Consider the following 144,179-nt stretch of genomic DNA (forward strand, 5'->3'; position numbering starts at 1 on the left):
CAAGACTCAGTTACAAGTTCTCAAACAGAAAGAGGCTTCACCAGGGCAGAAGCTGAGTGGAATCTATGAAAGTCTGACAAGGTGCATCAGCCTTGTCAAGAATTACAGGACAGAGGTACCAGTGGAGAGCTGAAAGACACTGGAAGATCCAAAAGATTGCCACGACAGAGGACATTTCGACCGATGAGAGAAACTACAAATAGCTGCAGACAAGAAAGACCCTTCCATGGTCTTCTGTTCACTGTCCCCCGGTGTCATCTTGGAATAGCTAAAAACAGCGAAATGAAGCCACAAGGTGAAGGAGGACATCAAGGACTGGTACATAACAACACACACACACACACACACACACCTCTCCTACTCCACTTTCCAAGCTTGGGTCACCTCTGAGCTATGGAGGAAGAAGAGAAACTTGGAATTAGGCAAGAGATTGGCGTTTTGATTCTGATTGAATGGGATCTCTTAATGTCTGAAAAGGATAGTATTTCACTGAGACCTGAAAATGATGAAAGTGCTAAGGAATTTGTCCAATATATCATCAGGAAAGAGAATGAAAGAGCCCAGAGAGTATAGCTACTTCCTGAGGGCCTCCTGCCACGTTGGGCCCTTTCAATAAAGCATTACAAATCTTTACGTCTTTTCTTTGAACTTTGATAATATGCCCACTTGTGCTCTTCTTGAAACGATCTTTGCTCGTGCTAAAAACGTCTTCCTGTGATGTCTCATACCAGCCATCCTTAAGTATTTTGGAGAGACATAATACCTTTATTCAAAATATTGCTTGTTTTAGAAGTTTATGGATTCCCTAAATCAGATGGTGGATCATTGCACTCCAAATGTTTCCACCTCACGAATCGGCCCAGTCTGCTTTCTTTTTCATCAGAATGTATGGGCCTGGTTCCAGTCAATGCCGCTGTTGTTAGACAGTAGTAAACACAAATATTAGTAATTTCTCTGGGGGTTCTATTTATAAGTAAGTCAGGTCATAAAAGTGATGGTCATGGCTGAAGCTTGTGTAATTTCGAAGTCACCTGAATTATTAGCTATTATTCCTCTGAGGAAACCGTCCCTCTGAAACTGTTCCTCACTCTGACCAGCCCCGAGGCTGTTGGCCAGAACCCAGATTAGTTGTCCACGAAGAGAAGTGTTGGTGTTTTCTTCTTAATTAACCTACATTGATTAGTAAAGTCTCCTAAACATGATTTACAGTCAGAGGACTTTGTATGAGTCACTGGAAAACCTGGACTTTTCCCAAATTCTACCTAACAGTGAACAGTGGACGTGTTCTGCAGCTAATTTAGTGAGGACAGCTCTGACTTACTAAACCAGAGTTCTTTGAAGTCTGCTGTGTAGCTTCCACCTGTCCCCCCAGGCATCAGAACTTTCGGTGCTCTAGTTAAATTGTAAAAATTTAATGTGCAAACTCATCATAATTGAGCAATAAAGGGTATTAACTAGATAGATATGCATTGACACAGGCAAAATATGCTAACATCAAAATTTCATGAAGATCAATTATTGAGTGAAAAAAGTATATTATGCATAGTGTAAATATAATATGGTTTCATTTATGTGAAGTAAATCAGGTACTACTCGATACATACACACATTAATTGCATGTGCACCTAAAACGAAAGTCCTGCTACATAGTCAATAAATTGTTAACAGTGGTTCCTAGGGATTAAGAGAGGTGAAAGAACAAGGAAAGTTCATCTTTTTACTTTACACTCTTCCGTATTGTTTAAATGTCTTATAATAAATATGTATTACTTTAGTAATTCTTACAAAAGTAATGTCAAAAGAACACCCACTTTTTAAAACCATATCTGTACTCTTAAAATAAACTTTAATTCACTTTTTTGAATGAAAATATGGTCCAAATAACACTCATGTCAGAAACACCTGGCTATTTATTAAAAATATACTTCCTAGATCCCATCTCAGCTTTCATAAATGATATCCTCTAGGAGGTACAGGACTTTGCAATCTTGGTAACTACACCACGTGCTTCTAACCTCCACCATTATAAATTGTGGTAAGTCCAAATGAACGGTGTAGTCGCTTAAAAATCAGCAAATGCCAGGACCTCTTGGATAAATGTCCACCAATTGGCCTATAAATCTAAAAGTGAAAGACAAGTTACTCTAGGCCTGGTCCAAGGGGAAAGAAAAAATGAAATAACTAGATTAATGACTGAAAGCATATGGTGAAGCAGCACACACACTGAGAAGTACTGTCACATAAAATGAGGAAGAAAGGAATCTAGAGTCCATAGAGACAAAAGCTGCCATATGTTCAGAACTGTCCCTCTTCTCATAATTTCCATCTGGTCAGTTATACACAGAAGCAGTATTATCTGATGGACTGTAAGTTGGTGTAATGATTCTACTTCAATTCATATTAAAATGAATCTTCTTATGCTTAACATGAAGTAAAACCCAAGAGCTTGCAATTTCTGAAGAGATATGGACCTAAATTATTGTCAAGCTGACATTTATTTCCATTTAAAAATTACTTAAAATCTACCTTAAATTGATTATACTCTATATGTTCATCAGAAATATAGAAACTGAAGAACAATTCAAATAGTGAAGCCTTCTATCTTCCACTATTTGAATCATCTTTTTGAAAGCATTATTGATGTAAAACATTCCGAAGACACTCAGTCTTGAGATAAGAATAAGACATTCTCAGAATCAATACATCTAACACCTCCCTAGAATGCAGTCCAGAGCAGGGGATATGTGTCACCCAGCACCAGCGAAAAGGAACATAGTTTCGAGAATAGAAGGCGTTTCAGTAATTGGCCCCATTACAAAAAGTCTACGGTTAGTGGGATTAGAACCGAGTTGCCATGGTTCCATGTATATTCATCTAAGAGCAACTCTTGGAATATTACGTAAGTTCTTAAATGACAAAATTGTGAGTTTACTGCATTTATGAGCAATGCTGTTTTTTGAAACTCGGGTTTTTGTTTTGTGTTTAGCTTTATCTAGATCCATCTTTCAGAAGCCATGAATCATCCTGGATGTCATTTGCATCCTTTCGTATTCGAAAAAAGACACATATTCAATTGCAGTTTCGGCCTCTTTCTGCAGATGGCATCTTATTTTATGTTGCACAACACTTAAAAGCACAGTCAGGTAAGTTGGCAAAATCTTTATTTGCAGGGGGAAAAGAATCCTAATGAATTCCTGATACTCTATTAATACATGATATTTTTATGTTTTAAGTGACCTAGTCTATAAATATATAAGCACTTGATACTTTTAGGTTCCATTGTCACTGCAAGTTTATATTTATGAATTGACTCCCTAAATATAAATGTTGATAAAGTATCAAGAACTTTGTTAGAATTGAAGTTGGCAAAATCCAAATATATGTTCAACTTTATAATAATCCCATCAAAAAAGAGGTTGAAGCAAAAAAAAAAAAAAAAAAAAAACCGCACAAAAAAAACAGAGAAACAGAGAGGTTGAAGACATGCATGATAGTCCTATGTCAAACGGCACAAAATATGCATACAAAAGATTAAGGAAGGCATGGCTGATATATTTCCAGTAATTCTGTGCATATTTACAGCTCCAAAAATTTTGCTTTAAGTTGTTCTGTCTTCTAAGTGGTAAAAACCTAGGATCCATGTCCCAAAATAAGTTTACAAAAATGATTTTTTAAGTATAAAAATTGCATAATTATCATAAAACATTATGGAATAAAAAGATCCAAGTACTATGCTCATTTTAAAAATTGATAGTTGAGTTTTTATTACTTTACTCTTGAGTTCCATTTTCATAATATCTTTCTCCAAAACTTTAACAAAGACATTTGCATGTATAGTTACATTTCCACTGCAAAATATTTTTAAAAATTTTACATTTAGGCTTTTGTTTCATCTTGTTTCTCAGAAAATGAGATTTTGGTAATGCAGATAGCTGAATTCATCTTGATAGAGTTATAATCCTCCCAGGCAAATGCATATTTTTTTTAAAAAAGCCTAGTCATCTACAATGCAAAGTTAAAAGCATATTGAAATGACTAAACAATAAAAGATAAAGTTAGTATTACCTTTGCTTTGCTTTCCTAGAGAAAAAAGTATATAAAATGTCCCTAATAAGCTGTGCCCATAGTCTCTTCACAGATGTTAGGTCCCACAAGTTTTCTTTCATCTGTGATGCATGGTGGGGCATCAGGTGATGGGGTGGAGGCAAGGGCAGCAGAGGAGGGAGGGAGGGCCCGAGGCATGGTCAACAGCCCACGTGAATTCATTTATGATCTTCATTCTATTAATGAGCTCTGTTTCTTGTAAGAATGGTCCACTAGTGATGGATTTTTGACATTTACTTACATTTCCCTAACGACAATCAATACTCATGACCCATGACTACAGCACAATATCCTAATCAGCTAACAGGCCTGTGTGACAAAAAGCTGCTAATACAGCTCCAAGAGTAATTTTAGCGTCCAGGGCCACACACAGAGAAAACCCTTGTCAATTCTTAAAAGAAAAATGTACCAGCAAAAAGCCGTGTTAAGATAAACTTCCTTGGCAGAAGCTATTCTCCTTGCTCCTTCTGATTGGCCACTCGACCAGTGATAGTACAGATCACAGCTTCAGCTTTCCTAATCATTTTTTAGATACTTTTGATTCAATGTTGCTCTTCACTGCAAGATTGTTTGTAATAGGACACAACAACACAAGTAAAAGAAACTTCTTCCCTAATCCGGTGAAAAAGAATTGATTGGTGTCCACTTGCAGGCCACAAAGTATATTCAGAGTGCTACAAATTTTTAAAACTTAACATCAATTATGTTTCATTGTTCCATTTTTTGTGGTGTAAAAAATTTAAATGATTCAATCTGTATTTAATTTTCTTATATAACAAGAGTTTGTAATGCTGCTTCTCTTTACTTAGACTAAAAATGCTGCTCCTTGTAGAAAATGTGGGAATAAACAGAATTTTTTCCTTTTGCAGAAACTTAAAAAATTTACATAGGAAAAAGGTGTTTTATTTTTTGCTTTTAGCCTAAAACTAGTATTTGAGAAATACTGAGTCATCTCACCGCACAACTATGCAAAGGTATTTCTTAATTCAACAATGATTTATTGGGCATCGAGTTATGTGTCGGGCAATGTGCTAGGTGCTGAGGTAAACCACTGGGCCAAATCAGATACAGACCCTGTTCTCATGAGGCTTCCAACAGTGAATGAGGCAGCTGTTAGTCATCCTAGAACGGTCTGGGTGACAAGGGGGAGTAGAAGGAAGGACATTATTTGCAGAAGAGAGGGGAGGCAGCTTGGCACTGCAGAAGGATGAAAAGGAAAGAACAGTAGCACGTTTCAAAAGAAATCTCCCGGATAAGAAAAGGAAAGAAATTTTTATTAGCTGTGAAACATTAGGGGGAGGGAAAATCCTGTTCTGAGGAAGATTCCTGCAGGATTTGTTATGTAAACCACTTTGCTACCCTCTTGAAGCAATCTTACATTGAAGGACTACATTCTTTTCCCAAGCATGTAGTTGCATTTATTTTTCCTCTGAATGCCTCATTGCAACCTCATACACATGCTGTGTCGTATTTGTGCAGATTTGTTCACACGTGACTATATAATTAAGCGGTAACTATTGTGGAGAGAAACATAGTGCCAGTAAAACACTAACAGAAAAACTCTGAGGAATCAAGACTTCTCTGAGGAAGTGGCATTTGATCTGAGACCTCAAAGATGGGCAGGAGTTACCTACATGAGGTGGAATGGATAGAGGAGTGCTCCAAAAAAAGAAAACATGCGCAAAGGTTCTGAAACAAGAGGATGAAACTCTAACAGTCAGTGTTGCTGGAGTAGGGTGGAGAGAATACACTCAGGGGTAAAGCCGGAGAGAGGGGCGGGGAAGCCGCAGTGCCTTTATAGAGATTTTAAGTTCTTATCCCAACAACAGTAAATACCATTAAGGGTAGTACAATGGTGACACTTTCATTTGAAAAGATCACTTTAGCTTCAGTGTAGATTAGAAAAGCAACTGGAAAGGAAGAAGGGAGAGGTTCTAACAATAGATCAAGCTAGAGATGATCGTGAATTTAGGGTGGCAAGAGAGAAGTGGACAGAATCAGGATGTTTAACAATGAACAAGATGCTAATAAATCAGATTAGAGACCTATCTTTGATAATGTGTGGATCAAAGGAAGGATGGAATTAAGAGTTACACCTAAATTTTTTTATTTGAAGAACTAGACGGATGAAGGAGTGACTCACCGAGTTTGGGAAGACTGGAGAGGCCAGGTGTAGAGGAGGAAGTTCATAAACTGAGATAGGAACTTGGGAGCTTGAGGTGCCTTTAAAACACCCAAGCAGATCTCAATTAGGTGTCTGTGAGCTTGTAGACAGAATTTGATGCAAAAGGCAGGGCTGAAATTTTGGAAGACGTAAAAATGTTTTCATCGCACCACTCACTGCTCTTATTTCTCTTGCCTACCTCCCCAATCTGTCAAAAACAGAATCTGTGGTTTGGAGTTAAAACATGTTATTTTTACACATTCACCCTTAACTAAAATCATTAAAGGAAAATTTCACTTCAACTTTGTACCACAGTACATTCATTCAGTGGGAAATATTTAAAACTAGGGAAAACTTGTGGCCAATTCAAGAACAAAAGAATACAGAACGTGTGAGTGAATGCATAGACATATATTTTGATCTGTAAATGGAAGAAAACTCTCTAACATAATTGTGACCAAGACTTGTTACCTTCTTTTCCAAAACCAAAATTTATTCAAGTGACCAACAAAGAGCAAGTTTTTTAAATGAAGTAACATTTAACTGTTACTAATTAATCTGGTTTTCTCCCAACAGGTGATTTTTTATGTATCTCTTTAGTAAATGGTTCTGTTCAACTTTGATACAACCTTGGTGACAGAATTATTCTAGAAACTCGTCAAAAAGTAACTATTAATGGAAGCACTTGGCATGTGATTAAAGCAGGAAGAGTTGGTGCAGAAGGCTACCTGGATGTGGATGGAATAAATGTGACAGAAAAAGCCAACGTTAAAATGAGTTCCCTGGACACAAATACTGACTTCTATCTTGGAGGAGTGTCATCCTTAAATCGTGTAAATCCCATTGCAATAGCAAAGGAGCCTGTAGGTTTTCAAGGTTGTATCCAAGAAGTTATTACAAATCATCAAGAATTACAATTAACTGAATTAGGAGCAAAAGGTGGCTTCAATGTAGATGACTGTGATGGGACACCCTGTGGGTACAACGTACGCAGAAATAGGGGTGAATATGTAGTAAATGGAACTTTCGCTTGCAGATGTTCGCCACACTGGACTGGAATACACGTGACCAGTCTGTGTACTGTCTGAATAATCGTTGTCTCCACCAATCTCTATGTATATCTGACCATTCTCTTACCGTTTGTGTACTTTGGGTTGGGCAGGAAGGTATTGTGAAAATAAAACTTCGTTTTCAACTGCAAAATGTATCAGTAATTCTTACATTAAATACATTGATCCAAATTACAGAATAAGAAACCTTCGGTTCACTACTGTATCCTTAAATTTCAGTACTACTCAAAGAAAAGGCTTACTTGTGTGGGTAGGAAAAGTTCAAAATGAAGAAAATTATTTTCTGGCAATTGGTCTTCATAATCAGACCTTGAAAATAGCAGTTAACTTATGAGAAAGCATCTCTGTACATGTGATTTATAGCAATGACATATTCTGTTGTAATAAACGGTACCATATACTTATAATTCAAAATCAGACTCTTATTAAGGCTTACCTAGATGATAATCTAATTCTCTCTGAGGATATTGATCCACACAAAAAATTTGTTGCTCTGAACTATGACGGTATTAGTTATACAGGGGGCTTTGAATATGGTCGAAAGGCAAATATTGTTTACTAAAGAGATTTTTAAAAGAAATTTTGTTGGGAAAGGATGTATATTTTCAGGATTCAAACAAAGTTGAGTTAATTAAATCAGAAGGATACAATGTTTATAATGGAGATGAACAAAATTAGGTTACACAAACTAATAATGGCGATTTTAATATACAAAATATATATGTAAGTATAGTTATTTTTGGTAGTAATTTCTTTGGCATGTTGTTTACTGAAAATCAACTGTTTACTATTACTTGAAATAATCTAAATGTTAACATTATAAGCTAATAAATATAGCTAAAGAAAAGATTTTGGTTGTTTTTCCTCAGTTTATCTGTAAATATGCTGATTACTAAGTTTTCACTCCATTGGTTCATTTAGTGCTTATTCATCTGTGAATTGTTTTTAAATAAAACTTAGGTGGGAATGAATTAGTGACACAAAGGGAGGGGGAAAGCAAAGGTCATTAACCAAAGGAAAAATTAAAACTGTATAAGGAAATATAACCATATTCTATTACAGGGATCAGCTATGACTATTTACATGACTGCAATGTGAAATTTGAATATGAACTTAAACCAAAAACTGTGTGAATGTGAGATGGTGGAAGGTGGGGGAACGAAGAGTTCCCTGGTAAGAGTTAAATCCTAATCTTCACAGCAAGTCATCAAGATATTACACTTTTTGTTAACTTTTGTTTAATAGCATATACATATCACTTACAAATGTGAAGGTAAATAGCCTAAGAAATGTCTGAAAGAATTGAAACTATTATAGTTACCTCTGGAGAGAATAGTGCAGCTACTGTTTTTTGTTTGTAAACTTTATAGAATTAGACTTTCCAAAGCATGTACCTATCAAATTGGTAAAATTTAAAAATTAGACTTCATTTGTTAAACATAATCTGTATTTAACTTTTCAAGTCTATAAGGTCTCAAAATTCAGCATAAAACAGGTTCTAAATAATGCCATTGGAAACTATTGTCCTGATATCTGTACCACTAAAAGCATTACTTGAGAAAGTCCATTTTGCCCAAACACCAGTTACAGACATGATTGTGAATAGCATTTCCACTCCCAACCCAGTTTCACCATTGCACTTCAGGAGGCAGTTACTGCTGTTACTTAGCATTTTAAGTTTGGTATTTATGACAATTTTGCGAAGAAAGCAAATGACAACAAATGACTGATACAAAGCACTAATAGGCAGGACTACGGAGAGAAAAATCTTGGTAATAAGCAGTGTACGTTTAAAAGGAAAAACGTGTAATTATCTATTAAATGGAGGAAAAAAACCTTATAAAAAAAGAGGACTGGTGCAGTTAACTTCTCAACGCTATTAAGCAGAATCTGCCTGTGCAGTTTCAGTCTATACAAAGAAACTAGGTAAGCAACTTGTCTTTACCATCTGAAGAACTTTACAGGCTTTCTTTGGGTGTGGGGGGGTTATTTTTGCTACTCCATCGCAATAAAAAAACTACAGACATCCTTGCAAGGCTGTAGAGTCAAAGAATTTTGCCACCATTCAACAGGACACACATTGCTCCCAGACATACTATTCCTATTAACATTCAAATGTGGGTGAACAAAATATAATGTAAGGCAGAACTGCAGAATGTCTCTACATTGACTCAAGGGTTTGTGGGTTTGTTTGTTTTTTAACAGAAACTACAACTGTGCAAGACAACTCTGTCCAATATTTCCTGAAAACCTTTGACCTACATTTGTTTTGGTCCACACCATTTCATTTAGCTTTGGAGACATTGCGATCATAAGGGTACCTGCTCTAAAAAAATTGTTTTGATTACTACTAATCAAATCTAACCTTTTAAAGGTAAGAAACCTGTTCTATGGAAGGTTACAAACGCTTCAAGGAAACTTTGCCTGAACCACACCGCCATCACGTTAGGTTCACGTGTTCTCTCACAATAGTGTGTGCCTTTCTTTACAGCAGTGCTTCCCAATGTGTATAGTCCAATGGTCTTTCCAAGAGATCCAGAGTACTTCCTTTCCCAACAACAAATCCGTGTGAAGCCAGATTTTCTTCATATATTTTAAACAAAATGACATCTTGCAAAACACTGACTGCAGAGGCAGGTAAGAATCCAGCTGTCTTAAGTCAGACATGGGAAATGTGCAAAAATGAAAACAATGGCACTCTTCTTACTAAACCCATTTAGTTCGGAAGTTTTCATTTTTTAAAAAATGTATTAACATGATGGTATTGTCAAATTAACAAATATTTCTAAAACTTGTAACATTTTAATTTCTAATATGCTAAATGATAGTCCATAAAAACAAAAGCTCTTTAGGGTTCTCTTATTAAGTGTAAAGGGGCCCTAAAACCAAAAAGTTTAACTGTTGTTTTAAAGCTGCTCCTCACAGCTGCAAATTTACATTGAGATGTGATCACTTATATTTTCTCAACTACACTGCAATCGCCCAGAATTGGAGGCTAATGTTATTGCTCACTATTGAATTCCAAGAACCTAGCAAATGCCTGCAGAACAGGCACAAAATAAATAAGAACTGAAAACTGCCAAGAGATGCTCCTGTTAAGTCAAAATGACCTGAAAATTTTTTCATCTTAAAAATCCAAAATTTCATGGGGTAAATTATCATCATTCATTTCTGTTATCCTTGTGATGATGGTGATTTCCTATGTGATTTCCTTTTCCAGACAAAAATAACAATAATCTACACAGAAAGACCTTTAAAACAATTTTACTATAATTACGATGCTTCTGAAAGTGTTGAATGTGAACATGAGAACATTTTTTTTTAATTAAGTCAAAATATCTAAGCTGGGGGATGGCAATATTTATCTTTTAAAGATTAAGTTCCTGGAAAAAAATCATAAAGGTATTTGGGGATATTGGGAGTCATGTTGGATTCACTGCCTTTTCTTTAGGTACATATGCTGGGATTTCCTACAATGACTTCGTTCCTTATCTAGAGGAGCAGTAGATACATGTTTTCAAAACACTCTGCCTGTTGACCTAATAACTGTTTTTCAACTCATCCATTCATGTACCCTCTTGCTCTACACGTGAATTACTGAAATTCTTTATAAAACAGGAATCAAAGAATCAGGGTGTTTGACACCCTTCTAAAAGGAGTAACCAATTTCATTTGTGATTTGCTTTGAGAAACAAGAGTTGATTATGTATAGTGCCCTTTGTAGTCTTTAGTCAGTGCTAACCTGACCACTGTTTTAGATGGATCTGAGATGGGAATAGCAACGGCTATACCCAAACATTAAAATTAAGGACTTGCTTTCATAAGATCTGGTTCATTAGCAAACTCTTACAATGCATTTAAACTTGATTCACATCCTTCCTTAGAAACACAGCTACTATATTAAAAAGAACAGTTGAGTATAAATTTTATCAATTAACAACTACTTTTATGCTCATGCTAATGCGCGTAAACACGTTAATATCCAAGTGGTTTAACTTCCCACTCCATTTTCTGCTGTATTTTTCTTAACTTTTGAATATACTTACTGTGGCTTTTGATGTTTTACAATTCCAAAATTTTAAGATTAGTTCAGCCACAACTAAGCTACAATTAACCTACAGTCAAGAGCTGTGGTGAGTAGAATGGTCCCCAAAGTTGCCAAAGTTCCAATCCCTGGAACCTGTAAATATGTTAGGTTATATGTCAAAGGGGAATTAAGGTCACAAAAGGAATTTAGGTGCTAATCTGTTCACCTTAAAATAGAAAGACTATCTTGGATTATCTGGGTGGGCCCAAGTAATCCCAAACGTCCTTAAAAGTGGAAGAGGGGGGGTCAGAGATGGCAACTCAACCCTGAAAGGAACCAAAGTTTTGCCACCCTGAAGCTGCCTTTTGGAATGCTGATTTCAAGCTGTTTATTAAGAAACAAGACTCAGAAAAAAAAACCTTTGACCCTCCCCCCTTTCCTGCCCAAGACAGAAAAACTTGCTTCAGGAAGAAAATCTGAGGATGTTTGCCTTAGCCTGAATAGCCTAATTTAAATTAAGTGTGGTAAATAGGAAGGTTTCAGGCAGGGGCCTTATAAGCTAAATGCTCCTCTTCCCATAGTTGTGGAGCAAGAATCTACCAGCCATGTCATGTGTTCCACTCTTCCTCCACTACCTGTAAGTCACCCATTCTCATCTCTGAAATCTAAGACCCCATTCACCTCCTTTTCTCCTCTGTCCAGGTCATATATACCCAATGTTGCCTGCCTTTTGGAATTCTCATGCTTTTCGGAATTCCCCATGTGGATGGATTCAAATTTTTATTTTCCCCTGTTAACCTGTCTCTGTTAGTTTGATTATTAGCCCAACTACAAGGAATTTAGAAGGTGGGAGAAAAGGTGCTTTTTAGCCCCAAAAGCCCCAAGTTGTTGGTTTTCAAGATGGAAAAAGGGGCCACGAGGCAGGGAAAGTGGGTGGCCTCTAGAAGCTGGAAAAGGCAAGAACATAGATTGTCCCCTAAAGCCTCCAGAAAAGCAATGCCCTTCTGACACCTTAATCTCAACACAGAGATCCAGATCAGATTTCTGATCCACCGAAGTGTAAGATAGTTAATTGGCATAGTTTTAAGCCACTATGTTTGTGATAATTTGTCACAGCAGCATTAGAAAATAAAAGGACTGGAGAATTAGGATTTGAAATGAATGTTAAGCTTTGCAAATCTGTACGAGAGAACACACAGGTCTTTGGTTGTGTCATCCTGCTCACTTTGAGAAGCTGGATTGCTTTGTGAAGCATTTTAGACGGGTTGGTGGAATGGGGAGAAAAAGGGCTATGAAACCTACGTATCATCATCAGGCTTTCATTCTCCTTCCTGTTCTCAATTCTCAGAGCACAACTGCTGCGTGTATGGACTTTGGAGAAAGAGAGAACTGAATGAGAATTCCAGCTCTGACAATAGCAGTCTATCCTGGGGCAAGTTTTCCAACTTTTCTGTGTCCTCAGCTCTAAGATAAGTCTTCACCTTTCAGGTTGACCAAGCTTATAAAAAGCACTTGACACAACACAGGTTTGCCATACAGAGGGTTGGTGGAGGCCTTCTTATTGCCACAGGAATTACAAGGGGTGGACTTTATAGGTACAGAGACAGGGTGGTATGTTTTACTTACTAGAGGTATGTATAAACTGTCTTAAGATGGTTCTAAATTTTAAAAAAGCATCAAACTTTTTATAGAGCTAGTTTTCCTTTAAACAGAACCAAAGATGAACTTCATATAACTCACTAGTTTGTATAAGGCTGGCTGTAGGTGAGATTTAGTAAAGACTGAGAATGGCTTTCAATCTACTACTCATTGAAAACCTTTCTCCTTTTCCCTTTACTCACAAGTTAAAACCTCAGTCAACTGCCCATACTTTCCCTACTCGCCACAATATTTCAGTCAACCAGGGGTTAGGAGACCTGGTTCTAATGCTTAGTTGTCCGGTAATCCCAGGAGATGGTCATCACTAAGAGGGCCCTATCTGGGACGTATCAAGATTCAATGAGATATGAAGAGTTTTAAAGTAAACATCACAATATATATAAGAAACAACTGGCTAAGAGGCAATCAAAAACTGACTTAAAAGGTTTCTTCCACTGATTAACCCACCCTTTACTTGTACCGTGGAAAGAAATCTGGTACCAGATAAATCAGTAAAAGCAGATTTACTGACAACATACATATTTGAAATAAAAAAGCTAATTCCGAGAATTTTGGTGGGTTTTCTTTTTTGGAGGGAGGAGGTTAAAATTCTGACAATTTCTTCAAAATAGTACAAAAGACGACCAGCTGACCTTAAGTTTTGTTTGCAGACTGACCTGTTTTTTAACAAGTTAGTTTCCAAACGAAAAGTAGGCCAAATTAAACAAATTTTACTTAAATATGAGTCCTGTTTCAGAACTTTTATAATGATAACTTCAAAGGATAAGGATGACTGAAAAAGGCACAAGTTGTTGAAATAGATAAAATGTTTGGTTTTCAATTTCCGCCCCTTTCTCCAGTGAGAACAGCAAAGCTGACTCCATTTCAAAACCTATTTTTAACTCTAACCTTTAGGCTTTTTAGGCAATCAAACTTTACCTTCTTAATTTTGTGAGGCCATTTAAATTTTTCTTCATTAATATAAATAAAAATACCGATTTTTCTTTTTTTTGTCTCAAGTATTAGTATTTTGGTAGCTATTGCTTTAAATTATAGCAATTAGTACAATATGAGTTTAGGGTGTAAATAAATTTCGATTTGGATTAACAATCACTTCCATGTGCTTTCTATTACAAGCAAAACTACCATATAAAACTATAGTTACCCCCAAAACAAATTAATTACATATTTTACAAAGAAACTCACAACATGTTTCTCACAAATCAAAGTTCTATGGTCTTACAATTAGTGTACCAAATTTTGATGGTATCAAGTTTTTAGAAACATACCTATAAAGTGGGTTATAACTGCAGGTTTTAATTGGTGGTTCTAAATTCTAGCCTCTTCAGAACTACATGATTTATCTTAACAGCCTATAATGTAAGATAAAGAAATCGTTTTTCCCCTCATCTATGCCTGACACAGATAGCTATGCTGCACATTCTTGGCTGAGTAAAAGAATAATGTCTGAAGGTAATTAAAGCTTTAAAGAAATTCTTTTACTACTGAATTTCAAATCACACACACAAAATAGGTGAGAAATTCTTTTATCATATTTAGAATCAAAATATCCCTTAAAATATTTACATTTTACAGTAAAAAGGATAGCAAAACACAAGATCATGTACAAGCTTAAGTATTCAAGTTTCTGAAGAGCCAAAAAGGAAAAGGAAAATAATGGCCTACCACAAAGCTGTAGTACATACGGTAACAAAAGCCTTCAATGAGTGCAGATTAAAGCAGTAAATGTCCTCCTTGGGCTTCTGATTCTGGGTCAAAAACTGCTCCACTGACTGATTAATATAATCTGATTAATGAAGTTGCTTGCCTTTTTGTTGCTTCTCTAGAGTTCCTTTAAAAACAGTGCAATTTAAAACAAACTCACAGAGCACACATCACTCCCAAATTAGTCATATAAAGAACATTCACTAGAAGGCAGTAAATATATTCCATAGTTAACCATATTTACCAATTAAAGAAAACTAAAATTTCTAAGCCTTTATTGCATATTAATAAAAGAAATCTTTGAATATACAGCAATGTAAAACTTTTAAAAATATTAAATTCCTATAGCTAGAGACAGTTGGTATGAAGAAGGGACGATGACCACTGGTACAGAGCACTCTGCACCAACACACAGAATTTATTCTTCTGCAAACCACCAATATTAAAAATTTAAAAGATGGCACAATCCTAGCAGGCAATCATGAAGTTTTTAAGATACAACATTTAACAGTTATTTAAATGTAATCTTGAGGCAGCCTGCAAATTTTACCTTTTACTTTTAGCTCTGTCAGCATGGTCCCTATCTTTGTGGTACCTATCTCTGTCTTTTTCTCCTTCTCTATGTTTACTTTTCTCTCGTTCTTTGTCCTTTTCATGGTCTTCACTTTTAGGTTTATCTGATTTCTTATCTACATTCCTACTATCTCTGCTTGCTTTTCCATCTGCTCCGCGATCACCGTGTGATAGCCGTGCCCTCTCTTTATCTTTGTGCCCTTCCTCCCTGCTTTTTCTGTCTCTGTCCTTGTCTTGGATTCTGTCTCTGCGTCTATGCCTTTCAGATTCTTGCTCCCATTCCTTTTCATGTCGCTCTCTTTTCAAGTGGTGTGAATCACTATAAAACCTCTGGCGATCCCCTTTGCCCCGATTAAATGGCCTATCCAGTTGCTGTTGTTCTTGCCTACCCCAAGGGTCACTATGGCGCCTTTCAGGTCTTCGAATGTCTTTAATCTGGTAAAAATTCTGTGGGCCTATAAACCTTGATGTTTGTGAAAGGGGACCCATCATACGTTGAGGCTGGCCTGTCAGATGCACAACAGGTGGCCAGGGAACCATGGGATTTTGAGCAAAGCCAAAGCCTGGAGGGGGAAGTAATGGAGGTGGCAAATGTGGTGGAAATCCAAACATGTTTTGTGGGGGGAAGTTAGGGGACCCTGAAAATGGGAATCCAGGGCAGTTAGACTTGAGATGCTGAAGGTTGGGTTGCTGGGGCCTCATGGGTGAAAAGTTTGCACTGGCTCTGGGGCTGGTGCTTCTGGAAGTAAAGCTGATGCTTTTAGAAGGAAATTCAGATTGACTTGTGTTTCCAGCTTCAAAATGAGATGCTGCTGCTGGCGATCCTCTTCGAAATGGGTGCACAGTTTCAATATTTTGCATTAAAATATCCTCCTGTTTGGGTTTTGCTTGTTCTGTTTGAGAAGTGTGTGTGTTTTCTACTGTTGCTGAGTTTTGTGCAACCCCTGAATTATCACCCTGCTGAACACAGGTGTTTTTCTCTACCGAAGACAGCTTTTCCTCTACACTGATTTGTTCTGTTAAGTGTTCCTTGTCTGATACACCAGGCAGGGTGTGTTTTTCTCCATTCCGGCAACTATCTCCGTCCTTGCTTTCTGACGCAGTTAGCTGCTGACTTCGCCCTGCTGCTTGCCTAGGATCCCTTTTCAGGTTGATAAACTGTGGGGACCTTGCCGTATTACCACCGTTTTCATTGCAACTCACATTACCATCTACATTTCCTTTTCCTACGTTAGACCTGCATGGAGGACTAGTATTTGAAGTCTGATTATCTTGCAAATTATTCTCTTGATCTTGCAATAGCTGTCTTTTTAATGTTCTCTCTTTATTCTCCACAGTTTCCTCTTGTTTTGACTGAATTGATAAATTGGATAAGAATGCTTCTGTAGAAACATCTGGCGGTTTACCTCTGAGACTAAGATTGGTCAAAGGTCCAGGAGAAACGGAAGAGGACGCCATTACTGATGTTTCTTCTCCTACTACTGAATTACCTATCAATTCTGAAAGAGTATCTACTTTAACCTTTACCTCCTTGGCTTCACCATCAGCTACTTCTGCTGTATCTATTTTCTCTGCTTTGGGGTTGGCCTGCTCACTTATAAACGGGATTTCTTTAGGAGTGTTGTGTTCTGTCACTGCCTGAGCCTGCTCATAGACTTGACCAGTAGTGCCCAAAAGGCTCTGAAGTATGTCGTCCACAGGAAGAGGTTTGTTTGCTAATTCCAGAGTAGAAGGCTGACTTTCCCAACCAATCAATACTCCAGGAAGGAATCGTAATGGTTTTGGTGGCTCCTGTTTGGTGACTTCCACTAAAGGTTCCATCACTGTTGGAAGGTCTTCTTGAAGAGTTTGCTGAGGCTTGTTTCTCTGCTTGTGTAATACGGTTGTAAAAGAATTAAAAAAGTCATTTTCTTCCTCTGGCGCTTCCTCTGTGGAAACTTCTATTTTACTTTTTTTCTCGGGTGGCAATGCTATGGGTCCACCTTCAGGAGTCTCAGCAGTATGACTAGCACTAGCACTAGTACTGTGTTGTCGCTTCAGTTTTTGACGAATAATTAAGCCCAATAACAGATTAGGTCTATGCAGTTCAAGACCTGTATAAAATCAAAAACACCATTAAGTCATTTATAATCATTATCATAAAGGTTAAATTTTTGCATCTAGCTTATTACAGCCTATTAAGTGGATGCCTTTCCCTGTCCAGTCAGCTCTAGAGGCTGGATCCCAACAAAGAAAGCAGAGTCAGTTTTTTCACTCTGGTTCCATCTCCCCCTTTAGCTTATTCACACTCTATTATTAAAACGTATACCTACCAGGTCCATCAAAAGGCACGAGAGGGTGTGGAATTTTATCTGTGGCACCCAAAGGAATAAGGTACATGTCTTTAACTTGCTTCATGTTGTTAGCAGCTACTCCATAGCGCTTTCTGCTACTGAAGTATGCAAATAGCAAAGTGTAAGAAATCTGATCTTCTTCAGTTACAGGTGTGAAGCGAACCACACAAATTTCCTATTCAAGAAAATAGTTGTTTAAAATAATAACTTAAACAATAGTTTGGTTTTAAACACCATTTGTCAACTAGTAATAAATAAGCTATTGAATTTTATAATGATGGTTACCAAATGATATGATTTACCAAATTAAATTCAGGTAAGAATGCTAAAAGAAAGTAACTCTTAGGAAAAGATCTTTGCTGACCCATTAATGGATTTATCTGAAGGTGTCCCATAATTACTGTGTTCAAGGTGACAAATTTCTCAGTGGCAGAGAAGATATTTAAACCCAAGTCTTTTGATAATCAATCCTGTATCCTTAATTCCAATGTTATAACCTCCACAGAAGGTTGCTTGTGTTCTCAGCATATTGCAAATTAATAGCACCTACCACCACCACCCTACTATGTACACATACACACAAACACACAAATCCACTGATAATCCAATCTATAGGGACTGAATTTAAAAATAAAAGGGCTGAGTGAAAAGACCTCAAATACACATAGGCCATATACTTTGTAAGATCATCTGGCTTATTGAGGAACTAATTTGCTTGCTTCTGTGTTCTTGGCTTTGTTTCAGATAAAAGAGAGATTACCAATTTAGTATTAATGATGTAGTGTAAAAAAAAAAAGGGTGCTTTTTCATGAAAGTATACAGTCAAAATGGGGAGAGCCAGATCTGTTGCAAAGTTTAAATTGATGCAAGACCCTATGGAAAACATGAGAAGGAGCTGAACTATGGCTCTACCTCTTATAAAGGTCTGTCATCTAAACCGTCCTCTTTTAAAAATAACAACTATTGTAACATTTCAGTCAGTTCAAGATGGAGGCATAATATAAAGTGTTGGGCAGTAATGTACTCGTATGGGTAGATCAAGAGTGATTCCCAAAATATCACAGAATACTTCCCAATGCTTCCCCATGACCTTTGCTGTCATGAGAAAGTGAGAGCAAATAAATGTAGTAAAATTTTTATAGTGCTTGATAGTTTATATGCATTCTAACACTATCGGTTTACATTCTAAAATCTGTACTGGAAAAATATATTCTTTTCAGTTTAAGATAATCCATTTTGGATTACTTCTACTCTTACTAGAGACTTCTTATCTTAAGAAAGAGATAAAAAGTTAATATTCGCTTATTCAAGATTTATTTTTTAAATGTCTATAATATGCTAGGTATTATCATCCTTGGAGGGAAAAATGATTTCTTCTAATGGTTAATTTTTCCTGTATAGTAATGTTCTATGAATTCAAGAAATGGTAGGAAGGAGAGAGAGAGAGAGAGAGAGCAAATATTATTGTGATAGAGGCTACTAATTACCTGCCAGTCCCTATTCTCCTCTTTTCTTCCTTATTACAAAGAGAAGCCCTTAACTTTTAGCTGGACACATGGCCATCCAATAGATTATGTTTCCAGAAATTCCATTCCCCAGCCTTTTTAGCAGCTATATAAGGCTATGTGACTAAATTCTTACCAATGGAGGTTAGAGGAAGTGAAATGATAACTGCACCTCTAGGTCTTGCTTTTAAAACAACTGGACAGGTACTCTTCATTTTTTCCCACTTGGTGCTGATAAGTCAGCTTTGACCATCTTTGACCAATAAGGACAACACTATTAGAACCAGCAAAATTACAAGACCGAAGAAGGCTGGTCCCTGAATGACCCTGTACAACCAGAGCTGTCAAACCACAATGAATGAATGACCTATCTAACATAACAAAAAACAGGCTTCTTTTTGGAGCCACTGTATTTTAGGACTTCTTTGTCGCAGAAGCTTAGCCTATGCCCTAACTAAAACAAATGTCTATAATTGAAGTAAGGCAAAATTCCAGGATGAAGTTCAACATTTACTCTAAAACATTTCTTCCAAAACACTGACAGAAGTCACTGAGAAAGCATACCAGAAGGGGTTTAAAAAAAAACAAACAAGGAATATTGGGCTGTTTTGAGCCTTAGCAAATGGCTTTAGTTCAGTTTTGTTGGGCATATTATTTAGATTTAGAATTTATATTGGCTCCCTCCCCAAGGACTCTTGTATAAGAACTATTAGTGGTTTACTTTTCTAATATTCTCTCCAGCTGGTATAATGAAAAAAGTTTTCCTTACCTTGGTTCCTGATGCTTTGATTTTTTCCACATAATCCCAAACTGTCTGAGGTGATATCCTGCCGCCTACTTGAATACTGTCTGGTAGATCCTGTGTAAAACACAAAAGTGACCAATGTACACAGAATATAATATTCAGAATTCATACAAATTTGGCTCTACAACTAATTTGAAATGGTAATAAAAAAGTAAAAAAAATAATTATGAAATGCATCAGAGAACATACCATATTTCCCTGAAACTAAAACCTAGACGGACAATCAGCTCTAATGTGTCTTTTGGAACAAAAATTAATAATACCCAGTCTTATGACATAAGACCGGTCCTTATATAATATAAAGTAATATAAAGTAATATAAAGTAATATAAAGTAATATAAAGTAATATAAAGTAATATAAAGTAATATAAAGTAATATAAAGTAATATAAAGTAATATAATATAATATAATATAATATAATATAATATAATATAAAATATAAGACCAGGTCTTATATAAGATTGGGTCTTATATAGTTGCTTTGCTTATATAAGAACGGGTCTTATTTTAATTTTTGCTCCAAAAAACGCATTAGAGCTGATTGTCTGGCTAGGTCTTATTTTCGGGGAAACAGGGTAAGAATACAGAGAGACAGCAATGAGGCTTTACCTCCCACACCACACTAACAATCCAAGCAGAATAAAACAGATTTCAGAATATTAGGGAAGATTGTTTTTCCCCTCTTACCCACCCCCCACTTGTTTTGGTGGTAGTGGGCGGGGGTATGCCTTAATCATTAACAGCTGATTTCAGAAGTTATTAAGTTTGATTATAGGGTATACTTTTGGACAGAAAATAATTTTTTTTAAGGCACAATTTTCCTGAAAACAGATGAAATCAGTTAAAAACTATGCCATTAAGAATATTTAATTAGTATACTTCTATTTTTTCCATGAAGACTGGGAAAAATCATAAAAAGTATAATTAGTTGATATTCAATTAAGTTTATTTAAATTATAAATTGCTTTAAATATTTTATTTGAGGTTGTAGTCCCAACCAAACCAAAATATGTAGAAAGCAGAAGTGGAGTTCTGGAAAGTAATCACATAGAAACTGGCTCAGAAATGAGAATAATAGTTTTGTTTAAAATCAAAAGGGTTCTAAAGTTCAGGACTTAATTTTCCATTTAAAAGAAGAGTTATCTTCACCATGGAATGGTAAAAGACTAAATTTCTAAACAGATTTGGTCAAAAAGAAGAGCATCATCCATTTAATTTTTCTCTTCTAAAACTGACATTTCTAAAATATTATTTGCCAAGAAAATTCTATGTAAAAGTAATAATTAGGTTATTAGTCAAAAACACAACTGCTAAATAAATAAACTGATCAACATTAGATAAGCAACACCAAATTGAGTTAAACTAATTTCAGCCTAATACAAAGAAAAGTAAAATTTAAGGTAGTCTTCAAAAGGAACAAGCATATGTGATTTACACTTTCTGAAATACTGAAAAAAAAATTTTTAAACCTTTGCCTCAGTCAGTGGACTGACAATAAATGGAAAAGGTTAATGTTAGATATGAATATGATTAATAGCAAAATATAATCTCAACAAAAACATAGTATATGAGTACTGATTTACTTTCCTTCTGCATAAAGAATACAAACTTTCTTCAAAATAATTCAAATAATGTCATACCTTCTCATATATCATAATACTATAATACTACAGCTGCTTATTTTCCATAAATATTGCACAATATTTCCTTCCTCAGATGTAAAACCAACTAAGGGTACTGCTGCAGCAACTATGGTTATTGGTCTCATGGGACTGTCAACTGGCCATAAAATTTCAACTACAATCTACTACTTCATTTACAGAATAGGTAAGAAATGTCATGAAGTTGGGGAAAACTAAACAGTAGGTAAATTAGAAGGCTTGTTAATAACGAAAAATCTTCTGAAGGTCATAATAAAAATGTATTTAAAGAAAAACTTTAAAAAAAAAAAAAGAAAAACTTACATATCCATATAGACAATCATTAATTTTAATTCTCTGACATAGTGAAGTTATCTTGGAAAGAGTAATAAGATGTGGATTTAACACTTTCAGAGAGCAGTTTTCTACATTCTAAAACTCCATTTGGGAACTCATAACTCCATTAATTGAATGGTTTAAGAATCACTGTCAATGTTTTTATTATGAATCAAAATGAAATTTTTATTATTTTACTATGTTGTTTCCTTGCCTACTGCCTTCAGAGAAACCTATGTCAATCCAGGCAGAGAAGGACAGGAAGGTTTACAGTACCTCTGTCAAGTATTCCGGGGAACCAGACACTGGGTAGGCTTTGGTAACAAATTTTGCCACAGAAGGCATGTTGATAAAACCTTTCCAGATGAAGTTCAATCGAGCCAGGAATGTAGACTCAACCTCAACAGTTCCAGGCATCTCTGGACTGAAAAATAACATTAAAAAGTTTTCAGCTTGAAGATATGCACATAAATAAATGCATTTTCTAATTAGTCATCAATTATTTCTATTTTAGCACATCAAGAAGGCCAAAATATATAAAGGCTATTGATCAAAGAATTTATATTTTCAATTTATGAAATTATACTCATATATATATATATATATATAGTCATGTTTTACAATGTCATCCTTCTTGGTTGGCTTAGGTGAATTAATGTCCAGAGAAGTGCAAACAATTTTCCTTTAATGACATTTCTCCTGCCTTTTGGGACCAACATAATTATAGGGAGTTTTAAAGTCAAGTCCCTACATAATTCAAATTTCTAAATTAACTTTTACAGTCTTGCTCATTTATATCAATTAGAGTATGTACAATTACTTTCTCAAAAGAAAGGTTCCTAAAAAATATGTCACTTTTCTGTTGTTTGAAGACCTCCAACTATAAGTTGACATATATCTATAATGATTATTATGAGAAAATTACCGTGGAGCAGGAGAGAATGTTGACTTTGGAGACTCTTGTTTCTCCTCCTCAAAGAATTCAGAAGCCAAAATATTTGAGGTCGAAGACAGTGCATCTGCTATACTTTCTGCTTCATTGTCTGAATGTTTCCGAGATACTCCAACAACAACTTTCACTTTTTTTGGAGAAAGATCATCTACAGGTGGTGCCATTCGACCTAAAGCCAGAAGACACCAAAATATACTATATTTGTAAGCTGAAATGTCTGTAACTTCATTCACTTTGACTTCTAAGGTTACAGTTTCCCTCACTAAATTGCTGTATAACCATACATTTCCTGGGGCAATTTTTAACCATCGTCATTTCTCATACTGAGTTACATTACACCTTTCTTACAGATGTGAAAAATTAGGAAAAGAGGACATTAAGCAACTCAGATAAACTGATAATAGAAACATTGTAACTAGAACCTAATATAGGTTTCTTGATTCCCTAGCAAATTTTTAAAAATTAAACTACACCAAATTCCAACATTCTTGAAAACTGAATAAAACATATCTGTATCCTACTTTGTGTTACATACAGCAGCAGTTCATGACAAATGTATAGTGCAGTGCAACTCAGTTACTAAACATAAAAAATATTAGTAAAGTTTAGAAAATGACATTGGTTTTAGGCTATACCATCAAGAAGGAAAAAAAACATTCTGAAAATAGTGTCAAGTGTAGAAATATTTAACCAATGCTTTTGTATGCTACCATTAAATTTACTGAAACATTACCATGGAAATGATTAAAATTAACAGGAATTAACTAAGAGTATTTTTTTATTAATATTTTTCCCAGATAAAACAACTAAATGGGTGGGTGCACTTAAAAATAGTATTACACCATGGATAACTTTCTTTAGGATTAACTGTCTAAAAACACTCTGCCCTTTAAGTTTTTACCATTGTATAGATTGGAAAATATGTGAATATACTTAATTTTGAAAAGATATGATTATTTTTATTATAGGAAAATTAGTTAACTTATTTAACTTATAATAAATTTCGTCTAGTCTCTAGTACAATGATGGAGAGAAGCGTATCAACTAACCTAAAGAATTTTTCATGTTACTGAACAAGATATGGATCACTCCTTTAGCATACTACGTGAAAAAATTAAAATTCAGAGCCACATCTCTAGAGTTTTAGAAAACTCTTGATCTTCCATCTTTACCAATAAACTGAATATAAATTTGAATTCTTCCTTAATACAGTCCCATTTTTTAAGCCCTAAATCCAGTCAATCTCCAATATCTGTCAATATTACCTAACTTGAGTACCTCAAAGCTCTACTTATTTCCATTTCCAGTGCTACTACTCTAATTAAAATATCATCATCTCCCATTTGGACTAATGTAAAGGCCTCCTATCTAGTTTCCCTCCTTATTCCATTGGCTTCTTCCACTGTAATCTCTACTCAAAAGTTAGAGATATCTTCATAAAATTCCAATCTTATCATGTCATTCCCCTGCTAAAAACCCTTCAGTTACTATTCACTGCTTTTAGATAAAAAACCAAAATCTTTAATGTGGCCTATAAAAGTACATTTTCAGCATTTTTTATTATGATCTCTAAAGTAGTATTTTATATCTGATCCTTTACTTACATTACTTGGGGGTGTGTGTGTGTGCACATGTGCACATACATTTATGTATACTCGTATGTGTTTGAGTATATATGCATGTATGTGTCCATTTTTTGTTATATATAAATAACTGGAACTAATGTTTCACAAAATTGTACTTATCTTTATAAGTCCAATTCACCATGATATTTACTATATTTTGTTTTTGTTTGTTCTTGAAATGCTAGTCACTAAGTAGATTTCACTACTAGCATTAAGTCACAATCTGAAGTTTGAAAGGCAATGGCTGTAAGACACCATGAAATCTGATTTCTAAGTATCTTTTCAAACAAAGAAAGTATAAGCCTCTCTCCTTCTTGCATTCAATTCAAACTCATGCCATTCCCAGCATCTCGAAGGGTTTTCTCCTCTCTCTTTGCAGGCACACTTCTCAACCTCCACACGCCTCTGCTTAAATGTCAATTCCTCAGCCAAATCTCCCCTAAACCCCCAGTTTAGGCTAGCTTCCTGCTACCGAAATATATTTACAACAACCATACTTCTGTAACTCAAATCCTCACCTACCTGTCTTTCCCACTAACTATAGTTTCTCTTAAAGCCTGGGTAACATTTGACCACTATAACCCTGCACCAGCGAAGTATCTGGCAAGGAGTAAGGATTCAATAAACTCTTAATGAAATAGATGACCGAAGATAAGAATACTAGCGAAAAGGTAATTTGACTTGTTTCATGTGTTATATATAATAATATAATACTAACATTATTTCATTCCTTCACTTAGTAAATGACAGTACCTGCTGTCTATTCTAACGGTTAAATTTTAGTCATTTGATCGTGGGTTGGTGAGTTCAGATTTTATATAACACAATTTATCTTAGATAATATCTAAGATAATACCCTATAATATCTAATATGTACAACCCTGAAGAACAGTCACGCTCAAAAATGTACTATTCCTCAAAGGGAGTGGGTGGGTGCCTCACCACCAATAGTGGGAAAACAAAAACCCACTTAAATTACAAATTCAAAGCAACATTTCAGGAAGAAAAATGTTTATTTACCTATGCAAATTTTACAGTTCAGATCAAAAAGATGTTGCCTGTGTTGAGTAGTGGTATCCTTAGACATGGAGTCAATCTCTTCTTTTTGTTTTTCAGATGCTTCTGTCTTCTCCAATGACTTATTAGCTGTTGGTTCCTAACAAAAGGGAGAGTAAAAATTGGTTTTCGCAGATAAAATTTGGCCTCAATTATATTTCATATTGATATTTTCCCAAAATGAAACTGTTCCATTCATAGGTTGTTTTCCACTATTTCTTTAAAAAATAAATGTTAGATTATAATTGACCTTAAGTAGAGCAAAACTTAAAACATTCCTCATTCTTCAAGGCATCTAATAAGACTTCATATTACTTCCTCACTGATATTTGAAAATAAGGAGCTGCACCAGCTCTCAAACTACAGTCTGCCTAAATAGCACCTACAGATTTCAAGGCCTACTAAGGAATTAGCTAAGTCATAGAGACCCCAGGAATCTACATTTTACCAAGTTTTTAACAGATGCCCGTGATGTAGTTTGCAAACTAGATACAGAGAAACATTCTCAAAAAACCATTGAAACAATAAAATAGGCTGGTGTAAAATATATACTTTTAAAAATTCTTCTTTTCTACTTTAAGAACATTTGGCAAATAAATCTTTTCTGAATCTTCATGCTTTGCACACTATAAAACATGACATTTTAATTGTCTTTACCTGAATCTCCATGGGTGCTTCCTGTTCTTTCATTGGAGCATCACTCTCAATTTCTATTTCACCTTTATGAGTTATTTTTGTGATTGGTCGTCTTTCCACTTCTCTCTGCTCTTTCTCGATCATCTCTATAGTCTAACAGAAAACATTTTAAAGAATCAAAATGTTAATTTTCACAATTAAAAACATATTTCCAAATGTACAGTTTTAAATAATAAGAGCGTATCTAAAAATAAAAGCATCCTCATAGATGATTTTTAATCTTTAATTGGTCTCTCAAACAGCAAACATACACTGAGTACTTACATATGCCAGAGATGGTTTTAAGTGCTGGGGTTATAAGAATCAGACCCATACCTCAGCCTTGAGAAGTTCACTTCACATGTGCATTAACCAGAGGCAATTGAAGTGCGACATAATTTGCTAAGTGATGAAACATGCTATTTATATTTAAAATACACTTTCTCGTTTACTATTTTAGCAGCCGCCACAGGAAAATGAAAACTAACTTCCACTTAGATTCCTAACTTGATGTGCTAACATCCCACACAACAGTGTGAACTTTACTCAAACACCAAAAATTACAGGTAGTCCCCCTATCGGTTGTCTCCTGACTAAGCACACTTTGTGGCAGTGATAATTCAGTGGAACAAGCTCAGCAACACAAAACATAATAATTAAGCAAGTGTAACAAGAACCAGTAAAAGGTAGCTGAGAGAGGAATGGGTTAAGGAAAGTAAAGATAGGTCTGGTCATTTATCTCGCCTTTTAAGTGCAAATCATCTTTTAAAGAAAGAAATGGCCCAAGAAAAAGCAAGCTGGTCTTCAAGGAAGATGATACCTGCAGTCACCGTTTCAAAGCAGACGAGTGCATGTGCATATTTGGGATATGGAGGAAAAAAGGAGGTACTACTATTTTCAAAATCAAATAACACGAGAAATTACACGGGGTGAAAGTGAAGAAGTACATGAGTAAGTATAATAAATCAAATCAAGGCCTCTGGTGCTTTAAACTAAATTTTGGCAGAAAATCTACTTGGGAGGCTTAATGCCTAAGATCCAAGTAAATATTACGGAGGAAAGAATTCAGTAAGCCGTGTAGAGTTAATATGTATTATAGTAAGAAACCAGTATTTTCTAGAATAAAGAGCTAATATTCTGAGGCCATTGTAATAAAAATAGTGATGTGCCTATCTCACTGTCACAATAATTCTAAGTCACATATTCACTTAATATTTAAAAGTATTTCAAGTTCACAATCCCCAACTGAAAACTCTTGGTATTGCTAACTTTCAGAATTGTTTAGTTTTAAAAATGTAATGTGGTACATACACGTTAGGTCTGCAACAGTGGTACCTAAATACACAATATTTTTGTGAATATAAACATTCAGACATGACAGTTCAGGTTAGATTTTATCGATACACTTGTTACAGAAAAAGTTATTTTTTAGAGCTATTGGCATTTGAAACTACTTAAGGAATTATAAACCTGCAAAATTGCCATTTTGACTTAATCTGCCTCTACACATTACCGATATTCATAATACCTTCAAACTGGGCTTCTGAAACGTGTAGATGTGATTAAGAAAAGATGTGCTTATTTACTTATCCTTCTGATTTGAAAGTTATATAAAAAACACAAAGTATTTATGTAACCTGATAACTTGAGAAAATGAAAAAAAAAACACAGAAGAGATAAGGAAAAACAAAAGACAGAATTTAAGACTGGTTAATGGAGGATAAATAACTAGAAGGCTGAAAAAATATAGGCTTTGATATAGTCAAACACATATTCATAGATAACCTTACATGTCTGTTTTCTCTTTGTCTCCAAGCAGCTAACTCTTTAGAAGCTAATTCTTCTGGACTCATTCTTATAAGATGATCAGGGGTTACTTCTCCTTTCAGCACTTTTTTAAATAATATCTGGAAGCATTTAAAAAGGGGAAGAAAATGGGAGAAAAACATTTTAAAAAGAAAGAGAAGCTGCTGTACAGAAATTTGTAATAAATAAAGATGCAATTTACAAATGTTTTATGATTTACATATTGCCTACTACAAAGAATATAAATGACAACCTTGTATCCTAGAAACCTATCATCTAAGGCCGCAAAACACACACTTCATATAAAAATCAATACATAATGGAGCGGCATGGACAGTGGAACCATTATATAACACCTATCCAAAAGTTGAATGTAGTCTTCCCAAGGACACACTCTGTCATAATAGCAAACCTATAGTATAGTAAGGTAATGCATAAAAGAACTTGACTAAATGTGATGTCTTTCACATTTGTAAGAGTTCATATGTTTAAGTCCTAACAGGCTTGGAGGGAACTCCAGAGCAAAGAACCAACTGCAAGGAAGAAACATAAAGGAAATATTTACTTATTAAATAAAAACTTCCAGATTATAGAATTCAAGAAGTAACTGATCCCCTGGAACACAATGGTAGATTATACCATGTAGAATTCTCTTAAGCAGCTGTTAGTATACTTCAAGAAAATACATAAAATTGCATACTATGGCAAATATCACACAAATTTAAAAACTGCTAACACTTACGTGAAAATCTTGTAAAAGTTAAGTAATAATGCAAGGAGTTTGCATCTACACACACAGCTTTTAGATTCCTTCTAAGTCCCAAACAATAACTCCCAGGAAAATATTAAGAGTTCAACTAATGTTTACTCCACTGCTAAAACACATTTACAACTAACGTCATACTTAACGTAATAAAAATGTTTTTAAATGGTTTTCTTTTTTATCTAAAAGCAATTTATTTTCTTAAAGAATACAGCTTTATTTTCAAATTATCTCTATATATTTAGGAAAGTTGGAAGTATATCTATGAACATAAAGAAAACATACTTACATTGTTTTTAGGATCTTTCAGATTGAACATCAAACTTCTATATTTATTCTTATATTTAGCATCTGTGTCCCGAAAAAAAGAGAAGAGCTCTTTTTCAATTTTTGTGGCAACTTTTGCTGCCTTTTCCTCTGGTACCTTCAAATTTGAGTCTGTAAGTCTTAAAATTAGAATAATTCAATTATTTTTCAAATACATGATGCACATATTATTCAATTTTCTACAATAATAATGTGTGTTACCTTTTCATAAGAATGTCTTTGAGAGAATGTCTGACACTTTGTCTGATCTGGTCAGCAGAAGGCTTGGAAGTAGAAGCAGTAGGAGGATGCACATTAGATACTCCTTTTTCAATTTTCTTCTTTTTTATCTCTTGCTTCTCATGAGCACCTGATTTAAATAAATATCAAAACACCTTAAACTGTTTCTAAAAATATTGTTTTCTTTTTAATGTGTAAGTTTATAAACAAAACTGACTGATTAAAAATCACTACTTATTTCTAAATATTCCACACTGACTGAAATACTCCTGACATTCTAAATCTATATATGGTAATGGATGTTAACTAGACTTACTGTGGTGATCACTACACAATATATACAAATATCAAATCATTATGTTGTACACCTGAAACTAATACAATGTTAAATATCAATTATATCTCATTAAAATAAATTCTAATTTAAATGAATTTTAATTAGAAATTAAATGACTAAAAAGTGGCCTTAAAGCTATAAAATGTATACACCCTTTTTCCATTTTTAGATAATGGTTTTCAGAGCTAGTTACTTTTCACATAGCTACATTAATTAACTTTTAAAAAACTATTTAGAAAATCTGATCTGAACTTACTAAGTGAGCAGATAATTTAACAATCTTACTAATACCATAAAATTGATGATGACTCTCCTGGTTTTAAAACAATTGTGCTTGATACTGGTAACCTGAATGTTAAGCTTTTCAAACAATTTTGCATTCATTCCATCACTTCATGCACATCTCCAAAATATCAATGTGAAACACTCCACCACTCTGACCTCCTGTCATACCAGCTTATTTATTCTAGAATCATCTCATTCCAAAAATTCTTAACTCTATGATTTTTGCCATTCATGCCCTCACTTTCCCACATAACCAATTTTGATTAGATAACCCAACACTATTACTTTGCATATTCTCTCTCCTTGAAACATATGCACTGGCAAAACCATAACCCTGGTGAAAGCCAACTTTTTTTTATCCCTTCACCCAAATAGCCCACAAACAGCTGAAGGTAACTGGAGAAAAGTAAGCACTGGTGCTGACATTTTAAATTTGTAACCACAAATCTCAAGTAAATAACTCAATCTGCTGCCATAATCCTATTAAATTTTCCTAATAAATGTGCTCTCAAACTTTCCAAAACATCTATTTTATACATTTTCTCCTCTCTTCTCAAACGAACAATACCTCCTTCCCCAATTTCAACCTCATTTGATTTTCTCACTGCAGACTGTTACTGAGAAAACAGGAAAATGTCAGCTTCACATATTCCCATCACCAAATCTACTAACCTACTGCATCTGTCCTCTTCCTACCACACACAATCTTCCTCTACTTATGACCTGACCCCTCTACATGGATCCCACTCACTCTTGTCTCCTTTATGGACTCTGAACCTCAACTCTCATGTAACCTCTTCTAGATCACCAAATTCTGTCTCTCTACTGAATCATTCCCATTAGTCTTACAAACATGCTATAATATCTCCTTAAAAACGTCCTTGATCCCACATCCACCTCTAGCTACTACCCCACTTCTGTTCCCTTTAACAGCAAAATTCCTTGAAAGAATTATCTGCAATCAATATCTATAGTTCCTCACTTTCCATTCTTCCATAAGCCAATACAATTGGCTTTTTTCCTCACTGTTCCACCAAAATCATTCTAATCAAAGTTACCAATGATCTCTATTTCACTAAATCACATATTTAACAATCTGTGTTCATCTTATTAGATGTCCAGACCAGACAGCATTTGACAGATTTGATCACTCCCTCCTCCTAAAAACTTCATCTGGTTTCCAGACCACTATGGTCTCTTACCTCACAGACCATCTCTCTTCTTCTCAACTTCTAAATGCTGATGCGCCCCAAAGGCTCTGCTTCTGCCTCTTCATTATTGAACTCTCTGTGTAGCTGCTAAGTCCATGATTTTAAATAAGTATGCATTGATATATCCCAAATTTATATGCCATCCCCCAAACTCTTCTCTAAGCTCCAGACTCATCAGCCAAGGTTTATTCAAACATCAACACCTGGATGTCTAATAGGCATCTTGAAGTTAAAATGCTCAAAACATAATTTTTCAATACTCCTCCCCAAATCTTCTCTCAGTCTTTCTAATCTCAGTAAGTAGCACCAACACTTGCCTAATCATCTACCAAGACTCTCTTTCCTTCACCTACCTGTATCTAACCCATCGGTAAGTTCTGCCAACTCTACTATAAAATGTATCTAAATCTGACCACCTCTCACTACCTGCATTGTACCTCTGCTCCAAGCTACCATCCGTTCTTTCCTTGGATACTTCTAATCGGTCTACCCTCCTTCTCTCCTATCCTCCATCCTACAATCCAATTTCCACAGAAAAACCAGAGTGATCCATCATTCCTTTTACAAAAATCCTTTAAAGGCTTCCCATTATATTCAAAAGAAAATATTAACTCTCTTATGGCTTCAAAGTTCCATCATAATTTTCTCTAAACTCATCTTCTACCACCACCATTAGTATTTTCAATTAGTCTTACTTCCTAGTTTTGAAGCTTTTTCTCCTGTGCATGTAACAGTTGTAGACTCTTTTGGTATTTTTTCACTTTTTTCTTCTGAGGATCTCCGAGGTAAAGGTGGTTGTCCCACCCTTCGAAGAGGAGCTAGCTGCCATTTTTTTATTTCACTATCTCTACAGTCTGGTGAGTTTTTGCCTTCACCAGATTCCTGGAAAAAATAATATTTAATGCATTAGAATGAAAACTATTAAACTATTTCTAAATATAAAACAGGTCTCAAGAGTATGTAGATGAAAAGAATTAACTAGTATTACAACTTATTATGATATCAAGTATATTCCATTCTTTAGCCCCATAAGTGTTTAAAGGGTTTTTTTAAAGAAGTACAATAATTCAACAACAAAAATACACCTTTTCATTCAAAATCCATTTAAGCATCTGTTTTCTGCAGAACACATAATAGCTTATTTAGTTTTCCTATATAAAGGAGAACTGAAAAATAGAGATTATGTTCCCAACAACAATAAAAAAAGAAAATCTGGTATAAGTTATTATGCGTTCTCTTAGTTAGCTGTGGCTATGGAAAACAGAAACTGTGGAGAAATATGTGTATTTTCTACTATATTCTAAAACAAATGAAGTCATAATCACCTATAAGTGTATCAGTTAACTTCTCAGTGTACCTATTGGCAATTTTAACTCCGATAAGGTAGAAAAACCATCAGGATACCTGCTACTCTTGTCCTAATACAATCCACAAAGAACTACTAGTGAAGCTAGAATTCTGAGACCCTTGGAGTAATTACTCACATCACACTAGTGTCTGAAAGACAGGGAGAAGAACACTGTCTATACATATGATCATAGGTTTTAAGGCAGTACATACACAAACTGATTTTCTCTAGGCTGGGAATCTTCTAATTTTTTTATTTACTTATTTTCTACCTCTCCAACTAGATTCACTTGCGAGCAGGAACATATTTCAATCAGTATTATCTACCCAAGTCTGGTACCATGCTTGGCACACAATAGAACTCAGTAAATAGTTCAACACAAAATCTAGGGATAATAAGAGATATTTAAAAAGCAGATTCCATAAACTTAAATCAGACAAGTCTAAAAAAATATTCAACAATTCATCAACAAAAGGAAAAGGACACAATAATCACTTGGATTAACACATGCATTTACAAAGTCAGACTAACCTCAGTTCTTTTCCTGATAGAGACTGGGTATAGGGGTTCTCAAAACAGTTATAACGTTAATGTTTTTTTATGTCTTTTTAGACCAGATGGGGAAAACTCAGCTAAACAACAAAATGAACTGTATTTCTACATGGCCAAGAAACTGTATCCAAGAAGACATGATTAATATTTAATGATAAATAGAAGCTTTGCAAAGGTGTGCTATAAATTGTTCTCAATGGAGCTTTCAGTTCTACATTATCAATTACTTTGTTGCTAATAAAGCAACAGCATATGTCAGAAGAACATAATCTGATTCTCAAAACGTCATACCAGACAGAAAACTGTGGATGCCACGAGGATTTGGTGAATTGGAACTTAATCAAGATTTGTCATATAAGGGGTGTCTGAAAGAACTGAGTTTGTAAGTAACAGAGACTTTGGTGAAAATGTTATTATGCTCTTAAATCTCAATGGTTGGACTAAAAGACTTCCAAGGTTCCATCCAACTCTACAACATATGCTCATTGTCTTTTGATGATACTTGACTGTCCATATACATTTGTTACCACCGTGCTCCCTAGCTCTATCTATAAGAACAACAAATCAATGATTAGAAAAACCAAATGTAATAAAAAGGTAGACAATGAAAATAAAGAAAATTTAATCAGGTAAAGTGTTGTGTCCTTTATACACTTCTGTAATTGACTACATATCTTGAAATTTTTATTTAGAAAATACTTTTAGAAGACAGTTACAACGTGTAAGATGGAAGAAAACTGATAACTTTTGTAGACACCACATTTTAAGAGAAAAATTACGAAGTGAGGGTTCCAAGCAACTACCAGGACAAAGGTCAAAAAAATTAAGATTACTTTTCTTCAGAGAGAAAAATAACTCTTCCACTTGAAAATAAAAATGCCAAATGTGGTTTAAGGATTAGTCAGTATTTATGGACTAAAGAGCTTTTTTAAAAAAATTATAAGAAACCACAATTTACACTTAATCTACACCGTAAGATCACACGTGTCCTACCACAGAAAATCCATGTACCAAACTAGAGACTAGAAATAGCACAAAAGACTGTAAGAAATAAGATCTGCATGTTCTGAAGATGTCACTACCAGGTTTCACCAAAACTATCAATATTTTAAATAAAAATCCATTATTTTTATGGAAAAATAAGTTTGAAAATGTACAGAACAAGCCCTAAGGAGAAATTTCGAAGTTTCATTGTCTATACAAATTTCTTAAATTAAAAAAAAAAAAAAATGCATTAGTGAGAAGCTCACCCGTTTTAAAATTTTGACCTTGTGCTTCACTGTGTCATCCATATATTTGGTTTTGTCATTTGTTGGTGTGTGCTTCGATAACCCAAGCTTTTCATATTCCATTGTTTTATCTTCACTCTGGACTTCAACTTTAGTTTGGTTTTCCGAAATATCTGGATCTACTATTTCAGTCTTTTTATCTTCTTCAGCACAACATTTCACACATACATATTCTTTGTCTTCCTCTCCCATTTGTTGTGCTTGAGAAAGACTTAGCCCAACACAATCACCGTGAAACCAGTCATCACATCTTCCACAGCCAACCATAAACCTGGGGGGGAAAAAAAACAAATATTTTAATTTGATACATTTTTTTTAAACTAATGTCATAAGCCCAAATGAAATTTTAGTATCTGACTCTGATATTCTGCATATTTTCCATCTTTACCCATTCTATCAATTCAACATGGAGCAAGTTTTCAAAGAAAATAATATTCTATGAAAATGGAACTTTTAATAAGTCAACTATTTCCCCCTGGTATGAATGAGAAAATACTGGGGGGCGGGGGGGGGGGGGGACACATAAGGATGAAAATAAAGAGTAACTGACCTTTGTCAGTATATTCTATAAAACAACAAAATAAAGAATAACATTTCTCCACTGAGGGTGGTAAGATTTGTGATAATCTCATTAGACAACCCACTGAAGTTAAAATTACATTCACCACAGACATAAAATACGTAAAACTAGAGAAAAATCATTTATCCAACAAATCATTTTAAGATGACACAGAAAACCAGATAGCAATAAAAATGCAACTTAAAAACTAACATAATGGAGTCTCTCAAATTGTTTATTAACCACCTTAACTATGTTAACTATTCTTTGAGCTCAAAATATTCTGATTCATGGTGTCACATTGATTTCACTAAAAAATCTTTTTATGAACTTTTGAGTGTGGACTTCCATACTACTGACCATGTGCTTTCAACTTTTTTCCCCCATAAAGATCAATATTATATATTAACATGAAAATGTTAATATTCAGGCTTTTTTTTTAAATTTCCGATCTCCTTATAAAAGTTTTCTCTTTACTGTACTTTAATAACTTCACTAACCAATGAAAAACTCCAAGGATATGAGATTTATAACTCCAAAAAGTTTTTGTAATCTAGAAAGAATATCTAGAATTACTTTGGAATAAAATGGCAAATGAGATGTACAAAAAGCAATTTGAAGGCAAAATTACTTTTACATACTTTCAACCCACTGTTAGGAAAACTACAAAGCTCACTTACGTAATCATGTTTAATACTTTCCTATCTTCTATAGGTTAGTATTTCTTGGTATGTTTCGAATATTAAGACAAAAGGATTTAATGATCTAAATCATTCTTTAATGATTTAAAAACTGCTGATTTTGATGAACAGTGGCACCTCATACTGCCAAAATTCCTGTTATAAACCTGTGGTCCAACAGGAAGATCTTAAAGGTTTCATACAGAGCGGTATGGCCAACTATGAATAAATACACCTGTCTTGCTAATGGTGGAACTGTTAACGGTCAGAACGGTTTCAATCATTAGAGCGTATCTTGAAAAGTCATGTCAATTACCCCAATCCTCAACACCTGCCCTCTTCTTCCTTGTGTGCCATTCTATGCTGCTGTTGTGCATCAAGGAAATCTGACTTCTTCAAGCCTATAATTCATTCTTTACCCTAACTGGTAATGCCTGTGCCAGCTTTACCAGATAAGGCATCATTTCCTCAACAATTAATTTGACTAGAGCAAAAGCAAAAAACACTCATGCCTTATGTAAAAACCAACAAAACAACCAGAATGTTCCGGATTCATAAACCTAGTAAGAAAACTTTCAAAAAAAAACGAAATGTGGTATTTCTTTGCAAAACAGAAATGGTTTCTCTGGGTTTGGGGAGACGAGTCCATGTTTCAAGGATATAAATCTTCCAGCCAACAGAAAATTGTTTGAAAAATACAGGTGCTTAAAAGTTCTTCTACTTCAGGTTGCAGTCATAAAAACTGCTATTTCTTGACAGCAACTAATATGAATGTCTTTGAAATACTGAAGGAAAAATAGTGACTTCCCTTGATTTCCACTGTCAGAGCTATATTATGATTTCTTCAAAGTCTGGAATACTTTCAATGATATTACTTAAATACCTACACTATGACCTTGACTGTTTTTGCCTCAAACCCAAATCTAAATATCAATTTATAAAGCACATTAAGGAATTTCAAATTTTATTTAACCATGGAATAGTTTTATAATCATGAAATTTATTAAGCAATTATTTCACCATGCCTCATTTCAAGTTTATTTTGGAAATGTCTCCTCAAACTTGAGAGGCTCTGAAAAGCAAATCTCTAGTGCCATCTATAGATGGTTCTTAATGGTTTAGATTTTATGTATAAAATGCAGCTAAATAAAATTCTGACTAATCAAGAAAAAAGTTACATTTATAAAAATTTCCACATCCTGGGGAAAACGTAATTAACTTGAAAGTGAAACTGAATACCCAAAAATGTAAATATGTATCAATTTTAGAGTTAAAACTTGGAAGTACTATGAACTTTATGAACCATATTTTTTAAATGATTCATCACAAAAAGGGATAATATATTTTCTTCCCTTTTCATATTACTCCTCATGGTTTAAAAATGTGCGAGGAAGGGCAGTATGGATCACACAGCTAGAATTACTCTCCCATTTTCTGCTGTCCTTGAATTTCTGATTACCAACAGGCAAAATCGCTTAAGGAAACTACAATCTGGATGCTAAATATTTCATTAAAAAAAAATAATCAATTTTGTGTTTAGCTTTGGATCAATTAAGTGGACCAAGTCAGCATAAATCAGTTAAATGGATGAGTTTGGAAATATTTGTTTGTTCTCCTACTGTTATATGTTCATACACAAAATTTAAAAACAAAGAACTAAACTAGGTCTACTATAATTAAAAACTAATTTAAAATGCAATCTTAATTCTAATCTGTTTGGCATAAACCAAAATACAGTCTTAGAAAATTTTCAAGTTTCTTCAAGTAAATCAGAGGCAACACTGCGAACTCCTCTTCTTAGCAAGTTCATGTCATTCATTCACGAGCAATGCAACTGTTACAATATGGGCCTTCAGTTCTGATAAGTGTTTAAGTGACAAATGTAGACCACATTACTGTGTATGTATATGTACTCATTCTTTTTTATAAAAGGATTCAATTCCATATAAACATTAAATCAATGTTTCTGTCACTAACAACCTAATCTGCAGGGATAAAAAACAACCTATCAAACTTTTGAAGTCTGAAGGAAAACCAGAATATTTATTCTAGGAGGAAATTTCCTTCTCAGAAAAAGATTTCTTGAGTATAAAAGCTATGAACCCATTCTAAGGAGATTTTCTTAATTTGTTTTTAATTTCATCCAATATACTAATCTTCTATAACTGGGCAAGAAGTGTAATATAAACTAAAGATACAAATATCCTCTGGAGAGCTAGAAACTACAAGGTAATATAAAGACTACGACTTCTTCCTTCCAAAATACCAACTAGCTTATGCTTAAAAGTTCAAAGGTAACACTGATTTTTTTTATTTTTATAAATGAGTATTAGTCTGGTTTTTAAAATACTATGTATACTTTTAGGCTGAATCAGGAAAATAAACAGAAGAAAAAGAACTCGGCATGAAGTGTAAATTGTTAAAGAGTCAGTACCCACTGTCTTTAGAATATGTATATAAGTTGTTTATGGTCAAATACTGTATTTGGAATGCCATGAACAAATCTACATTAAAAAATATAATTTCCAACTGGAAGCACATATAAGAAGCTAACCTCAGTTTCAATATGTGTAAAATGCTGAAGTTAAAATAGTCTTTACACAAGCAAAGCTGTCACAAGTGCTAGAAAATGTCATATTAACAAACAGCTTTCAATGTGGCTAGTGCATGAGATAAAAAAAGGGATGAAAATTATTTTCAGATAGGCCCTTCCTAATAAATTCATATTCTTATGCATTACTTAAAATAACTACATGTAGCATGACAGGTGCATTTTTTGAGTAATCTCAATGTGTACAAGCACAATGTATCAAAGTAGTGAAGGCTACTTAATATGTAAAGAAAAAAACAATCAATTATTTAGGGTTCTTTATTCACAAAATTGAAGTAATGTGTAATGGTGCTTCCAATATTGATTGTTTCCAATGTTATATATTATTCACATCAATTACATAGAATGAATTCAAAATCCCTTCACAAAATCCCACTAATACTCTCAGTAATTTTCCAGACTGAAGCAAAGAAATTCTAGGCTTTAGAGTAGATCCAAAAGGCGGCATTAAGTAAAAACCCATCTTCATTTTAGGAAAATAACTAACTGTTCATGTTTAAGTGAGTCACCATTAAAAAGTCTAGGTAAACTCCTGAGGACCAGGCCATCAGAACATAAGTTTATCTACAAAAAAGCTACATTATAACATACTTAACATGCCTTCCAATTCTACACCAAAGTTTCATTCTAAAAGCTCATTCACTATTCTATTACTCTAACCACATGTAATCATGATGACTTTTAGAAGATTCTAGCAGAAAGAAAACAGCTAGCTGGCTTTACAAAGCACTTCAATGCACTATCCAGTCCAATTCTATTAGGTCTGAAAATCTAGCAGGTCCACTTCAGAATATGTGAATAAAGTGTTTTAAATAAAAACTATAAAGAACACATAAGTGAGAGCAAATACAGCACTATATTCAAATAAGTCACAACTTTTAAAAACTGGAACATGTTGTTATAAAGTAACCACTGACACTAAAAATAGGCCACAAGTGGAATCACAAATGAAGAAACCCTTTGACATAAAGTTATTTTTTACAGAATAGCCCCAAGACCTCCCACCAACTCTCCCACCACCGTCGTCACACCAAAATCATGTATTACAACACACTTTACTAAACTGTCCCTACCTAAAAAATTTCATTTTTATATTATCTGATAGTACTGAGAAGTCATTCTAACATTTACTTTCACAAGTAAAGACAATATTACAACATCCAAGTTATAATGTTCTTTTATCATATCAAGGTTGATAGAAGTTCCAGCAGCAATCTGAACATGTGAACAGGATAATCTTGCAGCTGCAAACTCCACTTCATCTCGTTTTCCTTTCTTAAAAAGCTAGCAAATAAAATACATGGGTGGGGGCAGTGTCATAAAACTAGGAAACATCGAATCCTGAGGAAAGAATGCTGAAGGACAGTGCTAAAATCGATTCTTAAAAAATTTAAATTTACAAAAAATCCTTCAAATCACTAAAAAATTCAGAAAGAAATACATGTTGTTCCTCCATTCCATGTACATACAAAATTCACCTGTGTAATTTAAGTTTTTCTAGTTATCAAATTCATTCCGAGGTCCAGTTTGATAGTTATGAAGTAGTGCTATTAAGTTATAGTGTGCTTCCTTTTACAAAAAAAAAAAAAAATCTTCAAAAGAGAAATAGTATTTGCATTATGGCCATCACACTTTATTACTAGGTTCTTTTAGAGCCAAATAAAATATGTAACTTACAGACCTACAGCAGCATAACAATTTTCTGATTAGCACAAAGTTTTTTTTTCCCCAGATGTAATGACTAAATTACACTCTCTAACTGGTTACAATGACAAAACATTTCTATATATACCAGCTGTTAATTAGGCTATGCTTTTTAAAATGTTCTAGGATGATATATTTGTAAATTCAGTGGTTCCACCTTTCTATCATTTATCCAGGACTGATAAAAGAATTTTTTCTGTAAAAGTCTTTGCATGTTAAAATAATTTCTTTCTATAAAGAAGTTCTCATACTAATCCCACCCTAAAAAAGCAATTTCTCTTCAATGTACACAACACACACACACACACACACACACACACACACATACACGTGCGCGCGCGCACACACACACACCTGTTGCCATGTGGTTTTTTGCAAAACCCACACTGCTTGCTGGGAGTCCACATATATTTGCTTTCAAATGAAGAGCTATGATCTGAGCCTTCTCTTTTTATGGTAGCTATGTTATCTGGAATGAACAATGGTGGCTCATCCAAAGAAAAACTTTTGCTGCTTCTTCTTTGGCGGGGTTGTAGGTTCTTCTCAGGTTTTTTTAGTTTCAGTTTATCCTCCTCCTTAAAATGCTCTACACCACCTGCATGTTCAAGCTCTTCCTTCACATGACTATTGGTTTTCACCGCTGGAGCCAGCTGCTGGGGCTTATGGCACTGTTTCTGGCAGGAATGTAATAAGTGTCCAGTTTGTGCAGGATGATGGGGTTCTTTAGAGCAACCAGGGTGACCATGAGGCTTATCACTCAAAGAATGAGCTACGGGTTTGGAAATCTGTACTAAAGTTTGATCTTGTGTTTTTTTTGATATAGAATGAACTTGATTTTTCACTGATTTAACCCCAGAATTACAACTCTGAATCTTTGAATCCTTATCAACTTGTTTTTTCCTCACTTTGACTGGCCTATGAAAATTTTGCTGAGATTCTGACTCATCAGCGTTTCGTTTCACACTTTTGATACTAACTTTAGTTTTGCTATGTATTAATTCATGCTTTGCTGCAACAATTTTTTTCATAGTATTTGTGGTCATGTTTTGCTTAGAATGAATTACAAGTTTTGTGTGTTTGGATTTTATGTTTTTTGACTCTAAGCAAGAAACACTACTTGACGGGCTATTTCTATCATCCTCAAGGTTTGCTGTTTCATGAGAATCCATTTTAATACTTTCGGTAATATTCAACTGTTTAGAATTTTGGTCAGGTGTATCGCAAATAGCATTTTCTAAAATAGTACTTTCTGGTTCAAAAGCACGAGCATCAACCACCTCTAAGTTTGAATTACTAAATTCGGTGCTCTCCAACTGTTTATGATCAGACTCTATGTCTTTACAATAACCCAATGATTCTATTTCATTTCTATGAAAGGAGTTCTTAGCTTTATCAGAAACTTCCATGGCATTCTTGAATTCCAAATTACATTCATTTACTTCATCCACAGAACTGGACACACCTACAAGGCTCTTTTCGGTCTTATTTGAATTTGAACAAGCAGCATCACGAGAGAGAGCAGCAGAAGATGCAGGATCTTCAACAATTTGGTCACCATCATGGGATAATTTTACTGGTTCCTTTGACTCTTGTTCAACTTTCCCCTTTGCCCTCATTTCTTCAACAATAGTCTCATCCATTTTATCTGAAGTAGAATCATTCTGTTCATGTTCTTCTTTATCGGAAAATGTAAACAATGGGCTACTAACAGTCTTGATTTTACATTCCAGAGCTTCATTTTTTTTTTCTTCAATACTATCACAAGTCTCTGAAAGGAGTGGACAATTTAATTCATGAGATGGCACATCTGCTTTTCCCTGATTATCACATTTCTGCTTAGAATCTAATCCAGCTTCATCCCTCATTTCAAGACAAGATGGCACTGAAGAATGACTTGAAGACACAGATTCTTCAATTTGTGGGACCACTTCAATTTGTCCAGTATGTCGGCTACTCCTTCTGCTCTCTTTATGGTACTCAGGTTTCGGTGATGTACAAGCTTCTTCTTTAATTTGACACCTTTCTGGTTGTTTCACCCCTGCTTTAGGTGCAGACACAGTCTTCACAGATGCTTTTTTTGTGCTATTTAAAGGTGCTGCATTTGAACGCTTGGCAATAGTGCTTTGTCGCAAACTTCTTACTTGTTCTATCACAAGGGAAAAAAATAAATAAAAATAACTTAGCTATTTTGCCATGTGTTTTTATTTCAATACAACTTAGAAAATATCAATTATTTATTCTCAACTACAAAACTTATTTGATCGTTTCAAAGAAAATGTACTGAACAGTTAGTTATTCATGATGGTGATTTTATACACACACACACACACACACACACACACACACACACACACACATTGTATGTTTATCAAAGTTCTATAAATTCTGGCAGGGGTAAAAAAAAACCTCTATAAAATTTAGACTATTATACCTTACTACAAGATAAAAATGTTTTCATTAAGTCTCTTTTCTATAAGAAGTAAGCTGGGAGTAAAGTAAGTTAAATGAGTTTACATTAATACCCATCTTAAAGCAAGACTGAAATACAGTCTTAAACATTAAATATTTTTAAATATATAAAACAACAAATTAAGGTGCTAATAAAATCCGAACTAAACCACATATTACAAACATATTACAAAATTAGCGAATTTTAAAGCACAGGTTCAAAAGAACTCTAATTCCTTTCCAAGAGTGCTTCAGTCATATCACCATTTTAGCACTCAAGCTATTCCTAAGAAATGAAGTATATACTAGAGTATTAGATACAGATCAACAAAAAGAAAAATTACAATTAAAAAGATTTAAGCCAAGAAAATCTATCTTAAGAGAAAATGAAGAATGTGTGAAAATAATAAAGCTTCCCACCTTTAATAATGCTTCTAGCAAACAAAGAATCTATGAATTTGAGTTTTTCTTCCTTTCCCTATCCTAACACACACTCCAGGGAAAAGAGAAACACAAAGTGAAAAGAAAACTGGAAAGAAAGAGAGCTAAATAATTCACTAAGTAGAAAAACAACCCACAAACTGAAATAAAAAGTAAAAAAGCTATTGCCAAACTTATGCATATCCAATGCCTCTGAATCAACTGTATAAAAATTGAATATTACCAATTTTTTTTGAAGTCTCCTTTTCAATGCAAAACTTTGCTATGCACTAATATTTAGAACATTTCCTTAATTTGTCATACATCACTCAACTATGAGACTCTTGAAGATATCGTATGTCCCTATTTGTCTATAAATTCTAAGTGATAGCACACTATTTCACTCTCAAGTGTCCCAGTTTGGACAAGAAATTATATGGCCATTCTAAGCTTAAAGACCGTTCCTAATTTCTCCCAGGACTTGGCACAATATTTGGTTATTAGGTAAATACTCAACAACTTTTAAAAATTACTTAGTGGATTATGAACTGTTTATCACATGCTCAGCTGTATCACATTTTTGAACTAAAATTTTAATGGTTTGCTGTCAATCTTTAGATGATTTTTAAAGATCTGACGACAGCTTGTAATAATTTACAGCTCTATTTTATCCATCTGCCTTGATATAAACTAAACGAAGAAGTTTCAACACCCATGAACTAAGTAGTTGCTACAAATGACAAATGAATAGCATATCAACTGTGAAGGTATTCAGATAAATTATTTTGTAACTGTAACTGATTTACTGAGCAAAGAATAAAGTCACTTTTGCTCCTCTAAAAATTAACTGCCTTAGCTAGAAGACTGGTTATTTAGGCCAAAAATTATTTGTCTATAATGTTCAAATTTTATTCTTTTCATTTCTCAAAGTCGCAAGTATATACAAGTAACTGATTAAAAACATAAATTGAGATAAAGATGATAAAATAAATATATGCATGTACGTTAATCCACCTCTCAAAACCCCACTAAAGCTCTAGAAAATGCATGAATCTAAAAGGAAAGAAAGAACAGGAGAAAATAGTTAGTATTTTGGAAGCCAAACAACAAATATCAAGAAGTAACTGATGTAGATGGAAAAGGCTTAGGAATTGGTGACTGCAGATGATTCCAAAGTGGGGATGAAGGCAGGTGGTTAACATGAGAAAAGCTGAAAGCTATTTAAGAAGCAGTTAGATATCTCTCCCCACCCCCCCCCAGGTCCTAATCCCAGACTGGAGGGCTAATTCTCTGCTGTGTAAAACAGGGCTAATTCCTTCTAGACTAAGGAACATCAGTCACAGATAGAGTGGGTAAAGTACACCGAAATTTGTGAGATTAAGCAAATGTGTGTATACTGAAAACCACGACATCCTAGTCAACTTCCCTCAAGGGCTCTTATATGCTAGCAATCCAATGAACCTAATGAGAATAACCAAATTTCTGATATCAGGGATTCTTTCAAAAACCAGCACAGCCAGATCACCACATAGTGACACTTACAGTTAACAAAAGTCAACCCACACATTAAAATGTTCCACACAGTTTTAGTTCTCTACTCCTAAACATGAGCAAACAATCAAGGATCAGACATTTTAAGGAAATCTCTAACATAAAAGATTGAAGTTAAACAAAATTACAACGTGGAAGAAAAAGAAACTATTAAAGACAAAAAAAATTTTTAAACACCAGAGTTACCTTACAAAAGACAACATAAGATATTGCACACATGAAACAAGACTAGAACGTTACAAAAAGGACTGTTCCCAAAACAAAACAAAATTCTGAAATTAGAAATGCAAAACTTCATAGAAAAGTTTGAGGATAAACATGAGGAAATTTCAGCAAGTACAGGAAAAAGACAAAGAGTTGGAAAGTAGGCAAGATGAAGACAACAGAAGACAGTCCCTTCTATCAAACACTTGAATAACAGGAGTTCCAAAAATCAAGAGCTGAGAAAATGAAGGTAATTACCAACGAAACAATTCAAGAAATTTTCCCAGAATTGAGTAACAATCGTTTTCAGACTAAAATGACCTACTGAATACCCAGTTCGATACGTAAAGCACACCCACACCAAGATACATTATCAGAAATATGGAAGTACTAGAGTCGAAGAAGAGATTCCACAAACTTCCAATAGAAAGCAACTAACATAAAAGGGGGGGTGGGGGTGGGAACGGAACACCAAAATAAACTTTTCAACGACACTGAAGTTAGAGAAAAATGGAACAACACATTCAAATTTCTGAAGGAAAATAATTTCCAATCCTGAATTCTATGTTCAAACAGACCATGATTCCAATATGAGAACAGAATAATTTGCAAACATACAAAGTTTAAAAATATCTATCTCCATGTTCTTTTTTCTCACAAAATTACTAGAAGAGGTGTGTCACCAAAACAAAGGAGTTAAACCAAAACAGAGGAAATAAGAACTGCAACACAGAACAAAATCATCAAACTGTAAAGGGAGAGCCCTGGAAAACAGCTGTGCATCAGGCTTAGAGGGCTAACACACCAGTCCACACAAGAGCGTATCATAAGGCTCCAAGAGATACTTCTTCAATAAAATAAAAATAAAAGAATATCTGATACGCACAAATATCTTTAGGAAAGATTAAGACAACTGGCAGAGTAGGCGGGGTGTACTGACATGTATGCAGAAAACTACAAATGTATAAAACTAAGCAAATGAACAACAAAAGCAATTATTAAGTCAGAAAGACAAAAAATTGTATACAAAAAGTAACCGTAGTTTATTAAATAGATCATCTCTGAGAGCATACAAAAATCATGTTAACACTAACATAAATAATTACTACTGCTGTAACAAAATTATGTAGAAAGATGAAAAAAAACGCCCTTTTGTGTGTTTGGAACAAGAGAATAGAATGCTAAATTTTCGCCATCCAAGGTGGGAAGTCAATAAATACCTACATCAGAAAATCAAAAAGTAGCAATATACATATGTTACTAAGACATGAAAGCAAATATCAAAAAAATGTAATAAAACCAGCTGCAAGTTAATAGTGGTTTCTTCTAGGGAAATGGAAATAGTGGGGTGGCAAGTATTGGAAACTTACAAAACTAGTCAACTCTTTAAATTATGTGAATATAATTTCAATAAAAAAAATTTTAAATTATACCAAAAAATTTGTATAATTTCAAAATTATTATCAAAATGCTAAGCAAGTTGACAATTTATCACATCTGTCCCTACACCTTTGATTTTCTAGGTAATCTTTGGAAGGATTACCTTGTGCCATTAAACGTGGTGATTTTCTTGGTGATCTCACTGAATTGTCTTCTACTTTGTCCCTCAAATTCCTGTTAGGTAAAATCAGTTCTTCTTCATCAATGGTATCATTGCCACTTTCTTTAACAACTCCTTCGTCCATAATATCGTCAAGACCAACAACTAGAAAAAAACAAAAACAACAAAAAAATTACTTCTAAAAACTATTGGGGATGTTAAGTACTTGATGGCAGTACAAAAAACACTGTGAGACAGTTTAATACAATAGTGTGTAATCGTGAAAATCTAAATCTACTCCTAATATGTGATATTGCAACTAATAAGCTCCCAATTTAGTTTTACAAACTTCTACCTTATGAAGTAACTAGTAAAGTGAAGATTAGCTATAATCTTTCTTGGTTTAACCTTCACATGGAATCACTCTCAATGTACCTTTGAGAACATAATAAGCAACTATACCTGAGTACTCAATTATCCCAATTTTGGTTAAAGTAGTACCAAAGAGTTTAATATCCTTGAAAAGCTTGTGATATAGGTTCATGCTAAAATGAAAGCTTCTAGTTGTAACTGGAATTCTATTCCTTAGACTTTATGCTTTGTAGATGTACTTTAGAGTGGTAGCGCACACACACAAAAAACACCATGCAACTTTCCCCTACCCCAAATGTTAGAGAAAATGGTAGGTGTCTAATATAGCTATAATTAAATTACCTTCTCCTAGTCAAAAGAGAAACAGTCATTCATTTAATGGGGTGGGGAGATATGCAAAAGAATTGGGAACTACTGAAGAAAATATAAACACTGAAATAATCTTTACATTGTCATTGGGTTTATTTCTCTATATAACAAATGCACCTTAACTCAGACATATAGCAAATCTAAATGTGCAGTTGTATGAAATCTTGTAAAAAGAATGTGTTTATTTAGATCAGAAGACCTGAATTCAAATCCCTGCTAAAATATTTAAATAAAACTTGACCAAGTCACTTAACCTATCAGTTTCTTTATCTCTAAAATGAGAATAACAATACCTGTCCTACCTACCTCACAGGGCTGTTGTGAGGATCAAGTGAGATGATGTATGAGAACTCACTTTGTAAACTTAGAGCACTATACAAATGTTAGTTATTATCTTCATCCTAGGGGTTAGAAGGAACCTCAAGAAGTAATCTAGTCCTCATCTTTGTATCCAAGTAGAACTTCATTTAAAAGAGCTCAACAAGATAGTGGTCTATCCTAAAATTTAAAGAGAACAAAATTCCTTATAAATATACTTTCAAATGGTACAAAGTTTTTGAAGAGCAATTTGACAACAAAACAGAATCACAAAACTAATACACTTTGACTAAAAAATTATATAGAAAAAATAATGGATTACGAAAAAAATGCTGCCTAGGAAACATACTATTATCCTTACATTTAGACAAACAGAAAAAAAGATTAGCAGGAAATAGATGAAATTTAAAGTTATTCTACAAAAGAATATACTTTTTTTCCTATTTTCCACGTTTCCTGCCATATGCACGTATTACTCTCAAAAACAGAGCATCACTATACTATGCACCAAAGGCTTACAGAAGAATACTTTAGGAAAATTCATCAGGATTCATTTAAGATATAATGAGGGGAGAAAAATGGGGAGTTGTTGAGTTAAGAGGCTATTCCACCATGATTGAATACTTATGTTGCCACACATTTATATATACTCTCTAAGAATTGGTTAACATTATATTAATAGTTCCACCAATTTCATTTAAAAAAGCAAAATTTAAGGCTACTTTTCATCTCAATTTTATAGAAAGGCATATACACACAATGTATGTGTTACAAACATGAATGGACAGAAATGGATAGAGAAAAAAGCACTATAATAGTATTATCAGTCACTATCTCTAATGGTAAGTTAGACAAGGAGTTGTGGATTTTTTAATCATTGTTGCACTGCCTTTTCACATTTTCTACAATGAGAATGCATTTCCTATTATAATTAGGAGAAAAAGGAACAATTCAAAACAGGAAAACAATCCAGGAGAAAAGTGATTAAAGCCTGATTAATAGTGTTTCTTGGTAGACAGTGAAAAGATATGTTATGATTTTAGAGCCATATTGCAAAGCAGAACCAACAAGATTTAGCAAGTCAAATTCAAAGATCAATTATTAGGTTTTATCTTATTCCATTTCCTAACATCATCGGACACAGCTGGACCTTCTCCCCTTCTTGAATCCCTTTCTCCTCACTTAGCTCCTGGATATCACATCCTCCTATCTCAATAGCCACTTCTCAGTACTCTTTGTTAGATCCTCTCCTTGCACAAGGAATTAAGGGTTCAGTCCTCCCATTTCTCCTCTTCATCTGCACTCACTCCTCCCTAAGTGATCTCATCCCATCTATCGTCCCATCTATACTGGATAACTCTCAAAGTTATTTTTCCAGCAACAACTCGGTTGCCTTCTGGAGGAGTGTAATTTGACATCTCCACTAGGTTGTCTAATAAGTACCTCAAACTTAGTATATTGAAAATAAACACTGATTCTACCCATTCTCACTCTCCTCAATAAAACTGCCCCTCCTGGGGTATTCCCAGAACGGAACTTCCATTTATTCAAGTAGCTGTTCAAGCCTAAAACTCTAGAACTATCCTTAGCTCATCTCTTCTTATATCCCACATCCAAGCAATCAGCATATCCTGCTAGCTCTACCTGCAAAACCTATCACTCACCTGACCATCTGCCACCTCCACAGCTGACAGTCTACTCCAAATCACCATCATCTCTCATCAATAGACTCCCAGTGTCCCAGGTTCCTCTAGTGCCACTCTCTCTACCTCCCACACATACACACAATTTATTCTCCCACACATTCATCACTGTGATGCTTCTAAACAACATGTTAAGCCTTATCACGTTACCATTCTTCTGTTTAAGAACCTCCAAATCCTTACCAACACATTTAGATTAATGTCCAAAATCCTAGCCAGGGCCCACAGGTTCTAAGATCTTCCCCCAATGAACTGCTCTGATGTATCTCCCACCACTCTATGACTCATTCAGCACCAGTGACACTGGCCTTTCCTGAACACAGGAAAGCATAAGGCCATCTCAGGGTCTTTGTACTTGGTAATTCCTCTGCCTGGAGCTCTTTTCTCCCAGATATACATACGGCTCACTCGTGCTTCACTCAAGTTTCACACAAACATCACCTTCTCGGAGAATCCTTCCCTAATGATCTTGTCCAAAACAGTACATACTCTCATCACTGCCCTCTAAACCCTTGGTTTAGAGTACTTTATCCTCCACCCAATTAAATATCTGTTTATTAATTGTATTCTCCACTAGAATGTAATCTCTACAAGTCAGGAACTTTATCTCTTATTCATTGTTGAAATTCCAAAACTTAGAATAACCACCTGGTACATAGTAGACACTCCAGAAATATTTGCTGAATGAAAGAATTAGGGGGGAAAATGGGCCAGGAAAATTTAATGTTAATGAGTTAATGTTTCTATTAATCAAAAGAGAGAAACTGGAAAGAACAAATTTGGAAGTAAGGTAATTACTTCCCGTTTTGGATACATTGATAGCATGATGAAAAAGAACTGGCAAAAGAAGCATCAAAGTAATACAACATCACAAAAGAAGGGTAATGAGAATTTCAAGGAAATAGAGATCAGGAAGGTTAACTGTTACAGAGAGAAAAAAGGAAGGAGAAAAATCCATTAATTTGACTCAGAAGCAGAGGGTCAGATGACAAGAAGTTAAAAAGTAAGTAAGTGAAGAATGGCAACTGCTGTCTCTCTTTTGTTTTTAAGAAGTTTAGGGGTAGCCGGATGGCTCAGTTGGTTAGAGCACGAGCTCTCAACAACAAGGTTGCTGGTGCAATTCCCGCATGGGATGGTGGGCTGCGGCCCCTGCAACTAAAGATTGAAAACGGCGACTGGACTTGAAGCTGAGCTGCGCCCTCCACTAAACTGAAGGACAACAACTTGGAGCTGATGAGCCCTGGGGAATCACAGTGTTCCCCAATAAATTTTTTTTAAAAAAAAGAAGTTTAATGGTAAAAGTCAGAAAAGGGGGACAATCAGCTGAAGAAGTTAAAGGGATAAAAGATGGTTTTTCTATATAAGTGACAGAAATGGGGAGAGGGGAAGGAGGTAAAGTAGGCAGTCACCTCAAACAGGGAGATGAGGGAATAAGGGACAATGGGGCAAAAGAAGAAAGTGGAGAGAGGGAAAGGAAGGAGAGGAGGAGAGAGAAAAATCAACAGAGATTTAAGCATGTTTGTGTGACTGGAACGTAACTTGGAAAGTAAGTGATGCCCTGAGGCCCCCTCATCAGGCAAAAACTTCATAAACCAACAACCTACAATTAGAATACTTAAGGCTGCATTTGAGATATTTCTCAGAGGTAAGTTTCCAAGAATACAGTCTTTTGCGTACTTCTACTTCTGGCAACATAGTTCCTTCATCTCAAAAAAGTCCACCTTTACATTAAATGAAGCTCTATACTGTCTCCAACATTTTCAGAGCAATCATGCTGACCCAGGCTTTCCCAAAAAATAAATCACCTACTTAACCTCTCAATGCCTCAAATTCTTCTACAAAATGGAGATACTAGTGGTCAAAGGGTTGCTATGATCATCAAATTAATATATGTAAAGGGCTTTGAACAGTATCTGGCATTTAGAAAGCATCACACTAACAGTTAACTTTTGTTTCAGTCTCCCTGCTCATGTACCTCACCATCAAAAACTATGTATTCTTTCTCACTTATTTTCCTCAACTCCTCCCAGAACAAATCAACTATTAAAAAAAAAATCTGAGATTTCTTCTTCTAATCCATTCATCTGATTAAACTAATTCACAGTAAAGAATGAATAAGGCAAAACCCTTCCAATTAGGTATCTGTGTTTTAAAGTTTAATCCAACTGCTTTTGCTAAGAAAATGAACAGAAGTAAAGGAGAATTTGGGTTCTTTTCAGAACACTACCTATTCTCAAGTACCTCTCACATCTTCGCCTCCCATAAATAAGGCAAACTAAGATTCAGTATTTGATATCCAACTTTTTAAAAAATGGCTGGACCTATTCACTATATCCACTAAAATGGGAACTTCAGGTTACCAAAAAAAAAAAAAAAAGAAAGAAAAAAGCAATATCCTGAATTGTTTAGGAGACAAGTGTACAGCCAGCCATGTCATGTAGAAAAAACAAGATACTTTTTACTCCCTCCTACATTCCAGAATTAGGCGTCATTCTCATTAGTAAGTTTTGGCATAAAATCTATAGTCATACTCAGAAATCTCCTTGGGTCTGAATTTAAATCACATTAAAATTCTTCCAATCCCCATACAGCCCTATTTAAATAAATGTGCTGAGCTCTGATGCCAGTCAGGTCTATGTGAAATCCTCCCAACACTAGTACTACTTTATTTCATTCCAATCTATCTTTTTGGGAAGAGAGGTAAATGAGATAAAAAGTAAATAAAAACAAACCATTTGGAGTTAAATTTATTAACTTCCTCAATAACTGGGAAATCCCTTTAATACATACAAAAGGGAAAACCACGAATACAGTAAGGAATTCTTCACACTTGACATCCCTTAATTCATGCTGTCAGTACAAAGGCCAAACTCAACTCAACTCTACTTCTAGGACAGTTATTTTTTCTACTATAAAAGTTGGCATAAAGTGACAGGTTTGAGAAAAAAACTAAAGAACATGGTATTTTTGCAGAGTCACAAAAAAGATATCTAATCTATAGGGCTTGTATTTTGAAACAGAGTAAGAAAATACATGGAAACATCCTCATAAAAGAGCTCCACAGCTTTCTCCCGTAACTGCAGAAGACCACCCAGCCTCTACTTGGCCTCCCTTCAGTTAGAGTTCTTTTCCTTCATGGATGATTCGTACATTTAATCCCAAAAAAAGGCTGTAGCATGATATACACCATCAAGATACGTTATTAGGTTGGTGCAAAAGTTATTGTGGTTTTTGCAATTATTTTTAACCTTTTAAACTACAAGTACTATTTTGTGGTGAACTTATCATTTTAGATGTTAGCATGCTTCCTAATTTGAAAAATACAAATGATGCTACTATACACACATATTTTTCCTCTTCAATTCTTTCTTTACAATAAACTTTAAAACATAGGTTTACTGAGTCAAAGGTGGCATACGTACTGGGGGTGCCAAAAGAATGTATACACACTTTTAAGAGATGTTATCTCTGCTCAAGCAGTAGTTCGCCATAATCACAAGTGTCTGGACGCTGACGGTAACTACTCTGAGCACCTCTTTTAATTGAAGAAGTCAAACATGACTTGTATTCATCTTTTGTTTTCAGTATATATATTGAATATTACAATTCACACAGTTTTTTCCTTTCTTAAAATGTGTATACATTTTTTGGCACCCTCTGTATATACATTTTATATATATTTAAAATATGTTTAACTGTGTTATGTATTTCATATGACTTTTCATAAAGATTACATACAATTTAGAAAGCAAAGAGCTTCGTATTAATCCTCAGTAAGAACTCACAAGCACTGAGTTTCAGATTTTTAAAAGAAACAAGGTTACTAAAAAAGCTTAACACTTCATACTATACTTTCTTTTTGTATTTCTTTAGTTTTGCCTACTACTCTCCTACTCAGATCTTAGTGCGATTTTCTCTTAATAATTTATATGAATTCTTCATGTAATATCTGTTACCTATTTAATGCCAAGTATTTTCCCTGTTTATCTCATTTTAGTATTATTTTATATCAACCAAGGTTAATTTTCTTCAGAATACTGTTTTCAGTTATTCCAACACTATTAAATTATCCAGCATTTCTGCTGTAATTCATAATTACTTTAACACATTCTAAGGTCTCATATTTAAATGTGCACAAATATTTCAACTTTTGTCAAACTCTACTTCATACTTTGGGGGGGTATTTCATGGAAAGGGGCTTTTCTACCAAACAAGTCTAAAAGATAATGGATTAAATAAAGTTAAAAGCTTCTTCACTGCAGATCTTCAGTGTCTTCAATATGCTAAAGGACATTATATGCAGGAAAGAACTGCACGTGGTATAGAGTGTTAACTGTTTCCCAAGCTCTGTCTGTCTCTCTCTCCCCACCCCACACACACACACACCAAAAACACATACATCAAACTGCTATTATTTCAGAGACTTTTCCCTTTCTTATTTGCATTTTTAATCCACCTCACCTTACAAATATTTTGTTAAAAAAATTTCTTCCCAAAATGTGCAATGCATGTGAATGCCTAGAAAAAGAAGCCAGAAAGGAATACACTAAACAAAGGTTTTCTATGTAGAGGGAAGTAGTCGTATTATTGGTGCCACTTTTTTAAAGCTTTTTTTTCTTAATCAAAGTTACACTTGCACATGGTTTTATCCACCTCTAGTTCCATAAAGTTTGTTAAGAAAGACATTAATGCCTAACACCCACTTCCCCCCCACTTCCCCCACTGAACCTCAATTACTTAATTGGGAAAATGCAGGTATTACCAGCCTTCTCTGAAAGGTTGCTATAAGAATTGAATAAACTAATGTAGCTTCTAACACAGTACTTGATATGCAAACAATAATATCTTAAATAAATGGTACCCATTATTAGTATATCCTGGCAGATCTTTTCAAGTAACTTTCTATAGCCCTAATTGCCCTTCATCTGACCCTTCCCAACTGTCTAAATAATTGTTCTTATTGCCAACATTATTCTATCAAGCTAGTATAAAAGTGAGATGTTAATCATTACCTAAAAATTTAACATGTTAATTCTATCCTAAAATGTTATAAATCATTTTACCTTTACTGAGTACCTGCTATGTGTCACATGCTGGCCTAGATTATTCTAGATGCAAATGCAATTATTACAACAAATAACCTAGTTTCTTCAAAAAATATATATCAAGAAAAGATGAGGGATGAAGGTAGGGAAAACTAACATAGACTGAAATAAACTTACATATCAACCAATTAAATTCTTTAAGTTCTGATTATTTAAATTCTGATTCACCTTATTTAAATTCTGATTCAAACTATAAAAAAAAGTTGAAACTGGGTAAAACTAAAAGCTGACTATATTTGAAAATATTTTTAGGCAGGATAATATTACTGTATTTTTTAAAAGAATTCTTATAATTTAGAGATACATGCCGACATATTTACAGATAAAATTACAGTAAAGTCCTCACTTAACGTGAATGATAGGTTCTACAATTTTAAGTGAAATGACGTGCAAAAAAAAAACAGTTTTACCATAGGCTACTTGATATAAACAAGAGTTAGGTTCCTATGGCATCTCATCACCGTTATCACAAAGTGACATTGAACAAAAGGACATTATTCAAGGGCATGCTACATATGATTTCTGGGCTGTGTTTCAAAATAATCTCAGGAGGTAGGAGAGGGGAAGAAGAAAGTGGGGTATAAATGAAAAAAGACCAAGTATTCACTGTTTAAGCTGAGTAACAGGTAGCATGGGGGTTCCTTTACTATTCTGTTTTATGTTTTTCATAAAATACATTTTAAAAAACTTCTTGTGAAGCTTCAGTTTATAGCATGTTAGATAAGTCATATGAATAAAAGGAAAGAATAATGTCGAGTACAGATAGGGGAACAAAGGATAGTTTGTAATTTGAACTAGAATGGTTACGGAAAGCCAGGCATAACTGTACTGGTTGTTTATTACACAAGAACTTCTAGCCCAGTAAAAAAGTAGAGACTGAAATCCAGGTCCCTGTCTGCTCTTTAAGCTGTGCACAGGCGAAAGAGTGCCTTTTCCTGATTCCCAAAGAGGCACTGTATAGGCTAGGAGCCTGGGGATGACACTGCTGAGATGACTTTTCAGCAAAAGACTGAACAAGTTAAGGAAACAGCTTTCAAGTTAGAAAACACATGAAGTATCTACATCCTGAGGCAGGAGCGTGCCTAGGATGTTAAGAAGAATAGAATGGGGGCAGGTCTGTGTGGCTAGACTAGGGAAAGAGAAGGGGAGAACAGCACATACAATTAGAGATACCAGGGCAAATTGAGGAGGATCTTGTAGGCTGGAAAGACTTTAGCTTTTTTCCTTTGTGCAAAATGTAAAGTTCCCAGAGCACTGTGACACAAGAGTGATATGACCTAACATTTTAAAGATCACTCTTGGCGTTCTTTTGAGAATACTCTGTAAGAAATCCCCAAGGGCAGAAACAGGGAAACCACAGGCTAATCCAATGATCCAGGTGAGAGGTGGTTATGGCTAAGGCCACAGTGGCAGTGAAGAAAGTGAGAAGTGCAAGTAGCCAGATTCTGGATATATTCTGAAAATAAAGCCAACAGGATTTTCTGACCAACTGAATATGAAATGTGAAAGAAAAGGGTAAGTAAAGGATGACACAAAATTTTTTGCTGAGCAACTCAAAAGAAGAACTTGCCATTAATAGAGATGGGGAAGACTGTAGAAAGAAATGGTACTGGAGGACTTGCGGGATGGGGAAGTAGGTATCAAGAGTTCAGTTTTAGGCATTAAGCTTAAAATGCCAAATAGACATCCAAAGAAGTAAACACAGGAGTCTAGAGTTTAGGCAAGAAGTTAAGGCTAAGGAGATTACATATATATATATATATATATATATATATATATATATATATATATATGGATATATTTGGGTGTTGAATTATAGTTTATTAAGTCATAAAACTGGATAATATTGCCACAAAAGTGAGTAGAAATAGAGATTTCTAAAATGATGCCTAAAACCTGAACCCTGAGATACTCGAGTGTGCAGCAGGCAGGAAGATGAAGAGGAGCATCAAAAGAAACTGAGAGGCAGAAGACAGCAAGGTGAGAGAGTAACCAGGAGACCTATAAACCAAAGGTCAAGTGAATCGATCATTTCAAAAGGCAGAAACCAACTGAGTTAAACGTCCCTGGTAGGTAGAATGAAAGAGAAGTGATCTTTGGATCTGCTAACTTGATAGTGACTGGTGAGGGTGAAATCTGAATTTGAAGAGAGATTTCTGTAATAGAGAGCAAGAAAATTCTTTCCAGGAGTTTTGTTATAAACAGAGCAGAAGAACAGGGCAATACAAATATACTAATGAATAAATACAAAAGATGATGTGTGGTAACACTGAATGAAATTCAATTATAAGGATGACAGTGTATACACTTTCTTCGTTTAATTCCATCAAGCACAGATAAACCAAAAACTTGGATACTCCATCATGTTAACTACAAACCACATCTATGGAAAACAGAATAGAAACTTAAATTCAAAACATGAAAATCTTATTTCACAAATACATAAACATCTAATTTCATAAATATCTAAATATGTATTTAAATATAGGATATCAGAGCTAAAAATGTACCAAAAGTTTTTGTTTTGTTTTTTATTAACTACCAGGCCATTGAGATTATGAAATTTGGAAAAAATATTGAAATGTACACACCAAATTTTCAGTTGGATTAGCTCCACCCCATGTTTTTAAAAACAAGCACAGAGAAAAAACACTTGTCCAAAAACTGGCCAATTCTAGAAAACCTACAGTAACTAGTCAACACTGTTAATGCAAATTTGTGTGTTTGGGGAGTATCAGGGGGTAGGTAGCTGCTTAAAGATTTGCTTGTTTAATTTTTATTTTTATTTCTTAGGCTTTTCTTTTTTGTGGAGCAGCACATGGAAAAATCACTATCTCACAGTTCATTTACACAGTCCACCAATTGAAAAACTAAGTATGAATGTAATCGTGTAAACACAACCCAAGGGGACACTAAAACTATTTATTAACAGTGGATTACTTTAATATGACAAAAAGGATTGACTAACCACCAAATAAATTAACGCTTTTCATTTGCTATTTCTCTATTTGGAATGTACTTCACTTACCCACAATCTTCAAAAGCCTGGCCATTACATATCTCTAAGGATGCTGCTATTCTTAATGTCACCTACACAGAGAGGCCTGCCCTGAGCCTCACAACTCAAATAAACATGTCCTCTGTGGCTACTCGAACAACCAGACATTCTCTACCACCTTACACTTTACTTACAAGCTCCATGAGGACAGGTACTTTGTCTCAAATACCACTGTATCCTCCAGCACTGGAAAGAGTCTGGCATATGACTCTATGCAATAAATATTTGTTAAATGAACAAAGAGTACCAACCACTTTTATGCCAAAGCAAATAATTACACCTCACAATTGTAGAACCATGCTGTAAGTTGCTGATACCTAGAATGCTATTTAATGAGAATGCTACTACAAAGAGGAATCAGTTGAAAAAATTATGACTCAACCCTCTTATAACATGCATCTTACCGTGATTTATTGAGTTTCACATTTTAAAGAATCAGATCTCAACTAGGCATTTTGTTTTATAACATTTTGTTTACTTTTACTCAAATATAACAGAAAACCTGAGATAAACGAGGCTCAACAAAAAGTTCTTAGAGGAGTACTTATTTTTCAGTAGGTAAGACTTTAACACTTAACATCCCTAATCTGTAGCAGCCCAAGAAAAAACTTTTAATGGTATATACAACATTAAATGGAATGTAAATTCCATGAAGAATTTGTCATTTTGCTTTCTGATATATCCCTAATTCCTAAAACAGCAGCTGAATATATAGTGTCCAGTCTTAAGCACAACTTCAATGAAAAATTTCATAGCTCCCAAGTTTCTATCTCAAGAGATTAGAACCTACACATTAAACTAAACTCTTAAGCAGGAAGTTACCCTTAGCAAGCAAAATAATTAAAACACCTCCACGCTATCATAGTAGTGTTGATTCACCCCTTGCAAAACTCAGAATAAGAATGCTAATAGTTTAGAAAGCACAAATTAAAATGCACAAATTAAAAGCATTCCAACATGAAGCAACCAAACAACAAAAAGCTACTCATTCAGAAAGACAGCATTTTTCAGGGTATGTGTATAGCAACCAAAGACTCTTTATAAATACAACTGATAAAGTCTCTATCTAAAAGAAACTGTGACCAAGAATATTAGAGATTAAAGATATAACCTGCCATTTACAATTACATCAGAAAGAATAAAATACCTAGGAATAAATTTACCAAGGAGGTGAAAAATCTATACAGTGAAAAATCTAAGACATTGATGAAAGAAGTTCAAGACACACACACACACACACACACACACACACACACACACACAGAGAGAAATGGAAAGATATTCCATGCTCATGGATTGGAACAACATTGTTAAAAGGTCCATACTACCCAAAGCAATCTACATATTCAATGCAATCCCTATCAAATTCCAATGGAATTTTTCACAGAAATAGAAAAAACAATCCTAAAATTTATATGGAACTACAAAGGGCATCACACTTCCTGACTTCAAACTACACCGCAAAGCTATAGTAATCAAAACAGTTTGGTATTGGCATAAAAACAGACACAGATCAATGGAACAGAACAGAGAGCCCAGAAATAAACCCATGCATATATTAATTACGACAAAGAAGCCAAGAATATACAATGGGTAAAGGACAGTCTCTTCAATAGTGTTGCCAGGAAAACTACATAGCCAAATGCAAAAGAATGAAACTGGACCCCTTATCTTACACCACACACAAAAATCAACTCAAAATGAATTAAAGACATGAATGTAAAACATGAAATTGCAAAACTCCTAGAAGAAAACACAGAGGATAAGCTACTTGACATCACTCTCTGGCAGTAATTTTTTGGATTAGACACCAAAAGTAAAAGTAAACAAGTGGGACTACATCAAACTAAAAAGCTTCTGCACAGCAAAGGAAACCATCAACAAAGGAAAAACTTAGAGAATGGATAAGTCATATATCTGATAAGGGAGTAAATATACAGAGGGTGCCAAAATAATGAAAAATTTATACATATTTTAAAATAACATCTCTAAAATGTGTATACATTTTTTTGGTACCCATGTATAAAGAACTCCTACAACTCAATAGCAAAAAAAAAAAAAAATTCTTCTTAAATGGGCAGGTGAACGTAACACATTTTTGCAAAGAAGACCAACAGTTACATGAAAAAGGTTTTCAACATCACTAATCATCAGGGAAATGCAAATCAAAACCCCAATGAGGTGGTACCACCTCACACCTGTTAGAATAGCTACCACCAAAAAGACAAGAGATTACTGCTAGTACGGAGAAAAGAGAACCCTTGTGAACCACTGGTGGGAGTGTAAATTGATACAGCCACTATGGAAAACAGTATGGAAGTTCCTCAAAATACTAAAAATGGAACTGCCATATCTAGCAATCCCACAACTTGGTACATACCCAAAACAAATGAAAAGAGGATTACTGAAGAGATATCTGCACTCTAATGTTCACTGTAGCACTATTCACAATAGGCAAGATATGGAAACAACTCAAGTGTCCATCAACAGATGAAGGGATAAAGATGATGTGGTGTATATGTAACAATGGAATATTATTCAGCCATGAGAAAGATGGAAATCCTGCCATTTGGGAATACCTGGGAAGGACCTGGAGAGCATTATGCTAAGTGAGATAAACCAGCCAAAGACAAATACTGCATGGCATCATTTACATATAGAATCTAAAAAAAAAAGTTTAACTTATAGAAACAAAGGATAAAAAAAATGGTTGCCAGGGGCTGGGGGTGGGAGAAATAGATTGAGGCTGGTAAAAGGGAGAAGGGAGAAATACATAGGTTGAGGTTAGTAAAAGGGAACAAACAAAACTTCAGCTATAAGATAAATAAGGTCTGAAAATCTATCGTAAAATGGTGACTACTGTTGATACCACTGTGTTGTGTAATTGAGATGGCTAGGAGAATAGAACTTAAGTGTTCTCACACGCACAAAAAAAGATAAATATGTGAGGTGATGGATATATTAATACACTAAATGGGGGGATCCTTTCACAATGTATACAGAGGGTGCCAAAAAATATATACACATTTTAAGAAAGGAAAAACTGTATTAAAATTGTAATACTCAATATATACCGATAACAAAAGATGAATATAAGTCATGTGCATACATTTTTTTTGGCACCCCCGGTATATGTATATCAAATCACCACAATGTACACTTTAAATATCTTACAATTTTATGTCTCCACATCCTAATACTTGTTATCTTTTGCCTTTTGGGTGATAACTATTCTAACAGGTGTGAGGTGATACCACCTCATTGGGGTTTTTGTTTGCATTTCCCTGATGATTAGTGATGTTGAGCACCTTTTCATGTACCTGTTGGTCATTTATCTGTATGTCTTCTTTGGGAAAATGTCTATTCTGTTCATCTGCCATTTTTAAAATTGTATTCTTTTGCTATTATTCCTCAGTAAAGCTGAAAATTTTTTAAAAAGATATAACCTTGATTAAAAAAGTGTCAACTCTGCAATAAATTTAGAACACGACAGAATTATTAGAACTTGGAACACAAGAAGAGAATTTTAATAAACATAAATAGACCTGACAAACATACCTAGGTAAGGGTCTTGATTTAATGAGTAAGGAGTGAATGTTATACTATTTTGCCTTGAAGTAACTGTATATATAGTAAAATGTATCTCATTTCATTCTATAACACAGGTTTAGAAGTCTATAAATACTTTGTTACCTTCAGTAAGTCTCTTGGGCTCTCGTAAGCATTTTGAACTGGGTGATCCCTTACCAGATTCATTTCAGTTAAGATTCTAATTCTAGAGCCCTTCCTGAGGAAAATAAACAGCAGCCCTCAGAGAAAAGCTACTTTAATAAGGCTTATTTCTGTTCATGTGTTACACACACCTTCATAAGAATGCACCCCTTTACTTTTAATTCACATATTTTTAATAATTTCTGTTTCCTGGTCTCTCAATCAGATGGACAAAATATATTGGATGTTTGACAAAGATACATTAATAAGTCCAAAGACATGGCATAGCAGGTCCTCGAATAAAGTTCAACATCGTTTCATTATAATCTTGTTTTTATTTCCTTGGCCTATGGTAAAATTGGTTTCATTATACCTCGTTTTGCTTAAAGTCAGAGAACCTATCAATAACGTTGAGGACTTACTATATTTTAAAAATTCGTGAACCTATTTTGGCAATCTAAAAGAAAAGAGCCAAAAAATAATTTGCTACCTCTGGCACTGGATGTAATTATTTCACCAACTTCTTACTCTAGAAAACTGGTAATCAAACGTCAATTCTTTCCCTTTCATCTGCCTCTTCAGTAGGAACTGTAGTCACAGTAACCAGGTAATAAGGAAAAACTTCTCTTTACCAGAAGAATGCCAACAAATAAATGTAAAAGCTAAAATTAGAAAATAATCACTATGCTACAACTGATTCAGCCAAGTATTATCAATGAATGCATAAAAGCCATCACCAGGAAAGGCTAATGAGGAACTAACTATGTTCATGTTACCAAAGTGATACCTCTATAGATTATTTGCTATATCAACTATTTATAGGAAGGACAGTTTTGACTGGTACCACCTTAATTAAGTAATCAAATTTAACATCAAAACCAAACATTTTAAGACTTGCAATGTAATATTAACTACAGTTTCACCTATGAAGGATCATTGCCAAAATATGCTTAACCCGAGTTTAATCAAGCTTTTAAACCTAGCTTCCAACTAGCAGGAAATAAAAAGTAAAAGAATAAACCAAATGATATCATGAAGAAACAATATTAAAAATCCACAACTTGGGGGGCCGGCCCAGTGGCTCAGGTGGTTAGAGCTCCGTGCTCCTAACTCCGAAGGCTGCTGGTTCGATTCCCACATGGGCCAGTGGGCTCTCAACCACAAGGTTGCCAGTTCAATTCCTCGAGTCCCGCAAGGGATGGTGGGCAGCGCCCCCTGCAACTAAAATTGAACATGGCATCTTGAGCTGAGCTGCCGCTGAGCTCCCGAATGGCTCAGTTGGTTGGAGCATGTCCTCTCAACCACAAGGTTGCCAGTTCAACTCCCGCAAGGGATGATGGGCTGTGCCCCCTGCACTAGCAACAGCAACTGGACCTGGAGCTGAGCTGCGCCCTCCACAACTAAGACTGAAAGGACAACAACTTGACTTGGAGAAAAGTCCTGGAAGTGCACACTGTTCCCCAATAAAGTCCTGTTCCCCTTCCCCAATAAAATCTTAAAAAAAAAATCCACAACTTGGGACATTCCTAAGAGACATTTGGTCTCATCTTTTCAAAAAATATTATTGCAAAAGGGTGCAGGAGACTTCAGAAATAAAACTAAATACTAGTTTCTTGATTACATCTCGAACCAACAAATGAAAATGATATTTTGGGGACAAATGGCAAATTTGAATATGGACAGGATATTAGATTTTATAAAATTGTTTATTTTTTAGGTGTTAATGGTATTTTACATAAAAACCATTTTTTGAGATGCATGATGAAGTTTAATTAGATGGAAGGATTGGATGGATGAACTGGTATATTGACGAAGCATACAGCAAAGCTAATTGGTGAATCTTGATAATGGGTAAATGTGTATACACTGTATTGTTTTTTTTGTTTCAGTATGTTCTAAATTTTCAAATACAAAATTAAATTATTTTAGGAAAAAAGAAACACTCAAAATAAAACATCTCCTTAATCAGGTATCTAAAGAGCATATATGTGATTTAGTCTACTTTGTTCCAAAACAGATTTAAAGCGATCTTTAAAAAGATACACAATATATACAATATAAGGTAGTATTTTTAAAAAAGAACAAAAAGTAGGCAAAAGAAAAATATGGGTAAGAAACTAACAAGATGAAATAAAGGATGATGTTAGTATCCAGAATGAATTACAAATACTTACATTTTATCAGGCGGTCAATTTTATGAAGCTTTAAAGTCAAAGTCTGTCAGTTATCTAGCAAAACTTCAGGGAAAAAGTATGAAAATATGGTCAGTATACATTAAAAAGATACTAGGTTGGTGCAAAAGTAATTGCTATTTTTGCAATTATTTTTAACCTTTTAAACCACAATTACTTTTGCACCAACCTAATATTACCTCTAGGAAGTCCTAGCTACAGCAATCAGAGAAGAAAAAGCAATAAAAGACACCCAAATTGAACAGGAAGAAGTAAAACTGTCGTATTTGCAGATGACATGATACTATATATAGAGAACCCTAAAGATTCCACCAAAAAAAACCTATTAGAACTGATAAATGAATTCAGTAAAGTAGCAAGATACAAAATGAATATTCAGAAATCAGATGCATTTGTATACACTAATAATAAACTGTTAGAAAGAGAAATTAAGAAAACAATCCTATTTACAATTGCATCAAAAAATATATATAGGGGCCGGCCCGGTGGCTCAGGCGGTTAGAGTTCCATGCTCCTAACTCCAAAGGCTGCCGTTCGATTCCCACATGGGCCAGTGGGCTCTCAACCACAAGGTTGCCGGTTCGACTCCCGCAAGGGATGGTGGGCTGTGCCCCCTGCAACTAGAAAAAACGGCAACTGGACCTGGAGCTGAGCTGCGCCCTCCACAACTAAGACTGAAAGGACAACAACTTGAACCTGAATGGCACCCTCCACAACTAAGATTGAAAGGACAACAACTTGACTTGGAAAAAAGGCCTGGAAGTACACACTGCTCCCCAATAAAGTCCTGTTCCCCTTTCCCCAATAAAACCTTAAATAATAATAATAATAACATATATATGTGTGTATATTTATATATATATGGTAATAAATTTAACCAGAGGTAAAAGACCTGTACTCGGAAAGCTGTAAGATACTGAAGAAACTTAAGATACAAAAAAATAGAAGCATATACCATGCTCATAGGAAGAATTAACATCGTTAAGATGTCCATACTACCCAAAGTCATGGGGATGTAAAGCAATCTATAGATTCAATGCAATTCTTATCAAAATACCAATGGCATTTTTCACAGAACTAGAACAATCTTAAAATTTATATGGAACCACAAAAGACGCTGAATAGCCATAGCAATCTTGAGAAAGAAGAACAAAATTGGAGGTATCACACTATCTGATAGCAAACTATACTACAAGGATATAGTAATCAAAATGGCGTGGTACTGGCATAAAAACAGACACACAGATAGTAGAACAGAATAGAGACTCAGATAAACCCACACCTAAATGGTCATTTACTCTATGACAAAGGAGGCAAGAATACACAATGTGGTAAAGACAATCTATTTAGTGGGGAAAACTAGACAGATACATGCAAAAAATTGAAACTGGATCATCTTCTTACACCACATACAAGAATAAACTCAAAATAGATGAAAGACTTAAATGTAAGACCCAAAACCATAAAACTCCTAGAAGAAAACATAGGCAGTAAAGTCTCTGATATTGCTCTTAGTAATATTTTTTTCGGATCTTTATCCTCGGGCAAGGGAAACAAAAGAAAAAAGAAACAAATGGGACTACTTCAAACTAAAATGTTTTTGCACAGCAAAGCAAACAATCAACAAAATGAAAAGACAGCCTATTGAATGGGAGAAGATATTTGCCAGTGATATATCTGATAAGGGGTTAATATCCAAAATTTATTTTTAAAAATTCATATAACTCAACACCAAAACAAACAAACAAAACAAAAAAACCACAATCCAATTAAAAAATGGACACAGAACCTGAACAGGTATTTCTCCAAAGACATACAGATGGCCAAAAGATGTATGAAAAGATGTTCAATGTCACTAATCATCAGAGACATGCAAATTAAAACCACAATGAAGTATCACCTCACACCTATCAGAATGGCTATCATCAATAAATCAACAAACAAGTGTTATCCAGGATGTGGAGAAAAGGGAACCCTCATGCAAACTGGTGCATTCACTATGGAAAATGGTTTGGAGGTGCCTCAAAAAATTAGAAATAGAAAAAACTTTATGACCCATAAGTACCTTATATAATTCCAATTTTGAGTATTTATCCAAAGAAATCCAAAACACTAATTAGAAAAGATATATGCACCCCTATGTTCATTAGAGTACTATTTATGACAGCCAAGACACGGAAGCAACCCAAGTAGCCATCAATAGACAACTGGATAAAAAAGGGTGGTATATATACACAAAGGAATATTACTCAGCCAGAAAAAAGAACTAAATCTTAACATTTGCAACAACATGGATGGACCTCGAGGGTATTATGCTAAGTGAAATAAGTCAGACAAAAACAAATACTGTATGATCTCACTCATATACATAATCTAAAGAACAAAATAAGCCAACAAACAAAACAGAAACAGACTCATAGATACAGAGAACAAACCGATTGTTCATTGCCAGTAGGGAGTGGAGTTGGAGAGCTGGGTGAAAAAGGTGAAGGAATTAAGAAATACAAATTGGTAGTTACAAAATAGTCACGGGGATGTAAAGTACAGCATAAAGAATATAGTCAGTAAGGTTGCAACAACTATGTTAAGTGCCAGGTGGATAGTAGACTAGTCAGGGGATCATTGCATAAATTATATAAATGTCTAACCACTATGCTGTACACCTGAAACTAACATAAAATTATATTGAATGTCAACTGTGACTGACAAAACTAATTTAAAATAAATAAAAAGATACTGCCTCTAAATAAAATATTTTAACATTTCAGTAGATACCCTTATAGCAACTTTCATTAGACTTTAAGTATACACCAAGCAGGTGGTCTCCTAAAGAGGTGTATATACCTGAAGTAGTACACACATAATCAATCTGTCCCAAGGAAGAAATTATTATGTATATTAACTATTACCTAAAAACAAAAACGAAATTAAACTTTACCAATATTAAATCAGATTGACACTAGTATACTTGTTGGATACTCTCTTTAGATAAACTGTCAATCACAATTTATTAAATTTATTAAATTGTGACTGACAATTTATCTAAAGAGAGAGATCCTGAAAGAAGATTGAGAATTCCATGAAGCCGAGGAGTCCACACCCTTAATGAATGTTTGCCTTCAACAATTTGCACTGTTATAGGATGTCATCATATAGTTCTTTTTATATTTAAAAAAAAGAAAAAAGCTTTGTAGACAGACTGACTCTTTACAGTAATTTTAATGAGCTGGGAAATGGCTATTAAAATCTTCATACCACATAGAGGTTCTTCATTAATTCACAGAATAGACCTTAAGAATTGTTATACTTAAGGGTGAAGTTATACATTTTCAAATAAAATGAGACAAATGTTTTTTTACAAATGAGACATTGGCCTTTTCTATTACAAGCAGCTGTAATACGTCACACTGAAAAATAAGGATCCTTAATCTGTCCCTTCTAGATAAAAGCGACATGTTAGTAACGAGTAAGAAAATAATTGCTTTTCTAAAAGAAATGGGCTAAGAAAACTGCTTTTTAGAAATGTTTCCATTATTCTGTGATTTGTGACTAAAATGAAATGTGGCACGTATAAAAATTCTTACTGGACACTTTAAAATTTTTCCAAATAAAAAGGTTCACAGTGAGTTTTGAGCTCAAAAGGTAAATATTTTAGAATGTAACAACTTCCTATTGGCTTATAAGAGCAGACATATTGAAGATGGCAGAAATGTTCCAATTTAGCTGCAAATAAAAGCCTTTGTATACTTGATAGATAGGAACAAAAAAATTGGAGCCTACAGTGAATTTCTTCTGTTTGAATAGATGTATCTTTCTTGAGTTCCTTTTCATTCTTACCAGCCATTAAAATCAAGTCTCAACATAAACTCAACTTAGAACCACATGTACAAAAGATTGTATGAAAATGACAAGATGAAATTTTCGAAAATAACTATATTTAATCATACTGCAGTCCAAAAACCTTCTTGTACAATTGATAATTTTAGTAAGTTTTGAAGTGTAAATATCACTTATGTTAGCTATAGCTCATCTTTTTAAAAATATCTATTGTATGTGTTATGGACATTAATGTATTAGCACATTATTTAAAAAACATAGGACAAGTATTTAAAAAAACACACACGTATTGATGAGCACTCAAAAATGTCTTACTGATAAACAAGTGTAGTCAAAGTTTGGATACTGTTACATTCATGAAATGAAGACTCAGATACTCAAGAAGCAATTTTGACACTACCCCCGCTTTAGGGGTAACAATACAAGAATCCAATCTCCCTCCAAAAATTTTGTTATGAGCAGATGATGATCATCTATGAACAGAAACCTGAATTACGAATTGAGACCCAAGCAAGTTCCATTAGTTAGGGGTAAAAAATAGATATGTAGTGAAGAAGTCTTTGACAAGTGAAGCAGGATCAGCTCTAAAAACAAGTTAAGTATTCAAACCTTGCAGTAGATCTGTGAACTGGGATCTGCTTACCAAGTAAAAAGGTCCTGATCTCAGCCTCCTCACAGTGAACTACAGACGCAGTGAGTGCCTGAGATGACTAGCTGTTGCCCAACACCCACTGAGCCATCCTTCCTCACTCACTAGAATTCCTGATTTTTATCTGGCATGTGGTCACTCAAAATAAAGACCATACTTTTCAATCTACCTTACTGCTAGATGTGGCCACAAGTTAGGGCCAATGGAATGTAAGGGGAAATGATACATGCAACCTTGAGGATATGATCGTAAAGGAAGGGGACATATCTTCCCATTCCCCCTTTCTCTTTTACTGACTATAATCCTTAATAGCTGAAGGAGCCTCCTCAAACTATGAGGTGAATCTGGAAACAGGGATCATACATGCTAGTGCAAGTAGAGGAGCTGAGGTCCTTAACACTGGAATTCCAGCTCTGTTACTTTTTTCTGAGCTAATACATGACAAAATAAATTTCTTTACATCACTGTTATTTGGAGTTTTCTGTCACTCCTAGCTGAACCTAATCTTAGGCTAAAATGCTAAAAATTTTTGAAGATGACTTAGGAAGTTACAACCCATGAAAACCAAGACAGCAACAAACTAGAAAAATAACAGAGCACCTGGAATAGGGAAAGCATTTCTGGGGTCAGCCAGGAGGATGAGGATCCTAGGTCTATGATTTGGGGAAATCCAGGTAACCAGCTTTCCTAATTCTCTAACAGGCATCGGCCACCACCAAGGAATTATGAAATTCAACTCTAGCTGGAAGGTACACCCATCAGTATAGGGTGGTGGGAGGCACAGGAGCAGGGCCCTAAAACAAACTAATCTCTCTCTTGTCAGTCAAATAGTCTCATCTTAGAGATCCTATAAGAATCAGATACAGCTCTCTCTCTTTTAATCAACATCCTCAAGAGATTGCAATGTAAAGGGCTTAGAAATTTATTATTCATTTTTCTTTCTGATGGAAAAAAATGGTAAGAAAAGACATGGGGCTAATGAGACAAAGGAATAGAAGATCAAAACCAAGGTCAAGGAAGTATCTGTTCAAGAATCCTTGATTTTCTTTATACCAAAATTATTTTTAAATTTTAGAGTAATTTACTACTTTAAAGTTAAAAAGCTATTCATAAACCACTTCATGCTGATTAACAGTTAAATATCAGCTTTTGCACATATAGTATGTAATACTATTCTGATCATGAAAATAAGAAATAAGTAACTTGATCAAGTTGGTATCACGTTAAACAATTATCAAATTAAAAACTCTAGTTTTTCAAACTGCAAAACCCCAGAATCTTACCCTTTCTGACCAAAGAATTCTAACCATTATCTACACACAGCACCATAAAACTTTTTTACTCCAGTAGGTTAAAAATGTACAAACATCCAACAATTGCAAAATCATCTGTATTAGAAAACATCCTCTTTCAATAATGCAAATAGTTCTGGAAATGTTAAAGAGCTATCAATCACCTTTAAATTAGGTATATACCAATGTGATAAGCATATTAGCTTAAATGCTGAGCTAAGATCACAGATAAGGTATAAAAACAAATTTTGATTATAGATAGAGTAAGCAGTTAATTCTGGAAGAGAAAAAAACCTTAGTTTTCAGATAAAGAATAAAGCTGAAAGAAATTCAGTTGGGAAGAATGGAAGAGGTAGAAAGATGAGAGAATTCGGAAAATGTGAGATGGTCAACAACAAGCATAGTACACACTTCAAAATGTTCCAGGATAAGGGTTTTTAAACTACTTCTCTTCCATACTTCTGCACAAAACAGCACTCATAGGTCAGGCTCATTCTATTATTATTCTAAATCAATAGTTACGGGTTTAAAAAGCATGTAAAAGCTAATTTGGAAATATTACCATTCCTAACCTTCTTAATCAGAAAAGTAAATTCAAATTTGTACATCTTCAGAACTAACTCAGGTCTGTTAATGTTCTTTTTAACTATACTTTAATATAATTTAAGATACCTTTAATATGACATGTATTCTCTTCAAAATACTGTGCCAGCCATATTGTATGAAGTTTACATTTTTAAAGAACAAAAAAGAATTTTTCCTGACTGTGGTAACAGCTACAAAATTATCAGATTATACTTAATTCTGGGAAGAGAAAATACCTTGTCTTTCTGACTCAAAACACAGGATAATTTTCAATTTTCTTGTAATTAGAGTACACCATCACTAGGTGGTGGTAGTTCAGAAACCACAGATAGAAATCTTGCCTTAGACTAGTTCTTCAAAGTCATAGTCTTACAATGAGATTTGTCAGATGTGCCTCTTCTCTTACTTAAGAAAATTTAAAACTATTAAAATAACCACAATGTAATCAAATAATTATCAAATGTAATTCTGAACAAAAATAACTAAATATAAATTATTGTTCATGCTCTTAAACTATCCCATGCCACTGTCCACTCAACTTAAGGGGACATCATTCACACTGTATTCTCTAATTGGTACCTACTAGAACTGTGCAACCCAACTAGTAAAATGCTCTCATCCTAATCTTAGACTCGGTTACAAATAAGTAGCTTTACTAGAAAAGAAGGAATTAGATCAATTATGCTTATAAGAATGTCATCATTTTGGATATTCCTCTACTTTAATAAACTTCTAGTTAATCATCCCATGACAATTTACCTCTTTTATTACGTAAGTATACATTTGGTAACTAATTTATCATTCAAAATGCACTTAGAGACATAATAATAAGTCTATGATATAACATCATCAAAATTAAGGGAAAGCAGTATCTTAGAGAAGAGACTGCAAATACTAAACACCAGTAGCTCCAGTGCAGAAATCTTTCCAAAACATTCATCAACTAAGACAAATAATTATGGAAGGGAGAAAAGTACAAGAAGTAGAAGTAGAAAGTCCAGGCCTAAAGAGTTCCAGTGGAATCCAGGCAGTGATTATGGTAAAAATGGAAACAAGGGATTCTGCAATCCTGCCGTGATTGGGAGAAAACAGCAAGAACAATCAATTGAAACTATTGGGGATAGAATACGAATTTTATGCAACAAGTTGCCACTTTAAATATGGTCAATAAAACAAAAACTACCTATGCCAAAATGATCTTCATTTATGTCTGCAATTATGAGGCTTCTCCTGTCCACTTATATATTACAGAGGATCCAAAACCATCTTTTGAGGGAGATCTTGGCTCTGTCCTCCTCTGCCTAGGATGGGCAGAACACCTGCCTCCTATTCAAACAAATGCCCCATCATAGCCTTTAAATTTACATAATCCTATACATTGCCCTGTTTATTTATAAAGCTTATTTCTATGCACTTAACAGGCCAAAAAAATGGGGGTGGGGGGCAGGAGGTAACTGCATTCCCAACAGTTCTTAGACAGTATTATAGTATTATATAACTCACCTTCACATCAATACATTTAAAAATCTGGCGTAAGGAAAAAAAAAACCTGGTGTGAGAAATGATATCCAAAATAAGTTGTTGAAAGATAACCTAAAGTCTAACCTGCAACTGGACCACACCATTATTAGTCCCTGTACTACAGTGTATACTGGGATACATACTGAGGGATAAGAAAAACCCCTAGGTTCATTGAAAGCATGTTGTTAAGGATTTTCTCTTATTATATTGTGTATCATGATGAAACTGGATGAAATTTCTTCCTATTTTGTGTCAGAAACAGTTTTCCTTTTCTTGGGCACCGCATTTGTTGTTACTTCAAGGACTAATTTTTCACCGCAGAACATTTTCCTCTCCACAAGGACTGCTAGAAATCTGACAGCCAAAGTTGTGCCCCACCTGCAAGTATTTTACTATCTTAAATTCTGGTCCCACTACCTGGCCCTACTTTTTTCCTTTCCTTGTTGTTCTTCCCCCTCCACCAGTTAAAATTTACTGAGCATCTAGTATGTGCTAGGCTAGGTACTATTCTAGTGACTGTATGAACAACATATACAGAGCTATCCCTGCCTTCGCTAAAGTAAATTATTCCATTTAAATTATTTTTTTAATCTTTAATAATTAAAGTACTTTGCTTAAGTGTCCAAGAATCATTTCTGAGCTTTGACACAGTAATGTTGAGAACTGTGAAGGGTCTCAGATTTTACCTACTTGCAAACTGACACACTAGCCTGTTACCAATTCCTGGTGTTGACAGAAGACATGAGAGACTACTGGGTCAGAGACAAAGAATTCTGTCATCATGGCAAAGCTAGCAGCACAACCATGATGTTATGTCAGTTCCCTTTGCCTCCCCATCTCCAAGTTCCACAGGGACAATGCAGCTGGGCCTAGAAAGACACCTATACACACACTGGGCTGAGATACAGGAGGGGAACAGTGGGAATTTACTGCTTTTATAAGTGAGCAGTAAGCAAGTCTGCTCTTTCTCTGAGGTAAAAGGTAGAGGTGTAGGAGCAAACGTTACCTCATTCTTCAAGGTTGCTTGCTGCAAACACAGCCGTAAATAATGGCCTAGTTAAAGAGTGGCCAGAACCTTGCATTCTTGGCATACCATCAGGAAAGTCCAGGGACACACAAGACACAAGGCCCACAGCAGACTACCTCTCCCCGTAAGTATGCTAAATAACAAACTAGTCTTATTAAGCATCCTCAGAAAAACAAGAAAATTATTTCTATACTAAACTTTAAGCTCCATTAGTCACCAAGTTCTATTTTACTCAACATTGTGTATCTACTGTATAGCACACTACCTGATATAAAACAAATATTCATTAAGTGAATAAAGCCAAAAACAATTCATTTTTAACAAAATTTCTTCAAGTTGCTTACTTTTAAGTCTCAATTTCTTCAACTGTAAAATGAGAAAAGTTAAATTTTTTCCTTATACCTAATCAAATACCATCCTGAATCAATACTCTAACTGATAAAGAAGGCTTTAAGTAGCTTGTAGTACACTTGTACCTGTTGGCACTTAGTAGAAGTACATCCTGAGAGCATCTTTTTAGCATTCGTGATTAACTAAATCACTAGGTCAATGCTTATCTCTTCCTTAAAACCTCTTGATCTTTAACAGCTAAGAGCCGTTTCAGGCATTCATAAATCTTTCCTATAAATGCTCACATTCTTTGAAAGGGAAACAGAATTTGAAAAAAAACAAAAAGCAATTAAAAGAAAATTCCTCATCCTAATTTTGCTGACTATGAAGCCAAATAAAATTTGGGCAGAAAGACTTACAATCTATTCCAGTCCAAGTACTATGACTTAACTTATTAGTGAACTTGGGATTTACTTAACCACTCTCAAAACATCACTTTATACAGCTATAAAATGGAATAGTTATCTACAGCTCTTAGGATTTTGTGAAGAGTTAATGAGATAATACTGGCAAAGTACTTTTGTACAGTACTTGGTACATTAACACCCACACATATTAGCTGTTTTATCAACTTCCTTTACAGATAATCCCTTGTGAGAGAAAAAAGCTCGGGGGCTTCATAAGCTGCCTCTGCCTGAAATCTCCCCATGAAACCACTTCTTCAAAAACCCTGAGACTAAAACTAGTTTCATGATAACATAAATAAAACAGTTCAAATAATTTATCATGTTTTAAAAGTTTGGTACCTTGCTCTGATGATTAATATTATGTTAATTTGATTATGCTCCAGTATCCAGATGTTTGGTGAAATTCCAGTCTAAATGTTACTATGTTTAGATGAGATTATCATTTAAACCAGTGGATTTTGAATAAAGAGATCACCCTCCATAACGTGGGTGGGCCTCATCAAATCAGTTGAAGGTCTTAAGAAAAAAAAATGGTGGTTCCCCCAAATAAAAGGGAATTCTGTCTCCAGACTGCCTTCAGACTCAAGCTGCAATATTATTTCTTCCCTGGGTCTCCATTCTACCAACCTACCCTGCAGATTTTAGATTTAAAAGACTCCAAATCACACAGATCAATTTCTTTAAACAAATTAATCAATCAATCTCTCTCTCTGTCTCTCTGTCTCTCCCCCCCCCCACCTCTGGATTTTCTGAATTTAGAAAATGATATTTTAGTGCTTGTGTTAAAGGGCTTACTTGTTTTATCTCTGAGTTCAATTGCTGTTTTGGTATTAAAATGACTTGCTGCAGTAATTAATGAAAAATACCTGTTTGAAAAAAACTGACATAATTAAAAACGTCTAAAGTGAACAGTCTATAACAAAGTATAAAAAGGAAGATGGAAAGAAGCAGAGTAAATTAGCACTAAAAGCTGCTTATATAAATGTTATCACTGTGCTTTCAAGTTATATTTCAAATAATTTAGAGAAGCAATGAAATTCATCAAGCTTGCAAATAGGATGTAGGATTATAGTAAACACAGTCTAATTTGTAACAAATAAGAAATAATTGCAGAGACCATAAAAGGTCAGTTGGTAGAAACAATTACAGGCATACCTCAGAAATATTGCGGGTTCAGTTCCAGACCACTGTAAAAAAGCGAGTCTCACAATAAAGCGAGTCATAATATTTTTGCTGGTGGAGGGTCTTGCCTTCAGTTTGTAAAAAACGCAACACCTGTGAAGTGCAAAACAAGGTATGCCTGTATCTGATACCTAAATCCCCAACAAACATCCCAGTCAAAGGGGTCATATCCAGCAAAAGAGTAAATCTCATAGTCCCAGAGAACCTATTCTATTTTGGGGGAACCCCAAATCCTTTTTAGCCAATCAAACTTTGCCTCCTTCTAACTACTACATATTGAACCTAGCTCTTTTCTGTTTTCCATAAAAAAGTCAAATCTCGCCAATGTGACAAACTTTCAAGCATCATGGCTGCTATTTTGTCCAACTCTTTCCACTTTCCAGCAGTTTCTTTTCACCACTAAGTAATATTTCTGATTCTACAAGGTGTTTGCCTCTCTTTTCTGTCTGCTCTCTTCTAAACATACTCTCGCTTTCACTAAAATCCCTTTAAGTAAAATTCAAAATGACTATTTAATATTAACCATCAGTCTTACAGAAACGAAGTTTCATTCTTAAAGCTAAGTTAGTCTTCTCTAACGTTCAATTAAGAGTATAAACTTTGTCTTAACCAACATTTGCATCTCATTTGCATTACTACATGTATTAAATTTGTATTTTCTTGTTCAAATGCAATTATCAAAAATAACAACGATGTAACAAGAGGTGAGATTCACTGAAGCACAGACGAAGAAAAACAATCAACAAATATTCCACTTAGAATAATAAACAAAAATAGTGAAAGAAGATCCCAGTGCAAGTATGGAATGAATTTATACATGCAGTTGGAATCACGTGTGTAATTAATTTGCAGAGTTCACTACCCCCACAAAAAAAGTACAAATAAGGGGAACAATAATTAATACCTGAAAACTGAATTTTATTGGACCAGTGGTCCACTGTGCTTAGTTCAATGTACTGTCTGATTGGAAATGCTGTCCAAGAGAAGTACAAAGCCATAAAAACTTGTAAATGCCTTTTAAACAAATCTCAGTGATTCAATAGGGCACTAATCATTTTTCCAGAACAAGTACAATATAATTTTTTCCAATATTACACAGATGAAATCTGCTTCTAATAATGAAGCCCCACACTGCAGAGCTACAATTAAAAATTTGTGTGCTAATAAAGAGACCAAATCACACTACTGCTGAGAAGCTTGTAACATATATTACAGTACTTTGCTCAGAAGGAAAGCGGTACAAGCTAAATACTGACTGAGGTCATATATCATCAATGACAAGAAAGCAACTACCCTGTTTCCCCGAAAATAAGACTTAGCTGGACAATCAGCTCTAATGCGTCTTTTGGAGCAAAAATTAATATAAGACCCACTATTATATTGTATTGTATTATATTATATTATATTACATTACATTATATTATATATCGTATTATGTTATACCCGATCTTATAGTAAAATAAGACGGGGTCTTATGTTAATTTTTGCTCCAAAAGACGCATTAGAGCTGATTTTCCGGCTAGGTTTTATTTTCGGGGAAACAGGGTATCACGGATGCATGCTAGCAGAAACTTTCCTTTACAGTTGAAAAAATACTTAAGTACACACAACGAGTCAACATTTAGCAAATATGCAAGATACCAGTAAGAGTTCAATGATTTTTTTGATGTGTTTAAATCTCCAAAAACCATGCTACAGGAGGGCTTTTTTTTCTTTTTTAATTTAGTGAATGATGATTTTGTAAGCCATGATGTAGCCTAGAAAGGACATCGTGGTTTCACTGAAGGATGCAGTACCTACCTACATGTGTTTCTGAATGAACTGCTGCTCTGAATACCCTTGTATCTACAGTGTGTCTGTCTTCCCGGTCTTAAGGAAATAAATCCCATTACAGCCACTGAACATTTCTTTTCAATACACCATATAAAGAAATGAATCATAAATTCAAGATGTTTCACATTTATGAATCATAGCTGTCTATATAAAAGAACATATCTGTTTGTAAAATGAGAGATAAACATTTCTTCGTGACACTATAACAGCAGTTTTTCAAACACCATTTCAATGATTTTGAATACACTCCTTAAGTGGTACATATAAACAACATATTTGGTATCTTGAACCTATTATTTGGGGAAATATTTTTAGGTTAAAGATAAGATAATAGAATTTTTTAGAACATCAATAATTGGTTTTCATCATCAAGATCAAACGTTTCCCCCATACTCAATGATTTTCCTCGCTTATTGGAGTTTTAAAAAAAATGTATTACTGGGTAAATCTAAAAACCATATGCAAACACTGCAGTTACACAAAAAATACTTTAGAGTCAAAAGCATTCAAAAAGAGAATCAGGATCTGTTTATCTCTCAAAATGAAACAATCAGCATCCTAACTTGTGTGCATTTGACAGAGCACTTAAAGTAATCTTCCATTTTCCCCCCTATTTTTATAAATTTTAAGGCTACTTCCATGATTTTTGGAGACAGGTGAAATATAATGCAAGCCACTCAACTATGTCAACAAAAACTGGTCTTTAACAACTACAGCAAACCAACCTGGTATAGCATAGCAGAGAACAAGATATACCTAGCAGTTTTGCTAGCTAATTCAGCACTGTCAAACTAATGTTACAAAATAACCATAATCTGTAACCTTCACTGGCCTGAGAAATATTGTAAAGGTCATGTATTTCCCTGCTAACCTTCACTGAAGACAATTAGTAAAAACCTACAGAGCCAGGTATAAACATCTTAGTAAGAAATATGTCGTTTTTATTTTATAGCAAAAAGCTGAAGTAGTTTCTATATGAAAGTTATAAAAGTTGTCCACACAGGGTTTTCCGTTTACAATAAAATTTCTTCTTTGCAACTCTCTTAAATCTAAAATTATTTCAAAACAAAACAATTTAAAAGAAAAAATTTTTAATATTTCCCGTTTTGCTATCATTAGAAAACATACAAGCCGAATATCCCAAAGGGCAAAAGAAACTTTGAAGAAACAAAGATAAATTCCCTGCCTGATGGCACAATGAAATCTAAACAATCCTAGACAGAAGAGCTTTATTATTTTAAGTTTCCCTCATATATTTCCTTACAAATCTTTAAAACATATACTACCTATATATTAATACAAACACTTCTGCTTCAGAAGCAAGATAAATAATTGTAGCAAATAAATTGAAAATAAAAAAATTTAGAAAATTCTACTTAAATTCTTAAAGTTAAAATTTACAAAATAATAGAATTATAAACAAGTATTAATTAACCATACCTCAAAAAAAGTTTAAGTACTTCAATAAAGATATTCAAAGTCTTCTATTAGCAAAGGAAATGTTCACCAAAACCAAAGAGACTTTTCACACCAATAAAACTTTTCATATCAATGGAACTCAATTTAAAAAAAAAGACTGCAAATAGGAATACCAGTATTACCTAAGGGCTGGAATTTTGTAAGTAAAGGCATCTCAACAGGATGATACATTTGCCAATTCCAGGCCCAGTATAAACATCTTTGAGGGTAACTATATTCCCAGTAACAAGTACTTAAGCATTCAGTAAATGTTTTTCCTGAATTTGGACTAAACTGAAATTTTGCATATACAACCAAACATTGTCAGAAGTGCTTGACAATAAAGATAATTAGATATACTGTACTGTACTGACACAGGAACCAAAGTAAAAAATTTGAACAATGCATACATAAAACAAAATTTTCAAAAACTTAGAACATTTAGAATACAACAAAAACAATGTAAACCTATGCGATAACACAACACAATGTATATAATTGAGAGATACACCATTAGCGAGCAATTCAAAAGACTCAGTATTAAGGCGTTGTTAAAATGAAAAGATTCCTAGTAGCCAAAGTGTTGAGGTCTTCAGGCAGAGTAAACTGACAAATTTAGAGATGAATAGCAGGCCACCTAATCCAAACTTTACTTTAAATATTAAAATATTAAGTAAAAAAATTACAAGAAAATTAAAAACATACTGAAAAACTGTAATGCAGAAAAAGTCTACAGTCACTGAAAAACAGACCATCACCACCTAAACCTGTGAACTACTCTAGGGAACTGTGAGGAAAAGCCTAACTTCATGTGCAGCTGATTTTCTTGTATCTAGTTAGCTTACAGAATAGGTCAATTGCCGCAAAATTTGTTGTAACATTTTCTTTGCATTATAAAAGAAAATCTACATATTTTCCACATATTGATATATCTCTGAAATAATTTACTAAGAATTAGTTTAGCCCTACAGAAAGTTACTTTCCTCAGTCTTTCATTGACTTCAACTATAGATCCTAGAGTAATGCTGCCCAACAGAAATATAATACAAGCCATATGTCATTTTAAATTTTACCTTTAAAAAAGTTAGAGGTGAAATTAATTTTAATAATATATTTTATTTAATCAAAAATATCATCTCAACATGTAATCAACATTTTTAAAAAATCTGATGGAATATTTTACATTATTTTTTTCATAGAGCCTTTAAAATCTAATGTGCATTTTACATCACAACTCAATTAGAACCAGACTCATGTCAAGTGATTAAGAGTTACATGTGGCTAGTAGTTGGACAGCACAGGTCTAGCGTTCTTTCTCTGGTTTTCAGATACATGTAAAAATACCAAAAGATCTGAAATGGGAATACACCGTGTATTAAATTTGAAGGGCTGGAAGTGGCACCAAGAAAGATCAATTCAGCTATTCCCCTTGACTCCAGGAGGCCTGGAGTGACATCATGTCCCAATTTGCTATGGAGAGTCCCAATTTATACCTGTTGTCATGATGTAATTAACAGCACCTCCTGTAATTCTCAAAAAGCATTCCACTTAAAATGATAAATTATATGGTTGCCCTATCTATATCCATAATACCCTTGAAGACAATTCCACACTCCTTGGAAGAAAATTTAGTTTAAATTCCAATTCTGATGCCTAGAATAAATTCAAAGGAAATAACCCTAATTCACTACCCTCATTTAAAAAAAAAGAAAAAAAGATGCTGCTAAAAATTCTTTTTATGTTAAATAGCAGACTAAAAAAAAAAAAAAAAAAAAAGTAAGAATTACCTGTTGAACAAGGCATCTGGAAATTGGGGTCATTGCTATCCAAAACAGGCAAACAGAACTGGTTACTTGCAGATCCTAGCATAGGATCCTTATCGCTGAGCATGTTCTTCAGCGAGTCCTCTAAGACATTTTGACTTGTACTAAAATCCTCACAGACTTCATTCTCCAGGTTGGATCCTAGAAATAGGGCATCATCTAAGTGTTCAGTAGGAATTAAATGATTAAATGTATCAACTATATCCATGAAGACTTCTGTGTGTCTTTCAGCCCTATAGAAAGACAAAAAAAATACCATAAGAAATAAAGCTACCAATTGATAATCACCTAAAACCAAATTATTTTAATAGTTTTGAGTCTAAAAACACACTTAGGTATTTTTGAACTGTTAAAAAAAAAAAATCCTCACTGTTTCCGAATATACATTTGGACATGTAGAACAAATCTTTACTAAATACTGTTTCTTCATCATGCATGTAGAATATCATTTTACCAGAAATCCTATGCTTACTCAATTCATTATTTTTAGTAAAAAAAAAAAAAAAGAAAAAACAACTATGTATATAGTCCATTAATTTGACACATTTGAATTACAAGGCTTATACCATAAAAACGATATGTTTTTAACCATAATCTTTTCATAAATTAAGAATCCGACACTGGTTTTACAATAAATCCATATAAAAAAGCTAAAATCAAATCATTTATTGCACCATACTTATTAAAACTGTAAAACAGCCTTGTTTTATTTACAAAGCATTTAAAGAAAAGTAATATAGAGACAAAGTTTTTTGTGGGGGGGTAGGGGAAAAATGCAAAGAAACTTAAGTAAACCCAACAAATCAACTGAAAAAACTACATACGCACAGACATACACATACACACACAGGAGGCACAGATGTGCACACACACATTTTGGGAAGGACCCCTTTTAAGATAAAACGAGATAAACAAGAAAACAATGTAAAAGATACATTTATTTTATTAAGCTATGTCGGGCCTATACAGATATCAAGCTAGTCTATTTGAACTGTACCTACACTGTAACTGGGTATCACTCACCAAAAGTCATCTTGTTCTTTAGAAGAGTCTTAATTATAAAAAGTTGAATTATTTTCAGTATTGGTTTCAGAGAAAACTGAAGCAATGTATTTTGGGGGGAAGAGGGTGTCAACAAAAAATATCTAATAATATTCAGTTAGCTAGAAAATTCCACCAATTAACCAAAAGTCCAAAATTTATTAAATTAGCCCAAAATCTACCAAAATTTCCTCTGTCTTTGAATTCTTCCCCTATAAAAATAAGAGAAGAGGAAGTTCAAAGATACTCCACAATTTATGGGCATATGTCATATGCTGCTAAACATTTTACCTACATTTGATTCATTTATTCCCAATAATAAATAGACGCCATTATTTTCCTTGTTTTAAAAACAAAATGCATTTATATAATTTAAATGCCTTCCCCAATGTCACAAAACAGAGCTAAGATTCAAACACAGGTTTCAAGAGTCCACAGTCCATGCATGGCTATAACTCTTACCCTTACATACTGAGCTACGGAGCTAGAAGTTGACTAGATTTGACTCATTAAAGGCTCTTCTTTAAAAACAATTTTCCAACAAAATTAGTGGTTACCTAGGGCTTTGGATAAGAGAGGCACAGACTGCAAAGGAACAAGAAGATACTTCGGGGGATGATGAAAATGTCCTAAATCTTCATTATGGTAGTAGTTTCATGAGTTATCATATCCACCAAAATTAATCAATCTGTTCATTTTAAATGGATGCAGTTTATTGTAACTTCATTTTAAATTTTTTAAAAAGGAAAGACAATTTCCTCACTCTGACTAAAGTTAATCCTCTTCTAAATAAAGGATGTCTTTTCAAACTCTGCAATGTATTATATTGAAATAATAAGGCACTGAAATAACAAAATGTTAACTAAATTTGACTGACTTGCTGGTAACTTTACATGCATTTTCTAATTATAACATTAAGAGAAAAACTATAGCTCACAACGTTAATGAAAAGTCACAAAATTTTTAATTCCCTAAAGCTATCTAATCTCAGTAGCTACGAAACGCTTAATATCCATACATCACCAACACTCCCACTAATTTTTTTATGTTCCAAAGAAATTTTAGTATAATAAATTTCTGGTAATTAGAAATAACTTACAAAAAGTTTACTATTAATAAATGTTTACAAAATTAAGTAGAAAGAACTACCAACAAATTTGTTTATCTGAATGTGCTGGAATCCAAAGTTTACCACAGGTCAAAACTACCTCCTCTTCTGAGTGGCATTCAATTAGCAATCTTTTTCCCTCAGATAAATCAAAAAGGGGGAAGGAGGGGAGACAATTCCAGCTCTAGAAACAAATGGCTAACTTACCTTCTAAAAATGGTATGCTCAGTCTACTGAAAATGCACTCGGTCCCATGTCTGGTAAATTCTACAAACTTTTTAAAACTGAGGTTAGCCTCTCTGTTGTACTGACTACTACTGTCTGTGTATGCCTTCAAGTTGTGGGGATATTCCGAACATTCAGAAATTAAGTAAGGTCACACGACTCAAAATCACCAAGCTATAAGGCAGACCAACCCATTCCAAATAGTGATATAAATGAGCAATATTTTTTTTTTCAGTAATACTGTTATTAGTGAACAATCCCAAAACTCCTGTACTGAAAGTGCCTTCAGAGCCTATGGAATATTTTTAAATCTCAACAGTAACAATATTTAGTCTTTAAAGATCAATCAAAAAAATAGTAAAGCATATTGTAAATAAGATGGGTGAATGAAACTTTCCAGTACTTTTTTTCCCTGTTTTTTCTGTTTGTTTTTTGCCACACCTAGTATGACTTATAAAGTGTGTTTCCCTGGATTTAAATAAGCATTATCAGAAAAAAAGTCTTTGATGGTCAGAGAAAGACTGATATAAGAAAGTTACATTTCTTTAACAATACTTTTAATTTACTCAACAAATAAATGGTAAGCAGCTACCATTGAGTGAAACACCTTTAATAGGCCAATGAAACTGAGACTCTTCCAAGACCAAATAAATAAACTCAAACCTATGGGTCCAAAGAAGACAATTTCTACAGGAAACATTGCAAGACTAGTTTCTGTGAAATTGGTGCAAATTAGTAAAGACCGGTTTTTCATAAGCAGTTCCAACTGGCTGTGGGGGCAATGCCAAAAATGATAGTATACAGCCATCCTACAAGACCATACTAAAAGTAATATTAAATGGAGGTATAAAGTAATTTATCTTAAAAAATCAGTTTCTGATATCAAGTGCTCAGTATCAAAAATAAAACAGGAAGACGGCCCAGTGGCTCAGGTGGTTGGAGCCCGAGCTCCTACCACCGATGTCATCGGTTAGATTCCCACATGGGTCAGTAAGCTGCGCCTTCTAAAGCTAAGATTGTGAACAATGGCTCGCCCTGGAGCTCGGTTGCTATAAGCAGCCGGAGGTCAGCGCGAGCTGCAGTGGGCTGCCGTGGGCTGCTGTGTGCTGCCAGCATGAGTGGCCGGCAGCCGATGAGACCCTTGCCATGAGCAGCCAGCCGACTGACAACCGGTGACCGACTGCCTTGGGTGGGGGGGGGGGGGGTACTAGTATGGGCCAGGGAGCTGTGTCCTACACAACTAGACTGAGAAACAGTGGCTTGAACCAAAGTGGGGTGGGGGGAGGCAGAAGAAGGGGGAAGAAAAATAAAATAAAAACTCTCCATACTAAATTGGAAAACAAATGTTAGCCAATTGTAGAAATATTAACTCACTTAACATGAACACACTAATCAATGTGGTATGGATTGGATCATGGAACAGAAAAAGGACAATAGTTGGAAAACTGGTGAAATCAGAATAAAGTCTGGAAATTAGTAATGTACCAGTGTTAATCCCTAGTTCTGATAAAGGCACTAGCATTATATTACATATAACAATCAGGGACACTACATAAATGGTAAATAGGAATCTTATACTATGTTTGCAATTTTTCTACAAATCTAAATTTATTTCAAAAATTAAGTCCTTTTAAAAAGTGAACACTAATCTAAAATACAGACCTAAGATTCCTAACAATGTAAACAAAGATAATCAGATTTAATTGAGAAAAACTGAGTTGATTCAGTATCTGTTTATTAAACAAGACCGTTTGGTTTAAATAAATTCCTATTTCTTACATTGAAATTTTACTTAAATGCTTCCTTATATTTAGAATTATAAATTTAATAATTAAAATATAACAAGCCTCTCTACGGTGTATTTTTACTGGCTAATGATAGGAGGTGTGATCAAACAATATGGTGAATGTTTAAATTTTTAAAAATTTATTACAGTAAAAGACATGTTGCCATTAATCTCTCTCGTGATACTCCCCCTCGCTTCGAACACACTTATCGCATCGTTCTTGCCACTTTCTGAAGCAGTTCTGGAAGTCCTCTTTCACGTCTTTAGTTGCGCTGTCGTGGCTGCCTCGATGTCCTGAATCAATTCAAAATGTTTACCTTTCATGGTCATTTTGACTTTGGGGGAAGAGCCAGAAGTTGCATGGTGCCAGATCCAGTGAATAAGGTGAATGAGGACACACTGTAATGTTTTTATTTGGCAGAAATTGCCATACCAGAAGCAGTGTGTGACATGGAACTTTTCCGTTGTGATCACAAAAGAGTGAATGCTGCTACTGATTCCACTGAACGGAAAGGCAGGGATCTTCAATACGGGAGTCAGCGCGTTATAACTTAGTAACAGTGTGTGACAACTTGTTCAGTGCAGTCAGTCAGCTGTGAGCTACCGTTGAGAGAAGGTGTGTTTTAAAGTGTGCTGTAAATCATCCTCCATCATAATGCTCCATGTCACACATCACTTCTGGTAGGGCAACTTCTGTCAAATAAGAACATTACAGTGTGTCCTCATCTACCCTATTCACTGGATCTGGCACCATGTGACTTCTGGCTCTTCCCCAAAGTCAAAATGATTCAAGACATTGAGGCAGCCACAACAGCTCAACTAAAGACATTCACAAAAGAGGACTTCCAGAACTGCTTCATAAAGTGGCAAGAACAATGGGATAAGTATGTTCGAAGCAAGGGGGAGTATTCTGAGGTGGCTGAATGGCAAGGTGTCTTTTATAAGTTTTCTTTATTTAAACATTCACCATATTGTTTGATCACACCTCGTATGTACATATCCAATTAATCAAATCAATACTAATAATTTGGGAGTACATACATGCTAATATCAGAAATTATTTCTGTGTACACAAGTCACACCTCATGTTTACAGACAATAAAATGTATACAGCTAAGTCAGAAAATTGGATAATCTGCTTAATTCAAAATTACCCATTTATTCATGTATTTATTAAGCATCTACTTAAATTATCATAGGGACCAGTGAAACAAACCCGTCTCAAACTGAAGGAACTCACAATTGAAAACAGCACACAGACATATAAACAAATACAACAACAAGTAATCACAACAAAATATGAAAGTGTCACACTGAAGGGCTGCAGATAGTATCACAAAGAAAGGTGAAAAATATGAGGCCAAGAAAGGCTAAGCAGTTGGTGTGCGAGCTGGATCGTAGAAGTCCAGAAGGAACAGCATGTGCTAATTATGAAATGGCCGAGTTTGATCCTAATGGACCATTTAGAAACACTCAGAATACAATTAAAAGTAAGCATTAGTACTAACATTCTGAATAAAATTTAATCTGAGTCCAAACATATTTCTCACTTTAAAATCCTTGTTTCATCTGAACTCTCAGACAATTATACTGCAGCCAAATTCAGCAAAAAGATAAGCTTGAAAAAGCACCACCAACAAAAAATTACTCTTCTAGATTTAAATTGAGTAGTTTAACTTTTCAGAAACATCTTCAAAGTAAAACTGTTATTTTATTATATTATGTTCTTTAAAAAAAAAAAAAAAAATCAGTACATTTAAGCCTAAAAATAAATCACTAAAGCTATCAAAGGCTCTAACAGGTTGTCTTATGATGAAGGTGTCTCATGCAGTCTATATTCTTTTGTGTGTGTGCATGTGTGTGTGTGTGCGCGAACACACACACACACAGGGAGGCAAATATACATTAAGAGATTATAAAATCTATGACGAAAAACTAAACAGGGTCAATAGTGATGGGGGGATGAGGAGGGCATTCTGTGTATGATGGTAAATGAAGGCCTTACTAACAGGGCAACATGTGAGCCAAAACCTGAAATGAGGAAATGATCCATGCATAAATGGGGAATAGCAATTCAGACCGACCTAAAGGCAAAGGTCCTGGGAATGGAACAACTGCTTGGTGCCCCCCAGCTCCTACATCACAATTTAAATTAAGCCGTTAATTCATCAGGCATGCTTGCAATGAATAAATTTCTAACTTGTTGCAGTAGTAGCAGTAGTAGAAAAATTAAAGTACCACCACTACGAATGATAAAACAAACGTAATATGCTCTAACTTCATGCCTTGCACTGTTCTTCTATAAGTTTGATATCAGTGGTTTTCAATCAGAGGTGATTATAGCCCTCCAGAGGACATCTGGCCATGTATGGAGACATTTTTGCTCATCACAACTGGAGGGCATGCTACTGACATCTATTAAATATACTGCAATGCACTAAGAAAGCCCCACAACAAAGAATTATCCAGCCAAAAAAATAGCTCTGAGATTAAGAAACTGCTTTACATGTATTAATGTAATCCTCACAACAATCCTGTATTATAATCCCAATTATATGAAAAAAATGAAATTGGGATCAGAGAGATTAAATTATTTGATATAGTATTATTAAGTGGTGGAGATGAAATTTGAACCCAGAAAAGTTCATTCAAGAGTCAGTGCACTTACCATACCCTTTCTCTTTATAAAGTTAAATTCATTGAATGTTTATTCTGTGCCACGCACTGTACTAAACTTAAAATGCATAATGTCATTTAATCCTCACAACCACACTATTATTCTTACTTTATGACAGAGTGGCTAAACCATAGCAAAGTTATATCTAATATTACAGAATAAATAAGTGACAGAGCTGGGGCTCAGATCCACTCTGATACAAATGTCAATTCTTAACCACCATTATATGACATTAAAAATGAATAACAGGTTATCCTTCCAGAACAGAGTCAAGGAAAATCACTAAATGGTTAAGCCATGGAGTGTGACACAATTCTACAAAGTACAAGATTACAAAGCAACGCAACCTAATCACCTGCTCTACACACTCATTTCAAATTCTGGTCCAGTTCCATTGGTTAAAATCTATTGACAAGACTTTGTAAGAAAAAGCAAGAATCATAACTTCTTTCCCGAATTTATCAGGTAAAAAGAACATAAGAATCCATGGTGTCTACCTTACTAGACCAAAGCAGACCTAAGAACCTAGAAAAACAATTATCAAGTTCAAGTTGAAACTGGCAAAGCAAAATTACATTAGCCAACAGTAGTTAAGAGTTAACTTCAAAGTTTACAACTATATCCTATTGACATATGGGAAGCATCAGCAGTTTGGAGTAACCACAGAAACATGGAAGTAGCTCGTCACTAAAACGATGGACTAGGTAATAACAGTCCAAACTAACATGTACTTAGCACATAGTATGTGCCAGGCCCTATGCTAAGTGTATTGTATAGATTATCTCATTAGTTCCTCACAACAACCCTGTGAGGTAGGTACAATTACTATTTCTATTTTACCAATGAGCAAACCGAGACCCAAGACATTACATAACTTGCCTTAGGTAATATACTACCCAGTATACCCAAATTGGAACACAGGCAGTATGATTCCTGAGTCTGCATTTTTAAACCACTACACTTCATGCACTCTACTTGCATAACACATATTAACTTTTATGTTCTTAATATACCATTAATTAAATCTTTAAAAAATACTGGAAACAAAGTGAAGTACCCTTTCTCCCAAATAAATTAGGAAATATGCACTTAGCTACTCCCTACACATAAAAAATAAAATGGCTATCCTCAATGTGTGTATAAACACCATTTTAGAAATTATTGACTACAAACTTTGCAATTTATTTTCAGTCTACAATTTTAGACTGTTTTCACATGGCCAGCGAACACAAATTATGAATGCATTAAAACTATTAAGTGTAGCTTTTCTGTACAATCTGGTATGCCACTCAAAATTGTCTATTAAAGTTAGACTATGCCAAGAGATTAAAACTTCAATATTTTGAAGTTTTTACTTAACTTTCTCTTCATCCCCTCTTCACTGTATAAATGATCGTAAAAATGTAAATCCCCTGACCATTAAAAGATGATGTAAATTAAATACATAATGCATGGCAATAATTGCCCAGTCTGTACATTTGGCAATTCCTCATACAATGCCTTTTGTGACTCTTAAAATATCTTTCTCTTTTAACTCTAACACAATGACTTAACATCTCCTGTCTTTGAATCTTGTTTCTCAACCTAGACTGTGTTCCTGGGTCTCAAATATTTTGAATCAAATCAATACTCTCAGTATCTTTCCCGGTGTAATCAAAAGGCAACAATTAAAGACGAATATTTTTTACTGTTCTCAAAAATGCAACAATATATAAAATGTGTAATAATTTGTCGCCATTTTTGTAGTTGAAAAGTAAGATGTCTATGCTTTTGAAAAGAAACTCCAGGATTCTCAGAGGGTGCTCCAAGAAATAAGAGAGAATTAGAGTTCAAGAAAAGAAAGAAATCCAACAGCCACTTGTCAGAAAGAATTCTTGAAATGTGGATGAATGAAAATATTTAGAAATCAGCACTCCAAGAACCCTGCTGTCCCTGACACTGTGCAGTGAAGTAGTTATGGGTAATCCACAAACCTGAGATGCCAATCAATAAAACTCATCATCTCATTTTTTAAAAATAGAAAAGATCTAATCTTCAGACGAAAATTAAGTAAATAGAATTTCATGAGAAATCGTTCTAAAGCAAAAACAAACAAAACAATGCACATTTAAGAAAGCAAAATGTACCAAAAAGGCAAACGCCATATTACCATGTGAAGGAAGATAACCATTATCTGTATTTTAGTAGCCCACCCCCCCCAACAGAACTATGCATAATTTACATTCTCCAGTTTTTCCAAATCTAATCCATACTGTGTAAAAATCTAAACTCTTAAAATAATCTTGCATTAATCCAAATTGTCACTCGCAGCCTTCTGATATTAATAGTTTTATCAATAAGCTATTACATAAGACAAAGATTAGCAATCTTTCCTAATTGATTCCAATACTAAATACAATGTAAATTTTAATAAGACGGTATAAAATGATTAATATAAAGACAATTTCCTTTCCATTTTTCTATCCTGAAACTTGCATTTGACCAAAGCTATTTTTCATCTACATTTACAAAGACCACATCTCTTAGATTTTACTTCTCTGAATATGCAACAGATGAGTATTTCACAGGATTAGCTAGATAAAGTTATCTTTGGTCTATCACAACAGCATGGAATGCATAACTCATTCAATGTGATAGATAAGGAAATTCACTATCTTCCCAAAGGATGCAAAAGCAGCATAACATATTATATTTTCATGCTCTTCAATAAATAGACCTATAAAGCATGCAAGGAATGGGAAAATGTTCCCATCACCAGTTCATTTGTTATCCTTTTGACAAATCACCAGTACAGACAGCTATCAAATAAAGCTTAAACACTAAGGCTGTAATTCTGCATACTTAGAAAGTGGACCACTTCAGTTGAGGAAAAGTCTTTCTGCTGCTAAGGAATCTACTGAACTATGTGTGGTTTAATCAGAGCGATAATAGCTCCTAAAAACCCCCCTTTAAATTCTGTTACTATCATGGGGAAATGTGGTATGCATTTAAAAACAGTAATAGTGATAATTATGATGATGGTGGTGGTGGTGGAGGGAAAATTCATTATTGTAACATAAATGTTACTGTAAACAGAAGAATTGGGGAAAAAATAATATATTAGGAAAAGGTCCAGTGGTAGTTAATATTAAGAATTACTACTTTAAATAACAAATTACTATTTTAAATAATTATCTTTACATAACACCTTTCGTGTTCTGGAATGAAGACAGAAATTCAAAAATAAAAGAATGCTGCAAAAATTTCCTGATTATTTGACTCATCTTCTCTTTCCTACCACAAATACACCTACAAACATTTCGACAATCCCAAACACTTCATTCAAGAATCAAAAAAATGGTAAATGAATAACTGAGGCGTAGCTTTGGAACATGTCAAACAACTTTGGGAAACGAAAGACAATTTCGACCCCAAAATAGTAACTAAATAGAACAATGTACTACTTAAAATACTCCCTAAGTAGTTTATCATTTATTCTTATATTAGCTTAAAATAAGGTGGTAAAGTTCTCTGGACATAGCTTAATTATCTATGTTTCATTTTAAATTAAGCCTCTCTACACGTAATAAAGATCAGGACTAGGTAGATAATTAAAGCATTGCAGCCACTTACATTAGTGACCATCTATGATCGTGTTCTACGAATGATTCCTGAACAGCACCCAAAATCACACACTTAAATTACCTCGAATCATACGTCTCTGAGAAATGGCATTTAAAAACCCGAAGATGGACAAAGGTCATCGGACCCAGCAATGCACTGCTGAGGGAAAGCAGGGACACTGGACTGCGCGCGGTACCAACACTCTCTCCCTTTCTCCCTCCTACCCGCCCCCCTCCGTGTCAGGTGATCAGTTATTTAGCACCATTAACACGCACGTATCGACAAGTGGTTCAGTAAATTACACGTATAATCATCAATCGGAAGGCCAGATTCTAGCCTCCTTTCAAACTAAGCAAAAAGACGTCGACAGTTTGGATTCCGAGCACAAAAGCGCGCGGTAGGAGATGGATGGATAGAGCGCCAACCCCCTTCTCCAAAAGCGGGAACCGGACTCAGCCTCGCAGCGAAGGCCAGTCCCGGCTTCCCAGACCCGGGGCCCAACGCTCGATGCCGGGCGCCCTTGGAGGAAAGAGGCCCGAAGGGCCGGGTCGGGGGCCTGAGGGCCGGGCCTTCCTGGCAGCGCCGCCGTGACTCCCGGCCTGCGAGCCCGCGCGGCGGCAATGGGGCACACTCACCCCTGAGGGCCCAGGAGCCGGGGAGAGGCCGCGGTCCCGACCCTCGCCTGGCAACCTCGCCGCTGCGGCTCCCTCCCCAGCCCTGAGTCCAAACGGTCCCGGGCTGCGGAGGCGCGGCCCCGGCAGGCCGAGGACGTTGCGCAAAAGGCCGGAGAGGCGATTTCCCCGCCGCGCGGGAGAAAGGAGCGGAGTGTCCGCCGCGGGAGGGGCGGGGAGGCCCGCTGAGAAGCCGCGCGTGTGGAAGGGGATGGGGGAGGGGAGGATTGCCCGTCTCCCTGGCCGCGGCCAGAGCCGCAACTCACCCAGCTCCGCCAGACGAGCGCTACCACTGGCAGCAAGAGGAAGATGGTGGCCGCTGCCGCCGCCGAAGAGGAGGAGGAGGAGGAGGAGGAGGAGGAGGAGGAGGAGGGGGCCCGGTGGGTGCCGCGGAGAGGGGGTACGCGCAGGACGTCGGCGTCGCTGCCACAGCCTCTTTTTCCTCAGGGGTCCGAGGGGCTGCTGGTAACTACACTATGCTGGCTTCTGCATCGCCCTCCTTGTCCTCGTTGCAGCCGCCGTCGCCCAAGGCCCGAGGGTCGCTCGCCTACTGGGGACCGTGCAGCGGCGCGAGACCCCACAGCCATCGGCTTGCCGCGGCCGCGCGGGGGTAGGGAGCGAGGCCTGCGTCACGTGACCCCACTGTTTACCGTTCCGGGGCCGCGGCCTGCTCTGCCACCGCGCCTGCGCGCTGCGACACCCCAGTGCTGCGCCGCGCCTCCGCGGGGCCCAGGGCGGCAGCGCTCCTCGCTCTTCCGCGCTGTTCCCAGTCTACCGGGAGTGGGGCCCCGCTCGCGGGCTTCTAGCTTTCACCTCCCGGGCAGCTCGAAGGGAAGAGGCAGATAGATGGTTGCCTTTCCTCGGTTGTAATAAGCACTAAGGCTTCATAGTTAATGTAATGTTAATTGGCACATCTGCTCTTCCAGGTAATTTTTATCAATTGGGCGTAAGTTCAAGAATGGTAGAGGGTGGAGTAGTTAAACCCTTTGCCCAAGAATCCCTGCTGGCTCTGCACAACACTGCCATCATTAACAACCTCCACCCTCACCTTGCCCCTAAATAGCTGGTCTACTTCAGGACTCAAATTGCAGCCTCCAAGAGACATTCCTAATCTAAGCCAATTCTCAGAGTGTGGCCAGAGGATCCCCTGAGAGGTCCCCAAGCCCTCTCAGAGGATCTTCAATTCTTTTGCGATTGCTAATGTATAAGGCCAAATTTTCTTCATTTTCTTCAACCAAAACAATATGTAGCAACCATTAAATGCAGAAGAAGATTGGAGAATTCAGCCATCTTCTATTAAGCCAGAAATTGAAGAAATTTGCAAAAATTTAAAACAATGCCATTCTTCATTAAATTTTATTGGATAAAGGTATTTTTCTTAACAAATATGTATTATAACAATGAATTTTGTTATTTTTAAATTATGTTATACTTAGGTTTAATTTCTAAGAGGGTAAATATCAATAAATATAACTAACCCATATAAACAAAGCTCTTGGAAGTCCCTCAGTATAAGGGTCTTGAGACCAAAAAGTTGAAAAACCACTGGTCTAGGTTATGTGCTTCCAACACCAGCTTGGACTGACCTCTATCTCGGCCCTGAATAAGCACTGTGAGGTAATTGTTGCTAGTCATCATCCTGACCAAAGGGAGCTCCTTAAGGACAGGAATTGTGTCTGCTATTTTCAGGGACCATGATAGCCAGCACCTGCTGAGCTCTTCTAAAACCTTTATTTGCTGATTTAAGCCACAGGCCAACCACAGGCCACATTTCAAGATTTGTGCAGAGTAGAATAATAGCTCACAGGCATGTGGTGAAGATCTCTTCTGTACTCTCTTGAGTCTTTTGGTATTTCCAGCACTCCCAAACCCAGCGCTCTTCCACAAAGGAGTTTTAGATGGGCCTAATTCTACTGGACTCCTAGAATTCCATCCCCTGCCTTCACTCATCAATCCCTGAAAACTTTGTTTTACAATCTCTTTTTTAAATGTTTTTTGAGAAAGGAAAATAGAAATGAGTAACCAAAAAAATGTTTTTCATTTAGAATGTCTAGGATGAATTGCAAAAAAGAAATCTAATTTTATCTTTACTTTTCTGGACCTCAATATGAAATTTGAAAATGGCATTCTGGAAGAATAAGATTATTGTTATAAACAAAATCCAACCCTAAAGGAATTCAATATAGTAGAGCTCTAATGGAAAATCATTAGATGGATAACCCTCTTAAACGAACTGGGGGAAAATCTTGTTAGAGAAATTTTAGTAAATTTATGAAAAAACAAAATATAGGTGAAAAGAAAATGTAGGAACCATAAGCCTGTCATATTTACAAAACAGATTTCTAATCCTAAAACAGGCAAAAAGCTTACTACAAATCATGTTTTGATTCTGTTATTTTGAACCAGTCAAGCACCCATATTCACATGTGTCCATTAATGATCTTTATTTTTTGCTTCCAGATATAAACACAAACTATCTTTTACCGAATCCATAGAAAGGTTACTGAAAGAAAGAACCAGCATAATAATACTGGGAATGGCTCTAACTACATGCAGGATACTGTTTTAGTTAAAAGACCTATCGGAAAATCAGATTGTATTGGTAACATTGAAAACTCCAAATTAACTCAGGAAAATTAAATTTGGTAGAAAACAAGACAACTGACAATGCTAACACTGACAATATATTTATAATTGACTAAAACAATATGAAAGAATGAAATCTGACAAAAATTGGATCTCACAAATTTTCCCAAGGATAAATGAACCTGGAAGAGAGTGAGGCCATGGAAGAAAGCTCACAATGAAGGTAAGAAAATTAATTTTGATATGAAAAAAAATGTGTCTATCACTGACATATTGGTCCCTACAGTATCAGTTCACTAAAGATGGGGGGAAAATGAAAGCGTTAATTTCAAGTGAACAGAAAAATCAATAAAAATATTAATTTTTAGTGGGTTTGCCTCTGGAAAACACTTCTTATACACACAGATACACTTTCGTGTTTGTTTAGAATAGATGTAAATGTCTTTTATTCTTAAACATAGGATCAAAACAATGGGGTCAAAATATCCTGAAATCATTTTAATAAGATCATCATAGAACTTAGAGGCTTAACCCAGAACACTTTGTTGCTTATATCAGGTTTGCTCCCTTCCCACACATTTCTTTACCTGCTTTCCCCAGAAAGATGGCTCCCAGTCACTGAGATTTTCAGTGGTAAACAATGGGTGAAAAGAAATGCATGCCCCATCCCAGGGTAAATAATTTGCACTGCATACAAGAGTTCAGGGGAGGCTAGAGAGGCTGAGCCAAACAATCAAATAAAGCTTGTCCGTGCACGAGGACTGTGCAAGGCATGAAAGCACCTTTACAGACCTCAGTAACTCCAAGATACAGGGAAGAAGAAAAGAGAGACCCGAGACACCAGTTTTTTAACCAATTCTGTCATTAGCTGTCAATATGACCTATCTCTCTCCAACCCTTAACATTACTCTCCCTGCCAACCCACAACTATTTATTTATTCCTATATTTATCTTCCACTAAAGACCTCAATGGGTTTCAGAAATAAAGGTGTCTTTCCTGGCCTCAAGGAACTTAGAGGAGAGAGCAAGATGGGCCAGTGGACAATTACAAGGCAACCTGGTAAATGCTTGGTCAGCAGTTGGTACAGAGGACACGTATTCATGTTTTATCTGACCTGGAGCAGGAAGAGGGCATTTTTGACAGAGGGAATGCTTTCAAGGGCAAGAAAATACCGGAGAATCTGGTGTGTTTCAGAAACTGCAAATAATTCATAATCTCATTCAACATATTACATCCATGAAAATAATAAACATCATTTTAACAAAGATAGTATTTGTCATAATGTTCCCCACTGACAATGTTTCCTCCGTATTGGAAATATTTCCACGGTTCTTCAAAATAAAAAGAATAAAATCCAAATTTCTTTTTTTTTTTTCCAAGTCAAGTTGTCTTTTCAATCTTAGTTGTGGAGGGTGCCATTCAACTTCAAGTTGTCCTTTCAGACTTAGTTGTCAGCCCACCATCCCTTGCAGGAGTCGAACCGGCAACCTTGTGGTTGAGAGGACGCATTCCAACCAACTGAGTCATCAGGGAGCTCAAGGTGCCGTGTTCAATCTAGTTGCAGAGGGTGGAGTCCACCATCCCTTGCAGGACTCAAGGAGTTGAACTGACAACCTTGTGGTTGAGAGCCCACTGGCCCATGTGGGAATCGAACTGCAGCCTTCGGAGTTAGGAGCATGGAACTCTAACTGCCTGAGCCACCGGGCCAGCCCAAAAATCCAAATTTCTTAATATGGCATCAAGACTCTTTAGGATTGGTTCCTGTCCAACTTCAGCCTCTTATCTCACTATTCCCTGCATTCATAATTCATGATACAGCAACAGTTAACTTCTTACTGTTTTCTACACACATCCATATTGTTTCTCAACCTAAAATCTTTGTTCATCTGTTACTCCTGACCAATGCTTTCCTCCCAACTGTCCCCACATTACCAAAATCCCTCCCATCACTTAATCTGAATTGCTCCTGCATCCTTTAAAGATGCAGCTCAATGATAACTGTCCAAATTCATCATACTTAATGGTGAAACATTAAAAACATTCCCCACTCAAGCCAGGGATGAGCAAGGCTGCCACTATGACTACCATTATTCAATATTAGCCAATATGTAAAGGCAAGAAAAGGTAGATAGATATAGAAGCAGAGACACAATAATCATTATTTGCATATGATACATGTCTACCAAAGAGAACCAACTAAACAATTACAAGCTTTAAGGAATTGCCTGAGTACTAGTCTGGTTATTTTTTTTTAATGTGTAAAAAATAATAGCTTTCCCATAAACAGCAAGCACAAGTTACAAAACAGTTGGTTAAATAAATTCCAACAAATGTGTATAAGACTTAACCTAATGTGGGTGGAAGAAATTTTACTTTACACTTCTAGGCTCGTATGACGTCTAATTATCAAATCATGAGATAGATTAACAAGAAAAAAATAACCAAATTTAATTAACATATATGCGTATGGGAACCCCACACACATGAGAACGTAAAAGACCCCCACATACATGAGAGGTTCAGAGATTAAAAAGTTATAATGAGGTATATATGGCATTCTGAGCTAATGAGGTAAGGCACCTTGGGGCTTCAGAGGAGAGGAAGGTCATTTACAGGACAATAAGAGGAGTAGGTAATCAGTAATTAGAAGTTTGCCCTGCCCTATACATAGGTCATAAAAAGTTATTTCTGCTGATAACTTTTATTATGGGCAAGGCCCCAATTTAAATTTTTGAAGGGAGAAGTGAAAGTTTCTCATGAGCCCATAGGGTCTCATTGCCTTCAGCTAAAAATAATTCACATACCAAAGTGGCACATGTTGGGGAGGCCTGTTCTGAACCCCTTCACAACAAGAAAAAAATATGCATTTTTCATGTGGACTGGAAAAGAAAAACTGTGATTAAATGAAACCTTGACACAGAATAGCCAAAGCAATCTTGGACGAGAAAAAGAAAGTTAGAGGATACACACTGCTGTATTTTAAAACTTACTAAGAAAACAACAGTCATCAATATAGTGTGATACTGACATAAAGATAAACATATTAATCAATGGAATAGAATTAAGAGTCCAGAAATAAACCCATGTGTCATGGTCAACTAATTTTGAACAAAGATCTCAGTATTATTCAGTGGGAAAAAAATAGTCTTTTCAACAAATGGTACTGGAACAACTGGATAGACATACATGTAAAAGAATGGAATTGGACTCTTACTTAAAGACATATATAAAAATTAACTCAAAATGGATCAAACACCTAAATGTAAAAGCTAAAATTATAAAACTCTCAGAACAAACCCAAGGATAAATCTTCATGACCTTGGATTTAGCAAAGGATCCCTGGATCAGACACCAAAGCACAGGCAATCAAAGAAAAAATAGATAAATTAGATCTCATCAAAGTTAAAGGTGTTTGTGCTTGAAAGGGCGCTAGCAAACCTGAAACTAATTTTAAAAATGAAATTAAAAAGTGGGGGGGGGGCACTATCAAGAAAGTGAAAAGATAACTCAGAGAATGGGAGAAAATATTTACAAATCATATATCTGATGAGAGATTTGTATCCAGAATACATAAAGAATGCTTACAACTCAATAATAAAAGACAACCCAATTTAAAAAGAACAAAGGATCTATATATGCATTTCTCCAAAGGAGATATACAAATAGTCAATAAACACATGAAAAGATGCTCAACATTACTCATTAGGGAAATTCAAATCAAAACCACAATGAGATCATAGATACTGAGAACAAACTGATGGTCAACAGATGGGAGGCGGTTTGGGGGGCTGGGTGAGAAAGGTGAAGGGATTAACAACTATAAATTGGTAGTCACAAAATAGTCACAGGGATGTAAGGCACAGTATATAGTCAATAATAGTCAATAGTCAATAATATTGTCAATAATATTGTAAAAGCTATGTATAGTGTCAGATGGGTACTAGACTTACTGAGGGAATCACTTTGTACACCTGAAACTAATATAAAATGATATTGAATGTCAACTATAATTTAAAAAATAGTCACAGGGCATAAAGTACAGCATAGGGAATATAGTCAATAATATTGTAATAATTACATACAGTGTCAGCTGGGTAATAGACTTATTGGTGTTATCATTCTGTGAGGTATATAAATGTCTAACTACAATGTTGTTTTGTATACATGAAACTAATAAAAATTAAAAAACCACAGTGAGATACTGCTTCACACTCACTGGAATGTCTATAATAAAAAAGATAGATAATAATTATTGGTGAGGATTGGGAAAATCAGAACACTCATAGACTGCTGGTGGAGTTACTGTAGGAAGAAAGAATAGGGCTGTGGGGAGAGTGAGGGAGGGAGGAAGGAAAGGAGGAGGTGAAGGGAGATGATCAAGTGGGATTCATTTCTGGTATGCAAGATTGGTTCAACATCTGCAAATCAATTAATGTGATATACCACATAAACAAAATGAAAAATAAAACTCACATGGTCATATCAATAGATGCAGAAAAAGCGTTTGACAAAATTCAGCATCCATTTACGATAAAAACTCTCAGCAAAGTGGAAATAGAAGGAACATATCTCAACATAATAAAAGCCATGTATGACAAACCCACAGCTAATGTTATACTCAATGGGAAAAAGCTAAAAGCCTTCTCCTTAAGGTCAGGAAGAAGACAAGGATGCCCACTTTCACTACTTTTATTCAACATAGTTCTAGAAGTCCTAGTCACAGCAATCAGACAAGAAAAGTAAATAAAAGGCATCTAAATTGGAAAGGAAGAAGTAAAACTATTATTATTTGCAAATGATGTGGTACTATATAAAGAGAACCGCAAAGATTCCACCAAAAAGCTATTACAACTGATAAATGAATTTAGTAAAGTAGCAAGATACAAAATTAATGTTCAGAAATCAGATGCATATTTATACACCAATAACAAACTGTCAGGAAGACAAATTAAGAAAACAATTCCATTTACAATTGCATCAATACATACATACATACATACATACATAAAATACAATGCCTAGGAATAAATTTAACCAAGGAAGTAAAAGATCTGAACTCAGAAAATTATAAGATACTGAAGAGAGAAATTAAAAAAGATACAAATAAATGGAAGCATATACCACTCTCATGGATAGGGAGAATGAATGCAGTTAAAATGTCCATACTACCCAAAGCAATCTATAGATTCAATGCAATCCTTATCAAAATACCCATGACATTTTTCACAGAATTATAATAAATAACACTAAAATTTACATGAAATTATAAAAGACCCTGAATAACCACAGGAATCCTGAGAAAGAAGAACAAAGCTGGAGGTATCACACTACCTGATATCAAATTATATTACAAGGCCATAGTAATCAAAACAGAATAGATTGGCATAAAACCAGACACATAGATCGATGGAACAGAATAGAGAACCCAGAAATAAATCCATGCGTATGTGGTAATTTAATCTACGACAAAGGAAGAAAGAATATACATTGGGGTAATGACAGTTTACTCAATAAATGGTGCTAAGGGAAACTGGACAGATACATGCAAAAAAAGGAAACTGGACCACCTTCTTACACCATATACAAGAATAAACTCAAAATATACGACCTGAAACCATAAAACTTCTAGAAGAAAATATAGGAAATTAACTCTCAAACATTACCCCTAGTAATATCTTAACTGGTATATCCCCTGGGCAAGGGAAACAAAAGAAAAAACAAACAAATGGAACTACTCAAACTAAAAAGGTTTTGCACAGCAAAGGAAACCATCAACAAAACACAAAGACATCCTACTAAATGGGAGAAGATATTTGCAAATGATACATTTATTAAGGAGTTAATATCCAAAATTTTTTAAAAAGCCCATACAACTCAACACCAAAAAAACCCCACTAAATAAAACAAACAATCCAATGAAGAAATGGGCAGAGGACTTGAATAGACATTTTCCCAAAGAGGACGTACAGATAGCCAACAGACAGAGGAAACGATGCTCAACATCACTAATCATCAGAGAAATGCAAACAAAAACCTCAATGAGATATCACTTCACTCCTGTCAGAATGGCTATCATCAGTAAATCAACAAACAACAAGTATTGACGTGATTGTGGAGTAAAGAGAACTCTGTGTACTGTTGGTTGGATTGCAAATTGGTGCAGTCACTATGGAAAACAGTATGGAGGTTCCTCAAAAAATTAAAACTAGAACTAGCTGATAAAACTAGAACTATTTTATGACCCAGGAGTTCCACTCCTGGGTATTTATCCAAAGAAATTTGGAAAGATATATCCACCCCTATGTTTACTCTAGCACTATTCACAATAACCAGGATATGGAAACAACTGAAATGCCCATCAATAGACGATTGGATAAAGAAATTGTGATACATTTATACAATGGAGTATTACTCTGCATTAAAAAAATAATGATATTATTTTCAACAACATGGATGGACCTAGAGGATATTATGCTAAATGAAATAAGTCAGATTGAGAAAGCCAAATACCATATGATCTCACTTATATATGGAATCTAAAGAACAGAATAAACAAACAGAACAGAAATAAACTCAAATACGGCGAACAAACTGATGGTTGCTAGATGGGAGGGTGGCTGGAGGGATGGGTAAGAAAGATGAAGGGATTAGGAAATACAAATTGGTAGTCATAAAATAGTCACAGGGATGTGAAATACAGTTTGGGGAATATAGTCAATAATGTAAAACCTATGTATAGTGACAGATGTGTACTAGACTTATTGGAGGGATCACTTTCTAAATTGCATAAATGCCTAACCACTATGCTATACACCTAAAACTAATATAAAATAATATTGAATGTTGACCATTATATATATATATATATATATATATATATATATATATATATATACACACACATACGTATATATGTATATATATACGTAATATATATATATATATATATATATATATACACACATACGTATATATGTATATAATACCATGTTTCCCTGAAAATAAAACCTAGCTGGATAATCAGCTCTAATGCGTCTTTTGGAGCAAAAGTTGATATAAGACCCGGTCAGGGCGGCGGGATGCCTCAGTTGGTTAGAGCGTGAGCTCTGAACAATAGGGTTGCCAGTTCAATTCCCATATGGGCCAGTGAGCTGCGCCCTCCACAACTAGATTGAAGACAATGAGCTGAGCTTCTGGAGTGGCAGCCAGAGAGCTCAGTTGTTATGAGCGTGAGCCCTCAACAACAAGGTTGCTGGTGCAATTCCGCATGGGATGGTGGACTGCACCCCCTGCAACTAAGATTGAAAACGTCGACTGGACTTGGAGCTGAGCTGCGCCCTCCACAACTAGATTAAAGGACAACAATTTGGAGCTGATGGGCCCTGGAGAAACACACTGTTCCCCAATATTCTCCAATAAAATAAAAATAAAAATACTCGGTCTTATTTTACTATACTATAAACCCGGATATAATATAATATAATATAATATAATATAATATAATATAATATAATATAATATAATATAATACAATATAATACTGAGTCTTATATTGATTTTTGCTCCAAAAGACGCATTAGAGCTGATTGTCCAGCTAGGTCTTATTTTCAGGGAAACACGGTAGTATATAGTATATATATAGTATATAGTATATAGTATATTAAATTTATTATTATAGTATATATATATTTATTATATATATAGTATATAGTCATGGGATTTAAAGTACAGCATAGAGAATGCAGTGAATGGTGTTGTAATAGCTTTGTATGGTGTCAGACATTGTGGGGTGTCCTCTTCCCAGCACAGGACCCCTGGGCTGGGGAGCCTGGTGTGAGGCTAGGACACCTTCCTCTTCAGTGGGGTCTTCCTCCACTGAGATGTCCCTCCTAATGTTCAATCACTACGTATGGTTTTGGAGTCAACCCATTTCCCATCTCTGCCCCTCCTACAAGTCTTGATGTGGCCTCTTCTTTATATCCTTAGTTATAGGGGTTCTGTCCAGCTAGTCTTCTGATGATTCTTCAGGTTAATCTACAATTTAGTTGTAATTTTGATGTGATCCTAACAGGCAGTAGGCATAGTGTTTACCTAATCCACCATCTTGGTTAAATTTCTCTTCTATAGTTTTTTTAAACTTTTAATCCTTTGACTCTGAAATTCAACTTCTGGAAATTTATCTTAAGAAAATAAAAGGTTGGGTATGCAAAGATTTGTGTACGAAATGGGATTTACCATATATATCTTTTTGAGTTTGCTTTTTTTTTTTTTGAGTTTGCTTTTTAAAAATTAACACTATGCAGCAAAATTTCCTCCAGGTTAATCATGTAACTTGACCACAACAATTTAAAGGTTGCATACCATTTTATCATACGGATGTGTAAAACTTTATTTAATCAATCTCCAATTTCTTGATATTTAGAACATTTCCTCTGAAGTAACAACTGAGTTACTGGAATGACTAAATGAACGGATTGGTGCCAAATCCTATCCAGTCTTCCTCCTGGAGAGCTCTAGAATCTGCCCCTCTTCTGGACTTTATTAATTGAAGTAATCTCCCATCTAGTCTCTTTCCCTTTCATCTATTGACCACATGCCAGGACATAAGCTTTCTCAAAGGCCAAGGCTAATTTAATGATGTTACTTCTCTGTCTATGACTTTTCAAAGTTCCACACTGACTAACGTATAATCTTACATCTAATTTCTTAGCATGATTTATAAGACTGTCAATGATCTGATCCCAACTCACCAGCGTCTTTTTTCTTGCTTCCTATGGTCCAGCCAGCAAATTTCTCATGATTTCGTGGTGCAATCTCATGCTTTCATTCCTTTGCACATGCTGTTTCCTCTACTGGAAAATCCTATCTGGCAAACTGTTATTCAGATGTCTCCTTTGGAAAATCTTTCCTAATTGTCTCCTTCCTAAAGCACAGTGCTTCACTCCCCACTTTGTATCCTGTACACACTTCTATTACAGAACGTATTAGTCTGCTGTTTTTCCCATTAGAATTTCAGGTCTTGGAAAACCAGGATGTCATTTCATTTCCGTGTCCCTAGCAGTAAGCACATTGCCTGGCTTATTTAGTTAATGTTACTCCACACAGCACTTTTTACAATGTTCTTTGGTTCTGAAATATTTTTATTTAAAATTATGTATATTTAAAGGAACCCGTTATAGTAGACTTTGATATATTTTTGTATTTATATATGTTCTGAGTGCTATTGAACACTCTAAGACACTGAAAGTTAACTCTTGCTAGATTGAACTGTAAACCTTCAGTCAATGTGCATTAGCACAAATCACACTGAAGAGCCTCTCATGCATTGTAGGTTCTGCTGCTCTTCTCATAATTATGCTCTGCAAAGGATGTGCTTTGCTTTGCTGGAATTTTCTTTCTGTAATTTATTTTAAGTTATTTAGAACAGTTTATGACTCATAGTGTCTGACAAAAGATATGCAATTCATAATGATGGTTTTGCCCACAAGAAACTAAGGAATACTATCAAGCTTGTTATTAAAAGGCAAGCTGATTTGCAGCTAAAGCACCCTCCATGGAAACAGAAAAAGAAGCAGTGGATAATGATCACTAAATAGATAAGGAAGCAGAGACAACATGTATAGCAGCTGTTGTGAAAATTGCTGTTGTCAAGGGAAGCATACAAATGGAGCAATGGCAAGAGATAACAGAGGTCTGCTTACAGGAGACCTCTGTGTGTGTTGTGTGTGTGTATGAGTGTGTAGTTAGTGTTTGTCTGAGTGCAAACAATAAACCTTTGGAGGTTTCTTATACCTTACGTAAGTACAAGGGTATTTTCACCATTTTAACAGAAGGGAAGAGTGGGTAAATCTGCAGTTAAAACTGTTGATTTCTTGTTAGATGATGAGGGAATTCTTTCCTAATGACAGAGAGCAAATAAACGAGGTGTATTGGAATATTTGAGGAGAAACGAGAAGCAGTGAAGTTGATGTCTGTAATAGTGGAAAAGCAAGCTTACCAAGGGAAATAGAGGAGACATTTTGGGTAGTGTCGGGTGTCTATTTAAGGTTCTTGTTGATAAAACTAAGCCAGTTAGTCTGGTTGCGTGATTTCCCCTAGCAAATCTGCTGCTCAGGCAGAGGCATTGAGCATGTGGATAAATGGATTCAATTAGAGTTGAGATTTTGCCAGACAAATGTAGTGGAAGAAGAGAGAAGCAATAAGTTGAAGATCATTTTTAGGGGGTAATAACAGTGATAGATCTTGGACTTGGTAACAGAGGAAATAAAGACAGGAATGAGATGATGGATGATGAGAAAGTGATGGGGTTCAATAGATTGGCATCTGAATGGGGTACTGTGTTTCCCCGAAAATAAGACCTAGCTGGACAATAAACTCTAATGAGTCTTAAAATTTATATAAGACCCGGTCTTATTTTACTGTACTATAAGACCGGGTCTTTAATATAATATAATATAATATAATATAATATAATATAATATAATATAATATAATATAATATAATATAATATAGGGTCTTATATTAATTTTTGCTCCAAAAGACGTATTAAAGCTGATTGTCCAGCTAGGTCTTATTTTCAGGGAAACAGAGTAGGAAAATTACAGTACTGTGGATAGTAAAGCAAGCGTGGAACAAGGCCAGGCTGGTGACTAGATTGCAGGATTTCTGAAATCAAGGCGATTAGAGATAACACAATTTCAGGTGATGGCAAGCTCTCAGATATGACGATGAGAGTGATGAAGTTGAAGTGGAGGTGAGTGTCAAGTATCTGAGACATCACTGTATTAAATGGGTCATTTACATGAAAATTGGCATGACTGGGCATGATAGTAGCACAGGAATGCAGAAGAAGGCTGAGCTAGAAGCTAAAGTCATTATGGAGGGAGTGGAGCGACTAGGAAGAGAGAGATGATGGCAATGAAAGTGGTCCATCTGAAGAACAAGTGTTACCGTAGGCAGAAAGAATAGGGCCATAGAGAGAGGGGGCAAGGAAGGGAAGGAGGAGGTGAGAGGAGACAAAGGAGGAAAGAGATGAGATCATCCCTTAAGAAAAGGTGCAGCTACCAGACTGGCTAGAACTAGATTTTGGTGGCCGTGAGCAGACCCAGGACGCCATCTTATCCCTCAAGGTGACCTTTAGTTAATTGTAATGGATTCTAATATTATTAGCATTGTGGTTAGGAAAATCTCCACCCTCTGTGTTACCATGATAGTTCCAACAGAACCAAATCAGGACAAATACCTCTCTTCTCCACTAGGAAGGAGTGGTCAGTGAGGACTCGCCTAGGAACGCCTATAAGGCCACCTCTAAGTCTTGAATACTTCGCGCCTTCATTTTTAGTGAAATACATTCCCAAGTCTCATTGTTCTTCAGGGCAGCTGCTCTTCTCTGGGCCTGCCTGCTCTCACCTTCTTGAGAGTGTACTACCCTCCTTTTAATCAATCTCTTGATTGCTTGGCTTATTTAATGCGTCCTTGAATTCTTTCCTGTGGCATACACCAAAAATCTGTTTTTCAGCAACACAAAGGAGCAGTTTAAAAATTGTTTTCCAAAAGGGAGAGAGATAGTGGTCTAGAAGTAGCTGCAATGGAGAAATGTAAAGCCTAGCTCAAGGTAAGAGGGGCATAAAAAATAGATAGCCTCCACTTGAGAGGGTTGCAAAGAAAAAAAAATCCTTAGGGATTTCACTTAAGCCAAGGAGATGAAGCTCATCTGCTCAGAGGCAGTTAAATATAACTTTTGACTGGTTAAAGACTCATCTCCCAGGTTCGAGAGCAGTTATTTGTGCTCTGAGCACATAGAGAACCAGATTCATCCGACATGATTAAGATAAAAGCAGGTTTTATGCTGTCTGCACCGTCGTCCCAGGCACAGTGGGAAGGCAAGGGGGCATGTCCTTAGCCCAAAGGCACAAGAAGGGTTATAGCTCTCTCCAGGCAGAAGACAAAGGAAAGGATGGCTGTCATCCCTGCAACTTGCAGTTTCCCAAGATGCATTGAGTATGTCACTCAGTCCAGAAGGGAAACAACATCAACAGGAAACTCAGCAAGTTACAGCAACAGCAGAACCAGGTCCATTAGGTAAGACTGCCTTGGAATAAGGGTTAAGGGACTTCTTTATTATGGCTTTTCTCAAAAGGGACCAGTTCTAGCATTCCTGGGCTAGATTGCCTATTCATAATTCTTTCAAATTATATCAGTCAAAGTTAATAACCTGTTATAATTTGTGTTTCAGTTCAAACTATTGCTAAAGAAAACAGCTACAAAATCTTGTATCTAACTTAATATCTATAGTGAGAGCCTCAAGAAATGAGGCATTTGCTAGGAGGGTCCAGGCCCTAGAAGAATACATCTCTCAGGTAGTCCCATCAATAAAAATATGTAGAAAACTTTGCTGATCATAAACTGGAAATCAGAGCACATATTGGAAAGTTTGAAACGGAGGACCAGGGAAGAGGATTTCATCAGACTAGAGGAGGGACTGTGAAGTAATGGGATGATAGTGTGTGTTTATTCACTAATAACAAAGGAGGTCATAGAGAAAGAGTACTCTAGGGGAAGAAAAAGCTAATTCCAAGACTCTCTGGTGATAATGAATTTGGGATGCTCTAGAGAAAAAGAAAAGCTCGTGTGACTGAATCATAGGGTGTGAGACAGAAAGCTGAGAAATTGGTAAGAACCTGGTATGCTAAAGCAAGGGATTTAGAATCTGTTGCAAACAAAATTGGAAGTCATTGGGGGATTTTTTTAAGCAAGGAGTGACATTATCTGATTTTCTTTTCTTTTTTGGAGGGGTAACAGCTTTGTTGAGACATAATTCAGATATCATAAAATTCACCCATTTGAATTGTAAAATTTAATGATTTTTAGTACATTCAAAGTTGCACACCATCACCCCAATTTTAGATTTTTATCATTCCAAAGAGAAATTTCTAACCTTTTACCCATCACCACTCTATCCCCATCCTCCACCAGCCCTAAACAACATTAATTACTTTTCACTAATCTAATTTTTGTCTCTAGATTTGCCTGTTCTGGATATTTCATATAAATGAAATCATAAAACCATCTAATTTTTTGGTTTCAGTTCAAACATTACTTCTTTTGGAACACATTCCCTAATTCCCTATGTCACAGTTCCCCAATTATATCCTCTTGGGCACCCGTCGACTTCTTCCTAGCTCTGCTCACTTGTAATAATTTAAATTAAGCATGTGCAAATTAATTGTTTAATGCTCCTCCTCTCTCCAAAATTGTACACTTCTAAAGAGCAGAGACTATACTGCTCAAACCTTTTCTCACACCCAGCACAATCTTTGGCTCATAGCAACAATTCAATAAACATTGCTGGGCTTGATGACTTAAATCTGCCAAGAATGGATTTACATGTGGACTTTAACCACTAAGAAAGGATTTTTGTTGCATCTCTTCATCATCCCTTATTCTGTCCTTACCCATCGAGGCCCCAATCACTCCACTCCAGCAACACCCAGGTCATGGGGTCAAAGAGAGCAGAGCTTGAACAGCACTGGATATTGGTTCCTGAGCCAGGTCCAGTATATGTAATTTTTGTCCCAGTGTTTCTCCAGGCAGGAGCCAAAGGAATTGTTTTCAACTGAAGGAGTGCATGAAATGTGAAGACAGAAAGCCCTGCTCCTTTGGTATTCAGAAGACCAAATGTGGTGTAGGATAAGAAGAAGGCATTTCTTTCACTTCTTGAAAAGAACATAGACAGCTTTAGCATCTACCTGCCAGACTTCAAGGAAGGTGGTGCTTTGGTGGCACTTTAAGGGTTCACAGTTTTGATATCTTTGAGAGACCTGACCTTCAGCCTGGCCATCACCATTCTCACAGTGTTGTCTCTGTCCCCAAACATAGTAGTAGTGATTTAGTAATGAACATGAGGAAAGCTTGGGCAGGATAGCAGGAGAAGACTGTGAGCTAATGAGAAACCCACTAATCTTCAGATCAAGGCAAATATATATAAAGCAAAAATTTAGTCATTTATATTCCTTATGGGATCACTAGACTCTTGTGCCCCCATGTTCACCCTCAACAAAAGTGACAGGAGGGATGTTTGGTTCAAATATGTTATCACTAACTAGAGGATGAAGAGGTCAAATTCCTATAGACTAAAGATGGATTGGAGCACCCCAGTACAGCACCCCGGGGTACGAGGAGGTGGGCATCCCTTTCACCATACAATAAAATGAAATAAATATTCCTGCAGAGATTAACATTTTAGGTAAATGACAAATGACTGAATGGTAAAGTTAATATTCAGCAAAAACTGATGCCAAACCAAATGGTACCTTAAAAGAATGAACTTTTAGAAAATAATAATTAATCCAAAACTTTAAGAAAGTTATTGTTATTATAAATTGATTATAAGAAGTGCTAGCAGTTCAATTTTAGCAGTTCTTGCTCTTACAATGCAGGAAAAAAATCACAACCATGTGGTCACAATTTTGCATTTGTAAGATTAAGATTCACATTGGAGTTTTTGTGATGATTTCCTTTCATTTGAGGTCTTTACAGGAGCTACCTATTTTTATGGTTAGGTTTGTCAGTATTGTCAGTACTGCTAATGGTGATGTTGTTACTAAAAGGATTAAGCTTTCCCTCTTTTGCAGTAGTAATTGACTAAAGATTTATTTTCAGTTCTGGACTTGAAGACTTGGTTCCTGCTTTGATAGATATAATTTAAAGACAATCCTATGGTGTAAAGCTTTGTGTACTATCTCAAAAAGATGGTCCTAAGAGTTCATATCGCAAGGAGGAATTTATCTTTTCTCTTTTCTTTTTATTGCATCTGTATGAGATGAAGGATATTAACTAAACCCATCATGGTAATTATTTCACAATATATGTAAATCAAACCATCATGTTGCACACCTTAAATTCATACAGTGATAGATAACAATTTTTTCTTAATAAAACTGGAAAAAATATGTTTCTGATTATTTTCAGAAGCAGTCTTAAGGTAGTTGTGCTCCTCCCTATGAAGATACAATCAGGCAAATCCAGACTGTAGAAAATTTAATAAGTCAAATTACCCACTTTCTTTAACAAGTTAACAACATTAAGAAAAGGAACTAAAAATGAGGGAGAAATATTATTGATAAAACAAATTTAAAAGACACATGAAAAAAATACAGTTTGTGGATCTTTTTTGGATTCTGATGTGAACAAACTAATAAACAATTGAGCAAACTAATTATTGAACAAACTAATAACTAAACCATAAAATGACTTTCAAGGCAATTGGGGGATTGAACATAGACTGGGTATTTAAGGCATTTAAAAAACTGTGTTAAGTGGGATAATGGTATTTTTAAAGAATCCTTATCTTTTAGAGATACATGCAAAGATTCATGTGGGTAAAATCATATGATATTTAAAATTTTCTTTAAGAGACTTCAGAAAATATAAATAAAATTTTAAGTGAATGAATGGAGACTAGATAAAACAAGAATGACAAAACGCTAATAATTGTAGATGCTAGGTGACAGGTATAAAATGGTTTATCATACTGTTCTCTCTTATAAATATTTGAAAAGTTTCACAATAAAAACTGAATTTAAAAGTTTTGCTTTAACAGTTACTCATTTATTTTAATATATTTTCAGGAACTATTTCCTTTATACAAACATTTTTGCCCTTAAGCTTTAGATCTAAAACTATGGCAACGGAACATGGATTTGGATTTAAGGAAATAAAATCACCACTGGATTTCCAACTCCTTCTCAGTATTCTTTACGTGCATACAAATTCCAGAATCTTCCTTGGAGTTTAATGACGGGAGGATCTTTACTCCAGGTATTATGTGAGAAATGTTGCCTTCTCCAGGCACATCACTTTACTTCAGCAGCAAATGCACTTCTTTTACAGGCAACCATTTGTTGTCAGTAAATCCTGCTATGCTAGTATTATAATCTGCGAAGTATGATAAAAAGGCTTTCTTTTGTTCCAGCAGCCTTCTGTATATGTAATAGCAGATATTCCATCTTGTTTGAACAGTTTGTGAAAAAGCAACTCTAATATCTGAATTAACAAAATTAATATTCTCTTTTTAATTCCTCCTCACAGAAGTAAAATTTTCCCAAAGAGATGTTTGTTTAGTAGACTTTATAATACAAATGAAATTAAATAGCTAAAGATAAAATATAATTCTTGAAGATTATTTCGTTTGATGATATGAATTCTAGTACATCAAATGGTTCTACAAAAGTTCCACAAAATTTATAACTATGATGATGATAAAATCTAATCTCTATTATTCATTTTTTATTATTTAAAATTTTAAAACATCTGTTGAAGCAAATGGACACGACGTTCTTCTTAAAGTTACCTACCAAATATTTTCTCTTAACATTAATATTGATTATAAATCTATTGCCTTCAGTATTTAACAATTTGAAAGTTCTTAAAAACTGTTTTAATGCGTAAAATTAACAGCTTTTACAATCATGATTAATCACTGCATCATTTACTCTTGTAATAATATAAATGAATGTTTGTACTTGAAGTAGTTGATTAAACTTCAAAATATAAAGCCCATAAGGACATCTTTATTTTTAGGATGCTTACCTATATTTTAAGGTGCATATTTAGATAGTAATAATACATCCAAATGACTTAACTGATGCAATGAGAAATTAATATTTAATAATATAATATTAATTTATAAATGTAACCATTGAAAAACAACAACAATATAGGTCATTACTTATATAACATTTACTATATTGTAGGCACAGTTCTTTATGTATATTAAGTTATCTAATATTCACAACAATTCTATGAAATGCTTAGATTTTTCTCCATTTAAAAGATAGCAAAACTGAGTCACATAGGTTTATGTAACTTGCCCAAGTTTACCGACCTAGTAATGGTGGATCAAGAATGGAAATAAAACCACTATTCAATTTGGTAGAAGGTGTGGAAGGGAAAATTCCGCAGTATGAAAACTAATTTGTATCAGAGGTCATTATGTAGTATATACCAAATAAAGTTGATAAATGTAGAAATCATAAACTATTTAGAGCTATAGAACTATGAAGGTAGTTAATAGAAGAACTAAAAGCAGGGCAGTGTTTTACTTTCCATTTTAAACCATTCTATAAAGTAATTTACGTAATATATGCATAATATATTTTTTAAAACTTTAAACTCATCACTTCCTCCCAAACTTCCCACTCAATCACATTTAATACAAGGCCTTTTAACTGAAAAGATAGCTTTCTCCCAATTTTAGGTATTAATATGTTCATATTTGGGAAGATTGAAGATAACATCTCTCAAAATAAAGAAAATGGTCTCAGCTTATTCTGGTTGAAAGTGTTTCATCTACTTTGTGTCTACATGGAATTTATTTCATGTTCATAGAAGATGTCATTGAAAAAATGCATTACAAAGCTATTAAAATGTGTCATCATATCACAACACTTATAAAAGTCGTGTAGAGAAGAAAGGCTTCATGACTTAAGAAAGTAAAGATGATGGAAGCATTATAGTGAGAGCTCTCATATAGTAAAAATACTTGAGTTAAAGATGCCAAATGAAAGAGGAACCAAAAGCAGAGCCATCACAGAATTGTAGAAAGGAAGAGAATATTTATTTATTCATTCTGTCATTCACCAATATTTATTGAGCATCTAAATGTTCCTCATATGTATCAGGTGTTAAGTGCTGAACTTATCAAAAATTGGAAATGCAACTTGTTCTTCAGTAGCTTATAGTCTAGCAAAGAATATAAGGGATGCATGTGTAAATCTCTTTTACATATGATAGAAATTGATAGGTATCATCATGAGATAAAAGTGTGATAAAAGTAAGGGAGAAATGCTCCAAGGAGATAATAAAGATAGAGCAATTTAGCAATTGTGTTAGTGTTGTGTGTCCCATGACAATCAGGAAGATAACATGTAGGTGCATCGCTGGGGTTGACAAATATGAGTCAGGAGATAAGGAAATACTATGTGATGTCACTAGTGAAGCAGTCATATGTAAAAGTAACCACGTATTCTTGGTAAGAGACCCCACTTTCCCCCATTATTTTTCTGGGACCAGACCATTACCCTCAACTCTGCTGCTGCTCACCCCAAGCCAGGATAATACAAGAAGAACAAAGTGGAGAAAAAATTACAGTACTCTTTAACAAAATTACACACTAGATTAATACTAAAAAGCAAGATGTGTTGGTAATTTGGATCTTGAGATTGAACAAGGTGGTCAATTTTCCTTTTTTTTCCACTGTATGTACGATCTGATAGACTATAGTGCTCCCCCGAAGCTCCCACCCAATTGCTTCTTTCATTCTCCAGCTCAGGTAGGTAGGTAGGTAAGTAGATTCAGAAGCACTCTGAGCCAGAGAGTGAGGGAACGGAAGTGGGATGGTGGGGGATGGGGAAGGAAGAGGTGAGAAAAGATGACAAAGTTTATCGGGATCTTAAGGGAGAAACGGAAGAGAAGAGACTAAGATAAGGCAGTGTTGATGCCCATCTGCAATAGACTCAGGATGATCTGATTGGTAAGAACTCGACTCCGTGTGGGTGTTTGGTCATTTATCTCTAAGATTTTCTTTCTGGTAATGGCTCAGCTTTCCCTACCTTCCAAATATGATTAAAGTTTTCATATTTTGTGGTGTAATTAGTTACAATTCTATATTTCAGAGGATTTTGGAAATTATAGCAGTGGACTTCAGGTGAGGGGGGCAGCATCTTTTCTTACTGCATGGACTGTTTAAACACGTAATACCCCGCTGTTCTTAGAGTGCTGGACAAGCACTCTTGAGCATGTCCTTCATATTTTGCACATGATAGGAAGGAAGAATTGAAATTGATTAGAACATATGAAGGAAGATATTGTTGCCCAAAGAATATATATTCCAGTAAAATAAAACAACTGCCTTACAATACAAAAAGTTGCCTTTGGGAGGATAAAGAGAGATGCTGTGGAGTGAACGCCAAAAAGCGTACCTAGACAAGGCAGCTCCACAGAATTAAATTGATTAGTAGAGTAGCTGTATGGGTTTTGAGGTTAAACATAGTACATTCAGTCAATTACTCATTTCTATAAATTACAACTTGAATAGTTGAAAACAGTTAAAAATAATATGCAAATTCAATAATTATAGACATCCTTATTTTTGTATTGTCAATTCTGGTTACTTACCTATTTAAACACCCAAGTCCTCTTTTATTTCTATTATTATCTCTTTTGCTACATTTGCTACTTTTCCTAGTAGGGACTCAGGCTATCTCACGGTTTTATAAGATTGAGTAATAGTCACAATACATGGTTTTACTTTAATTAACAGATTATTGTCCTTTTAGTATTTATTTTGATTTAAAAAATTACAATAAAAACAATTTAATAAATATACTAATTATATCGTTTGTGGCCATATTTCTCATTTATTCATTATCAAGCATCATATAAAATTCTAGGAATTGTCACGTTTATTATTTTTTTCCCAAAAAACTCAAAGCACTTCTCAATCTATTGTCAATACCGATGTCACTTATCAGGTAGGTAGGAGTTGAGAGAGGCAATTCACCAATGGTTCTGAGCATCCCTGTATATTCTTGCTGAATATGTCAAAAATGCAAGGCTCTTACTGCTCTTCCTACTCTTTACCTGTATACAGACACACACACACATACACACACACACACACACACACACACACAAACACATGTATAGGAAACACTTAAACCTCAGAAAATTCTTTGCTTTGGTCTCTATTAAAAGCATGCAATAACTAAAGAGAAATTTTATCCTGTTTTGAAATAATATGACAGGCTTTCAACAGTTCCTTATTATAGGAAACATGGGCAAATACCAGCTTTATTTAGGATCAGATTTATTTCTTGGGTATATGCACAGTCATGTACCATATAATGACATTTTGGTCAACAATTAACTGCAAATACAACGGTGGTCCCATAAGATTATAATGGAACTGAAAAAGTTCTACCGCCGTGATGTCATAACTTGTGTGATGTCACAGCACAGCGCATTATTCACGTGTTTGTGGTGATGCTGGTGTAAACAAACCTACTGCACTGCCCGTTGTATAAAAGTATAGCACATACAATTATGTATAGTACATAATACTTGTAATGATAGTAAACAACTGTTACTGGTTTATGTATTTACTGTACTATACATTTAAATCATTATTTTAGAGTGTATGCTTTCTACTTATAAAAAAAATGTTCTCTGTAAAACAGCTTGCCATGTTAACACCAGCAGCAGCCTAAATACATCTGTTGTTTACAGGGGCTCTTGACTGCATCATTTTCTCTTGTGCTCGATTTAATCTTGTGTTATTTTATGAATGTAATGTAGCCTAATGTATAATCCTGTTAAAGTCTACAGTGGTGTTCAGTTATGTTTTCGGTCTTCACATTCACTCACCACTCACTCACTGACTCACCCAGAGCAACTTCCAGTCCTGCAGGCTCCATTTGTGGTAAGTACCCTACACAGGAGTACCATTTTTTAAAATTGCACATACCATGTTTTGACTGTACCTTTTCTATGTGTAGATATGTTTAGCTACACAAATACTCACCATTGTATTACAGTTGCCTACACTACTCAGCACAGTAACACACTGTACAGGTTTGTAGCCTAGGAGCAATAAGCTATGCCACGTAGCCTCGGTGTGGAGTAGGCTGTACTAGGCTTGTGTAGGTACACTCTATGATGTCCATACAACAATGAAATCTCCTAAAGACACATTTCTCAGAATGTCTCCCCCTCATTAAGTGGTGCATGATTCTAGTTGTTATTGATCTCTTCCTATGTTATCTTCTTAAGAAACCAAGAAGTATTTTAAGGAGCACTGTGGGTGATACTGAAACCCAGCGAACAAGAAGAGGGAGGAAACATGACTGAATACTATGTATAGGAAAAAAGACATTCAGAACCCATAACGTGCTTTAGAGTAATTAAATACTGCTTAGAAGCCACAACATTACAATAAACCAAATGTCAGGTTTTAAAATGATTAGATGTGTAAATGAACTGTTGTGCTACCTGTTGTCATGAGCTCAACAATCTATGTAGCTTTGGCACTATCTTGGTACAAAAGAATCATTTCTAGGATTGGAGGGGGTCACATTTTCTCCTCGTAATGCCTATATTTCATCTGATTAAGATAAATCAAATCAAAAGTGATAACAAAGTTTTGGTGTATTCCTATTACAACTTCCTTGGTTTTCTCACATAAACTTCTGTTGCAGTATAGATATTTTTGCTTTAATGTGAATAGCTATAGTGTAGTAAGTGGGTCAAGTATAAAGGACTTAATACATTATGGCTATTAACTGACCTTATATTGTGGGTCAAGTATAAAAGACAATACATTATGGCTATTAACATTAAAACAAATGTATGTAAAGTATTTAATTTATTCTTATTATTCAGATTCGTTTCGGTATTGTTGGGGTAACTCTGGGGACATTGGCCTCAAGATTACATCCAGTCTTCTTTACTCCAATGATCCTTTACCTTAGCTACTTTTTAAATTATTTTCATCTCCAATTTTCTTCACATAACAACAGCAAACTGAAGTGAGAATTTTTCCAATGAGCATTTTCTACCAAGACCATAACAAACAAGTAAGTACATTTTAAACAGTTGCCATCACATTTAGGCACCACAGATAATAGCTCAGATAAAGGAGGGATATTTGGGAAATTTACTTTATACTTGATCCATGGTTGAAAAAATGTTGAGCTCATTTTCAGTATTACCAGAAAAAGGTTGAAATCACAAGTTTCTAATAATTTTTCTAACTTCTACAGAGGAAGACAACTGTTTTTATTACATTGACATTATTCAAGGGTATTCAATGGACAAAAAGGGACCAAGCAGAGACCTCCTCATACCCCTGAGGACAGACGTTTTCCAGGGCTAGGTCTAAGATTTGGGCAGAAGAAAGAAGAGATGCCAAATACTTGCACCTGTCCCTGAACCCAAAGAGAATGCTTCGTTGTCCCTTCTTGTGCTACTAGCTCCCAAGTCAGAGTTGGAAAAGAAGTGTCTCAAGGTGGAGCCCAGGCACCACTGAAATGGAGGCTGGGAAGGAAAGTGTCCGGCCTCTTCAAACTTTCTAGAGGGATATGGGCTCTGGTCTCCACTGAGACCCTTAAAGTGGGGAATTTCTCAAATTTAGGAAGTAGTTAAGATTCTGATATGCTCATAGAAAATAACATATGTCCCCAATAGATGTCATGTAGACATCCTCTAATGGCACATGTGCCACACAGATAGGACACATAGTCTGTTTTTGAGGCAGTAAGATAAAGATTTTCCTAAATTCACTACCTTCAGGGAAAACATATCTACCTGGTTCCAGAGAACATCATCTTTGAAATAAGACTACCTCTCAGTGAGACTCCCTGTAATTCTGAGGCACCACTAGAAAAAAGTCCTCAAATTAATTAAACACAGATTTATATGGGTCTACTACGTGTGAAGCTCTGAATATCACTAAATATAAAAATATGAATAAAACAAAGATGTTATTTTCAAGAAACTTGTCATCTACAGAGTTGTCCACATTTCTAGCATAAAAATAATCTAGGAATTATTGAGCTATAATATTATTTATTATAAGGAAAAGAGGTCTCTGGTACAATCTGCTCAATTTGTTTTAAATTTGGAAACAAGCCTGGATTAGAAAAAGACAGAGAGCGTGATTATGGATTAACAGCCACTAAGGCACTAACCAATTTAATTTCTTCTCAGGTGTGGTCAGAATGGAAAATATCTTTCCTTCATAAGCAAGTAGTCATGGTATGGTGTGATACTGAAAAGGAACGAAAGCCACACAGCGCAACTTTCCAGAGGACCACTCGAACCAGAGATCTTTTAGCAGATGCTAAAAATTCTTGGCATCAGGTCATACTTTGGCCTGGTTCAGGAGTTGCTGTCTTTGGAAGCAGTTTTCAGAGCCTTTAGCTCATGGAGCATTCAGGACACAGCAAGGACTGACAAGAGGAGTTGTGGGGATTCTGCAGGAGCTGGCGCAAAGGAGTCAGGTGATTTTGAAAAAATGGAGGACTTGCTGTTTTGGGTAATACTGCTTCGTGTTTGGTGGTAATATATTTGTGTGAAATGAGTGGCCTGGTTAGGGAGAAAGAAATAGTACGGCTGGCAAGGCTTGGCTTCTAAGAGTCATGGAGGAAGACGTTAATTTCTTAAGAGTGGTACAATACATGCTGCTACTAAAGGTGTATTTTTCTTGATAAGAATCCAGCCAGTCAACCAGAAACACCAACTACTAATGGTAATGAGTTACGGGGGCCTGAAACTTCTTAGAACTCATTGTTCTATCAGAATCTAGGTTCAGTCAGTGGTTTGGTGGACCAAACCAAGGAAGATTGGCCTCAAGCCCAGACAGATTCAGAGGTTAGGAAAATCCTGTAAACCAAACATGGAAGGAATGTCAGACATTGTTTTTCATGGCACTATGGCACTATATCATAATTATCTGCTTACTTCTCTCTGTCCTCCACTAGACTATAAGTTATTTGAGGGCAGACAACTCACATCTTTATATTTATAGTGCCTAGTACAATATCTGGGACAGAATAAATATTTTTCCAATGAATGAAAAATTCAGCAGCTAAGAACTAAATCAGAGCTAAATCTAAAGCTGGTATGTTAGCCTGTTGGAAGAGAAGAGTGATTGGGCCTAAGTTATCATTATAGCTACCACTATTGAGTTCTTCCGATTTGCCAACCACTATGTAAAGCACTTTACATATACCATATAATCTTTAAAATAACCATCTCTGGGAATTACTATTATAAGTACTATCATAATTATTATGATACAGACAAGGAAATTAAATAAGAGTAAAACTAACAAAACAAAACAAAACATTGTTCAAAGTCTCACAACTACTAAGAAGTGGACATCATAGCTTAAGGGATTTTTCCCCCTTAAATAGTGTATTTTAGTTTTTCGAGCAGTTTTAGGGTTACAGAAAATTGAGCAGAGAGCATGGAGAGTTCCCATATACCCCCTCACTCCTTGGATCACGGTTGTCCTTATTATTAATTTCTTGTATTAGTGTGGGATGTTTGCTATAGTTTGCTAATATTGATACATTATTAACTGAAGTTTATAGTTTACATTAAGATTCATGTTTTGTGTTGTACAGTTCTATGGGCATCAACAAATGCATAGCTTATGTTTTTAATGCCATGTCACAATTAAGAGATCCTCTAGAATCATTAGAAAGGTGTTCAAACCAATACCAAGATCTTCTTATCATAGAAATGACAATTCTTCCAAATCAATCTAAGAAGCTATTGCAATTTCAATTTTAATCCTAATAGAGTTTTCATGGAACTTGAAAAACCAATTCTAAAACTCAATTGGAAAGGGCCAAGAAGAGTCAGGACAATTTTGAAGAAGGAGGATTATCCTTATCTGTTATCAAGTCTTATTATAAATCTATAATAATTAAAATATGCCTTAATTATAATCAAATAGGTAATCAAATAGACCAATTAAAAGAATCTAGAAACAGACTCATGCATATATGGGTTTTGATTTACAAATCATTAGGGAAATGGTAGACTATTCAGGAAATGATGCTGAACAATTGACTCTACATAGGGGGTAAAAAGGAAAACTTTCGAACCACCCCCAATTCAGATGGATTACATAATGAATATGGAAAATGAAATTATAAAACTTTCAGAAATAAGCATAGTAAAATGTCTTTATTTCATCTGGGCAAGAAAGGACACCTTAATAAGGCACAAAAAGTACAATCCATAAAGGAAAATTGATAAAGTGGATTACAATAAAATTTGAGACTTTGTATGACAAAAGGTACAATGAACAAAGTGAAAAGACACACATAAATGAAAAGAATTTTAAAATTCATAAAGCTGAAATAGGTATAATAGAATTTATAAAGAATTCCTCCTAGATCAGTAAGGAAAAGCTGGCGGGGGTGGGATGTGGGGGGGGGGGATGAAGCAACTGATTTAAATAAACAAGGAAAAAATGGATGGCAAAAGAAACATGTAAAGATGTTAACCTTACTATTAATCAGAGAAAGGCAAACTAAATGCCTAATACTAGACTATTACATACCCATTATCTTGAGAAAATGAAAAAGTTTGACAATATCATGTATTAGTAAAGGTGTGAAGGAATATAAATTTTTGTATACTCCTGGAGGAAATATGAATTACTTCCACAACTTTGCAAACTGAAGAAGGCAGAGATTGCTAATTCTTTATCAACTCCATTCTCTTCTTCCTCCTGAACACACAGCCAGACTACCTTTTCCAGCTTCCCTTGCAGTTAGATGTGGTTACCAATGGAATGGGACTAAAAGTGATGTGCTTTTCCATGTACTTGTCCCTTTCTGGGATGGCAATGCATAGGGCAACTTGGAAACCATGTTATTAAAATGGCAAAACCCTGACAGCATGGTTACCTGAATAGCTGTATGGAGCAGAGTCCAACTGGCACAACCCACTCTGCAAGTTGTAGGCTTTTAGGTGAATGAGAAGTAAACTGCTACTGAATTTAAAGCATGATATTTTGGGGTCTATTTGTTACTGTAGCCAAGTCTACCCCAGAAATGCATTTGACAATATACAATATCTACATACCCTAGTTGCCAGCAATTCTGTTTCTAGGAATATTTATTCCCAACAGAAAATCAGTATGTCCACAGGGATACCTGTTCAAGTTTTTCATTTCAGCACTGATGGTAATAGAGGGGAAATAATGTGGGGGAGGGGAATTAACTACATTCATAGAGAAATGAATAAAGTATGGTATGTTCATAAAGTTGAATACTATAGAGCAGTAATAATTATTTAGACACATGTATTAACATGGGTAAAGTAAGTAAAAAAACAAATTACAAAATAATTTTGATAGCATCTATGTAACAATTTAAAGACCAACATAAGAAGAACATTTATATATAATCCTCATTCGTAGTGAAAGCATAACAATGAGAATTATAAGGAAAACCACTAATTTTAGTACAATAATTCTGGGGCTGCCATGCTTAATTGTGTCCTGTTTTACACAGCCCTCACCCCGGGGCACCATTCATGTAAACTATGATGTTAACACAATCTGCAGTTCTACGTGGCAGAACTAGAAAGGGAAGGTAGGAATAGAGGGGTGATTTTTCAACTGTATCTATTTTGAGAGGGACAGAGAGGAGAAGGGGAGCTGATATGGTCAGATGTCACCTTTTGTTCAATCTTGTGGTTCATCAATAGATGCCTCTTTATTTTCACACTTTTTGATATGTATGCAGTGTTTTATAATTTAAAATAAAAACTAAAAAGGCAGCTAAAGAAGGCCCCAAGAGCTATTGTCTTTATTATTTTCCTATCAAGCATGTCTGGAAATGTAAGAATAATCAGCAACCAATGAAAAATGGAAATTTCTAATAAAAATCTAGTATATTCAGTAAACACTTTGTGTTTGTTTATTAACTGTAAAATCCTATGCATATAGTGTGGTTTATATATAGTGTATGCACCATAAAAAGGGAATATCCCATACATAGGCTACAAAATGACTGCTACGGTTTGTAAGGTCTCTTCTCTATCAAAATACAACACATTACTTCCAATTGTTTTCAAATAGGAATAGAGAGGGGACTGGTGGGAGTTTACAGACCTTTACTATGAGCATGGTTTTCGTCGGTAGGATGTGGTACCTGAGACCAAATATATTGTGTCTCTCGTTTCCGTTATTACTTGCCCATCAATATTTATAAGAGTGAAGATGAAATCTGGTTTAAACAGTATTAAGGTCAATCCAGAAGCACAGAAAAACAAAGTACACGAAGGGTTAGGTACAGTGTGGCAGATTATGTTTTCCAAAGATGGCCATAACAGTATCTGTCATCTCACCTGCTCTTCTTACAATATCACTTTCTCTGCTCCCATTGAGAGATGGGGTCTAGGCTATGACTTCTCTTCCAACCTGGGGAGGCCCCTGCACCTGCTTTGACCAAAGTGTATGGCGGAGGGATATTATGTGACTTCGAAGGATAGGTCATGAATATGCCGCACATGTTCATCTTGGTGCCTTGGGGTGGCTCACGCTGGGGGACGCCACCACATATTATATAAGCAATCCAAATGCTCTGGGGCTGCCATGCTGTGAGGAAGCCCAAACTAACCCACAGTGAGAGACCTCCCTGAGACTACTTGGAGAGAGAAACACCTGACCAACCCCCAGGTGATCCAGCCCTGCACTGTTCTAGTGACTCTCTAACTGCAATTGCATTAGAGACCTGAAAAGAATCACCTAGCCAAGCCGTTCCTGAATTCCTGATCCGTAGAAACCATGAGAGATAAGAACATGATTGTTGCTTAAAACCATTAAGTTCTGGGGTGATTTTTTTTACCCCACAATAAATAAGTGGAACATGTGAAAGAGAGGATAGGACTAGTTATCAGCCCCGGCATTCTCAGAATTTATTCATACCAACTGAAAGCTTCCACCTCTTTCCGCTTGCAAGGTCCCTTGGCCTGGTCCGTGGCAGTGTTCTGTTCATCAAGAGGGAACAATCAAGTTTGTTGAATAAGTGAATCGTCTGAAGCAGCTGAGCACTCTTATCCCACTATCAAAAGACTGCATTTATGGGAAATGAAGCTATTGGGCTCTATATTGCATACCCTTGCATTCTAATCATTGTTCTTCCCACAAACAGGAAATACACCTATTTCGTAAAGTGGTTCGGAAAACTCATCCTCTTAGAGTTTTGCTTTGTTGGGGCTAAAAAAAAAAATACAACTTTTCCTTCCACCTTTTAAGTTCTTCTAGCTGGGCTAATAATCATATTAACAGAGATTAACAGGAAAAAATTCACATTTTAATACATGCACATAGGGAATTCACATAAGTGTGAAAATCCCAAAGACAGTGAGACAACATTGGGTATATATAACATTTTGGGCAAAGGAGAAAAGGAGGGGAAAGAGGTCTTACATTTCGAAAGTGAGATTGGACAATTTACAGGTAGTTGAGGAAGAGCTGGAGCACACATGACAGGAACATTCTTGCTGGGCAACTCAGAAAGAATGGGACACGGGGAATCTAGTTAACAGGCCCCTGCCTGAAGCCATTCTATTTACCATATTTAATTCGAATTAGGCAAAGTGGACTATCCTAAGATTTCCTTCTTGAAGCAGGTTTTTCTGTCTGAATCTCTTGAGCAGGAAAGGGGGGAGACTCAAACTTTGTTTTTGAGTCTTTTGCTTCAATAACTAGCATAAAATCGATATCCCAAAAGGCAGCTTCAGGGTGGCAAAGCTTTGGTTCTTTTCAGCTTCAAAGTTTAACTAACTTCATTTTTGGAGTCATAGTGTTTTCTTTTTGAAATAAACATTAATGACTGCCTTCAAAATGCTAAGCTACTTATCTGAATTTTTTAGCCACTGTATACTTGAAGAACAAATGTGTTTAGTTTCGAGGTATTGCATAGCTTACAGTCCTAGGAAAACTTTCTATGTATTCTTACTTCCCATCTTCCAAACTGTGGAATAATGACCGTCAAATAAAGCATAGGAAGCAGGATTCCCAAAGGAGCATTAAAAGTTAACTTAAAAATGACCAAATCAAATGTTTTAAAAAACTAGAACATTAGCTTAACTAAGATTAGCTTTGATTAACTAAGATTAAATAAGATTAGTTAACTACTGTGTTTCTCCGAAAATAAGACCTAACCGGAAAATAATCCCTAGCATGATTTTTCAGGAAGACATCCCCTGAACATAAGCCCTAATGCCTCTTTTGGAGCAAAAATTAATATAAGACCTGGTCTTATTTTCGGGGAAACACAGTAAGACGTAGAGTTGACCCTCGCACAACACAGATTTGGACTGTGTGGGTCCTCTTATACATAATTTTTTTCAATAAATAATGTAAATCTATTTTCTCTTCCTTATGGTTTTCTTAATAACATTTCCTTTTCTCCAGCTTCCTTTATTATTAGGATACAGTGTATAATGCACATAACATACAAAATATGTGTTAATCAACAGTTTATGTTACTGGAAAGGCTTCTGGTCAGGCTATTAGTAGTTAACTTTTTGGGGAGTTAAAAGTTCCAAGTATATTATGACTGAGTGAGGGGTTGACATCCCCAACCCCAATGTCTTTCAAGGGTCAACTATAATTAGTAACTGGGTAGATTCCAAAGAGTATTTATCTAATAGGACTCATTATGCTTGTTTGTAAATCAAAAATTACAGTTTATGGAACTAACTTAGGTAAAATAGGGAATTTGTTGGCTCTTGTAAACAAACCCTATTAAGATCAGCAGTATAAGTAGCATTAGAGGTATCTGGACTCAGGAACTCAAATGCCATTAGGGTCTCTCTGCCTCTCATTTTCTCTCCCTTTTCCTTTTTTCTCTCCCTGTTTCTTGGTTTGTTTCTACTTGCTTGTTGGTCCCACTACTCAGAGACTGACTTTTTTGTTAAGGTTGTAAAATAGCTATTAGAAGCTACTGGGCTCATATCCTTACCAGAGAGGAAAGAAGGGATTCTTTTTAATACATCCAACTACAAAAAAAAAAAAAAAAAAAAAAATGGTCGCTCTCTCTCACGAACTCATACCCAATTCTTTCTTTCCGAAGAAACATTTTTCCTTCTCTTTACTTCCATAGTATTTCATCTGTTCTTCCCCTAAGGCACTTTTTCATTCTGTCCTCTATTGTCTCATTAGGGAGCTTATCTCTCTAACTAGATTATAAATTCCATGAAGGTGGTGATTATGATTCGTTCTTATTTGTTGTTATTTTTTTTCTGGTTATTGTAAACTATAGTATTAATAGTAGTAAGAGGCTTAAGAATATCTTTAATGAATGTTTATTTCTAAAACAATATTCACTGTTCAATCCATTCATCCAGGAGAAAAAACAACTGTGCACATAAGTTTGTGAAGCAATAGCCTCATTCAACAGCATGGGGAAATGTACAACCCAGTGTGTAGCTCACTGCAGAAAAGAGGAAAGTGGAATAACTATTGATCACTATGTGGGGGATCAGTGTTGGGGACGATCAATAGAGCAAACACAGCAAGGGGTCTATGATGAGTGACACAAAGAGATTGGGGCAGGCAGGCTTCCGGCATCGTGGCAAAAGCTCAGCAGTCATTGAGACTCAGGGGCTTGAATCCAGATCTTTGAAGGGAAATGACCTAAGAAAGAACGAGGGTGCCAGAGAGATGGCCAAGAATGACACAAACTGAACTCCTAGAGTAAAGTGGTAAGACATTCACAATAGCAGAGAAGTGTCAAAGAAGATTCGATCTTAATTCAACGAAATTAGAGCTGGTAATGCTTAAATACAGTGAATGACTAGTGGTCCTGGGAAGTGGAGAAAAGTTTGAGTTTGAAGCTGGGGATCCAGGGACTTCAGCTGTGTGGAGAAAATGGAAACCAACTTGTCTCTACAAAGAAAGTGTAGAGGCAATATCCAGGAGCAGGTTTGAGAAACAAATGGGAAAAACAGATGACACCTCCCATTCCCCTGTGTTACCCCTTCAGAATTTCACCCTTTACAATGAGTATGGAGAGGTCATGTGTGGTGAAATGAAAGGGGAACGAATAATAATTCCATTTTGCTGTGCTTTTATTCTTCAGGATAATTTATTCCCTAATCACAAGCTCCATCTTGCAAAAATTATGTCTTTGAATAGAAAATATCAAACTTAATGCTGTCACTCTTTTTTTTTTTTTTTTTTTTTTTTTTTTTTTTTAAACTCATGTTCTAACACAGTGCCTTGCAGAGCCTGGTAAAATGTGGAGCATACTATCCACTTCAGTGATCAAGGCTGAACTGGAACTAAGTTCTACCAATCATTGGCTTTGTGACCCAGAAAAAAAGTATTGCATATCTCTGGGTTGTGATTCTTTATCTGCAAAATAAGACTGATCATAAATATCAGGTGGTTTCTTACGAAAATTAAATGAGATGGTATAGAGATAGCATGTGATGTAAGTCCTGTCTTACAGTAGACAAAGTGAATGCTCATCACAAATAAATGTCTATAGAACTGAATATGTTTCATTTCTTCTCGTTCCCATTTAATTTGGGGGACAATGCATCTAAACACCTGTTGATTAACATGTTGCATTTACTAAGTTCACAGTAACTTGGAAACTGCAACAATATTTACTTTTCAAGCACATGCAATACGAAAAAGTGGTCATTTACTTCATAGAAGTTTGGCTTCAGTTACTGGTAGACTAGATCATTTGGGTCTATCCTTCTCACTAGAAACAATTTTAAAAGCTGAGGTTATGGTAGACATAAAAATTTATAGTTTGAAAGTATCAGAGAGAAACTAAAGAAGTGAGAATTTGTGAATCAAGACCCAGGAGAGGAGGAAAGCCAACAGAGATGAGCCTGTCATTTAAGAGTGCTTTTTCTTCCTTAAAGTGGTTGTCAATTTCAGAGGCAGAAACTGAGAACCTGAAAAGTTTTGTTTTTAAATTATTTTTGAATAGGTGATGTATGCATTAGGTAGAACATTTTCAATAGATACAGTGAGAAGAACAGTGAGTTTCCTTTTCATCCCCATTCTCCATATACTATTTCCCTTTCCAGGAAGCAACTGTATTAACTGCTTTCTTGTATGTCCTTATGTATATAAAAATGAGACTATTTTCATAGTGCAAAGTGAGATATGCTTGATATATTTCCAAGGAGTGGCATGGCAGACCTCTCAGGGTCTGTTTGAAGCCAGTTTAGCACTCAGATAAAGCTGCTGCTTTCTGTTGCTCCTTTCAACAAATATTCTTAAATATTTGTTAAAAATATATTGAGGGGAAACTAATTTTTAAATAAATATCATATGTAAATACCAATCCGCTTATTTACTTCCATTTACTAGTCAATGTTCCAAAAAATTTGTAAGATATTTTCTGTAAGTTTTGTACTTTCAACCAGTTTTCTTTTATGAGATTTTCAAACCAGACAAATTTGGAAGAAGCAGGATAGACACTGCGTATGGGTATTGCAAAAATACTCAGTGGAGATCAATGGCATAGTGAGGACTTCTTAAAACCTCCAATAGAATTATTGTCTACATTGGTTAGAGTGGGGTAAATTTAACTTTGTCGTAGTGTTAGTTGCCTCTGGAAACCTGAATTAATTATAATTTATTCCAATGGTGACTCAATCCTGCTCGTTACCCTCAGACTGTTTTAATTAATATCTTCGTCCAAATGTATGCTGGTTTTTGTTCCTCTTTTATATGCTTTTATTTTAGCATTTAACTGTAAAAATACAAGCCTCCTGTTTTTATTTTGCACCTCATTCTACTTTATCCTGTCTATTGAGTGTTTTTCATTCTTATCAACTTTTATTTTTAGTATCAATCTGCTTCTTGAAATTTTAATTTCATTTAAAAAATTCCTCTTAGCCTTTGAATTTTTTGCCCTTACTCCATTATTGTTTAGTCTATGCATATTGACTTATCTGTGTAAGAAAGATGTACCAATACCTAGTCAAAAAGAGGCATGGACCTACAAGTTTAAAGAGATTGATTTTCATTTATCATAATAGGGGAAAGGCAAAGTTTGGAATGATAGTCAACTGGTACCACCCCCAAGTTTGTCTTTGATACTGATTTTAACCACCAAATTTAGACTTTTCCAAAAGATTACAACTTGTTTATTCCATTTCTTGACTGAGGCTGGTACCTTTCCCAGAACCCCCTTTGCCATATGGTTCCAGGTTAGAACTGGACAAAAAAAAAAAAGAATTTGTATGAGATTTGGAAAGCGCATGAAATTGAAGCCATTTTACTCAGGCCATTGGTGTCAGATTAGGTGACAGTAGAGGGAGCGATGCCTGAAGAGTCCCACCTTGTCCTTCCTCATTTCCATTTGGTATCTTGCCTCGCCTGCCACCTGCTGGTTCTGGCAAACAATAGCAGTCCCTGACCCACCACTGAGCACTTAGTTGCAGACCCAGAAATGATAGCTACAAAAAGGCAACTTCCCCAGAGGTGACAATTTGAAGAGTCCTCTCCCTGAGTATTCCTTTTACAGTCCCACTCTGGCAAGCAGTTGAGCTTGGTTTCTTGAATTTCTCTGCCAGCTCTAATTTGTCCACTTATACTAGGGCCTCAGGTAGAATGAATGTTCAGCGCCTATTTTTCTAATTCTCTGACTCCTTTATCAGACCTTTACTTTCGCAACTCCTCTTATATTTGTGTAAGGTCTAATATTCTTATAATAAATCCCTTAGTCTCATTATGTTTACAGTGGCTCTGTTTTCCTACTGATACACTTGGAATCTTCTGATCTTTCTGTTAAGCCCTTTTTATTGCTTTAGTAATATCTTTCCTCATGCAAAATGGCCACCACAACCATATGCTCTCCTATGACATTGCCCCAAGCAAGAAGCAGGAGTTTTGGCACCAGAAAAATGTTCTCCTATTTCAAGGAGGAAAATTTTCTCCTATTTCAAGGAGGAAAATTTTCTCCTATTTCAAGGAGGAAAAGTTTTACCAAAAGCCCCCAGCAGAATTCTCCTTACGTCTCGTCAGTCAGAAAAGGGTCATGTACCTTTCCCTGGACACTGACAAAGGGGTCGATTGCCATGAGTAGTTTAGACCTGAGGTCCTGCTTCCTGGCTGCATAGCAGGATAGCCTGGGAAGCTTTTAAAACATATTTTCATCTGCACCCAACTTGCAGAGATTCTGATTTAACTGCTCTGGCGTGGTGCCTTGGCATCAATATTTATAAAATTCTGCAAGGATTGACAAGCAAAGTTTACCTTTTAAAAAGGAAATCATGTGGACTTGGGGTCAAGATGGTGGAGTAGGTAAACGCTGTGCTTACCTTCTCTCATGACCACATAAATTATAACTAAACTACAAAACAACCATCACTGATAATCGCCTGAAGTCTAGCTGAACCAAAGACCTACAACTATAGACATACAAAAGAAGCCACTTTGAGACTGGTAGGAGGGACAGAAACGTGGAATGGGCTGGTCCCACCTGTGTGTGACCATTAAAAATCAAAAGGGATATCTCGGCTGTGGATGTCCCTCCCTGAGGAGCAAGGAGTCCTCACCTCTCCCCATTCCAGGGTTCCAGTGCCAGGGAGAAAAGTTCCCATAATTTCTGGCTGTGAAAACCAGGGGGGATTGTGGCTGAGTGAGATGGAGGGCAGCTGGGCTCCCAGGTGCTCCACTTAAAGGGCCCACACATGGACTGACTCACTCATGGAATCACTCCCTCTGAGCTCCGGTGCTGGAGCAGCAGTTCAAAAGGTGAAAGGGACACGCAGGGAGGAAATGAATTGTCTGGCTTTAGGACGGGGGATGGAGGGGCAGCTTTCCCTTGGATGGAGGAGCTAGCAGAAGCCATTGTTTTTATGTTGAGCCCTCCCCCTTCCCAGCATGCAGATGCAGGCAGATGCCATTACCAAGTCTTCATCAGCCAGGCTAATGCCATTCATTCGCCCAGGTCTGGTGATTCGGAGACCACACCCCATCTAACTTTCAGGCACACTTAAGCTGCTTCTAGTGGCTTCTTTCATACAAACTGCCTGCCACGGCTCATGATGCAGACTTTCCTAAAGTCTCTCAAAGGTTCACCAAACCCAAGCAAGGAGCATCTGGCTTGAGCATGTCCCATACCTATGGCTGAGCAGTCCTAAGCCCAGCACTAGCAACAGCCGGCCTTGGTTCATGGCTTGGCCTCTCAAGGCACCTCCAAGCATGGGTGGTGGCCATCTGTGGATTACTTTGTGGTTCATGCCAGGTGGCCCCCAGCAAGGCACAGTCTGAGACTGAACTTGGCCTGCAGTGGGTCCCCTCCCAGGTGGCCCTGGGGCTGGCATGCCCAGTGGCCAGCTTTGAACCAAGCTGGAGGATCACCCAGCCACCTCCAAAGACAACATAGAAAAAATATTGGTTTTAGATTTGTGTATGTCTATATTTTTAAATAGTCTATATATTCATTGATCCAACATTTAAAAGGAATACCTATGATATCATCTTATCAAACAAAACAAAACAAAAAACCCTTAATCTGAATAAGTCTCTATCACTAACTACCAATTTACAGAAAATACAAAAAACAGAAAAGCGTGTTAAATGATACCATGTGAATGCAGCTGACAGACCCAAAGACACCAGATACTGGACAGGCACCAGAGCCCTGCTAAAGCAAATCCTGCTCCATATGGTCAGTCCCTGCACAACAACTCTTCCACTGTAGTCATGGCCAGTCATTACCACCAATCAGCCTGAGTGTTAATCCCTCCCAGTGACATGCAAACAGCAACCAAGGATCAACTATAAGAGGAGGGAACACACAACGCACACAAAGGACACACTGGAGTATGCAGCTCAGGTGACCAGGAAGACTGCACCATTGAGCTCCACAGCACACCTACTACATAAGGCCACTCCACTAAGACCAGGAGACATAACAACCCTATTTTATATGTAGAAACAAATGCGGAGGCAGCCAAAATAGTGGGACAAAGAAACATGTCCCAAATAAAAGAACAGAAGAAAGCTCCAGAAAAAGAAATAAACAAAATGGAACTAAGCAATCTAGCAGACACAGAGTTCTAAACACGGGTTATAAGGATGCTCAATGATCTCAGGGAGAACTTCAAAAAAGAAATAGGAAACATAAAAAAGAACCAGTCAGAAATAAAGAATACAAAAACTGGAATGAATTATACATTACAGGGAATCAACATTAGATGAAGCAGAGAATTGAATAAGCAATTTAGAAGATAAAGTAGAAGAAAACACCCAATCAGAACAGCAAAAAGAAAAAATGATCCAAAAAAACGAGGCTAGTTTAAGGAGCCTCTGAAACAACATCAAGCGTACCAATATTTACATCATAGGGGCACCAGAAGGTATTCTTTCTGTAAGATCAAAGCAAATTGTTGCTCAAGTAAAGTATAGCCTGCAGCTTCTCCAATTTTCAGACACTGATTAAACATGACTATTTATTTAAGATTTTAATTAAAATATAGCTAACATACATTGTACTAGTTTCATGCCATAGTTATTCACCATTTATATATCTAAAGAAGTGATCACCACGATAAGTCCAGCAACCATCTGACACCACACCACACTATCACAATATTATTGACTATATTCCCTATGTTGTACATTACATCAGGTGTACAGTATAGTGGTTATACACTTATATAATTTAAGGCGTGATCCCCTTAACTAGTCTAGTACGCACCTGGCACTATACATAGTCATTACAATATCACCTTTTCGTGTGAGGTTGAGAGCCTGCAAACTGCTCTCTGGGACTCTGTCCCCACACAGGGAAAGGAATCACACTTATTTTGGGAGTAACCAAAAAAAGTAAGGAAATTGTGGAAAGAAGTAAAAGAAATAATATATTGAAAGGGCTAGAAAAATAAATTATGTTACTTTCTATTAGGTTTGGGAATTTATTCTTCTGTATTTCAAATAAAATAATAAGACCTATTTGAGTGGGCAGAATAATTTTGTAAAGGTGTGATTTTAAAGGAGTGGGGCGTTATTTAGTTAGGTAAACTAGATCTCTGTAAACTGTTCCTATGCCTTCCATATTATGGGGAAAATCATTAGTTCTTTTAGGCGAGTGAAAATCAGGAAGTGAAGCAAGCTGCTTTTAACATTCCAAAAGCTGAAAAGTACTGAGAAGCAAGCTGTAGCAAAGTGAGAGTAGTGAAAAGGACTTCAATAAAGTAAGTCACCAAATAAAGATTTTTTTTTTCCTCTTGGGATGAATTTGTAAGAAATGTTTGTAACAAATTGTCATGCAGGGCATCAGGCGGGGTCGCTGGTCCTGCTCCCCACATAAGAACACAGGATACGGTGAGGCCAAAAGGAACACCCACGGAGGCACAGATAGGGGAGTCATACTATAGTCTTGCTGGTGGCTGGGTTGGAGACACAGGAGGCAGGAGCCACACTATCTGCAACCACTTCTCTCTGCCAACCAACCTCACTTGCCAGCTGCAATCCACCGTGATAACTGCAATCTGCTCTTGCTAGCTCAGCCACCATCTTCTTGCTAGCCCCCATCTGCTGCTAGCGTAGCCACAGCAGTTACATTAGTGACCAATGGCTCTAATGTCTTTACTTCATCCTCCATCATGGCAACGCTCCATGTCACACATTGCTTCTGGTACAGCAATTTCTGTCAAAATAAAAACATAACAGTGTGTTCTCATCCACATCCACCTTATTTACTGGATCTGGCACCGTGCGACTTCTGGTTCTTCCCCAAAAATGAAAGGTAAATGTTTTGAATTCATTCAGGACATGGAGGCAGCCATGACAGCGCAACTAAAGACACTCACAAAAGAGGACTTCCAGAACTGCTTCAGAAAGTGGCAAGAACGGTGGGATAAGTGTGAAGCAAGGGGGAGTGTGTCTAATGGCAATGTGTCTTTTACTGTAATAAATTTTTATTTAAACATTCACCATATTGTTTGATCACATCTTGTGTTTGTATATGTATATATACATATATTATATACATATATATGTAATATTAACTAGTGAAAACAGAACAAAGTATTTTACAGGGCTATTTCTTTATGATTGAATTCAGATTAGGAAAGTACACTAGTAGAGATTTCCCTAAAACACTGTTCCTTGCAAAGGAAATAGATATTTACATACGTTGACACTGGGAGCAAGCCTAGTTAGAGCTATTATGTTATAGAGTTTGCATTATGAGAACTAGAGAAACCAACCGATGAGTTGTTTCCCTCAGGTTGGATTCTTCAGTTGACAAAAAAATAGAAGTTATTGGTGAAGTTCTATGGCATCATCTTACTAACAGTATTATCGGCAGGCTTCTAGTGTGAGCACGTTTTAAATGAACACAGACAACTGAATGAAATAGTGAGTCACACCTATTTAGGTCCAATTAGATCAAATGGGAGCTGAACTCTGTCGCTTATTTCTTCAGACTATGGGCTCTTTTTAGCTGTAGAGTCATTATTTGAGTCCTTATGTAAATTAAGTTCTAGGGAAGCAAAAGTACAGCATTTTAATTAATGAACATCCACTCATGAGTTTAGCATGTATTACATTCAAACCCATTTGTCAGTCATTTTCTTGCCCGTTTTGCCCATCTTTGTAGCCAATCAATGTAAATAATATGCAACTGAAATTTAAGTGTCAGTTATATGAAGTCACTAATAGTGAATTTGGACAATTGTTCAAACCACAACAAAAGTATTATTAGACAAGTATCTGACAGTTAAATCAATTGAAAATAGAAAAAAATGAAAATTTATATGGGTGCCATAATTATCTGAATAACTGGTTAATAAAGGTATTTGGAAAAATTAAATCCCTATAATATTTTTGCAAAAATTACCAACTCTGTTATCAAAAGTGTAATGGATATTATGTTGTTTATCTTACCATTTCATTGGAGAAACTATACTCCATTGCCCCACAAATCAACCTTGATTCATTAAATTGAAATTTAATGAGTTGTTTCCTATTACTGTAAATTCTTCAATTGTCACTTTTAAAAAGTGTTTGTATCAGTTTGGATAGCTTTATAAATGGATGTTGTCAAGTTTTCCCCAAGTGTGTTGTGCAGATTAGTCCCAATCATCTGCGAAAAAAAAGGGATCCACAGTTGTACAGGTTCCTTTGCCCTCTACAGTCCTCTTGGGTGTGGCTCAAGGGGAGGGCTGACGGGAAAGAGACCAGCAGGACATTCAAGGGAATGGGAAATGAGACTAGGTATTTATTCCTGGGTCTCTTTTGCCTCCCTCCTGCTAGATTGCCACTAGTTCACTGGATGTCTTCCTCATATGGTCACAGTAAGCTTCTGTGAGGCCGTCCTCACCATTTAGTGGTTCTCTCCAGTTCTGTTAGCTGTTCCCCTTCCTTTGCACCTTTAGGTCTGGAGATGGTAACAGTATACTGCATCCTCCCTTGTTGGTTTCCCTCTATTAAATATTTCTCAATTACCCACTGTGAGTGTAACGTTTCCTTCTGGGACGCTGATTTATACAATGGTTCAATATTGTATTGCCTTCTTGGAAAGATTAAAAATTCACATTAGCATATTAAAAGCTCTAAATAATGTAGCAGTAAATGATGTCTAACTTTAGTCTAGTGTTTGCCACTTACTTATTCATGGCATCATTTTTCTAAAAATATATCTAAGAACATCCCTTGAACACATTGGGTTATAATATTCCTTACCTTAAAATAAACAAAGCCAAATTTAATGGTTTATAATCTTGATGGCTATGGGTAATCATTATAAATATCTGTAATTGTTCCGTGCTGTCAAACATTGATGACTTAAGTCCGACTGAGGTATATAAGCCTAAGGCTGTTTAGTCATAGCATTGACATGACCCAAATGGCTGTGCTTTTTGAATTCAGTTTAGTTTCATAATCCAAGTCTCTCAATGTCAGTTTGACAAGTATACTCCTATCTTACCCCATGTGCTTCTCTCCGGTGCTCTGCACCTTATTTACCACCTGTAGTCTGGCAGGAAATCAAATTACCAAAACTAAAATCTAGCTCGTTATATCTAAATTAAGACTAACATGTGCTTAAATAAACGCCTGATTCCCTAATAAGCACACTTTAGTGCCTAAACTTCACAGCTATTTTGGTTGTTTGGAAACTCGATCCCCTTATGCTTGGTATTTCAATCATGTGGCTGTGGATATACTCTTTAAAAATAAATCCACTTTATAAACTCTGATGTGGTAGTTACTAATGCTGTATATTCCTGGCTTATTAGCAAATGATAGGATTGCATTTCCTATGCTAGGTGGTTATGTGACTAGTTCTGTCCAAGTTGAACAGAAGTGTTACGATTTCTTAATCAAGATCTTAATTGTGAGACACTCCAAAGCTTTTTACCTTTTGTCACAACTAGCACTGTTCCAGGGAGTACATTGGTGTGGGTCCTTTGATGGACATGCAGCTTGAGAAATAAATCTAAGTTACTTTCAAGTTGGTTATTTCTGTAGGCTCTTAGCCTATCCTGACTTAACTTCAAAAAGGTTCTTCTGCAAACATAGAAAAGGGTTCAATCTAAATATTAAATTTATAAAATCATGTTATTTATGAACAGGTTTTCAAGAAAATGAGTGTGCGTTACGTACGTGGAGCTGAACTCACATAAAATCTTAAACTGGTTACATGAAAAATGGTCACATAGTCATAGCTGTGTGTAGTCTATAGTCACACAGGTTTAAATCCCTGGGTTCTACCACTTATAGGCTGGTTATCAAACTAGAGGCTCAAACCCCTTAAGTGATTATATAAAATTGGTGTAACTAATAATTGTCAGGTCATCAAATTATGAAAACTACCTGACAACACTACTCTTAAAGGTAGCTATCATGATAACTGTATTACTCAATTGGTTAGTCTGGCAATATACATCAAATTATATGTGTAATTGTATACACAATTCATAACAATGCATAAAATTGGTTTAATTAATTGAAGGCAAATATGTATTTTCCTTCCAAGATTCTGCGGCGTTACCCCAAACATAATGCAGAAACATTGTGTCGAACACTTTAAAATCAGTCTTTAATTTCAGTTGAGGTGTAAGGAGGCATATATATATATATATATATATATATGGCATATATACATATTCAGGAATCAAGGAATATGTATATAAACATGTACAGCAAACATGTATTTTTTTGTGTGTGTGTGTATCTATGCACATATACATTACTCTTTTTAAATTTATATGTATGAATTACTTAATTCTCGCCTACTGTTCTGGATTTATTATATGCCTATCACAGTAATGAGCATAGGGTGATATTGTACTTTAGCAAATCTGATACATAAACATGTATTTTATAAGACAGTAGACCAGGAAAAATAAATCATTTTGTCAAATAATCATTTTATGGAAGATGTTTTTTCACATTATTGCTGCTTTCAATTTTTTAAATGGGTTAATTTATACACAATTGTCATAGATAATTTTGATGGATAACATGTTGTATTTTTTCAAAACTGTACTGTGTACATGTAAAAGAAATGTTTCCACTTCCCTTTGAAATTATACTGCCTAAAACTTCAATAGAAAGCATTCTCAATTTATGGCAAGGGCTGGGTTACTTAGTACTCATTGGTGACCAAAATCTGGTGACACCGTCTTTTATATTCTCTGCCATATTCTTAAATGCCTAGCGAATGGTTGTATTTCTGATTAACAGAATGGCATTTTAAAACAGACCCGAGAGACTGAAATTCTTAAGTCAAGTTAGGGGACAATATCCTTTTGAAGTGCTCTGTGACCAGATGGCACTGAATGCCTAGGCTAGGATGCTTCTAGGCATGCATTTGTGTGAAGGTGTGGGTACAAAACAGCAGTCCTAGGAAAAGAGAGAATTAGGGGAATAATAAATGAAGGTTGCAGCGTGCTGCAAAATGGCCAATAGCACTAGTCTGTAGGTTTTTCAACTAAAAAATTTCATTTTCTCGTTATGCTTCAGTAATCACATAACTTACATGTCAGCAACATGGTTCCTATAGATAAGCCTTATCAGCTAGTCATTATTTACATCATCATATTGAAGGAAATTATCCAAAGCCAAGTAACCAAATTTTAGAACCCATTTGGTAACTTCCTGTATAAAAGACCTCAACTCATATTTTTACTTTAATTCTAATTAGATATAAAGAATCTCCCAGGATATAGTATGTATTTATGAGTCAATATTTACAAGACAGAAAATATTTGGACAGAAAGCAAATCTTATATTGTATACTGTACAAAACAAGGTTTATAAATTGATTTTTAGCACCATATATACAATTCAACTCTGCAAACTGTTTCAAACGGAGTATGTTTCATTAATCATGATGGTATCTCCTCTCTATAAACACAAATGCTGTTTTATGGCCTATGTGACAATAGAAATTATCATTTAGTAATCAATTACACAAATATCTTCTCAAGAGTAGGCTGTACTAAAAACAACAAAAATATAGCAAGGTTAAATAACTTAGCCCCAATCATAAAATATCTAAGATTTAAGAACCAAGGGCATCCAGAGGCCTTTCTTGATCCTTTTGCCCCAGCTCTAAGTTTCAAGAATGGACTAAGTGCTAAACTGCCATGAAGAGATGGAAACAAATTCTTTACAGAACAAGGTAAAGTATAGTTTACTCAAATTTTGATCTTTTAATTCAGTTTTAACTGCTATTAAAAAAAAAATCAGACAAGGTCATCTGATTTAAGTCCTGTTTATATTAACATGAGTTATGCAAAGGAAATACTTCAGATTATGTTCAAATTAATTAAAAAACCTATAAAGGCATGTAATTATTAATTTGCAAATGAGAAAACTGAGGCTCAGAAGTTGCCCCAAATCAGTTATTAACTGGTGGAACTGAGCTTCAAATCAAGGACTTCCCTTATTACACAATAGTATACATTGATTCAAAATTATCTAAACCTTTAAAAAGCAAAGGTTATAATGATAAGTACTTTAAAATATTAAACAGTTCTCATGACCCTAACAAATTGTCTCTAAGGAGCTTACTAAAACGCCAACTTCATTTTAATTCGTTTTTTAAAAAAAGACACACTTCAAATGGCACTAAGCGAAACACAATTCAAGCTTAATGTTTTCTACAAAATAAGTTAACTTTAAGCAAAACAATGTCAGTGATGATAAATGCATTTCATTATTTATTTAGATGTTTAAGCTCTCGCACTAGATTTTTACAAGCTGGTGAACACTGACAAATTATTTCTCCCACAGAACTATAACCACACATTCCCAGACGGTATAAATATATGGTTGAACTAACATTAATACACATCACCATTTTATCAATTACATAATAAAACAAATTATCAAGTATCCAAATATTAAGTTACACAGCTCAAAAGGCATATAAAATATTAGATGTCTGCTCAATTCATTAGCAGAAACCCACTTTTTTTTTTGCAAGAGGTTGGAAACAGGAAAAAAAAAATCACACTTCAAACAAAAATAAGTTGGTAAACTTCAGATTAAGTATGAAAAAAATTACACGAAGAATTTTTATGATTAAGAATTGTTTTAGCTACAACAAAAGCATCTCTACCTTTTAAAAAAATATTTACTAAATGAAAGAGCATATTCTACGTGTTCTGCACAAGACAAAGGCAACATTTTACTAAAAATACTTAATAGCCCCCTCCCATTCTTTTTTCAGGCCCTCCCTGTAAGTTGCACCCCAAGTGCAAACATTAAAATTAACTGTAAGGCTTTTTTGTCTGGAGACATTAAAGACGTGTGCTTCTGTACAATGTAGATTTTCAAAATGGAGGCTTTCCTTAACAGCACAAAATGAGATTTACAGAAAGACATTAAATAATCACTGTAAGACTTGGTATAAAAATCCAAAATAAAAATGAAAAAATACTTGTATGAACATGGGAGATGTAAACATAAAGTGAGCAGGCAAATAACTATAGGTCCTACTTTCTATGTTTGAAATGACTGAAGGGATAAATCACATAAGGTCCAGAGTATTCATAGTTCCTGGGATTTTAATTCTGTATGATACCAAAAATATACAAGTATTGTGCGGGATATTTTGGCACCTAATCTTTCTAAATTTCTTATATAGATTCTGGCATGGGAATAGATTTAAAGACGTAACTCAATACTGCATAATTTTGGGAAAAGTCAATTGTTACAAATGATAAGCACATTTTAAATGCTGAACAGCAAGAATCTTTTACTAAGTGTCAAAACAGGTCGATCGTAACCCAGAGGCTGCAATTCTGTCAAGCTTGTGGCCTGGTAAAACTGCTTTTCGATACTCCTATATATATGGTAGCTTCCTTAGACTTATTCACCAAGCCAAATTTTGGCTAAGATGCATGACAAATTAGGTCCTGTCTCAAGTTCCACTTCCAAGGCACCAGGCACCCCAGTTTTATTGAATGCAACAGTTGTTTCTATGACCATTGGAGTCTTTGAAGCGCAGCCGCATTTTAGGACGATACTTCTCCAAATACAACAGTTGCTTGCTGTTAAAAGCTCCACGCCGCTTTCTGGAAGGAAAAAACAAAAGATGAAAGAATTAAAGCAACATTCCTCTATAATAAAGTTTACTGTGTTATAGGAAATTATCTCCTCTCTTGTACCAATTTATCTTATTACTGCGATTTAATACAGAAATATGGACATGCATACATGTGTAAATGGAGAAAGGGTAGTAAATTTTTCAAATCTTTTGAGTAGTTACAATAGTCAAAATTTATGAATCCATTTATATTTAGTGCAAGAAAGGACAAAACTAATTTATAATAATAGAGGTCAGAAAGATTGCCTTTGGTGGGAGGGAAGATGACTACAAAGGCCATGAGGGTACTTCAGGGAGTGATCACAATATTCTACATTGTACTTTGTTGGTTGATTTGGCTGTTCTTGTCAACTCATCTACATTTGAGACCTGTGCATTTTACCGTACATTAACTATAACCCCAATAAAAATGCAAGAAAGCAACATATTCAATCAAGAATTTAAAGTAAAACAATTAAAAAATTATTGGAGTAGAATCTAATATGAACAGCTACATGGAATGCAAAAAAAAGGAGGTAAAATCTTTATTTCCTGGTTTTAATACTAAAAATGATCGGATTGGTTGTTGGAAAACAATTGCTTTCATAGCAATGTAATTAAACTCACTGACATTCAATGAGGAAAAGAAAAAAATTCATTATATACTTACTGCCTTATGAACTGCACTGCATCTTCGTATTTCATTCCACCTTCAATTAATGCTAGAGCAACAAGCACTGGAGCTCTGTTAAGAATTTTGATAAATCATTTTTTTCAAAATCAAATCCTGGAAAATTCAACAGTTTTAACACTCCCCAATACAGAAGTACTATTATTTACTATACTTCCTATGTAATATGTGTAGTAAAAATGTTGACTTGACATTAAAAAAAAAAAAATAAAGTACCGGTATGTTCATATCAAACTCACATTTTATCTAGAACCAAAAATGAACTTTGCTCTTAACTATTACAAGTCAGTCTAGAAGTTAAAATTTGTATTATTGGAAGGTAATTTTCAAAATATTTAGGAGACAGGGTACACCTTGATAAATGCAGACAATTTTTCCTGAATTCTAAGCAGTAAAAAATACTTTCCACCGAATACAAACAAACAAAAAAACAAACAAAAATGTTTTAAATGTCATGAACTTCTTTTCTAAAGACCTTCTGGAAATTTTTCTTTATTTTAGCTTGTTTTTCTTTATTTTGACACAGTTGTATGCTAACTCCCCCACTAATTTTCATTTTAGTCTTCACCAGAATAGGACTTTCTTTTTGACAGTGGAGGCGGAGGGCGGTGGTAGTGATTTACAAATCTGGACATGCATATTTTGGCACTTACTGGGTAATTAGTTCCTACTGAAATCAGAACCTCCAGAATCAAGGACCCTTTCAAAACTAATACATACTACCTTAAAGAGACAATTCACAATCTTTTTCTCCAATAAGCTTAGACAATGATTCCAATACCATGGACATAACCCAGCACACACAATTAGTTCTACAAGTAATTTTGTCCACAGAGATAAATGTAAATCATAGCGATTGCATGTTAGTTCCAGCTCTACTGGAAATACGTTGTTATAATCACCTACTTTTTAATTTAGTTCATTAAGTAACCTAACAAAGCAAATTGATTCATGAAGAGATAACTGAGTCTTCCTTCACTAGAGTCAATATCAAGTTTTTACTAGAATTAAGATCATTACCATCAACTATTTAAGAAATTCTCTTACCTTCCAAGGCCTGCAACACAATGAACAGCAATGCAACATCCAGGTTCTTCACGAAACTTAATTTTTACAAGACTTAACCAGTCATCAACAATCTGACTGGATGGTGGTGCACCATCATCAAAAGGCCAATCCTAAGTCAAAAGAATATTTAAGCATTTTATATTTTATAAATACCACACTAATAATCCTAAATTTCTAACACCCAAATGTTATTAAATGCATTTTAACATGTTTAAAGATGTTTTGTGAAACTCTTTTAATGAGATGCACAAATATGCTGTATCTTTACAAAGATCTTTTCAGTTCAAACTTTTGCTTATTTTGAAATTAAGATACTGCATAATTTTGTAAAAAATTAAAAAATTAAGCTTTTTGAAGTTGGTTTATTAGAATAAACTTTGTAGCACAGTATCATAAACACATAGAACTATTAAATACTTACAAGAACATGGATGCCTTCTTTCTCCACAAGAGTAGTGTCGTAAGTTGCTTCACATACTCTTACTATTGTGGTAACGCCATACTTCTTAAGTTCCTGGGAAAAACATACATTAAAAAATATTCAATAGTCTTTATACCATGTCACTATTGCCACTGTGTAACTTTGATCATTTCTCCAGCAGGTATTGCTGGTTAACAAAACATCATGGAATGAATTGTATAACCTACGTATATTTAACAAGGAAGTGAAATCATGTTTTAAATAACAATACTAAAATAGCATAAAGGGAAAGTTAAACATTACATTTTAATAAATTAGAAGTTTAAAAAAATTCCACAACTCTTCATATACTGAAGTTGTTTAGTCATGGTAAAACTAGCTTAGTTGGACATGAAGCACTAACCCAAGAGAATCAGAAGCAATTCAAAGACAAAGGTAAACAGAACCAAAGTAATCATTCATAAGTAATCTGACTTTACTCCTTATATGAACTCCTTTTCACTCATTTGCAGTACACAGGAAAACCCACAGGAAAGATTCGTAATATGTTATTACTAAACGTATTACATAATAAAAAGTTAGTACTTTTTATCTTCTGGAATATAAAAGTATATAGATTGTCAAAGTATTTCTATGCTCTGCAAGGCCTATTTGTTGTTTCTGAGCATCTGCACATATAAAATAAAATGTTTATGTGTCCAAATAAATTATTCAGCATTGTATTCCTTCCTTATAATGACAAGAGGTAGGTAGTAAGATAGTTTTGGCTATCTAGCAACCACACCAGGAAAGAGAATTAGTAACTGAAAATTGGATTCTACCCATCAAATGGGGTCCAAGACATAAACTAACTTTGGTTTATGGTATTAGGCTAAGTTTATATATGAACAATCTGTAAGTGGCAGCCTTTGTCCTATAAATTTTGTATAAGCAAGAGCGATACTGCTATATTGTCCACATATAATAAATTAAGCAAACTTTGAGGTACAAAGAACTAGACATTAACTTATAAATCCAAACTAACTCAAGTACATGTGCTTCTTGAAATGTATAAAACAAAATTACCTTTAACCTAAAGACACTGATATTTCGTTTCTGAGAATTGGAACTGTAGGCACACCATCTCAGGATTTTCCAAAATATTTTGTTAGACAAAAAGGCCCACTATTAAACTGCAATCAGTTTAAAACAATGAAAAGTTTCAAAGCTTACCTCTATAAATTTGTTTAAGGTCGCATTGGTTGGATTGTGTGTAATAAGAAATCTCATGTTCTTGTATGTGACTTCCACAGGAGCTGGGCGGTTCATTCGAGCCATGTTAATTTAGTTTAAAAACACTCAATAGGGTTATGAAAGAATTTAAAAATTGAATACAGAAATGATGCAAAGAAACTTAGTCTACTTCAATATACTCCACTTGAAATTCTCAGTGCTTTGAGTATGAAGTTGGGAGTAATGGGAAATGAAATGAACCTCCTAACAAGAAGCAGCAATTCTTCAATCCAGTAATACTGAGGCAATAGAAAGGAAGTGCACTGAGGTTTACCCCATCCAGGTCAGAACTCTTGCAAAATGCTCTGCAGTTTTCAATTCAACACTTCGGTGTCCGGGTTAACCACTCTTATGGGGGCTTCTTGGTGGAGTAGTAATGAATTTCTACAGTTCACTTGTCTGCATAGAGGTCGTGCTGTGCCTGGCAGTAATCTCCACTGCCCTTCAGAAACTCCATAAATGTGTGACCAAGAACACCACAGAACTGCTGTTAAAAAAAAAAAAAAAAAAGAAAGAGAGAAAAAAGTTGTTTTCCAATTCAAAAGGAATACGTTATGCTATTACAGTATTACAGTACTTAAGTATACAACTACACAACTATCTTTTCAAATTTGGGCCCAAGCCACCTTTCAACTTTTATTTGAACACCAAAAATACAGGATGATTAAAGATTAAATCAATAAGCATAAAACAAGCACTCACAAATAGATTACTTTAAATTACTCATCTAATACAAAGATCCCTCAAAGAATACCAGTTACATTTGATCAATATCCCTTATAGTCTTCTATTAACCAGTCCTTTTAATAGTTGGTTCTTTGCTTTACATTATTGTTATAAACTTTATGTACAACTTTTTATATTGAGTTTCCAACTAATAAAGTATTTTTACATTTATTACAACCTTTATGAAAACTTTGAAGCTTAGTCTTAGCATAATTTACTTCTCTAATGTATTCTTGAAAAAAACAAAACAAAACTGGTTTTCAAAATGCTTCCAAAATATACATGATCTTATCTGATCCTTAACCACCGATTAATTTATCATTCCCTTTTAACAGTTTTTCCTTATTTAAGTCTCTGGAAATTAATCAACTTGTTATATGAAATATTATAAGGATGTATGTTTATAAATACAAAAAAATCCCATTTATAACTATAAAAGGTATTCATAATTTCAATATTCTTGTTATTTTAAAACCAAAATTTCACTCATCCAGCCTAAAACAATCTAATTCAGGGGTAGAGGGAGGTACTGTGTGGTAGAAATTACCCTGCATTTCTTTCATAGGTCTCAAAAGCAAGGTAACTACCTATCAATCAATAAATATTTACATTTTACCCAAGTTTCCTTAAAGAACTAAATCAGTTTTATGTCTACATCAAAGATTAAATGATTAATTACTGGTTATTTTCAGAATATGTACACAAAAAGCATCGATGTTAATCTTCTATCAAGTAGTTCATAAGACAGTTGTGTACTTAGGAATAAAGAGAGGACTAAGAAATATTAATAGGTTAACAAGAGCACCAAGTGCCAGCCACTTTATATGTATTCTCATGGATAAATTACCAAATAAAATTTTATAAAACTTTCCATTAGGATTCTATTCTTAAATTTAAATATTTAAAAAGCATAAAATTAAATTAAAACTATCTGCTATTGTCATATTACACCTTTAAATAGAGTCCCGTGCTAATTAGTTTCTAGAACTTCCCTAAATTTTGAGTAATAATCCACATGGAAATCTAGCAGATCACAGAAAATATCAAGTCAAAAACCCAGTTCACTTTTCTGTCCAAACAATGGAACTAGTCTCAGGAATCAAAAGGTCCTCCTGTAACACAACTTTCATTATTCCAAATTTGTTCAAATGAGCCCTGGGAAGTTATTACTTCACCTACTTGCTAGCTGGGTTAAAAAATTAGTGATTAGATTATCATTAAGGACTTCACTCTATTACAGTGTATAGAGACTGCAGAAACCAGGAAATAATTTCAATTATATCTCACCCCAAATCCTAAATATTACTTCCTTAGAATAAAAAGTGCATTCTTGCACCTTTTCCACGACACACCTTGAATTAAAGAAATCATTTGTAAAGCTGTTAAGAGCAATGACTTATCTCAGTACTCTGATTGCCAGGTACTATCATTTTGCAATTGTAAGGCGATTTCTGAAGAGTATTTCACACCACTATTTCCAGATTTAACCCCTAAAATTCCTGTTACAGCTGACTGTGGCCATATCCTTTCATGTTAGTAATTTTATCAGGAAGCACAGAAAGCAATATAGAAATAATTCACTTAGTGAAGTGGCTATTTTTACTGAGTGGAGCCACCCAGCGGCTGGGGGGTGGGGGTGAGGGACTGCTACCAAAACTGCAGTGACCAGTAACAGATCATCTTTCTGTTCTGCCCAAGACAAATCTTTCTCCCCTTCCCAATTTCCTTGCTACAGGAAAAACTAAGATGGGAAGTTTGGGAATACCAAGGAATTTTCCTCTCCCATTTGTAAATTGCACATAATCACAATACTATACACGTGGGCGGGGGGGGGAGAGCAATTTCTGTGCAGAAGCTTAAGACAATTTGTCAGACTGCATTGAAGGCAATTAATTTATACAACAGTTTTGTAAAACGGTTGGAGAGTTTGTCCTACATCTACTTATATTTTAGGTACTGCATCTAGAATAAAGCATGTGTAAAATGCTGCTTACTCTTGGGAATGATCTAGCTTTCTGGTTTTCAATTGATTTATTACTGCCATCAAACAAAATTCATACAAAAAGGGCAACAGGAAGCATTGCCTCAGAATCTGGATCCCAATCACGTCGACGGTTCCAACTACAGCGCAAATAACAACTTAATACTTTTGGAATGGTAGAGATTTCCACAGGGACAGAATATAAACCTTAGAATTCTGGCTCTGGTTGGCTACTGTTGCCACAAGCCAACAGAAGGCAACAACACGTTACACCACGGATTTCAGGAACAGTTCTAAATAGTACCAATTAAAAGGCGCCATCCAGGGCCATTCCAAGATTGGCAGGGAAACTGCGCGCTGGTGCCGGCCGAGGACTCATTCGTTTCAGCGCAACAGTAGCCCTGGAAGTTTCCAAGGCCCTTTGTCGACCGTCTCGCCCCAGGGAAAGGACAAGACTCGACTTGTTCCCATTATCCAGAGCCCAAAGTGGGGCGTTAAATCCGGAACAGCTCGAATTACCAGGTGGAGACCAAGGGAGCAGGGCGGGGCAGGCAGTCAGCGACCTCACCCAGCAGTTCCGCTCCAGGCCCCGTAAAGCTGCAGTTCGTGAATGGCCCCCCGAAGGCCCCGCCGCTCGGCGCACGCGGCGCACACGGGGTCCGCCCGCGGCACCCCCTCTCCGCGCCGCAATCACGGGTTCGCACCGCGCCTTCAGTCAGGCGCGGACGCCGAGGCCATTTTGTCTGAGGCGCCGGTCCCGGCCGCGGAGCACAAAGTTGGCTGCACCAGGCTCCTGTCCCGCGCCGGTCCCCGAGCTCCGAGAGCTCTCGGCCGAGACCGTTACCAGCCCCGCCTACCCGACGCCAGCCTGGGTCTCGTGGCGACCCCAGTGCCGCCGCGCCCTCCCCGTATCCGGCTCCGCAGTGACACGCGGAGCTCTTGCCCCACCCCGGGCCACGTCCCCGCTCCCCCGGCGAGCCACTCTTTCGACCAAACAAAGGGGCCTCGAGCTGTCGCAGGGCCCGCCGGGTCCGGACCAGGCGCGCCTGACTGCAGGGCCAAGGGCGGAGGCGGCGGTCACAAAGCGGCTTTTGTGCCGCCCCTCCCGGCCCGCTGCGCGGGCGAAACCTCCCCCGCTCGCCGCGCAGGCCCGGCCGCACCGCCCCCGCTGCCCCAGGCTCGGCAGGGACGAGGAAGCCGGTGCCTTCCGCGGCCAACTGCTCCCCCGCAGTCCCCGGCCTCAGCCTCCCCGCAGTCAGCCGCCACCGGCCGGTTACAGAGCCGTAGCCCG

The 144,179-nt window shown here is 35.5% G+C and overlaps 3 protein-coding genes across 13 annotated transcripts in view; all 3 read right to left on the minus strand.

Moving 5' to 3' along the window:
- Positions 1-14,534: 14,534 nt before the first annotated feature.
- Positions 14,535-90,666, minus strand: PHF3 (PHD finger protein 3). 11 transcript variants are annotated; one of them, XM_019738630.3, is made up of 16 exons: positions 90,294-90,665; positions 78,881-79,149; positions 46,088-46,249; positions 40,276-42,067; positions 34,329-34,638; positions 31,874-32,060; positions 29,328-29,475; positions 29,089-29,245; positions 28,021-28,137; positions 26,213-26,344; positions 25,520-25,655; positions 22,848-23,043; positions 22,199-22,346; positions 19,909-19,998; positions 17,614-17,809; positions 14,535-17,394 (listed from the first exon to the last, which is right to left on the minus strand). In XM_019738630.3, the coding sequence occupies exons 2-16, from the start codon at positions 79,122-79,124 to the stop codon at positions 15,275-15,277; spliced, it is 6,135 nt and encodes a 2,044-aa protein (XP_019594189.3). In that variant the 5' UTR covers positions 79,125-79,149; positions 90,294-90,665; the 3' UTR covers positions 14,535-15,274. The 11 variants fall into 11 exon arrangements, with proteins under 11 accessions (XP_019594189.3, XP_019594190.3, XP_019594194.3 ...); XM_019738631.3 differs by lacking the exon at positions 90,294-90,665 and adding an exon at positions 89,992-90,179; XM_019738635.3 differs by lacking the exon at positions 90,294-90,665 and adding an exon at positions 73,776-73,895 and having other exon boundaries at positions 78,881-79,018.
- Positions 90,667-135,332: 44,666 nt separating this feature from the next.
- PTP4A1 (protein tyrosine phosphatase 4A1) lies at positions 135,333-140,262 on the minus strand. Its single transcript, XM_019738639.3, has 5 exons — positions 140,122-140,262; positions 138,910-139,002; positions 138,468-138,598; positions 137,400-137,474; positions 135,333-136,718 (listed from the first exon to the last, which is right to left on the minus strand). The coding sequence occupies exons 1-5, from the start codon at positions 140,224-140,226 to the stop codon at positions 136,601-136,603; spliced, it is 522 nt and encodes a 173-aa protein (XP_019594198.1). The 5' UTR covers positions 140,227-140,262; the 3' UTR covers positions 135,333-136,600.
- Positions 140,263-140,528: 266 nt separating this feature from the next.
- The window catches only part of LOC141571669 (uncharacterized), a 4,029-nt gene continuing 378 nt past the window's right edge, over positions 140,529-144,179 (minus strand). The window contains exon 2 of the mRNA XM_074333145.2: positions 140,529-140,668. Coding sequence (XP_074189246.1) covers positions 140,573-140,668 — 96 coding nt within the window. The 3' untranslated portion in view covers positions 140,529-140,572. The remainder of the gene's footprint in view (positions 140,669-144,179) is intronic.

This window comes from Rhinolophus sinicus, chromosome 2 (assembly GCF_057876585.1).
Source record: "Rhinolophus sinicus isolate RSI-liver-muscle chromosome 2, RSI-T2T, whole genome shotgun sequence".
Lineage (NCBI taxonomy): Eukaryota > Metazoa > Chordata > Mammalia > Chiroptera > Rhinolophidae > Rhinolophus > Rhinolophus sinicus.

Coding starts and splice junctions, on each gene's coding strand:
- PHF3 (XM_019738630.3), bottom strand. CDS start 79,124: ATGGATATAGTTGATACATTTAATCATTTAATTCCTACTGAACACTTA. Junction 46,250..78,880: donor CCAGATGCCTTGTTCAACAG/GTAATTCTTACT, acceptor GTTTTTTTCTAG/TTGTTGGTCTTGACGATATT. Junction 25,656..26,212: donor AAGCACCCATGGAGATTCAG/GTAAAGACAATT, acceptor CCCTTTTGTTAG/GAACCAACAGCTAATAAGTC.
- PTP4A1 (XM_019738639.3), bottom strand. CDS start 140,226: ATGGCTCGAATGAACCGCCCAGCTCCTGTGGAAGTCACATACAAGAAC. Junction 138,599..138,909: donor AAGAAGGCATCCATGTTCTT/GTAAGTATTTAA, acceptor CTTTTGACTTAG/GATTGGCCTTTTGATGATGG. Junction 137,475..138,467: donor TGTGTTGCAGGCCTTGGAAG/GTAAGAGAATTT, acceptor AATTCTTAACAG/AGCTCCAGTGCTTGTTGCTC.